This window comes from Lontra canadensis, unplaced genomic scaffold, assembly GCF_010015895.1.
Source record: "Lontra canadensis isolate GAN:19392208 unplaced genomic scaffold, GSC_riverotter_1.0 scaffold35, whole genome shotgun sequence".
Taxonomy (NCBI): domain Eukaryota; kingdom Metazoa; phylum Chordata; class Mammalia; order Carnivora; family Mustelidae; genus Lontra; species Lontra canadensis.
In genome coordinates, this window is record NW_022631029.1 from 9,954,804 (window position 1) to 10,090,631 (window position 135,828).

Genomic DNA, 135,828 nt, shown 5'->3' on the forward strand with positions numbered 1-135,828 from the left:
TAATCTAAGTTTAAATGGGCACATGTGGGTAATGGCTATTCCATCGGACAGTGTGTCTGTAGACCTCACCAGTACGAGTAATTCTTCTCTGGCCTAAATTGCTTTTTCTAGTGTCCCATTTTCTGATTACTTTATTCTATCCTTCCAGTTAACCTTTTAAATACACCCAATAGAATGTTTCTTCAAGTGAGAAGGTCTTCTAATCTATTGACCCTACCTTTTTAGTTTGTACAGCTGTCATCCCCATCATGTCCTTGCATCTTTCTTTACCCAGTTCAGACTCTATGGGTAATCATTGTAATCTCTGCCCTGCACAACTTGAGTCCTCTTAGTACTCTCCGTGCAAACAGTGTGTGGGGTGAACTCAACCATCTCCTTGCTCTGTGCCTACAGAAAAGTGAGCATGACTGGAGCAAAACGAACAACCCTGAGGCATGGTATCATTTTATATTCATGACTGCAGATATCTACTGGACAAATTTCCCGATACATTTCTCTGATATGCTTGCATCTCCATTTTCTGAGTTGAATATCTATATCACCTCCTTTCCAAATGTCCAATTCTACTTTTTCTACCCTTAAACTTGATTATGTCACCACACACTTAACTGAAGAAATGGGAATAGACTGGACCTCTATCTTCACACCACCACATTATCCATCCCAGCGCCATCTGGACCATAATTGTTGCCTTCCCTTCAGCTGAGATAAATGGTCTTTGATTCCATCAAAGCTCAACCCCTCCACTACCCTGTTACCATCTCAAGGTATTTTACCCTGCATCCAAACCCTACTATCTAAATTATCAGTGTCTACCTCTTCCATCCTTAACAAATATGCTCTTGGTCAATTTCTGTTCAGATTTTTGTTTCTCTTCATAGCAAAACATGTTGCTATTTCCACTTCTCTTCCTAACATTTTCTCTTCAACCATTTCCAGCCAGTCTCTATCACTCTCACTCCACAGGGACTGCACTGATCAACATTATCAATATTCCAGCTGGCCAAATCCAATGATTTTTTCTCTGTTTATACCTTATGCATCCTCTCTACATCAGGCTACAAAGTTAACTACTTCTTCCTTATTAGAATACATACTTTCGTAAAAAGGCAAACAACAAAAATCTTACCATTTAATCCATAAATACTTTAATATATATTTAATAAATGAGAACTTTGTAAAAAAAAATAACTTCACTATTGCTTCTTTCAACATTCACACTAATAACTTAATACTGTAGACTATGAATATGCACCCAATAACTGAGCTTCAAAATACATAAAGCATAATTCCCCTGTGCCCCATTGTAATCAACCACTACTCCACCACCAGACCCTAGCAACCACAGATCTCTACTCTATCTCTAATATTTTACCTTTTCCAGAATTTCATATAGAATGAATAATAGTTTGTTGCCTTTTGAAACTGGTTTCTTTTACTTAGCATAATGCATTTGAGAATTCTATATGGTGTAAGTATTCATTTTTTTTATTGCTGGGTAAAAATCCACTGTATGGATGTTAAAAGGACATCATTGCCTAGGTATAGTATTCTTGGTTGACAGTTGAAGTATCTTGGAGTTATTTGCAGTTTTTGGTGATTACAAATGAATCTGCTATGTATACTTGTTGTGTGAATCTAAGTTTTGCACTGTCTTTGGTTAAAAACCTAGATATAAGAGCTTCTCATTCTGGCACAAGATGGTGTCAACTCTCTTTTCCCTTCTCCTCCCCTCCCCAATAAATACAAACTAAATAGTCTGAAAATAATTCAATAGACAATCATAAAAGGACTCTAAATATGGAAAGAAGAAAGTGGGGATAAGCTAGAAACCTCAAGATTTTAAAATGTACACCATGATGAATTCCCTCAGTTATCTTTTTGTCTACCATATATCTCAGACTAGACACCAGAAATATCTGCAATCCAGAACCACTAACAGGTATAGGGAAAACAAAACAAAAACAAGAAAATCCTGCTCTCTATGGCCTAAGGAAGGGTAGCCCAGAAGAAACTATGCAGGGAGACCCATACGTCATAACAATGACAGGCTAAACTGACTGCGGTAATGACACTAGTACCCAGATGGGTCAATCTATCCCATGCTCTATACCTACTGGTAGCAGCAGGCATGATCTGTCCATAGCAGTGGAACCCAGGCTTATCTACCCTCTCCACAACCCACATTAGCCAGCAACAGTGCCCAAGTTGTCCTCAGAAGCAGTAGCAGCAGAACCCACCAATTTATCATCTGCTGGTGGAAGCAGGCCTTATTTACCTTCCTGATGAAAGAAACCGAACAAGAGACAAATAAATGGAAACCTATGTCCTGTTCATGGTAAAGAGGAGTTAGTATTGTTAAAATGTCCACACTACACAAAGTGATCTATAGATTCAATGCAATCCCTATCATAATTCCAATAGGATTTTTCACAGAAATAGAAAATACAATCTAAAATTTGTATCTAGGGGTGCCTGGGTGGCTCAGTGGGTTAAAGCCTCTGCCTTCGGCTCAGGTCCTGATCCCAGGGTCCTGGGATCAAGCCCCACATTGGGCTCTCTGCTCAGCAGGGAGCCTGCTTCCTCCTCTCTCTGACTGCCTCTCTGCCTACTTGTGATCTCTGTCAAATAAATAAATAAAATCTTTTAAAAAAATAAAATAAAATTTGTATCTAGCCATGAACAATCCTGAATAGCCAATATAATCTTGAGAAAAAAAAAACTGGAGGCATCATATTTCCTGATTTCAATTCATATTACAAAACAGTAGTTCTCAGAAAAATATGATACTGAGATAAAAACAGACACATAGACTGATGGGACAGAATAAAGAGCCCAGTAATAAACCCACACATGTATGGTCAATGTTTGACAAGAGAGCCAGGAATACACAATAGGTAAAGAATAGTGTCTTCAGTAAATGATGGGAAAACTGGATATCCACACGCAAAAGAATGAAATTGGACTTTTCATTTTATACCATATACAAAAATAAACTCAAAATGGATTAAAGACCTAAACATAAGACCTGAAACTATAAACTTCAAGAAGGAAGCATAGGAGGAAAAACTGCTTGACATTGGTATTGTCAATGATTGGAAACAATTGAGAAGAATTGGCTTTAAATGGTTGGTAGAATTCACCCATCAAGGGGTGCCTGGGTGGCTCAGTGGGTTAAAGCCTCTGCCTTCAGCTTGGGTCATGATCCCAGGGTCCTGGGAATCCATGCAGATTCCATGCAATTCTCAGCAGAGAACCTGCTTCCCTTCCTCTCTCTGCCTGCCTCTCTGCCTACTTGTGGTCTCTGTCTGTCAAATAAATAAATAAAAAATCTTAAAGAAAAAAGAATTCACCCATCAAGTATATGGTTTCATCAAGTATATGGTTTTGGCGGCTTTTCTATTTTGGGAGATTTTTTTAAATTACTTCTTCAATCTCACTCATTATTGATCTGTTGAGATTTTCTATTTTATCATGATTCAGTCATAGTAGGTTGTATGTTTCTAGGAACTTACCCATTTCTGCAAGGCTATCCAATCAGTTTGTGTATAGTTGTTTATAGTAATCTCTTACAATCCTCTGGTTTTCTGTAGTATCAGTTGTAATACACACTCTTTTATAATTTTATTTATTTGAAGCCTCTCGTTTTCTTGGTTAGCCTAGCTAAAGGTGTGTCAAAATTGTTTATCTTTAAAAAAATAACTCTGGGATGCTGTGAAATGTGTAAACCTGGCGATTCACAGACCTGTACCCCTGGGGATAAAAATATATGTTTAAAAAAATAAAATTTATTAAAAAAAATAACTCTGGGTTAATTGATTTTTTTCTATTATCATACTATTCTCTATTTCATTTGTTTCTGCTCTTAATATTTTTTCTCTCTTTGGCCTTTGTTCTTCTTTTTCTAGTTCTTTAAGGTATAAAGTTAGGTTGTTTATTTAAGAGCTTTTTTTCTTAATGTAGACATTCCACTATAAACTTCCCTCTTAGAACAGGTTTTGTGGCATCCCATAAATTTTGGTATGTTGTATTTTCATTTTTATTTGTCTCAAGATACTTTGATTTCCATTTTTATTTCTTTGGCCCATTGATTGTTCAGTAGCATGTTGTTTAATTTCCAATACTTGTGAAATTTTCAATTTCTTCTTTTTATTGATTTCTAGCATCATGCCATTGTGGTCAGAAAAGATACTTTGTATGGCTTCAATCTTCTTAAAATTTCCAAGACTTTTTTTGAGACCTAACATGTGATCTATCCTGGAAAATGTCCCCTGTGTGCTTGAGAAGAATGTTATTCTGGTGTCATTGGATGGAATGTTGTGGATATATCTATTAAGTCCATTTAGTCTATAGTATTATTCAAGTCCATTATTTCCTTATTGGTTTTCTGTCTAGATCATCTATATGTTGTTCAAAATGGGGTTTGAAGTCCTCTACTTTTATTGTATTGCTATCTGATTCTCCCTTACTTCTGTTAAGATTTGCTCTAGAGTCACCTGGATGGCTCGGTTGGTTGGGTGTTTACCTTTAGCTCAGGTCATGATCCTGTGGTCCTGGGGTCAAGCCCCATATTGGGCTCCCTGCTCAGTTAGAGCCTGCTTCTCTTTCTCCTCTCCACTTGTGCTCTCTCTCACTATCTCGTCACTATCTGACTCTCTCAAATAAATAAAATCTTAAAAAAAACAATTTTGCTCTGAATATTTAGGTGCTCTGGCACATATCTATTTACAAATGTTATAACCTCTTGATGAATTGACTCCTTTACTTCTATATAGTGACCTTTAACATGTTACTGATTTTTTTAAGTAGTCTCCACAACTAGACATGGAGCCCAACATGAGACATGGAGCCTCAATGTAGGGTTTGAACTCATGACCCTGAGATCAAGACCTGAGCTGAGATCAAGAGTCAGACACCTAACTGACTGAGCCACGTAGGCATCTCACTTGTGATTGATTTTGAATAAAAGTCTATTTTCTCTGATTAAAAAAAATAGCCCCATTAGATTTTTTGGGGTTATCATTTGCATGGACTATCTTTTTACATCTCTTCACTTTCAGCCTATATGTGTTCTTAAAGCTTAAGTGAGTCTCTTGTAGGCAGCTTATTGTTGATCTTGCTTTTCAAAAATCCTTTCTGAGTGAGAATTGAGTCCATTTACATTTAAAATAATTGTCCATAGAGAAGGACTTACTATTGCCATTATGTTAATTGTTTTCTGACTGTTTCATTATAGTCCCTGGTTCCTTTAATTCTTTATTGCTGTCTTTATGATTTATTTTTTGTAATGGCATATTTTAAATCTTTTTTTTTTAAGATTTTATTTATTTATTTGACAGACAGAGATCACAAGTAGGCAGAGAGGCAGGCAGAGAGAGAGGAAGGGAAGCAGACTCCCTGACGAGAAGAGAGCCCTATTCGGGGCTTGATCCCAGGACCCTGGGATCATGACCTGAGCTGAAGGCAGAGGCTTTAACCCATTGAGCCACCGAGGTGCCCCTCTAATGGCATATTTTAATTCATTTCTCTATTTTTTGTGTATCCATTAGAGGGTTTTTGTGTGTCTGTGTGGTTACCATGAGGCTTACATAAAACATCTTATACTTACAGCAATCTATTTTAGCATATTGACAACTTACCTTCAATTGCATACAAAACCTCTACACTTCTACTTTTCTTTCCCCCACATTTTATTTTACATTTTACATCTTTTTATATTGTGCATCCATTAACAAATTATTATAGCTATATTTTATCAATATTGTGTTTTTTCCACAGTCCCTTGTTGTTGTTGTTGTTGTTGTTGTTTTTAAGGTTGAATATACTTAAAACATGAAGTTACATTAGTTTCAGGTAAACAACAGTTATTCAACAACAGTTACATTGTGCTATGTTCACCACAAGTGTAGTTACCATCTGTCACCGTATAACACTATTACAATACGACCTGACTATATTCCCTATTTTGTACCTGTTATTCCCATGACTTCATCATTCCATAAATGAAAGCCTGTATCTCCCATTCCCCTCCATCCATTTTGCCCATCCCTCTAACCCCCACACCCTCCCCTCTGGCAACCATCTTTTAACTTCTATACTAGAGTTAAAACTGATTTATGCACCACTATTACAATATTAGGATATTCTGACTTTGACTGTATATTTAACTTTACCAGTGAGTTCTGTACTTTTATATGTACTCATGTTGTTTTGGAGGCGGGGGGGGCGTGGTTTGTGGTGGGCAGGGGGAGAGGAAGAGAGAGAATCTTAAGCATGATGGAGACTGACACAGGGTTAGATCTCACAACCGAGATCATGACCTGAGCTGAAATCGAGTCAGATGCTCAAACAGTTGAGCCACCCAGTCTCAGTGTTTTCCCACCCCACATTTTCACGTTGTTTCTTAGCATTCTTTCATTTCAACCTAAGACTCCCTTTAGCATTTCTTGTAAGGCTGATCTAGTGGTGATGAAGTCCTTCAGCTTTTCTTTGTCTCACCTTGATCTCTCCTTTAATCAACATCATTGTTGTAGTATTCTTGGTTGGCAGTTTTTTCTTTCAGCATTTTGACTATATCATCCCATTCCTTCCTGACCTGCAAGATTTTTGCTGAGATACCACTGATAACCTTTGTCTTTGTTTTTTTTGGCCAGGGGGTGGGGGGATGTCCCCTTCTATGTGACAAGTTGCTTTTATTCTGTTGCTTTCAAATTCTTCTCTTTGACTTAAAAAAAAAATTTTTATTATTTTTTTGACACAGAGAGAGAGAGAGAGAGAGTACAAGAAGGCAAGCAGAAGGAAGGGAGGGGGGCGCCTGGGTGGCTCAGTGGGTTAAAGCCTCTGCCTTCGGCTCAGGTCATGATCCCAGGGTCCTGGGAAGGTCATGATCCCGGGGTCCTGGGATCAAGCCCCGCATCGGGCTCTCTGCTCAGCAGGAAGCCTGCTTCCACCCACCCCCTGCCTGCCTCTCTGCCTACTTGTGATCTCTCTCTCTCTCTCTAATAAATAAATAAATAAAATCTTTAAAAAAAAGAAGAAGAAGGAGAGGGAGGAGCAGGTTTCCTGCTGAGCCAGAAGTCTGACGTGGGGCTCAATCCCAGAACCCAGGGATCACAACCTGAGCCAAAGGAAGATGCTTAACTGGCTGAGCCATCCAAGAGCCACCTGATTTTTTTTTTAAGATTTTACTTATTTATTTGAGAGAGAGCATGTGAGAGAGCACAAGCAGAGTAGAGAGGGAAAGGGAGAAGTAGATTCCCTGCTGAGCAGGGAGCCTGATGTGGGACTCAATCCCGGACCCTAAGATCACGACCTGAGCCAAAGGCAGATACTTAACCAACTGAGCCACCCAGATGCCACTGTCTTTGACTTTTAACAATTTGATTATAATGTATCTCAGAGTAGTATTTTTTGCATTGATCTTGTTGGGGTCTTTTGAGCTTCAGGTACCTTGATGTCCATATCTCTCCCAAAATAAAGGGAGTTTTCAGCTATTATTTCTTTAAATAAGCTTCCTGCCCCTTCCCCTTCTCTTCTGGGAATTTTATGATGTGTATATTTGTTTAGTTAATGGAATTCCATTTTTCATGTAGGCGTTCTTCAGTCTTTTTCATTCCTTTTTTCTCTTTGTTTCTCTAAATGGCTAACTCCAAATAACCTCTCTTTGAGTTCCCTGATTCTTTCTTCATGTGATCAAGTCTACCATTGAAGCTTTCTATAGATTTTCAGTCTTCCATTGTATTCCGTAGCTCTAGGATTTCTGTTTGTTTCTTTTTTATGGTTTCTATTTCCTAAACTTCTGATTTTGTTCATTGTTTTCCTGATTTTGATTAGTTGTGTTCTCTTGCATTTCATTCAATTTCCTTTTTTTTTTTAAGATTTTATTTATTTATTTGACAGAGAGAGAGACAGCGAGAGAAGGAACACAAGCCGGGGAGTGGGAGAAGGAGAAGCAGGCTTCCCACCCAGCAGGGAGCCCGAGATACAGGGCTAGATCCCAGGACTCCGGGATCATGACCTGAAAGGAAGGCAGATGCTTAATGACTTAGTCACCCAGGCGCCTCTCATTCAGTGTCTTTAAGGTAATTATTTTGAATTCTTTGTCAGGCAATTTGAAGATCTCCATTTCTTTGGGCTCACTTACTGGAACATTATTAGTTTCCTTTGTTGGTGTCATGTTTGCCTGATTCTTCCTGATGTGTATAACCTTGTATTGGTGTCTGTGCATTTAAAGGACCAAACACCTCTTCTACTCTTTACAGACTGTTTTTGGCAGGTAAAGACTTTGACCTTTGGTTCCTCAGGCTGGCATTACCTTCAGAATCACAGTCAAGCTGGGTTGGAGCTGAGTCATGTGACCTTTGCCAGGTCCACAGCAGGGTTCACTGTTGGGTCTGTTGTCAGAGACCTGGACAGGCATAGATCCTATCTGATCCCTGCATGGACATGCCTGCCATTGGGACCTAGTTCAGTAGGGATGCTGCTGAGACAAGTGTCCACTTCAGGTCCACAGCTGGGTCTGCAGACCACAGGTCTGTTAACCAGCTATATGGATGATTGTGGCTCCCTCCAGGTCCCTCTAAGAAGGCTTGTGCCAGAATACTGGGTATGCCCTGGACAGGCAGAACTAGGCCCAGACCATGGCTGAGAGGGTCTGGAACTGATTCCCAAGGCTGCTTCAGTTGTTCATAGCCAAGATTGAGGTCTGCAAGCCTAGCTCTGGAGGCAGATGGGTGTGTCTTCTAGTTGGTCTCTGGGTGGGCAGGACTGCTCATGAATTGTGACTGGGATGGGCTGTAACCAAGTTAGAGAGCCATTTCATGGATCTGCTGTCATACCAAAGTTACCTACCCTGTTTTCAGGGGCACTTACAGACATTTCTCCCAGTGGGCCCCCAGGCTGGCAAGATATCCTAGGGACTGAAGCTGGGATGAACTAGAACCAAACTACAGGGCCATTTCAGGATGTCCTGGGGTTCAGAGGGGCTTGTTTCCCACTGGACTCCTGGGCTGTCAGGATTGCTTGCAGACTGCTGTGGGGAGGAGCTTGAGCTAAGAGCCATTTCAGGATCTGTGTCAGACCAAGTTTAACAGGCTTTGCTCCAGGGGCTCCCAGGCTGTGGCTGAGAGGTGCCAGAGCTGGGTCACAGGCTACTTCAGGGTCACAACTAGGGCCAAGGTCTGTGGGCCTGTTGCCTAAGACATAAGCACCAATGACTCCTCCCAGGTTCCTTGATGTATGATGTGATTGTAAAATCAAGGCCAAACAGGGGGCACAGAGCTGTTTCCAGGTGTGTAGACGGGACCATGTTTGGTGAGTCAGCCACTAGGCATGGGCCAACATTCTCAAAATGGACCTCCTTGGTCTTGACTCCAATGAGGTTTCACAGTCTCTTAGCTGGATTCCAGAGCTCCCACAGAGTATTTTTATCCATGAGTGGCAGCCAAGTTATTGCTGCTGAAGGGCAAGATGAACAGGGAAACTCCTTTTCCACCATCTTGCTGATGTCACTGCGCTAGAATACATATTTTTTTTAACTCCCAAAACAAAACAGTAAAAAAAGAAACAACCAGCTAGAAAATGAGCAAAAAACATTGACAGATATTTCCCTGGAGAGTATATAGATGGCAAGTAAGCATTTGCAACAACATGGATGGGTCTAGAGAATGTAATGCAAAGTGAAATGAGTCAGAAAACGACAAATCAAATACCGTAAGATTTCACTCAGGTGGAATTTAAGGAACAAAACAAATGAACAGAGAAAAAAAAAAAGACAAACCAAAAAATAGGGTGTCTGGGTGGCTCAGTGGGTTAAGCCTCTGCCTTTGGCTCAGGTCATGATCTCAGGGTCCTGGGATCGAGCCCTGCATCGAGCTCTCTGCTCAGCAAGGAGCCTGCTTCCTCCTCTATCTCTGCCTGCCTCTCTGCCTACTTGTGATCTCTGTCCGTCAAATAAATAAATAAAATCTTAAAAAAAATAGACTATAAATATAGAGAATAAACTGACAGTTACCAGAGAGGGAGTCAAGGGGAAGAGGGATGGGTGAAATAGATGAAGAGGACTAAGAGTATATTTACCATGATAAGCGTTGAGTAATGTATAGATTTGTTGAATCACTATATTGTATGCTTGAAACTAGTATAACACTGTATGTTAACTCTACTGGAATTTTAAAAATAAATAAATAATATTTTAATTTTTAAAACTTACTGTAACTTTGGTTTGTAACTCTAGTTTTTTGCTTTCTACACAATTTAAGAGACTAATGCATTAAAAAAAATTATTAGTCTGGGGTGTCTCAGTGGCTCAGTCCATTAAATGGCTGCCTTTGACTCAGGTCATGATTCCAGGGTCCTGGGATGAAGCCCCACATCAGGCTTCCCTGCTCAGTGGGGAGTGTGCTTCTCCCCCTGCCCCTCCTCCCACTTGTGCTCTCTCTCAAATAAATAAAATATTTTTTAAAAATAGGATCAAATCTTTGTAAATCATATACCTGATCAGATATTAAAATCCAGAATATATAAAGAACACCTATAAACAACAACCACAAGCAAAAAACTGATTCAAAAATGGACAAAGGATTTAATAAATATTTCTTCAAAAAAGATCTGCAAATGACCAATAAGCATATGAAAAGATATTCAACATTACTAATTAAGGAAATGCAAATTAAAACTATAATGAGCTACCACCCCACATCCATAGGATGGCTACTATAAAAAAACAAACAAACAAACAAACAAAAAACGTTGTGGGGAGGAAAGAGAGAGATTTACAAGTGTTGGCAAGGATGTGGGGAAATTAGAACCCTTGTGCACTGCTGATGGGAATGTAAAATGGTACAGATGCTAAGGAAAATAGCATAGCAATTACTCAAAAATTTAAAATCAAATTACTGCATGATCCAGCCATTCCACTTTTGAGTATATATCCAAAAGAATCAAAAGCAGAACCTCAAAGAGATCTTTGTACACCCATTTTTTCACAGCAGTATCATTCACCATAGCCAAAAGGCAGAAGCAACAAAAGTATCCATCCATGGATGAATGGATAAATAAAATACGGTTTATACATACAGTGGAATGTTATTCAGCCTTAGAAAAGAAGAAAATTCTAACACATGCTACAACATGGGTGAACCTTGTAGACATGCTAAATGAAAAAAAGCCCATCACTAATAATAATAATAGACATAATCATAATACTGCATTGTTCCACTCAAATTAGGTTTTTACAATGATCGAGTTCATGGAGACAGAAAGTAGAATGGTGGTTGCCTGGGACTGGGGAAAGGGGGGAATGGAGAATAATTGTTTAATGGGTACAGAGTTTTAATTTTGGAAGAAAGTTCTGGAGATGGATGGTGGTGATAGTTGCACAGCAACATGAATATACTTAATGCCACTGAGCTCTTTACTTAAACATCGTTAAAATGATTAACTTTATGCTATGTATATTTAACCACAATTTTTAAAAGACGACACAGTCCTCCATGTTGCACAACTACAGAAGGCGCCATTTATATGGACCACACCATAAAAGAGTCTCCCTGGAGTTGGTCAACCTGGCGGACCCGAAGCCCTAACTCTCTTACCCATGGCAGACATTGCTAATCAATCTGTTCAAAGGTCCTATTCATCCAGCACTAGGCTCTCAGAATCTTTCTACACACTAGGCACCAGACAAACCTTGCCACTTCCTGAGAACTGATTTATGAGATGCCATCATGAGATCAATGACCTGAAATCTGACAAAGAAAGCTGGGGACACAGGTATAGCAGACCTGATCATTCCTTTATTGGAAGGGGTATGCACTGTTGCACTCTACAAGCCTGTGCGCCTAAAGAGATTTCAAGTTGAAGATTCAGTTGGCTTTCTTTGAAGATGTAATGGCCCTGAATAAAGCCACGGGAACGGCAGTTATGCCAGCGCCAGTAGAGCTGGATGATGCGGGCAGCGTGGAGCAAACGGCAGTAACGAAGGCGTACGCGCCACATGCGGACCCAGGATTGCAGCTTGACCACTGCCCATTCTTGGCGTACATAGAAATCTAGGGCCAGTTTCCTCTTCCTCTCCAGCAGCTTCACCAGCATCTGCTTCCACCAGCGCTGAATGATACATGCTCTGAGTGCCGCGTGCAGCAGCGTACGGCGTACCAGGGTGCCCCGCCACCACGCCTGGATGAACACGGCCGCTTCCTCTTCCCTGGTGATCTTTTTGGGGGGGCCTTGCAAGAGAAAATGGGACACTTAAGAAACTCATGCATTTGAGCCCTAAGGTGTGCCAGGAAGAATCCCCGGTCTCTATCGACAGCCATCCCTTTCTCTGACATCCAGCAGAGCCATTTTGGGAAACAGCTGGACGAGACCAAGTAGGTGTCCTGCATCTGCCACTGTCTTGATGGACACGGACACACCATCTTCACCCTCTGAATCTAAGGGTCTCCATCTGCACTTGCAATGTCACCCAGTTTTGCATGGACCTGGTTGGCCAGTCTAGAGCAAGAACACCATGATCCGGAGGTGAAAGAGATTCAAGTTTTACCTGGACCTGACCATTTACCAAAGATCCATGTCTCTTGCCTCAGACTCCTCCCATCTGCTGGAGAAGCGGCATCTTTTCTCCCCCTGCCCTCTCACTTCTGACTTCAGGCTACACCCATAACCTACTGTCTCCCATATGCCTCACCAAAGTGTTAAAAGTGTCTTCTGCCTTATACAGTTTGTTAAGAACTTAAACACCAGTTAACACATTCATCAGTACAAAGATATACATGCACACACACAACTGTAGACCCAATCTTCCTGTAGCTCTACCTTTGCATTCCCCAAACACCAAAACAAGTCCCCACCTTGTAGCTCCCAACCTTATGTAATCTGAATTCATACTCTTTGCCCACCTCCTTGGCACAATCCATACATCTTGGCCAGACCCACATCACAACCTAAGGAGGTAATGGGGGAAAAGGATAGCCAAGGAAGAGTCAATCCACGTTCATTCTAACTCTGTGTATGGTGACTATTCATCTCAGTTTGCCTGGTACACTGGGTTTATGTCTGCTTGTCCTGGAGTAATGTTGATAAGTGCCTCTCTCACTCACGGAAGCATCTCTCTTTAGATAATTTACATGGTCACAGAGTTTTGGGGTATTCCACCAGACCCCAAGGGTCAGAGATGTCACAAGTCAAGGCTCTTCCCAACATAGTAGAGCCTGGAACCATCTACCCATGGAGGAGTGGGGAGGGTAGTAGCAGTGGTGTGGGCAGGATTGTCAGGGGCAGAGTTACTTCCCCCATCTTCCTTTTGCTCCTTCAAGCTCTGTTCTACCAATGTGACTTCATCATCTTTGACAATAACTTGGAAAATTTGCTGTCCTGTAGTCAGAGTTTAGAGAGAAAAACATTGGCGAAAGTAAGGGTGCTCTCCCCATCACTAGGTGCCAAGTCAACCACACAGCTTCCTGGCCTTTCCGAGGACCTGAAAAGGAGGTGGGGGAGTCCCATCCAGACGTATCTATGGGAGATTTACTGCCCTCCCAGAGAGCTTGGATGGATCTGACTATCTCTTATAAAACATTAAATCCCTATGACTTGTGCTGGATGGTCAAATCCCACTCAGGTCTTCACTTTACTAATTTACCCATGGTTAGGGGCAAGATGGTCCCATCACTCTCAGGTCTGGACTCCTCCAGCCACACGCTGGCAGCAGAAGTGGAGGAAGAGTGAGAGATATGATGTCATAAGGGCCACTATGACTCAGGCACCAGGATGGTTTCCAGCAGTTGAACCCCTGTCTAAGAATAACCTGAAGACCTGCCCTTTCTTTCTTACCAGAATGGTCAGAGTTCTGGATACAAAGAAGAACACCCCAAATATTAACTCACTGACACAAAAGTGTATAGTGATACTCATTAAAGCCTGGCTGGCATTTATTACATGGATTTCAGATCATTTAAACAATGATATTCCAAATAACAGAATGAGTGTGCTACTGATATAGAAAGGTGTATAAGATTAGCAATCTTATAGAAAGGTGTATAAGATTAGCAATCATCAAATCAAGATGAATTCAATATAAATACATATTTATACACATGTGTCATAAAAGCATTATTTTTAAAGGGGGTGAAGATAGGAAGATATAGATAAAAATTAGCAATAATCTTCTCTGATGGAGAACCCAGAATTGGGGGAACAGAGTAAACTCCCTCATTGTGGCTAAACCTCTTATGTCTGGCCTAAATCTCAGTCATCTAGTTATCAGGCCCCTGAGAGAGCAGGACCCATACAGACCAGAAAATTCATGAAGTCCCCAGGACCAGCCAGCGTCTTCATCTCAGTGTCAAGTAGCATCAAGTACTCTTCTGTCTTCCTCTTTCCCTGAGAGCCCCAAGCTCACAGCCAGGAGATGCATGAAGGACAACCACTATACAAGAAGTGCCCCACTTCTGCCTGCTCCTGGACTCTGAAGACCCATGTAGTCATTGTGAGGACCTGGTTCCTTCTCAGGGTAATAGCCCCAGAGATCACTGAAAAGTACACTTGCAATGTGTAGAGTACATATGGGGAGACACTGTGGGGATCTAGAGGGATGTAGAGAAGACACACACTCCTTTCCCCCATCCTCTACCACCTTTTTTGGTTTCCCCTCACTTTTGACTAGCATCTCTCCTGGTCTAGGCAATTTAACTAGAGGGAGAAATTATCCAGCCCCTCATCCCTGAGGTGTCTGATTCTCTATTTGCGATACTTCTCAGGCCATGACTGTGTTCATCTACCATCACACCTGGGCAGCAAAGCGCCAACAGATCTTCCAGTGAACCACCCAAGCAGTATCCATAGTCTTCCCTACCTACACAGTGTGGCAGCAGACCCTCGCCTTCTCCTGATGAGTAGCGTTAATTATCCCTGCCAGTATGGTGACTCCTTTCACTACCTGATTGTCTCTTGGCAAAGGATTCTGAAGTGACTGAGTCTCAGCCATAGCTTTAAGTTTAATGGGACTCTTACTATGACCCTTGATGACTGCTTTCCTCCCTAGAAACTAGAACCTCCAATTGAATGGAGCCTGTAAAGACACAAAGCCCAGATTCCCACAAGTATAACTGGAAGGGGTGCTCACAGATGTATTACCACTGCCACATTGATTCTGAGACATTGATTCTGAGATATATACATTCTACCTATTAGGGACCCAGCACTATGTAATGTGCATTGATCAAGGGCTTCGGCTAGCAAACCATGCTGTAGGTTAAATCCAGCCCACTGCCTGTTTTTGTTTGTTTATGTATTTGAGAGAGAGTGAGAGAGCGAGAGCATGAGTGGCCTGAGTGGCAGAGGCAGAAGCAGACTCCACTGACCAGGGAGCCCAGTGTGGGACTCGATCCCGAGAGTCCAGGATTGTGACCTGAGCCAAAGGCAGATGCTTAACCGACTGAGCCACCCAGGTGCTCCACTCCCACTGCCTGTTTTTATACATCCTGCAAAGAATGGTTTTTACATTTTTCAGTGGTTAAAAAATTAAGGAATAAAAAAGCTCATGACACATGGAAATTACATGAATTCAAATTTCAGTGTCCATAAATAAAATTATATTGGAACACAGCCATGCTTATTTGTTTAAATGTTGTCTACACCCACATTTACACTGCAATGACAGATTTGAGTAGTTGTAACAGGGACAGTATGTGGCCTTCCCATCACTTCCCACTGCACCTCAACACACAACAAATTGCAGTAGTGCTGTTATAACCAGAGTTTAGTGCCACCCGTATCACTGTGCTTTGATTTACTTTTTTTTTAATCACCATACATACATATCCATCATGTCAAACAAGAAAGGAGGGGGAAAGTAGACTGTAAATGTCACATCTTTAAGACAATAGCAAAGCATTACAGCCGTGCTAAAGGAAGACTGAGCAATCCACAATACTCCTAACTCACAAGAAAACAATGATCATAAAATTTAGAAATTTTAAATGGAGTATCTAATCACAGCAGAATTTCTTTACGAAAATAAAAAATGAAAACGAGGCTGCAAACAACATTAGTTTGCAGATTGCTTGCTTGTTAGCCAAACAAGAAAAGGTGTTTATTAGTGGTGAGCTAATTAGATCATACTTAATTGCAGTAGCTGGAAAAAAATGTGACAAAAATAAACTTAACACTATTAACCTTTCGATGGGACTAGCTGCTCCTAGAGTTCAAGACACTAAGAATGAAACCAATAGTCAATTTAAGACAAGGCAAAAGATATCAAGTGGCTCATGGCTCCTTAATGAGTTAGCAGATGGTACCAATACAGCTCAGCTGTTTTCATTGAAGGGGTGACTGCCAGGTTGGAAAGGGCCTGAAGAATTCATCTTTATGAATGATGTATTTGCATGAAACAAATACAGTTGAGAATATTTGTTGAAGAAGTTGAAAAAAACACTAATTCAATACCACGTGAAGTGGAATCTGCTAGGATGTGATAAAACTAACGTGGTGAAAATATGAGTGAAGAAAGCCAAAAAAAGGTTAGTTGGACAAATTTACAAAGTTTATGAAAATATAAAGGGCTTAACAACATTTTGTTACTCATTATTTTATTCACCAATAGGCACTTTATGGAAAGTATTTTAGTCTATTGTGTTGCTGAAACAATAATGTCAATGGTTAAGCTTCACTTGCCCTTAACGATCATCAGTTGTGTAAATTTTCTTCAGAAACGGGAGTGGAGTAATCTGACTTACCAAGCACACAACAGACCCATGGACTGAACACAGCAGTAGCAGCAGCTAAATAACACTTGCTAACTTGGAGCCTGGTCTGTTGGGTCCATATATTGCCACATCTCTGCCTCCATGACCAGAACCCATCGTTCCAGTACTAGAATGAGTGACAGGAGCTGGCTGACATCAACCAGCCCAGTCATTTTGTCTCCTTCACTGTTTAGTGCCTTTTCTATGACAGATGTTCCCTGGTAGCCATACAAAAATTTTCACTATGTGCACATTCCCATATGTCCAGCTATCTGCTTCCTGCCCAGACTTCCTTGTCTCCAATGTTCCTGTCTTTGTATTGTCAGGAAATTGACCACTGCTGAAAAGTCCATATATATTCTATCTCAGGCCACTTCTCTTGCCACACAAAGTAGATGTACAACCTGAAACTCTGCCCCCTGAGAGGACTTTCCCTCACCACCTACTGTCTTTCAAGGCTGCCCTTGAATAAGGTTGTAGCTCAACTGTTATTTTGGGATGACATATACATACTAAGCTTAACAAGCTATAAATCAGGCTCAGGTGTTTTCCTTATTTCAGCTGGTCCCAAGGGGTTCTTTATAACCCCACATGAGTATGAGCAGAGAAGGGTTGGTTGGGCTAGCTGCCCATGTAGTTTGCTCCTTCAGTTTCCCATTTTCTGTCATCATTGCTATCTGCGAGGTTAGGGAGAATTGTCCCATGTCTTCAGACTCCAGGGTTCAGGGGAATTTGAGAATTCAAGATTTGGGGGACCGTCAACCCAAATGATCTCATCCCTTGTGTCGGGGTTCTATTCTTTCTCCTGCCCTGATCTTGGCAGAGCACCCTACCTTGACGGAGAATTTAATCTTCCTAAGAGGTTGACCACTCTAATATTTAAGTCCTGGGCCTGGTCCTCAGCTTTTTTAGTCCTTCCATTACAGATGAGAGGTTCTTTATATGCCATCAAGTGGTTTGTATACTTACCTTTTAATTGCCTGTTACTTGTTTTCAGCCTTTTGTTATCTTTTTCTAGAGCTTCATAGAGCCTAGAAATAGCCAACCAATCCTGTATAGTTAATTCCTCCATACTTTTTTTTTTTAAAGATTTTATTTATTTCTTTGACAGAGAGAGATCACAAGCAGGCAGAGAGGCAGGCAGAGAGAGAGGAGGAAGCAGGCTTCCTGCTGAGCAGAGAGCCCGATGCGGGGCTCGATCCCAGGACCCTGGGATCATGACCTGAGCCGAAGGCAGAGGCTTTAACCCACTGAGCCACCCAGGCGCCCCACTTTTTTTCTTTTTTAATGCATTTTAGAATATTTTATTTTTTTAAGTAATCTGTACACTCATTGTGGAGCTCAGACTCACAACAACAAGATCAAGAGTCACACCCTCCATCACCTGAGTCAGCCAGCAGCCCCAGTTCCTCCGTACTTTCCAAATGCCTGCTGTGTCACACCAGCTAGTGCATATCCTGCCTCCTATATATGATCCCATTCATGTTTGAAAGGGTTACCATTTAAACTAACACACTGTGTCCGGGGCAATCTGTCCTGCAGTTCCCACTGATATCTGGGTATTTTCTCACAGAAAAATCTTGTTTGTAACAATAAATTTTACTGAGACACCTGGGTGGCTCAGTTAGTTAAGTGGTTGCCTTCAGCTCAGGTCATGATCTCAGGGTCCTGGAATTGAGCCCCGCATCGGACTCCCTACTCTGTGGGGGTCTGTTTCTCCCTCTTTCTCTGCTCCTCTCTGCCAGCTCTTGGGCTCTGTCTTTCTCAAATAAATAAATAAAATCCTTAAGGAAAACCAAAAAGAAAAAAAAAAACAAAAACAAAAAACAAACAAACAAAAAAAACAACGAAGTTGCCTGGGTGGCTCAGTCAGTTAAGCATCTGCCTTCAGCTCAGGTCATGATACCAGGGTCCTGGGATTGAGCCCAGCATTGGGCTCCCTACTCAGCGGGGAGCCTGCTTCTTCTCCCTCTCTCTGCCACTCCCCCTACTTGTGCTCTCTCTGACAAATAACTAAATAAAATCTTAGAAAAAAAAACAATAGGGGCACCTGGGTGGCTCAGTGGGTTAAAGCCTCGCCTTCGGCTCAGGTCATGATCCCAGGGTCCTGGGATCGAGCCCCGCATCGGGCTCTTTGCTCGGTGGGCAGCCTGCTTCTCTTCCTCTCTCTTTGCCTGCCTGTGATCTCTCTCTGTCAAGTTAATAATAAAATAATAAATAAAATCTTTAAAATAAAAAAAATTTTAAAAAAAGAAAAAAAAACAATAAATTTTACTGATATCTGTGCTCATCACTACCTCTGACGTCATTCTCATAGATTCGTTTTTCTTTATCATGGAGCTCATTTCCCAGAAGTACTTTCAGAGACTTTCAATGTAGACTTTTTTTTTTTTTTAAGTAGGCTCCATGTCCAGCATGGAGCCCAAAACAGGGCTTGAACTCATGACCCTGAGATCAAGAGTCAGATGCTTAACCAACTTAGCCACCCAGGAGCCCCCGATATAGACTTTGAATTAATAAAAATGTCCTCCATTTTGCCCTTACATTTGAATGCTGTTATAGGTGGTATATCATTCAATGCTTATTAAATCATTTCTTTTCTTTCAGAGATTTGAGGATGTCACTCCACTTTCTTTTCATACCCAGGCTTGCTGCTGAGAAGGCTGATGTCATTCTTTTTTTTTTTTTTAAGATTGTATTTATTTATTTGACAGAGATCACAAGTAGGCAGAGAGGCAGGCAAGAGAGAGAGAGGGAAGCAAGCTCTCCGCTGAGCAGAGAGCCTGATGTGGGGCTCGATCCCATGATCCTGGGATCATGACCTGAGCTGAAGGCAGAGGCTTTAACCCACTGAACCACCCAGGCGCCCCTGGGCTGATGTCATTCTGAAGTTTATTCCTTAGTGGGTAGTTTGTGGATTTTGTTTTCCTCTTCAAGTGTTTACATATATTATCTTCATCAGTTATGAGATTGTGCTGTGGCCTGTTTTGAGCTCCATCTCTTTTCCTTCACATTTTTTAGAGCAATTGAGTCTCTTGAATGAGTTCTGGGAAACTGACAAATACCTTGAAGGTTCCTACTCTTTTTTTTTTTAAGATTTTATTTATTTATTTATTTATTTATCAGAGAGAGAGAGAGAAAAACGGTGAATGAGAGAAAGAGAGCAAGCACAAGCAGAGGAAGTCATAGGCAGATGGAGAAGCAGGCTCCTTGTCGAGCAGGGAACCCAATGCAGGACTCGAGCCCAGGACCCTGGGATCATGACCTGAGCCAAAGGCAGACGCTTAACCAACTGAGTCACCCAGGCGCCCCAAAGATTTCTACTCTTCATCCCTGTGCTTCCTTTTTTCAGAAACATTAACTCAACCATGACTAGAACTTCTGGAGGGGTGGTCCATTTTTTAATTTACCTTTTTTTTAACCTTTTCATTTCTCTGCATCTTTCCCTTTTCTGCTACTCTTCAAGAGGAGCTCTTTTGTCAAAGTTTCCACTCATTAACTTTGGTTTTGTCCATTCTGCTATTCATCCCATCTATCAAGTTAGAATTTTAACACTGTTCCTTTCTAAGATCCATAAATAGCTCCTTTTAATAATGGTTTGTTCTTTTATGGCTGAGATGACTCCTTCCATCCACTGAGTATATTAATTTCACTTATTTAAGTTGCCTTCTTAGTCTTTTCCCTTGACCATTATGTTTCTCGTTGTTGAGTATACGGATGCTTTTTTGTGCAGTTGGTTTACTCCAAAGTTTGGTGATTCTTGGTCAGACGTTCATCTTTGTTTTGCAATTTCCTCTTTGCCTGTTGATGATTGACATGTCCATGGATTATAGGGAGATATGGGGTAGGATCTCATAGTGAATGATCTCCTGGGCAGGAGTATTGCTGTGCAAGGGTGTCACATGGCATCAGGCCCCGCCACACCTCCTCAGACCAACACAGCTCCTCCGTGGAGATAAGCCCTCTCTTGGCAAACAGGCTCAGCTAGAGTTGGCTATTCCTCCTATGGTTATATCCCTACTAGCCCCCATGGTAGCCAACAGCCCCTGCTGCCTCCTGAACCAGCTGCTTCCAAGCTTGGAGGGACTGCATGGCCACTCTCTTCTTTTGTAGAAGATCCCTTTTTAGAGCTTTGATATATTTTCTTTCAGCGTTTTCACATCTACCCTGTGTCCTTTAAGTAGTCCACATAGTTTCTATCCATTGAAGTTCCCTTCCTAAATTCTTAGGTACTATTAGAAATATTTTTGGGGCACCTGGGTGGCTCAGTCATTAAGCGTCCACCTTCAGCTCAGGTCATGATCCCAGGGTCCTGGAATTGAGCCTTGCGTTGGGCTCCTTGCTCAGCGGGAAGCCTGCTTCTCCCTCTGCTGCTCTCCCTGCCTATGTTCCTTCTCTCACTGTGTCTCTCTCTGTCAAAAAAATAAATAAAATCTTTTTTTAAAAAGACATATTTAAAATAAATATATTTTGTATTATTCCTTTGAATTTATACCAAGAGAAGAAGATCTGAGCCTATGTTCAAACATTTTGATCCATTTTCTCATGGACATTTCAGTTTTCTTTATGGTCATGTTTCCTTAAGGTTTGAGGTAAAAATGTTCAAGCAGATTTTAGTTACTGACTGACAGTTTTCTTTTACAGATAGTCTATCTCTATTTCTAAATGGAAATTTTGGTTTCCTCTCAGCCTTTCCCTCATTTTCTTTCTCATCCCTTCCTGAACAATTTAGTCTGAAAGTTATTGGACTGGTCAGTGCAACATAGGTATAACAGGGCAAGAGATACTGTGACAAAGGACAGGGCATGGATCCCAAGAAGGAGAAGAAGATGTTGGAATCAGAGGGCTTCCCAGTCTGGAACTCAGGCAAGGTGGAGAAGAGTCTGAACACGGGGGTTCAAGGTCATGGCAGTAGTGAGTATTATACCATGGGCAGGGTGAGGCATCCTTAGTGGTGTAGAAGGACAAAACTTGAGCACAACAATGAGGATATCTGTGCAGAGGGTGTCCTGACATTTTATGTCAGCCCATGTTGCGTGAGAAGGACATTCATACAGGACAGCCACTAATGTGGGATACATGAAGAGGGTAATGGCCTCTCAGGGTGTCGGAGCTCAAGCAGGGTGAGGACAATGTCTGCATAGCCAGCGGCAGTCATAGAAGATTGGTTACATACAGGGGAGATCAGATAAGGAAATTTATTAAGGGAGCAACTGGGTGGCTCAGTCAGTTGAGTGTCTGCCTTTGACACAGTTCATGATCCCAGGGTTCTGGGCTCAAGCCTGCATCAGGCTCCTTGCTCAGTGGGAAGCCTGCTTCTCCCCCTCCCTCTGCCTGCCACTTCCCCTGCTTGTGCTCTCCCTCTGTCAAATAAATAGATGGAATTTTTGAAAAAAATTTCTTAAGTATGGTGCTGGCATAAAAACAGACACATAGGGGAGCCTGGGTGGCTCAGTGGGTTAAAGCCTCTGCCTTCGACTCAGGTCATGGTCCCGGGGTCCTGGGATCAAGCCCCACATCAGGCTCTCTGCTTGGCGGGGAGCCTGCTTCCTCCTCTCTCTCTGCCTGCCTCTCTACCTACTTGTGATCTCTGTCAAATAAATAAATAAAATCTTTAAAAAAAAAAACAGACACATAGATCAAAGAAATGGAATAGAGAACCCAGAAATGGATCCTCAACAAAGCAGGAAAGACTATCTGACGGAAAAAAGACAGTCTCTTCAACAAATGGTGTTGGGAAAATTGGACAGCTCCATGCAGAAGAATGAAACTGGACCATTTCCTTACGCCACACACAAAAATAAACTCAAAATGGATGGAAGACCTCAATGTAAGACAGGAATCCATCAAAATCCTAGAGGAGAACACAGGCAGCAACCTCTTCGACCTTGGCTGCAGCAACTTCTTGCTAGATGTGTTCCAGAGGCAAGGGAAACAAAAGCAAAAATGAACTATTGGGACTTCATCAGGCTTAAAAGCTATTGCACAGCAAAGGAAACAATCAACAAAACTAAAAGACAGGGGCACCTGGGTGGCTCAGTCAGTTAAGTGTCTGCCTTCAGCTCAGGGGGTGATCTTGGGGTCCTGGGATCGAGCCCATGTTGAACTCCCTACTCAGTGGGGAGTCTGCTTCTCCCTCTCCCTCTGCCCTTCCCCACTGATGCTTGTGCTCTCTCTCCCTCAAATAAATAAATAAAATCTTAAAAAAAAAAACCTAAAAGGCAACCTATGGAATGGGAGAAGGTATTTGCAAATGACATATCAGATAAAGGACTAGTATCCAAAAATCTATGAAGAACTTATCAAACTCAACACTCAAAAGCAAAAAATCCAGGGCACCTGGGTGGCTCAGTGGGTTAAGCCGCTGTCTTCGGCTCAGGTCATGATCTCAGGGTCCTGGGATCGAGTCCCACATCGGGCTCTCTGCTCAGCAGGGGGCCTGCTTCCCTTCCTCTCTCTCTGCCTGCTTCTCTGCCTACTTGTGATCTCTGTCTGTCAAATAAATAAATAAAATCTTTAAAAAAAAAAAAGCAAAAAAATCCAGTCAAGAAGTGGCCAGAAGACATAAATAGACATTTCTCCAAGGAAGACATACAAATGGCTACCAGATGCACGAAAAAGTGCTCAACATCCCTCGGCATCAGAGAAATACAAATCAAAGCCACAATGAGATACCACCTCACACCAGTCAGAATGGTTATAATTAACAACTCAAGAAACAACAGATGTTGGTGAGGATATGGAGAGAAGGGAACCCTCTTACGCTGTTGGTGGGAATGCAAACTGGTACAGCCACTCTGGAAAACAGTATGGAGTTTCTTCAAAAAGTTGAAAATAGAGCTACTCTATAACCCAGGAATTGCACTAGTAGGTATTTACCCAAAGGATACAAACCTAGTGATTTGAAGAGACCCATGGACCCCAGTGTTTACAGCAGCAATGTCCACAATAGCCAAGGTATGGAAAGAGCCCAGATGTCCATTGACAGATGAGTGGATAAAGAAGATATGGCATACACACACACACACACACACACACACACACACACACACACATATACATACAGTGGAATAATACTCAGCCATCAAAAAGAATGAAATCTTGCCATTTGCAATGATGTGAATGAAACTAAAGGGTATTATGCTAAGTGAAATAAGTCAGAGAAAGACAAATACCATATGATTTCATTCATATGTGGAATTTAAGAAACAAAATAGATGAACATAGGGAAAGAGCAAGGAAAAATAAAATGAGGTGAAGACAGAGGAGACAAACCATAAGAGGTATTGAACTCTAAGAAACAAACTGAAGGTTGTTGGAGGGGAGATGGGTGGGGGATGGGGTAACTGGGTGTTGGGCATTAAGGAGGACACTTGATGTAATGAGCATGTTATATGCAACTGATGAATCACTAAATTCCACCCCTAAAACTAATAATGTACTATATGTCAACTAAATTGAATTAAAATAAAAAAAATTAAAATAAAGTAAAAATAAAAGAAAACGTATTAAGTAAAATGGGAAGCAGGTATATTAATCTTGGAAACAGGAGGTAGAAATATAGAAAGGAGAAAACTAGAATGAACTCTTTGATTTGATTTTATTTGATTTTTTAAAAGATTTTATTTATTTGACAGGGAGAGAGAGATCACAAGTAGGCAGAGCAGCATGCAAAGAGAGAGGGGGAAGCAGGCCCCCTGCTGAGCAGAGAGCCTGATGTGGGGCTCGATCCCAGGACCTGAGATCATGACCTGAGCTGAAGGCAGAGGCTTAACCCACTGAGCCACCCAGGCACCCCAAACTCTTTGATTTTAGATTGGGATTAGAGATGTCAATGTGAACTCATACGTTTCAATATAGATAAATAAATGGTACAGATGATGGCAATGCATGTTGTGTGTGTGCACAAACATATATTCCCTATCTCTGTTCACTGAGAGGCCTGGGACTGGCAGCACCCCAATAATGATGAGCATACTTTGCTGTGCTCTCCTGGGCCACTCTACTGCATCTCCAAATTTGGTGTTTTTCCCTGGCTGCCAGTTTTTAAGGTGAGTGTGACCCCTTTCCTTCTTTTGTTGCTGATGCTGAATTTTTACAGCCCTTGACATTTGAACTGAAAGATGAGAATCAACCCCACTTTACAGTGGGGCACAGAGAGGTAAAATGACATGTCCACAGCCACACAGCAGTGAGTGATGGAGCAAGGGATTGGAACTATGCCAGTTTGACTCCCAAGTCCTTGCTCTTTACTCTGAGATACTGAACACAGAAATTCTTAAAAGAGGGAGGGACCAGGACCTGTGTGAAACACAGGAGTAGGACATGGAGGGACAGAGCAGGAAATCAGAGCTTATGCTCCAGTGAAAGACAGAGAGTGCTGGAACCTGAGACCTCCAGGCAGTGTCTCAGAACCTCTGTGAGCTGAAGGACTAGTCAGGGCAGAGTAGATGGAGTAGAACCAAACATAGGGCTTCTGAGCTTGTAGTCTTGTTGGAGAACAACCTGAGAGTCCAGGACTCACTCTGTCTATAGGAAGCCACAGGATAGCAGTGCCCAGATGGGCAGAGTGACAGCCTAACCTTGTTCTCTTAATGGGCCCTTTATCATCACCTAGGCCCCAATTCCACCCCAGGTGGCAACTTTTTGTAGGAAGTGACTGTCAGAGCCCCTAGCTCCAGCAGCCTCTGCTTAGACTGACCTGGAGACAGGGGGCGACATGGCCAATCCTTCTCAACTCTGGATCTGTGACCTGACACTCACTAGAGGGTTGGGCTAGCAGTGGAGTGCCTTCTTTCCCATCTCCACCCCTATGAACCTTCCACACTCACCAGATCTGAAGGGGAATGCATCCTAGCCTCCATTCAGGGTAAAGGACAGAGGTTAAAGTGGGAACAAGGACTGGGGCTATGCACAGTCCAGTTTGGGTCTCAGATTCTGACTTGGAGGCTATGTATGAGGATACAGTCACCAGTTGGGTAAGGAGCTGTTGAAGGCGACCAGGGAGCTGTTGAAGGAGGCCATTGAGAGGACATGGCTGCCCATTGACTTGCAAGTTGGATCCAGGCAACTGATGGTTCCGGCTTCCTTCCTTGTCCTTGGAATGTGCATGCCACCCACCATCCCACAGTGAGAGCCATTTTCAAGGACACAATCTTGAGAGAACCATGTGGTTTTGAGAACATCTGGACGGTATATGTGACTGAAACCTGTTAAGGCCTCTATATAAATTTTAAAGATCCTGACAGCCCGTGGGCTCCTGGGTGACTCCATCGGTTGAGAATCTGACTCTTGGTTTCAGCTCAGATCATGATTTCGTGGGTTGTGGGATCGAGACCCAAGTTAGGCTCCGTGCTCAGCAGGGAGTCTGCTTAAAGAGTTTCTCCCTCTGCCCCTCCCCCACACCCTCTCTCTAAAATAAATGAATACATCTTAAAAAAAAAAAAAAGATTTTAGCAAGTGAGACCTACTCACCTTGCAGCCACCCAAGACAAGCTTCATATGCAAGTTCACTTGCTTATTAAACCTGCTACCTGCCGATCTAGAATGGCCTGCTTCCTCCGTCTGTCTCTCCTTGCCCTCTGTGTATGGGGGCCAGTTTATGAAACAATGGGAGCCAGGATCACAAAGCCTGGGATGGGTGGGCTCCTTTCAGTCATGGGGGTAAGAGAGCAAGCCCCGAACAACTAGACCTAGGTGGGTGAATTCTTGACAAATGTGCTGCCATTGCCATCACTAACCACCACCCTCCAGACCTCCCTTATATGCAACCTTGGGGAGGGGCACCATTTACATGAAGGATGTTCTCTGAGTTGGCCAACATGGCAGATCTGTTCCACCAACTCTTCTACTTATGGCAGACCTTGCAAATTAATCACAATCTCTACTCAGTCTGGAGAGAGCCTCAGAATCCTTCCCTGGAATCCTCGGACAACCACTGCCCATTCCTCCACGCTAGCATATGAGATGCTAAGTATCTGCTATCATTTGCCCTGACCTCCTGGAACTTGTCAAAGAGAAAGGCTGGGGGAAGACCACTTCACTGTTTTATTGGGAGGGGAATACACTCTGACACAATGCAAGGCCCTGAGCCCAGCAAGATCTCTAGCTCGAGATGCAGATGGTTGGCCGTGACTCTGTAATGGCCCTTGATGAAACCCCGGGAAGCACAGGAGTGGCACCTCCAGTAGGCCTGGATGATGCGGGCAGCATTGAGCAACCGGCAATAGCGCCTACGGATACGCCACATGCGAACCCAGGACTGCAGCTTGACTGCTGCCCACTCCTTCCGTGTAAAGTTCTCTAGTGCTGCTCGCCGCCTCTTCTCCATCATATTTGTCAGGATTTGCTTCCACCAGCGCTGAATGATCAATGCTCTCAGTACTGCGTGCAGCAGTGTCCGGCGTACCAGGGTGCCCCGCCACCAGGCCTGGATCTTTATGACTTCTAGATTACTGGTAGAAGGCTTATCTTGTTCTTCTGGGATCTTGCAAGAAAAAAGAAGGGACAGAATGTCCCCCACCCACTTGAGTCTTGGGCATGTCAGAAGGGGACCCTGATTCCCTATCAACAATAAGTCCTTCTTCTGGAGCTCAGGAGCACTGGACAGGCACTGGCTGGAACAGAAGACCAGGTAGGTGTCCTATCTCTACCACTCTCTGGTTAATGGACATGGACACATGTTGATCTCTGAATCTCAAAGTCCCGCTCTATAAAATGGGGGTATGTCTGCCCTGTCTACCTGGTTTTATATGGATCAAGTTGGCCAGCGTAAGGCCAGACTAGGACAAGATCTATGGGTCAAAGAGTTACATATTCCACTTGAATGTGACCAACTAATCAGGACCCATGATCCTTCCCTTCAGACCCCACCCACCTGCTAGAGAAGTAGTATCCTTTGCTAATCCTATCCTTTCGTTCTTGATTCCAGCTCCAAACCACATCCTGCTCTCTTCCTCTATCATGTTATAGTATTAAGTCCACCCCCATAAATTTCTACCTCTTATCTCTTTCCCATCCTTATTTCTGTTGACTTTCACGTTTTAAGTCTTCATTAACAAGCAAACATATGTGCACAAGCTCAAATAAACACACACACACACCCATGCACTGTTGATTAAGCCCAGCTTCCCGTATGTTGACCATTCTGTTCCACAAACACAGCCCTTATATTCCCAGCCCCAGCCCTGTGTGGCCTTGGGGGAGGGGCTCTTACTTGTTTATCTCCATTATTAGCACCATCCTCTTCCTCTGTCTCCGTGTCTTTATTTGTATCTACATCTTCAGCCTGAACAAAAAAATGAGGAAAGAGAACAAACAAGATGAGTTTATTCCTGTTCTTAGCTCTGGATCATGCAAAAAACACTAGCCTCAAGCACTAGGACACAAGGACCAGAGGCATCCAAGTCAGGGTTCCTCCTACCTCCACCTTTTTCTCTGAGGTCAGTGATTCTGGGGATAAACCGGTCGGTTCCTCTTTCTTCTGAGGCTCATCTTGAGTTTGTTCATTAATTTGTTCAGGCTTCTCCTCCTCCTGAAATCAGCAGTTAGGGAAAAGGCAAGAGTGAAGTTGCCTTCCCTCCCTGTCTGTTCAGTATCCCACACATTCCCAGCTTCTGGGGCTTTCTGGAGTGTTCATATGCCAGGGGATCCCCTCATCTTAATTAAGAGATCTATGGGAACATCTCTAAAAAGACTGGTTCCTGTGTCTCTCACTTACTCACCATTGGTTCACTTGGATTGGGTTTAGATGGTTCAAATCCCCTCAGGTCTGTGTTCCTCTAGCCATGGATGGGTAGATATAGTGGAGAGAGAGACACCTATGATGTCATAAGGGCAGTTATGACTCAGGCACAAGAATGGCTCCCAATAGTTGAGCTCCCTCCAAGGGAAAGACAAAAGTGCTATCCATTCTTTTCTGCTGGAAATGGCCAAAGCCCCTAATACGAAAGCAAGACACCAGAAATACAGGCCCATCGATGTAAAGGTGTATAAACATAACCAGTCATCGGTAATATCCCTGACTGTTAAAATTGAGGATCGATTTATATAATATCTCTGATTCTTGGGCCACCTGTGTGGCTCAGTGGGTTAAAGCCTCTGCCTTCGGCTCTGGTCATGATCCCGAGGTCCTGGGATGGAGCCCCGCGTCAGGCTCTCTGCTCAGCAGGGAGCCTGCTTCCTCCTCTCTCTCTCTGCCTGCCTCTCTGCCTACTTGTGATCTCTGTCAAATAAATAAAATAAAAAATCTTTAAAAATAATAATAATATCCCCGACTGTTAAAATTGAGGATTGATTTAATGGTTAATAATATGCAGAGAATACTAACAAATTATAACTGTAAAAACATAATTAATTTAGGGGCACCTGGCTGGCTCTGTCAGTAGAGCATGTAACTCTTGATCTCAGGGTCATGAGTTTAAGCCCCATTTTGGGCATAGAACTTACTTATGAGTAAATTAAAAAATCAAAATTTTAAAAAGAATAATGAATTTGATCTATAGGTACTGATGATGAAGTGTATCTAAGATATATTTATAAGTGGAAAAAGTTGAAGATCATTATGATCCCATTTATGTAAATAAAACCATCAAGATACATAATTATACATCTATATTGTAAATGCATATAAAGGGGAAGAAGGGTATATACACCAAATTGCTACCAATGATTATCTTGGAAGAGTTGAATTGCTGATCCATCCATACAACTCTATGAGGCTCCCAGGACCAGCTGGGGCCCTCATTTCAGACAACAATGGACTCAAGTGTTCTCCTATCTTCTGCCCCTGAGGGACTGAAGGCCACATCTTATGGGTGAGGAACAGCCACTACAGAAGTTCTTAGCTTTGTTCTTATGAATGGAAAAGACACTTGACATGACCCTAGACACTAGGTGGGACCCTCCCTACCCCAGGATGCTCCCGTTTTCTGAAAACCCACCTGGGTAATGTGAGTAGCGACTTAGAGTCACAGCCCCAGGTGTCACTGAGAGTGCATTTGCCACACCTTCCAGAACACTGAGATAAGTCTTATAACTGAGGAGTGGGGAGGGGCTAAGAGAATAGCAGGTAGGGTTCAAATGTATCAAAGGAACATGGGTCATCTAACCAGACTCCATCAGGAAGCCAGCCCACAAGCCCCTGAGGATATCTCACGGGCAGATTCCCCAACTGGCATATGGACATCCCTAGTACTCCATGTCAATCACCCATATTATACTCCTTTAATCTATGGCTGGCTGGCTCCCTGTGTAGGCCCCTGAGGGTAGCAAGTAGGAACCTTTGCAGAGGGCTAGTGAGTATGCATAGAAAGCCAGATGACTCTGTGGAACTGAGAAAGAACACAAATTGAGCTTTCAGCATTGCCCCGGGGGAAGCAAACAGGAGGCTATCAGAATCCAGCCTGGTTTTGCAAGATTGAGAGAAGACATACGATCTTAAGGATCCCCTCAAGAAGGAACAAGAAGTGTGGAGCAGGTGTGTATATAGAAAAGCTCCAAGAAAGCTTCAAAATCCTAGCAGGGCTGACAGAGAAAATGGCAGAAAGCTTATTTAAAGAAATAGTAGCTGAACACCTGAAACGAATGTAAATTGTATGCCAACTATACTTCAATAATTAAAAAAAGGAAGAAAGAATAGCTGAGAATATAAAACATGGGAAGACATTTGGCCATCCAGTTCATGACATTCATTCAATCCAAATTCAATCCAAAGAAATTTTGTCAAAGACATATTGTAGTAAAACTCTCTAAAATCAAAGATAAAGACTTTCAGGGGTGCCTGGGTGGCTCAGTCGGTTGGCGTCTGCCTTTGGCTCAGGTGATGATCCCTGGGATCAAGTCCCACACCGGTTCCCTGCTCCTCGGGGAGCTTGTTTCTCCTTCTCCCCACTATTTCTGTCTCTCAAATAAATAAAATCTTTAAAAAAAAAAGACTTTTGGAAGAAACAAGAGCAAAATTTTGTTACAAACAAGGGAATCCCCACAAGGTTATCAGTGGATTTCTCAGCAGAACAGGCTGTGAGAAAATGATGTATTCAAAGGGATGATATATTCAGAGTGCCGAAAGAAAAAACAGCCAACCAAGATTAAAGAAGTCCTTTAGAAATGAAAATGAGAAAAAGAGTTTCCCAGATAAAAAGCTGAAAGTTCATCTCTCTCACCACTAGAAATGCCTTACAAGAAATTCCAAAAGAAGTTCTTCAAGCTGAAGTTAAAGGAGGCTAATTAATAATAGAAATATATGAGAATATAAAGCATACTGGTAAAGGTAAGTATATAATCAAATTCAGAATACTCTAATATTGTAATCTGGTGGTATGTTAATCACTTAACTCTAGTACAAAGATTAAAGGACAAAAGTATTAAAAATCACTATAGTGGGGCACCTGGGTGGCTCAGTCTGTTGAGCGTCAAACTTTTGGTTTCAGCTTAGGTCATGATCTCGTGTGTGGTGAGATAGAGCCCCACACTGGGCTCTGTGCTCAGCAGGGAGTACGCTTGGAGATTCTCTCTGTCCCTCTCCCCACTTGTGCACATCCTTTCTCTCTTTCTAAAATAGTAGATATTTTTTTTAATTACTATAACTATAATAACTTGTCAGTGGATACATAATATAAAGAGATATAAATTATGACATCAAAAAATTGGGGAGGAAGAGTAAAAGGGTAGTTTGTGTATGCAATTGAAGTTATCAACTTAAAATAGATTATAAGATGTTTTATGTAAGCCTCATGGTAGCCACAAGGCAGAAACCTATAGTAAATACACAAAGGGATAAAAAAAGAAATCAAGGGCGCCTGGGTGGCTCAGTGAGTTAAAGCCTCTGCCTTCAGCTCAGGTCATGATCTCAGGGTCCTGGGATCGAGCCCTGCATCGGGCTCTCTGCTTGGCAGGGAGCCTGCTTCCTCCTCTCTCTCTGCCTGCATCTCCGCCTATTTGTGATCTCTGTCTGTCAAATAAATTAAAAATAAATAAAAATCTTAAAAAAAAAAGAAATCAAAGCATATAACTGTAGGGGCGCTTGTCTGGCTCAGTCAGGAGAATGTGGGACTCTTGGGGTTGTAAGTTTGAGTCCCACATCGAGTATAGAGATTACTTTAAAAAATCTATATTTTTTAAAAGGTTTTACTTATTTATTCATCAGAGAAAGAGAGCACAAGCTGGGAGAGTGGCAGGCAGAGCAGGCAGAGGGAGAAGCAGGTTCCCACTGAGCAAGGAGCCCAACACAGGACTTGATCATGACCCAAGCCAAAGGCAGATGCTTAACTGACTGAGCCACACAGGCATCCCTTAAAAAAAAATCTTAAAAAAAAAAAAAGCATACCACTATGGAAAAACATCCAAAATATCAAAGAAAGACAGCAAGAGAAGAAAGGAATAAAAGAACTACAAAAGAGCCAGAACACAATTAATAAGATAGTATTAGTAAATTCTTACCTATCAGTAAGTACTTTAAATGTAAATGGATTAAATTCTCCAATCAAAATACATAGAGTGACTAAATGAATAAAAAGAATGACCCAAGTATATGCTTTAATAGAGACTCACTTAAACTTTAAAGATACATATAAGCCAAAAGCGAAGGAGTGGAAAAAGATATTCCATGCAAATGGAACAAAAAGATAGCAGGGGTACACACTTAGACAAAATAGACTTACATTATCTGATTTCAAGACTTACTGTCTTGGGGCACCTGGGTGGCTCAGTGGGTTAAAGCCTCTGTCTTTGACTCAGGTCATGATCTTGGGGTCCTGGGATCGAGCCCCGCATTGGGCTTTCTGCTTCCCCCTCTCTCTCTCTGACTGCCTCTCTGCCTACTTGTGATCTCTCTCTCTCTGTCAAATAAATAGGTAAAATCTTTAAAAAGAAGAAAAAAAAAAGACTTTCTCTCTTGAAAGACTATAAAGTTACAGTAATCAAGACAATGTGGTTTTAGTGTAAGAGACAAATGGATCAATGAAACAGAATAAAGAAGCCAGAAATAGATAAATATTTACACAGGTATTGATTTTTTTAATGTCAAGATAATTCAGTGCAGAAAGGAAATGGATCTTCAGTTTGGGGGGGTAGGAATCTTGACACATATCTAAAATTATAGACAACACACACCCACACAGGATGGATCACAGACCTAAACAAAAACTAAAGCTAAAACGGTAAAGCTTATAGAAGAAAACCTATGGAAATTATTTTGTGACCTTGAAGTTGACAAAGGTTTCTTAGGACAGAGAAAAACACTAAGTATAAAAGTTTGTTAGGATGGACTTCATCCAAATTAAAACTGTCTGTTCATGAAAAGACAACATTTTTGAAAGTCAGCTGGGGTGCTCACTTTAGCAGCACATACACTAAAATTGGAATGTTACAGAAAAGATTAGCATGGCCCCTTTACAAGCATGATGCACAAATATGTGAAATGTTCCATATTTTTCCAGCATGGTGATCATAGTCAACAATACTGTACAGCGTGTTTGAAAGCTGCTAAGAGAGTAAATCTTAAAAGTTCTCTTAACAAGAGGCCCCTGGGTGGCCCAGTCGGTTAAGCATCTGACTGGCTCAGGTCAGGGTCCATACGCAGTGGGGAGTCTGCTTGTCCCTCTCCCTCTGCCCTCCCCCATTTGTTCTCCCTCAAAAGAATAAATAAAATCTTGGGGAAAATTATGTTAATAAGAAAAAAAGCTATAACTATGCAATGATAGATATTGTGGTAAATATTTTGGAGTATATACAAATATCGAATCATTATGTTGTACACCTGAAACTAATATAATCTTGTATGTCAATTATACCTCAATTTTTTAAAAAGTCACAGACTTAAAAAAAAAAGTCACAAACTGAGGAAAAGAACATACACACACACACACACACACACGGAGAGAGAAAGAATGTATATATTGTGTGGATATATAAATGACATGTGCATATATATATAAACAAATGTGTATATACAACATGTGTATATATATATATTTGACAAAGATCTCATATCCAGGATAGAAGATCTTCTGCAACTTGAGAATAGAGATAAGCAACCCAATTGGCAAAAGACTTAAATCAATACTTCATAGAAGAAGATATACTTCTGGCTGACTCAGTCAATAAAGCATGTGACTCTTTTTTTTAAAACATTTTATTTATTTATTTGACAGAGAGATCACAAGTAGGCAGAGAGGCAGGCAGAGAGAGAGGGGGAAGCAGGCTCCCCACTGAGCAGAGAGACTGATGCTGGGCTTGATCCCAGGACGCTGGGATCATGACTGGAGCCGGAGGCAGAGGCCCAACCCACTGAGCCACCCAGGTGCCCCGAGCATGTAACTCTTGATCTTGGGGTTGTGAGTTTGATCTTCAGATTGGGTGTAGACATGACTTAAAAATAAAAATCTTTCAGGGCACCTGGGTGGCTCAGTCAATTAAACATCTGACTCTTGATTTCAGCTCAGGTTATGATCTCAGGGTTGTGAGATCAACCCCCACATCAGGCTCCACACTGGGCATGGAGCCTACTTAAGATTCTCTCTCCTCTCTCTCTGCCCCACCCCCACCCACCCACACACACATGAACAGTTTCTCAACATCATTATTTTTTTTTTAACCTACTTTTGAAAAAAAACGATGTGCTTTAATGTCACTCTTCACTACTCGAACAGGGACCCACGTCAACATCATTATTGATTAAGGAAAAGCAAAACTTAAATCACAATGGGATACCACTATCTATTAAAACAGTTAAAAAAAAATTTTTAGACTGTTGGTGGGAACGCAAGCTGGTGCAGTCACTTTGGAAAACAATATGGAGGTTCCTCAAAGAGTTTAAAATAGAGCTACACGAGGCGCCTGGGTGGCTCAGTGGGTTAAAGCCTCTGCCTTCGGCTCAGGTCATGATCTCAGGGTCCTGGGATCGAGCCCCGAATCAGGCTCCTGCTTCTCCCTCTCTCTCTCTGCCTGCGTCTCTGCCTACTTGTGATCTCTGTCTGTCAAATAAATAAATAAAATCTTTAAAAAAAAATAGGGCTACACTACCCAGCAATCACACTACTGGGTATTCACCTTAAAGATACAAATGTGGTGATCCAAAGGGGCACGCGCACCTGAATGTTTATAGCAGCAATGTCCACAATGTCCACAATAGCCAAACTATGGAAAGAGCCTAGATGTCCATCAACCGATGAATGGATAAAGAAGAGGTGGTACATATATACAATGGAATACTATGCAGCCATCAAAAGAAATGAAATCATGCCATTTGCAACAACTTGGAAGGAACGAGAGGGTATTATGCTGAGCAAAATAAGTCAATTAGAGAAAGACAATTATCATACAATCTCCCTGATATGAGGAATTTGAGAGACAAGGGGGGGCGGTCATGGGGGTAGAGAGGGGAAAAATGAAACAAGATGGGATCATGGGGAGACAGACCATAAAAGATCCTTAATCTCATGAAACAAACTGAGGGTTGCTGGTGGGTGGGGGATAGGGAGAGGGTGGTTGGGTTATGGACATTGGGGAGGGTATGTGCTATGGTGAGTGCTGTGAAGTGTGTAAGCCTGATGATTCACAGACCTGTACCCCTGGGGCAAATAATACATTATATGTTGATAAAAATTTTTTTTAGAAACTGAGAACCAAACATTGGTAAAGTGGAACAACCAATTTGGAAATTAGTTTGGCTGCTCCTGATAAAATTAAGCATACACCTACACCTACTCTATGACTCAGCAATTCCATTCCTATTTACTTAAGAGAAATGAAGATGTATGTTCACAAAAAGACTTGTTTAGGAATGTTCATAGCATTAAATTCATAACAATTAAATACTGGAGACAAGTCAAATATCTATACACAGGAGCATGGATAAATAAATATTATGAGTTTACTCATAAAATACTATTAAGCCATAAAAAGCAAAAGACTAATGATAGATACAATGACACTGACAAATCTTACAGACATCATGTTGGGGAGGGAAAGGCCAAACACAAAACAGAATACATTGTATAATTCCATATATGAAGTTTTTTAACATGCAAAACTAATAATACATAGTGATAGAAATTAGAACTGTGGTTGCCCCTGGGAATTGGGATGGATTAGAAAGAAGCACAAAGGAATTTTCTGGGGTGATAGAAATGTCTTCTATCTTGTTGAGGTATGGATTTATGGGATATATGGATTTGTCAAGGCTCATTTATTTATTTTTATTTTTTTTAAAGATTTTATTTATTTATTTGACACACAGAGATCACAAGTAGGCAGAGAGGCAAGCAGAGAGAGAGAAGGGGAAGCAGGCTCCCTGCTAAGCAGAGAGCCTGATGCGGGGCTCAATCCCAGGACCCTGAGACCATGACCTGAGCTGAAGGCAGAGGCTTTAACCCACTGAGCCACCCAGGTGCCCCTCAAACTTATTTAACTGAACATTTAAAATTTCTTCATTGCATTATACGTAAATTATACCTTGATTTTTTTAGATGAAGTTAAAATAAAACCATTTTCAGAAAAACAAGAGTTCAGAAAACAAAATTGCTAGCAGATACACACTATAAGAAATGCTAAAGGAAGATCCCAAATGGAAGCCTGCATCAGCAGGTAGAAACAACAGTCCAGAAGTAGTAATGTTGGGGTGCCTGGGTGGCTCAGTGGGTTGGAGACTCTGCCTTCAGCTCAGGTCGTGATCTCAGGGTCCTGGGATGGAGCCCCGCATCGGGCTCTTGCACAGCAGGGAGTCTGCTTCCCCTCCCCGCACCCCCTCCCCCCCTGCCGCCTGCCTCTCTGCCTACTTGTGATCTCTCTGTCAAATAAATAAATAAAATCTTAAAAAAAAAAAAAAGAAAAGAAGTAGTAATGTTGGATAAACAGAAAAGACCATCTTTTTTAAAAAACACTTTTTATTTTAATTCCAGTATAGTTAACATACAGTGTTATATTAGTTTCAGGTATACAATATAGTCATTCAACAATTTTATAAATTGGTCAGCGCTCATCACAAGGAGTACATTCCTTAATCCCCTTCATGTTCCCATCATTCTACCCACCTCCCCTCTAGTAACCACCAGTTTGTTCTCCATAGTTAAGAGTTTATTTCTTGGTTTGTCTCCTCTCTTTTTTTTCCCCCTTTGTTCGTTTTGTTTTATATTCCACATGTGAGTGAAATCATGTGGTATTTGTCTTTCTCTGACATTTCACTTAGGATTATACTCTCTAGATCCATCCATGTTGTTGTAAATGGTAAGATTTCATGCTTTTAAGGCTGAATAATATTCGTGTGTGTGTGTGTGTCTGTGTGTGTGTGTGTGTGTGTGTGTGACATCTTTTTTTTTAAAGATTTATTTATTTATATGAGAAAGAGCATGAGTGGGAGGGTCAGAGGGAGAGGGAGAGAAAATCTCAAGCAGACTGCATGCTGAGCATGGAGCCCGATGCAGGGCTTGATCTCAGGACACTGAAATCACAACTTATGCTGAAACCAAGAGTCAAATGCTTAACCAACTGTGCAACCCAGCACTCCACATCTTCCTAATTTATTCCTCTACTGGTGGACACTTAGGCTGCTTCCATAATTTGGCTATTGCAAATAATGCTGTAATAAACATAGGGGTACATATATCCTTCAAAATAAGTGTTTTTGTATTTAAAAATTTAAAAATGTATTTTGTATTTAAAAATTATTTACTTAAATTCAATTTAGTTAACATATACTATATTATCAGTTTTAGGGGTTGAATTTAGTGATTCCTTAGTTGCATATAACACCCAATGCTCATTATATCAAACGCCCTCCTTATTGCCCACCACCCAATTACCTTATCTCCCCACCCACCGCCCCTCCAACAACCTTCAGTTTGTTTCCTAGAGTTCAGCATCTCTTATGGTTTGTCTCCTTCTCTGTCTTCATCTTATTTTCTTTTTCTTTCCCTTCCCCTATGTTCAACTCTTTTGTTTCTTAAATCCCACATATGAGTGAAATCAGTGGTATTTGTTTTTCTCTGACTGACTTATTTAGCTTAACATAATACCCTCTAGTTTCATCCATGTTGTTGCAAATGCAAGATTTAGTTCTTTTTGATGGCTAAGTAATATTGTGTGTGTGTGCGTGTGAGACATCTTTTTAAATTTAATTTTTTTAAAGATTTCACCCATTTACTTGACAGAAAACACAAGCAGGGGGAGGGGCAGAGGGAGAGGGAGAAGCAGCTTCCCCACTGAACAGGGAGCCTGATGTGGGACTTCATCCCAGGACCCTGGGACCAGGACCTGAACTGAAGACAGCCACCTAACCAACTGAACCGCCCAGGCACACCTCACATCTCTCTCTTTTTTTAAGATTTTATTTATTTATTTGAGAGAGACAAAGCAAGAGCACTATGTGGGGATGCGCAGAGGGAAAAGCAGACTCCCTGCTGAGCAGGGAGCTCAATGCCGGGTTCAATCCCAGGATCCCGGGATCATGACCAAGTCATGATCCAGGCGTCCGTTGAACATCTTTTCATGTTTCTGTTGGCCATCTGAATGTCTAGAAAAGACCATCTTTTGAAATTTCTTTAAAATACCATTGAGTCCAGGAGTGACTGGGTGGCTCAGTGGGTTAAAGCCTCTGCCTTCGGCTCAGGTCATGGTCTCAGGGTCCTGGGATCGAGCCTGCATCAGGCTCTCTGCTCAGCATGGAGCCTGCTTCCCCCTCTCTCTCTCTGCCTGCCTCTCTGCCTACTTGTGATCTCTCTCTGTGTGTCAAATAAATAAATAAAATCTTTTAAAAAAATAAAAAATAAAATAAAATGCCATCAAGTCCAGTGCCAGCAAGATGGAACAAGGGTACTACAGCTAATCTTTCCCAATGATGACAAAAATTCTGGATAGAATACAGAAAGCAACTGGACTCTGGAAAGTGGACAGTAGCACATGGATTGGGGAAGAAAGTCTTGAAGAACGATCAGTTCTGGTTTCCATGTCATAACTGAAGGCAGCCCAAAATGCAGAACTGCATTAGTGTGTTGGCAAATAACCTGAGAGAGAGGCCCCTCTGACTAATTCTTAAGGAAAACCATCATTTAATGTTAGAAGTGTCAGACAACAATGTTGAAACAGTTATTTTAACCATCTTCCATGATAGTAAAGGTGAATCCTTTCTAAATGAATGGAAACATAGTTCTCAGAAGAAACATCAAAACTAAAACAAAACTGCGGACTCAGTCAGTTAATTGTCTGCCTCCAGCTCAGGTCTTGATCCCAGGGTCCTAGGATTGAATCCCGCATCAGGCTCCTTGCTCAGCAGGGAGACTGCCTCTCCCTCCGCCTGCCAGTCTCCTTGGTTGTGCTCTCTCTCTCTGACAAATAAATAAAATCTTTAAAAAAAAAAAAAAAAAAAGCTAACCAAAAGTGGGCTACCTGGCTGGCTGGCTCAGTTGGTAGACTGTACGACTCTTGATCTTGGGGTTGTGAATTCAAGCCCCATGTTGGGTATAGAGATTACTTAAAAATAAACTTAAGAAAGAGGAATCACGTGGAAACTTAACTGTAAAATACAATATCTGAAATAAAGAACTCATTGATAGCCTCATCGGCAGAAAGCAGATGACAGAGAAATCAGTCAGTAAGCTTGAATACAAAGTAATAAAAATGAGAGAATCCAACCAGAGAGAAAAAAAATATTGAGAAAAAAAATTAAAAGAGCCTCAGAAACCTGTAGGACAATAGTAGAAGGTCTAACACTTACGTTATTGAGTCCCAGAAGGAAGACATTGATGTAGAAACAACTTGAAGAAAGGCTAAGAACTTTCCCAATTTGTGAAAGGCATACATTTACAAATTCAAGAATCTCAGCAAACACCAAAAAGGATATACTCAATCAATGACAAAAAGAAAAAAAATAAAAATAAAAGCAAACGACCTGATTAAAAAATGAGCAAAGGACTTGAATAGACACTTATCCAAAGAAGATATCTGAATGGCTAATAAGTGCAGGAAGATACTCTACATCACAGATAGGAAAATGCAAATCAAAACTACAATGTGATACCATCTCAAACTCAGTAGAATGGTCGTATCAAAAACAAAACAGGAAACAAGTGCTGGTGAGCACGTGGAGAGATTAGAACCCTTGTGTACTGCGGGTGGGAATGTAAAATGGTGCAGCCATTGTGGAAAACCATATGAAGTTTCCTCAAAAAATTAGCAATGGGATTACTGTATGTCCCAGCAATTCCACTTCTAGGCATACGCCCCAAAGAAACGAAAGCAGAGTCTCGAAGAGATATTCATGTGGCCACATTCCTAGTAGCATTATTCATGGTAGCTAAACACAGAAGCAACCCAAGTGTCCAAGTGGAGGGAGGGGGTGACAAAATGTGGTATATGCACACCATGGAATATTATTCAGCCTTAAAAAAGAGAAAGGAGATCCTGACACCTGCTAGAACATGAACGCACCGTAACATTACGCTAAGTGAAATAAATCAGTCACCGAAAGGCAATATTGTATGATTCCACTTCTATGAGATACTTGGAGTAGTCAAAGTCATGGAAAGTAAAATGGTGTTTGCCAGGGGTTGGGGGGAAGGGGCCAGGGGAGCTACAGTTTCACAGGTATAGAGTTCCAGATTTGCAAGCATTAGGGGAACGGATGGTGGTGACCGCTGCACCACAACATGAATGAACCCAATGCCTGAATCATATGCTTCAGTGGGGCGCCTGGGTGGCTCGGGTCATGATCTCAGGGTCATGGGATCAAGTCCTGTGTCCATGCGCAGCATAGAGCCTACTTAAGATTCTCTCCCTCTTTAACCACTTTTTTTTAAGATTTTATTTATTTATTTGACAGAGAGAGATCACAAGTAGACAGAGAGGCAGGCAGAGGGAGAGAGAGAGGGAAGCAGGCTCCCTGCTGAGCAGAGAGCCCAATGCGGGACTCATCCCAGGACCCTGAGATCATGACCTGAGCTGAAGGCAGCGGCTTAACCCACTGAGCCACCCAGGCACCCCTCTTTAACCACTTTAAACACACCCCTCCTCCTGGCTCGCAAGCAAGCTCTCTTGGGAAAAAAAAAAAAAAAATTCTCTTTTTAATTGAAAAAAAAATTATGAAATCAGCATTAAAAAAAGGTGACAATGGGAAATTATGTCTTTTAAACAAAAAAAAAAAAAAAAAAAAGATGTATTCAAGAAAACCCTGCCCAGACAGATCACAAACTGCTGAAAATCAAAGATAAAAACATCACAAAAGCAGCCAGAAGAAAAATGATGCGTTACTTACAGAGGAGCAATGATTCAAGACTGTGGATTTCTCCCAGTAGGAACGTGTCCATAGCAAAGGGGTTCGTGTGTGAGGGTGCATTTCCGTGTTCCTTTGCCATGTCTCTCAGGAAGTGTGCTTATGCTATCACTGAGCTCAATTTGAAGCAGAACACAGGAAGTGAATTCCATTACCATCTTCTGATCCAGAACAGGATTTGGGGGTTCAATCTGAACCTGACCTCATCTGGCCCCAGAGGGATGCAGGCAGGCAGGAGCAGGTCTCTGATGGTGGGCCTCCTGAGCAGGGGAGCAGGAGAGAAGTCCTGTGGCTTCCTCCCCTGAGGGGACCATGCTTCCCCCTTGGGAACCACAGACTCAGTGGTTGAGCCCAATGGGTTAAGAAAAGGTTAAAGCAGAATCCTTAACATTCTCATTTCCCATTAAAAGGAGACTTTACTGTACTTGGATACTACCAGTCAGCCTCCTCTGGCTTCGCCAGTGGCAGGGGTGAATCATCCAGTGGGTAAAATCAGCAGGAAGAACATTTTTCTGACAGCCTGGCTGTCACTCAGACCAAGGGCAGAGCTACTGCCAACTCTGACACCCATCCCCAGGCAGTAGGCAGTGCAGTGTACCACCCCACCCACCCCAGCTTCCTGACCTGGCTGGGGTCCGCCTGACTTGCAGGCCTAGCTGTCATTTCAGTTCTCAGACTCCACAGCCAGCCCTGACACATAACTGGACAGCCATGGCTTCCTAGCTGAGGGTCAGCAGCTTCTGACACCTAGCAGCCCGGAGCTGGGGGCGGGGAGCTGGACTAATAAGGTCACAGAGGATACTCAAGGCCCGGGAGCTGGCTGAGGTTTCCATCCCCAAGTTCCATGGAAAAGGATAAAAAGCCCTCAGCGAGGACACCTGGGTGGCTCTGATGGTTAAGGGTCTGCCTTCAGCTCAGGTCATGATCCCAGGGTCCTGAGATAGAATCCCGCATCTGGGTCCTTGCTCAGCAGGTAGCCTGCTTCTCTCTGACTGCCGCTTGTCCTGCTTGTACCCTCTCTCTCTCTCACGCGGTCTCTCTCTCTCTCTGACAAATAAATACATACAATCTTTAAGAAAAAAAAAAAAAGCCCTCAGCAATCGAGACCCTGGGAGCCCTGTCCCTCCCTGGCCTCTTCCAGCCCATAGTCCCGCCATCACCCTCCTTCCCCACCCAAGAAGCTGCAAGAGACAAGGCCCAAAGGAGAAGGCTTTTAATACAAAGAGAGCAAGGCCTGGTCTGGGCAAGACTTAAATAAAGGGGAGAAGAGTCAGGAGCCAGCAGCGGGGGGCCTGGGGGCCCTGTGGAGCGGGATGATGCAGACGGAGTTCCGGGCCTCTTTGATGCGCCACCAGCGGCCGAGCCTGCAGGGAACAGAACCCAAGGGGGGCTGAGCCCAGGCCCAGCCCCCACCACCCCACCTGGTGGCCTGGCCAGCACCACCTTCCACCCCTCTCCCCAAGGGTGCCTCATACCTGTGCTCCTGCCCCACCCCAGCCACCAGGAAATCCCCCGAGCTGGAGAACTTTAGGCTATTGATAAAGCCCACCTGAGAAGAGGGGAGACATGAGAAGATGTGAGAACAGATCCATCCTCCACCCCCCTCTGCGGCAGACCCACACCATAGCCCCAGCCTCACAGCCAAGGGCCTGGCCTCGGCAGGCCCAGCTTAAATCCCTGCTCTGCTTCCTGCTACCTGGGTCAGCCCCTGACCCCTCAGGGCTTCGGCCTCCACACCTAGGAGATGGATGGAAAGAGAGTGTTGGCCTCACAGTGAACTTGTGAGGATTTAAGGAGACAGTGTACGCCAAGTACATCACCTATCAGGGTGGCCCAGGGCCTAGCTCCCTGCTGTGCAGTCCTGGAGACCCCATGACTATCACCGAGCCCTGCACAGTCACCAGGTGTCATGGACCATCCTGCCACTCTCCCTTAGGGTGTCCCATGCCCACAGGCTCTGGCTGTGAGATAGCACCAGGCTGCCCGTCACCTCCATGCCTCTGCACACACTGTCCCTGCCTTGTCCCAGCCTTGTTCCCCTGCACCCAGGAAAGGGTGGGGAGTGGAGGAGAGGAAGAAGGAGGAAGAGTTCCCGTCAGGCCCTGCGCTAAGAGCTGGGACTATAAAACAGAGAAGTCCTAGCTGGCCCTGCCCTGAGAAGCCTCCCTTCTGGCAGGAAAAAACAGTAAGGGCCTAAGTCCAGGGGCCACGAGCTCCAGGGCCTCGGCAGTGAGGCAAAGACAAGCTGGGCATTCAAGTCCCACTTACCAGGGGAACGTCGCAGAGCGGGTCAAGCCGCCGGAAGCCCTCCCCGCACTGCCAGAGCTTCACGCAGGAGCTGTGGGAGCCTGGGGGACAGACAGACAGTGAGCACCCCCGCCCCAGTGCCCCACTACCCCCTGCCCACCATCACCCCGTCCTCCTGGCCTCAAAGGGTACCCACCTGTGGCCACCAGGTCCGTGTTGAGCAGGGCCGCCACCGATGACACCCAGAAGGGCTGCTCCAGGCCCTGCTCCCCCCGCAGCCCATGGGCCTCACGCTGCAGGGCGAGTGGCCGCTTCTTGGAGAGGCCCCACAAGGCCACGGAGCTGTGGACAGAGAAGATCATGGGTGAGGGGCTGGGGCAGGGCAGACAGGCCACTGGGCGGAAAGAAAGAAATCACACCACCACTCGGAGAGGTTCCAGGAGGTGAGGCCGAGAGCAGTGACAGTGGTGTGAGGCATCAGAAAGGCAGCTCTTACCCATCGTCTGCGCCCGACACCATGTGCTCCTCATTGATAAGCTGGATGCTGTCGATGGAGCCCCTGGCGAGGAGGAGCAGTGAGGGGCATGGCCCCTCTCCCAGCCCCGCTCCCCCCACTGGGCCCAGTGGACAGCCTTACTGGTGGCCATAGAAGACAAGCTGGGATTCCTCGGGGATCTTCCACACACGCACCGTCCCATCCCGGCCCCCGGCCGTCACACAGCACTCCCGGCTCAGGGCGTCCAGCGCAGCCACGGCATCCTGGTGCCCGAAGCTGTGGGAGATGAAAGGGGCGGGGGGGTAGGATGGGGGTCACACGTGCACTGGCGTGCACATCCACACACCCTCTCTCTGCGCACACTCACAGCGTCTCCACGTAGGAGTTCTCCGCCACGTTCCACACCTTCACGGAGCGGTCGTGGGATGTGCTGTACAGCTGGTGGGTGCCTCTGCGGAATGCCAGACCCTAATACACGGAGAGGGGGCAAAAGGGGACCTGGACTAGGCGGAGGTCAGGCCCAGGGAGGACTTCCTGAAATCAGGTCCCAGCACTGAGCTGCTGTCAAGGAGCCATAAATTGCTGAGCACCACCCCCACCCCCGCCTCCCACCCAGGGCAAGGTCGGTCTCTCCCAGCTCTCCCCCTTTATGTCCTTTATGCACTGCACCGAAGTGCAGGTTGCCAGGGATGGCGACCCTCTGCCTCATTCACCCCATCGCCCCAGCCCAGCCCACTTAGTCGCTCGACAAATGTCCACAGCACCTACCGACACAGCGTCCCGGTGTCCCGTGAACGTGTACAGGTGCCGGCAGCTCTGGGCCTCCCAGATAAGAATGAGCTTGCTGCGGTCACCCGAGGCCTGTGGGGAGAAGGGCAATGGCCACAGGCACCCAGCGCGTGCCCCGGCCTCTTACCCGCCCCCGGGGCCAACCCTGCCTTACAAGGTACTTGCCGTCAGAGGAGATGGCCATGCAGAGGATGTGGCTCTCATGGCCGGGGGGCTGCCCTTCAGCACCCTTCTTGGCTCGTGGGATCACATGGAGCTTCCGTCCACTCTCCACACTCCCTGACACCAGGAGAGAGAGAGGCTACTGGGATGGAGTCTGGGACTGGCCGGCAACCCCTTCCAAGGGCAGAACAGGCCAAAGATTGGGCTGAGCCACTGGGAGCCCCTGCACAGCCCCCTCAGGCTCCTTGTCTGTTACATGGTGACAATAACTCCAAAGGGCAGCCGCGAAACCCCAGGGAAAAGGACAGCAGGTGCTTTAGGACCAAGGCTACAAGTTCTTCCAGTTTCTCCGAAGGGTGGATGAAGACAGAGCTCAGCTGTTGAAGGGAGGGCCCAGGAAGAGTAGAATGCAATCCCGGGGCGGCACGGAGCCTCAGGGAGCTCACAGCCCCACTCCTAGCCAGAAGCTTCCACTGGCACCCAGAAAACACCTCCTTAGGAACCAACTTACCACCAGAAGCCTCCCCCATCGGGCCTCAGTCTGCCCTGATGACTCCCTCCTCACAGACCAGCCCTCCCAAAAGACCACTGGGGCTGCACCCCCACCTAGGTGCTCACTCACACTTGATAATGGTGCAGTCTTTGGCAGCAGAGAAGATGGCCGCGTCATCAGGGGTGATGACCACGCACGTGATGGAGAGCTGGTGCCCCCGTAAGACTCGGATGTCGGCTGGGGCTGGGGCCTGAATCTGGGCAGGAAGGGCTGGGTCACTGCCACAGGGGGCAAGAAGGCCCCTAGACACACACACGCACACATGCATGAACACACCATCCTTTCCCACCACCCTGGCAAGAATCAGACCCTTACCTGATCCCGTCTGCCCAAATGCCCACCATGTTCCGGAGCAAAAACCCCACAGCCTGAGTCCCCAATTAGGCCATCTGCTCACCAACCCACGGGTCCCCTATGATTCACTCTAATCTTACACCAAAGCGCCCTGCCCGCTTACCTCCTTTGCCACCGACTTCTGCAGCCTGCCCCGCTGCTCCAGCTGCACAGAGAGAGAGGGGTGAGCTCCCAGGAGCAGGACCGCCCCCCCCTTCTCTCCCACCACCTTCCCTCCACAACTCACCACGTCCTCCTTCAATCGCCCAGCCACCTGGTCCTCTTCAAACTCCCGGGCCTCAGCCTTCTCCTCCTCTGTGCAAGGACAGGCCAAGTCTGTCAGGTCACCCCGGGCCAAGCCTCCACCTCCTCCTTCCCAGTCCCACCCTACCACCACCTCAGTCCTGGGCCCCACTCGGGCTGCACCCCACAGGAAGTTCGGGCTGCCTTGGGCAAAGGAGACGTCCCCTCCCGCCTAACCCGTCTTTACTGAGAGATCAGGCTAAAGCCCCCTGAAGGTCTGCCCCACTCCCCCACCCCAGGAGGCCCGTTAGTCTCCTGGCCACCCTCCCCCAGGGCAGCCAGCACGTGCAGCTCGGGCAGCCCACCAGGTACCTGCGTCAGTCACCCATCAGGTGGCGGGGGCCACAGCAGGCAGTTGTGGGCACAGGCCCTGCCCCTCACCTGCCCAGCACATGCGCTCACCTTGCTGCCTGAGCTGCTCCAGGTAGAGCTTGGCCAAGCGCAGCTTCTTCTCCTGGGCTGTCTCCTCCAGCTCCTCGTCGTCCTCCTCCTCAGTCCTCCTGGGAGGCAGGCTGTGGGCGGGAAGGGGCTGCCTCTGTGAGGGCCCAGCCTGCCACTGAGACCGTGCCTCCTCGCTGCTTCCCCTGCCATTCACTGCCCCCAACCCTGCTAACCCTCAGGGCCAATGATTACCCATGCAGAAAACTGAAAGCCGTGACTTACCAAACTGAAAAGACCCACCCAGTGCCCGATAAGAGGGTGAAAAGAGACACAAAACCCAAAAGGATCACTGCGAAATCTCTCAACTCTAGAGGGAGAAAGCAGGTTCCACAGGCTGCTGAGAAAAGGTCTCATACACAGTGTTGCCGGAATCAACGGCAACACTGAAAGCAGGCCGACAGAGGATCCACACACACAAAATCCTCAAGGGCACTGTGAACCCCTGGAAGCTCATGCCAGTTAAACCACCGATGACCAGCGAAGATACTGTCAGATGCACAAGGTGCCACAGGACTTGTCTCTTTTAAACCTGACTAAAGGATGGAGGCCGTGCTCACTACACAAAAGGGTAAGCTAAGAATGAGAAAGGCATAGGAGACAGGGAATAGGAGAGCCAACATGGAAAGCTGAAAAGGCAGATTCCAGAATCACGAACCCCCCTAGACCGCAGAGCAGCAACCAGTCCAGATCCAATAAAAGGACCCAAGAGGCAGACACTCTGGGACATCACAGTCTCACCCCCAATGCTACGGTACCAGCCTCTACCTTGAGGATGGGATTCCAGATGCAACTTAACTGGTCTTGTGCTGGTCAAGGTGCTGCTTTCCCTTCCATGCCCCATCCCTGAACCAGCTGGGAGCATTCACTTCACTCAAGACACAGCCTACCGGGACTTGCTCTTGGGAGCTAGAGGTGGGTCACAGGAACCGTCCCCTGATCACGTGCCTGAGGATACCTATTCCCTGTCAAATGCCCCAACCGTTTCCCAGGACTCATTTATGACTTCGCCCACAATGTTCCCAGATGGGACCTTGGAAGCCAAGGCTAAACCAGGCCCCAGAGACCCCTTAGTACCTGGTGCCCAGAAAGCCTTCAGCCAACAGGGTTGGTGCTACCTTTCCTTTATCCAGCTAAGGTAAGAACTTCTCCTCAGTTTACCTAAACTAATCAATCCATTATTGAGGGGTTCACACATAGGAGAAAGAACTTTAAAAAAAAAAAGCAAAGGAAGCAAAACACTGTATGAGTCCACTCATATGATGTTCTGGAAAAGGCAAAACTCTAGGGTCAGTAGTTAGCAGGGGCTGGAGGTGGGGAGAAACTGACCACAAAGGAGCAGGGGGGATTTCTGGAGCGTGATGAAACGCTTCTACACCTTCATAGTGACGGCAGTTACACAACTGTGTTTGTCAAAACTCACAAACTGTACACTAAAAAAAGTGAGCATTACTGTATGTAAGTTATGCCTGAATGAAAAAATGAAAAGGAGGAGGAAGAAGAGGTGGAGAAGGGAAGGAAGGAAGGAAAGCACAGAAATGATTAACTCAAGTCAGAATGCAGAGATGGGGCTTCTAAGCTTCTGCAAATGGTCTACCAAGCTCCTAACCCAGGTGGTGGGCACACAAAGCTTCATCACTTAACCCTTGCTCCCTTTGTCCAAACACATTTCATTGAGTCCTTCTGTATCTCACAGTTCACAACACATTTTTTAAACATTTAAAAGTATTCTGTGGGCGCCTGGGCATTCAGTGGGTTAAGCCTCTGCCTTTGGCTCAGGTCATGATCTCAGGGTCCTGGGATTGAGGCCCGCATCGGGCTCTCTGCTCAGCAGGGAGCCTGCTTCCCCCTTCTCCCTCTGCCTGCCTCTCTGCCTACTTGTGACCCCTCTCTCTGTCAAATAAATAAATAAAATCTTTAAAAAAAAAAAAAAAGTATTCTGCACATTCTGCACAGGGCCAGGCACACCCACCCACAGTGACCTTAAAAGTAAGTATATGAAGTCTTTCTGTGAGCAGGTCAAGGCCAGCATGTGCTCACTGTTAGAAGCTGAATTTCCAAAGCGAACTCTTAGGGAAGGCCCCAGGATTCCTTGGTATGACAGCCTCTGTTCCACAGGCTCAGGCCTGACACCTTGTTAGCCTCCTTTGAAACCCTGAAACATGCCCCACCCCTAGCACCTGCAGAATGAGGAAGATATTCAAAGCCCTCCCCCACCTGGACAGGGCCAACACCTGCCTTTCCATCCTCTTCATCTCCCACTCCCACACACGTAAAGTCCTAGACTTTTCTCCACTCCCTGAATGTCCTCCCTGCCTCTACCTGAGGGATTCCTCCTCATCTCTCCAAGCCCTATTTAAATGTTCCCTCCCCAGTCTCCAGAATACAGAGCTGTAGAATACACATCCCATCACAACACATTTTGTCTTCACCTGCCTGCTCATCTCTGTATTCTCAAGAGTAAAGCCAGTGCCTGGCATATGTTGAAAGCAACTGTAAAACTGTGGGAAAACAGATGAAGAACTAGCAAGCATTTCTTGCATCCCTCTCCCCTTACCAGCTGGCCCAGTCTGTGCTCAGGTCCCTGCCATGAACCAGGGAGGTCTCACTGGTCTCCCCTTGGGACTGGGGATTCTCCCCACACAGAGACCCTGCAGGGAAGTCGATGAGACTTCTCCCATCTCCTCAAAACGAGTCCTACTCATCAGTGTCAGAAGTGGAAAAAAGAGCCAAGCTCTAAGAGCCAAAAAGGCAGGAGACATGGGTTCTCCGCCCAGCTCTGCCCCGACTCCCTGGGCCTCACTGTTCACTTCGCCTGGGTGGAAGGGAGCTCACCTCTCACTCTCAGAGTCACTGGAGATCTCCTCATTCATCTTGCCACCTCCCTTGGACTTGCCCCGGTCCCCGGCAGAGTCGGTCTGAAAATTAAATAATCCTTTCATTGGTCAGGGGTCCCAACCATCCCGGCACGGAGCAAGCGCCCCTTCCGATCTCTCGAGGGCCGTGGGCCTAGGAAAGGCGGTGGTACCCCGGCTCAAGTGCGAGTTCTTTCAGGATTTAGCCCACGGAGAGAGAGACGAAGCTGACTCCAGCTGGGAGGCCGAAAAGAGAGCCGCGGAGGAGCCCGGGGCCCGAGTGTCCCGTAAGGAGTGACGGTGGTCAGCCCCCGTAAGCGGGACCGACTATGGCCCGCAGAAGCTCCAGGCTCACCTTTCGCCGCCGCTTGCCGGTCCCTGCACCCGCCCCCGGGGCCGACCTTCCCCGCTTTCGAGCCGCGGCTGCTGCCGACATGCTGCCGAATCTGAATGTAGCGGCCACCACGGAGAACTCACGTGGCTGCTAAACCCCGGAGGTCTGGCAAGACTCCGCTCCCCGATAGGTTCCCACTGGCCCGCGGGTCCCGCCTCCCATAGCCCCATTGGGTCCTTCTGTAAGCTCTGTCACGCCCCCCAAGCGCCCATAGGATAAATGCTCGTGGCCACGCCCCCAAGAGTTCCCACAGGCTCCCGCGCCAGGCTCCAGTAGGAAGCAAGCCTCTCCAGGAGCTTCCGGCCCAGGGCTATAGCGCATGCGCCTTGCTGCGGGCTGACGTCCAAGGGCCGGTGGGACCAGAAGGGCCTTCTCTGTGTTTGCGGTCTTTGGACGCTGGGAGGCGTCAGAGATGCAGGCTTCCTTGTCTCGGAGGGTGACTCCTCCCCATCGGGGCTGGAGCCAGGATGAACCATTCTGGCACGAGATAGCCGGGAGGAATCTAGGCTGCCCGGAGAACGGGAGGCAGTGTCTGCAGCTGGGCTCAAGGTCACCGGGCAACCGGCGGACACGTATTGCGTACCTCAGGCCAGACAAGCGGCGCTAAGGACGCGTCAGTCCCCTGGGCTGCTCTGGCTGTATTCTGATCAAGTGTCCACCGGTGCATGGGACAGGCTGTTGGCCTCCGCCTGCCCAGCCTCTGACTCACTTGACTGGTGGCCAGATAGCTGGAAAACCACACCCCCAACCCCGCGCTGCCCCTGCTTCTATATCTGGCATTTGTAGGGAAATCACTCTCCAAGTCATGCCTAAGTTTACAGAGGGTTGCTGGAGAAGGCCCTAGAACTGCAACTGCTGTGGGGGTCCTGATACTAGACCTGTGGCTGCCATCTCTCCCAGGTCCCTGCTTCTCTTAGGTGAGTGCTCTGTGATCCTACCTACAGCCCTCTGCAGGGCAGGGCAGGGCAGGACCAGGTGTGACTGGTGCTTGCCCTAGGGCAGTTCAAGGCCACTGATCTCAGACCCTGACTGGCACCCCAGAACTTTTGGACCCCTTGGGAAGGGTTTCTGGGCCACTGGGTACCAAGTTCTAGAGGGACAGATCTGCCCCAGGAGTGTGGCTCTTGGGAGCGGCTGTCCACTCTCCTCCATAGTTGGGATGACTCAGCCCAGTAACCATGCCAGGTCCATCTGAGTCAGCTGAGACAGGGAGGAGCAGGCAGTAACCAGAGGGAGGAGGAGCCCAGAAGCAGGAAGAGGTTCTCTTTTCACTTTTCCCTCCCTCTTCAGAACACTGGATTGCTAGAGAGGGTAGGGAACCGTTCTTCCTTGCCCCGAGGGCAGACTGGACGGGGCTCCTGGCCTGGGTCATGTGAATTGGGAAAGGGAAAGGGAACTGATGCAGAGAGCTGGTTTTGGTTTTGGTCTGGGTCAGGGAATGGGGAAATGGGAGGCAGTGGGAGGGGGCTGTCACCAAAGGGCAAACCCAGACAGGGGCAAGTTGGTGTTACGCCAGTCAGGTGGGATGCAGAGGCCATGAAGCCTGAGGGTCCCCTCTGTGCCCCAGAAGAGCCATGGCTCCAAAGCGCAAGTCCCAGGTGCCACATGAGGGCCCTGACAAAAAGCAGGGGCGGCAGGGGGCAGAGGAGGAGGACAACTTCCGCTCCACTGCGGAGGCTCTCAGAGCTGCACCCACAGAGAAGCACACAGTTCGAGTGGACCCAGCATGCCCACTCAGCCACAGCCCTGGAACCCAGGTAAGCTGTAGTCTCCATCCAGAGTTGGCACCTACTCCTTCCTAGGTTCAAATACACTCAGACCTGCTCCCCTCCTCACTGGGGCTTGGATCTGGCCAGGTAGCTCAGGGTCCCAAGTAAGCTATGTCCCCCCAAGACCCCAAAGGTCAGGTAGAGCTATGTCCTATCATATCTAGGCAGGTCATTTCTGCTCTTCAGACTCCAGGGCAAGCTCCTGAGCTTCTCCGGCCTCCCCTGCCACACTTAAGGCAGGACTTTGACCCCCTCAGTCTTCCCAGGACTCACCTATATTCCCTAAAGCAGCCCCACAGGACCATGTCCCCCTAAGATCTCTTGCATGGCAGGGTTGTATTCCTGTGAGACCCCCAGGGCAGAACAAATGTCTCCTTCTGATTCCCTAATATAGGGCACACCCACGTCCTTCTAGAACTCCCCCCAACTGCCTGAGTTTAATCATGTCCCCTCAGATCGGGTCCCCCAGGGCAGAACCATGACACCCTCAAGCCTTCCCTGACAGAGACTTCTCTGATGCCCTCAGTGCCACCTGACTCCTGTCAGCATCAGATCCCTGTCTGTGCAGGCAGGTACCCTGTCCCACCCAAGGGCAGCCCAAGCGGGCCTGCCCTCCCCACGCCCCTCTGGCCCTAGGTGCATGAAGACTATGCCTGCACCCTCAACCAGACCAACATTGGAAGCAACAACAACAAGTTCTACATCATCCAGCTGCTGGAAGAGGGTGACCGCTTCGCCTGCTGGAACCGCTGGGGCCGTGTGGTAAGTGCCGCCACCTTCCTCCCCTGTACTCTCCTTCTCCCCACCTCTCCCTGCTCGACACATGCGCCCTGCTCCCCAGTGTCTCCACAGCTTATTTGGCTGCTGACTCTACACCCTTTCCACCTGTGACTGCCCCGGAGGCTCTTGGCACGGGGCCCTGCCGAGCAGAGGCCCGCCAGTGCTCATAGCCAGCCAGTGGCAGGCACACCCCTGAAGGTTGTTGGTTGCAGGGAGAGGTGGGCCAGTCAAAGCTCAGCTACTTCAAGTTACTGGAGGATGCAAAGAAGGACTTTGAGAAGAAATTTCGCGACAAGACCAAGAACAGCTGGGCGGAGCGGGACCACTTTGTGGCCCACCCGGGCAAGTACACGCTCATCGAAGTGCAGGGAGACAATGAGGCCCAGGAAGCCGTGGTGAAGGTGACATGGCCAGGAGGGTGGCAGGGCCTGGGACAAGGGTGGGGACTGGAAGGAGAGACCCAGCCAGTTAGCTTCTACCACTATCCAGTTGTGTGACCTTAGGCACAGACCTCCACTCTCTGGCCTCAATCTGACCGATCTTTCTCTCATGCCAGGCTCTGCTCTGGCTATGCCCAGCAGCTCCCACCATCCGTGACCTCTCCCCCTAGGTGGACGGAGGCCCAGTGAGGAGCATGGTGCAACGTGTGCAGCCCTGCTCCCTGGACGCAGCCACACAGAAGCTCATCACCAACATCTTCAGCAAGGACATGTTCAAGAATGCCATGACCCTCATGAACCTGGGTGAGGGAAGAGGGGCCAGGCAGGGTGGCGGGGGCCCTGGGGGACCCGATCTGAGGGGACATAATTAAACTCAGGCAGTTGGGGCCAGGCAGGGCGGCGGTGGGGGAGCAGGGCTGCAGGGTTGAGTGTCCCCCCGCTCTCTGCCCACCCCATGCCCAGATGTGAAGAAGATGCCCCTAGGGAAGCTGAGCAAGCAGCAGATCGCACGGGGCTTCGAGGCTTTGGAGGCCCTGGAGGCTGCACTGCAAGCCCCGGCGGATGGTGGCCTCAGCCTGGAGGAGCTGTCCTCCCACTTCTACACTGTCATCCCCCACAACTTCGGCCGCAACCGGCCCCCACCCATCAACTCCCCTGAGCTCCTGCAGGCCAAAAAGGACATGCTGCTGGTGAGGCTTGGGGGGTGGGGCAAGCAGTGGGGCAGACAGACAGACGGGGCAAAGGAGATGGAGGGGACAGATGGTCAAGAAGGCCCAGGGAGGTGGATGGAATGGGTAGCCAGAAGGACAAGGGAGGGGAAGGCCAGACTGATGGATGGGGTGGGGTGCACAGGCGGACAGACAGGTGGGGTGGCCACCATCCCAGTCATGTGGGAGGGAGGATGCTGGCAGTCACATGGACCCACAAGCTTCCTGGGCTCATCACTCTAGGTGCTGGCAGACATCGAGCTGGCCCAGACCCTGCAGGCAACCCCCGAGGAGGAGAAGGTGGAGGAGGTCCCACACCCACTGGACAGAGACTATCACCTCCTAAAGTGCCAGCTCGAGCTGCTGGACCCAGAGGCACCCGAGTACAAGGTGGGCCCTTCCCCCAGAGTCACTGTCCCTCTGCCCATCCGCCCTCCCAGTATGCAGGGGAACTGCCTGCCCTTGGCCTTCTCTCCCTATGCCCGCAGGGCCTGAGGAGAGCTCTGGGACCAGAGGTGGCAGTAGGGGTCTGTCCACACATCTCCCTCCCTTGGCAGCCAGCTTCTGCTTTTCCTGCAGGTGATCCGTACCTACCTAGAGCAGACTGGCAACAGCTACAGGTGCCCGGCTCTTCAACACGTTTGGAAAGTGAACCGAGAAGGGGAGGTGAGGGAGAGTCCCCGCCAACACATTTTCCTCACTACCTGCCCCTTATGGAGATGACCTTGGCTTATATGCCCATCAGCATGTCGGGCTGGCAACTCCTCAGCTTCCTCCAGGCCCAGGTCTTCTTGTGCACGCGTGTGTGAGTGTGTGTGATTGGCAGGAGGGGCCCTGGGCCTCAGTCACACACACAGCAGTTCAGGGAGAAGCACCTGAGCTTAGATAGCGTGACCCTCCCTGTTCCCCACCCACCCAGGGAGACAGGTTCCGGGCCCATTCCAAGCTGGGCAACCGGAAGCTACTATGGCATGGCACCAACGTGGCCGTGGTGGCCGCCATCCTCACCAGTGGGCTCCGTATCATGCCTCATTCTGGCGGCCGTGTTGGCAAGGGCATCTATTTTGCCTCCGAGAACAGCAAGTCCGCCGGCTACGGTGAGGTTATCCCACAGGGCTAAGACCCCAGCCAGCATGGAACACGAGGGAGGACTAGCACTTACGCAACTCACAGTGGATCCAGGAGAGGAATCTTTGAGTGGCTTGACCGGAGTGCTCAGCGGGGCATCCTGGGGGCTGGGGGCGGGGCGGGGCGGGGGACTCAGAGGAAGTGCAGCTGCACAGAGACAGGTGAGATGCCAGGATGAGCATGCCAGCCACAGGTGGGGGTGAGGAGGGGTGGTGAAAGAGGAGGCTTGGAGGTCAAGGAGCTAGGAGGTGACACAAAGCCTGGGGGTGCTGCAGCAGGTCAGGACCTCTGCGCACAGCCTGATGATAAAGATCTGAGATATTGCCTGGGGTGTACGGGAGCAAGGGTGGGCAGGACTGATGTTCTAGGGTATCCAAGGTTGCCTAAGGCCAAGGGGTCCACCAGGAGGGAAGAGGAGTCTACCTAAGAAGGAGTAGAGGGTGGTCTTGGGAGAGCCAGTGCAAGAGGGGTCCCAGGGTAGGGGGTGGAAGATGCCACTGGAAAAATCAGCAGAACATGGCAGAGAGAAAAGGCATCTCCCTTGGATTTGGTCACTGGGAGCCACTGTTGACTTTGGAGTGGGGGGCAGGGGCTGCAGCCAGAACAAGGGGCGTTTTTAAGGCTGCAGGAAGAGTGGACACTTTCTGGACTGGGTCAACAAAGCCAGAGGAAATAATAACTCAGCAAAGCGGGGGCCAGGGAGGCAGGTAGGAGGGCCAAGCTCCCCATGCTGAGCTTCCCTGGGTCCCCCAGTTACTGGCATGTCCTGCGGAGCCCACCAACTTGGCTACATGTTCCTGGGGGAGGTGGCACTGGGCAGAGAGTACCACATCACCATCGATGACCCCAGCTTGAAGCAGCCACCCCCTGGCTTCGACAGTGTCATTGCCCGAGGCCACACAGAGCCTGGTGAGTCCCAAAAACCTGGACGGGCCTGAGGATAAAGGCCTGGGGCTGAGCTAGGGGACTAGGACGCCTTCAGGAAGGAGGTGGGCAGGGAGGGGGCTGTGGAGAGGGGGAGAAAGAAGCAGGCTTCCTTACTAGCCATTTACTTTATGGCTGGACAAACATTTGATGCTTCAACATATCACTCCTGGGCATCCAGGAGGGCTTCAAAGAAAAGGTGTTAATCACTGAGCATTAAAAGGTAAGTAGACATTTCCCTGGCAGAGAAATGGGGCAGATATTCCAGGCAGAAGGCCCAGCCTATGTGGTGGTCTGGAGGTTGCAAGGTGGGAATGAGCAGGTATTCCCCGTGGCAGAAGTGGACAGCATAAGGGGCACAACTTACTGGTAAAGCCAAGGATTAGGGACCCTTGAGTCACCCATGGCCCTTGCTGTGCCTTGCAGATCCAACGCAGGACACCGAGCTGGAGCTGGATGGTCAGCGAGTAGTGGTGCCCCAGGGCCGGCCTGTGCTCTGTGCAGAGTTCAGCAGCTCCCAATTCTCCCAGAGCGAGTATCTCATCTACCAGGACAGCCAGTGTCACCTGCGCTACCTGCTGGAGGTTCGCCTCTGAGCTCTCTGCCTAGTCCTGTCCCTGGGGTCTGCTGGCAGCTAAACCATCAGCCTTAACCTTCCTGCCCATCCTTGGTGCCTCCAGATCTCCCTCTTGTGTCCCAGACAATGATCCCTTCCCCAGTCCTTGCTAGCCCTGGCATTGCCATGGCCCCAGATTCTCGCCTCCTAAGGTCATGGGCGTGATGGACTGCCGTTATTACTGGGGCACAGATACAGCCACCCGTTCAAGGTAGAGGAGCACAGGCTGACAGTGGGTGGAATCCCACATCCACCTGGGCTGTCCACCTTGACCCAGATTGTCTGTCTGAGAGGTGCGAGCACCAGAGGAGGCTGAACTTCAAGCATATATAGCAAGTTTATTAAATATTATATCCACTCACTCCCTGACCTCCGCTTGTCTGTGCCACAGCTGCACTAGACATGGGCTTCCTTCTCTCACTGGGGACCCACCACAACACACAGCAGCCCCAGCCCCACTCTAGGGAGCGAGCAATCACAAGGGTGATGTGGGACATGGACAAACACACACACACACACACACGCACACACACACACACATCCATCTACGTCCATGTCTGCAACACATGGCCTCCTGATCATTGAACCTTCAAAGGGGATGCTGACCAGTTCAGAACTATTGGATATTTGGGGACCCACCTGGTGATGCCGCCTTTTAGCCCAGACACACCCTGGCAAATCAAACATTCTTCAGGTCTTGGCACCGAACACCCACATGTATCTTATATGCAACTGTTATTAACAAGTTTGGCATATAGCCAAGGGGTACCACTCTACAATCATGACAGGCACACCAGCCACCCTCTCCCAGGTAACCCTATCCCCAAATGGGGGTACGGGTGCTAGAGAGCAGGTCCGGGTCCCATCTGGGATCACACACTGCACTTAGTTGTCATGCCTCTTGTGTCTCCTTCAGTCTAAAACCATTCTCGGCCCTTTTCCCTTCATAACTTTGAGGTTCTTGATACGAGAGGGGACAGACTAGTTGTACAGAATATCTCAAGATTTGGGTTTGTCTGGTGTTTGGTCATGGTCAGTTTCGCGCATTGCTTTTTGGGCAGGAATGTGACCTACGTGATGTGTCTTTGGGGCATTATACCCACGGGGACAAGTCCCATTCTCGGTGGTGTTAATTTCGATCTCTCGTGGCATCCACCAGCTGTCTCCACCTGAAAGTCAACCGTTTTTCCTGTTTGCAATGAATCTGTAAACTGCGGGAAAATATTTTGAGATGTAAGCGCCCCGTCCTTCCTGGATTTTCACCCATTGGCTTTAATATCCATCGATGATTTTTAACTGAAATAGACGACTTAAATCAATTTTTGCTAAGATGGTTGCAAACAGTAGTTACCTAACTCCCTCATCTCTTTTATATTCATTAATCACTATCCCCTTTCTTCATTACCCGTATGGACTTGTGGATTCTTATGCAATGGGTTATAATCCATTACTGTAATTATTCTGATCTTCAAAATGTCCCAGATTTTGCCAGCAGAAGGTTTTTCGCGCTCTCAGATCTACATCATTTTTTGAGCACTTCCTTCCTTTCTGGCATCACAAAATGTTCCAGGCTCATCTCGTGCAAACCTGAAATCAGCCATTTCTCCAAGGAGCCCTGGTTCCCTAGAGCAGGAAATGGTATTTAACATCCAAGATTTGGGCAGTAGGTACGTTCCTTGGTACTGCGGTGTCATTGCTTTCAAGGCCTTGTAGCAAAGAGAGCTAGGAAATACGTATATGTAAATAAGGGAACACATCTATCCATGTCTATTTCTCCAATTCCAGTGCAACACAGAGTTCTTCCATTCTCCCCCAAATGTATACTTAAAATGCCTCCTTTCTGTCACAGGAACAACCTTGGTTTCCATCAACCTTAATTATATTTACTTACTGCTTAATCCCACACACAAAGGAGTTTCAGAATTGCTACATCCATACCATTGTGAAAACCGAAGTTTATAAGCTGAGCTCATGATGTACTGAATCTTTCTTAAGACTTATCTTTTAAGCTGAAGGTCAATGGTCAACGGCGCAGTTTGGGCACAAGTTCAAATGTTACTTGGATGGGCCATTTATTTCTCTTCAGTATGGTTGTTCTACACTTGAAGTATAGGGAGGTTCATTTGTTTCTGTTTATAATTAACTCTTAGGGGGTTTTCCTTGTCTTATTTGATGGGTTTTTTTCAATACATAGAACATTGACATAGTTCCAGAAAGTCTAATCTTTCGGACAGAAACGTGTGCTCACAAGAGTGTCCTTCTCTAGCCTTTCACTCCATTTCCACCCACCTGCTGCAGTTTCCGGTTTATCCTTCCCACATTTCTTTTTTTTTTTTTTAATCCTTCCCACATTTCTTTGTGCAAATTAGAACAAAACAACAACGATGATGACAACAACAAAACACCAAAACAAAACAAAAGCAAAAAGCCAAAAAACAAAAGCTACAAAGTGTCCTATTATCCCCCCGTTTTTAACTTAGTTGGAATACTTCAAAGGGAGCGTGAACTCTCCACCCCACCATAGTCTCCATCCCTCCCTATCGCCTTCCCCCAGTCCATTCTTCTCATTTGCTATTCCCACTTGGTCCTGCTGAGCCCTCCCCAGGCCCCGGGTGCTCAGGCACTGTCCCAGGCCTGCAAGCCCAGCTGGGCAGAGAGAAGAGGAAAATGGGAAGGCATTGGATTTCCCCTTATTCTGAACTAAGACCTCAAAAATCCAGCTTCACCTCCTAGAGACGAAAGCCCACGTTTAAGTTGTGGCCAAGCACAGAAATGGTGCCTGTGTAGACAGAGCCCAGGAAGCAAGTGACCTGGGTTCCAGGTACAACTCAGCTGTGTGATCTGGGACACATTCCTTACCTCTCTGGGCACCAGCCTTCTCATCTGAATAATGGAGAATTGGACCAGGCCCTTCAAATTCCAGCAGGAAATGAGTCAAATCTGGAGGCCCATGCCCTGGTGGCTACCATCTAGCTCTGTACAATGCTGATAGTGTGCCCAGGGTGGGTTCTAGGGGCCCAAAGACAAAATCCCGGCTCTCGGGCACCTACAGGCAGGGACAGCAGGCTCTAAACAAGCATGTGCAGAGAGCAGAAATTCACTGAGTGGGGAAAGTGCCCCGAAGAAAAAGAAAGCAAGGTAAAGAATTAGTGATGGGAAGGTGGGGGCATTTTAGGAAAGATGGTCCCCAATGGCCTCCTCTCTCAAGCAGCACCCTGAATTAGGTGAGGGACCAACAAGTCCCGGACAGATCTGAGGGAAGCGTGTTCTGACAGAGGAAACAGCACACATGGGAAGATCCTGAAGGGGAAACCAGTTTGATCTACTGGAGAACCAGCAAGATGACTGCTATGGCTTGGAAGTATGGTCAGCAAGGACTGTGAGGTCAGAGGGGTGGAAAGAAGGCCACCTGAGCACCGAGGAGCTGAGAGTCTAATCTGATGACGGGAAGTTCTTAGAAAGATGACAGCAGGGTCATGACATGATCGGATTTGTTTTTAGAGGGAACCACTTTAGCTACTCTGTGGAGAGTGGACTGGAGGGTGTGTCAGTCAAGATCCAGTCAGTGGGGAGGTGGGTGGGGGATGGGGTAGCTGGTTGATGGGCATGGAGGAGGGCACGTGATGTAATGAGCACTGGGTGTTACATGCAAATGATGAATCGTTGAACTCTACCTCTGAAGTTAATAACACACCATATGTTAATTAACTGAATTTAAATAAAATATATATATTTTTTAAAATCTGGACAGCAAAGCTGAAATCACCCTCGGGATTCCAGACAAGGGGAATCTGATCGAGGAGAGAAACTGAGCTATCAAAGGGGATGGTGGGATGAGCCAAAGATTAGCAAAGATTAGCTGCTACCACCCTTGGGCTGGAAGGATAACGGAAGGCAATGGTATTCCACTGTGCAGAGGCCTGGGTCTCCCTGCAGACCCCTAGCCACAGAGGGGGCTGCCTGAAGGAAAGAGAGGCTGTCCTCCGCAGAGGTAGACCCAGAGCCCCAGGCTGAGCATGAGAGGGAGAATACCTTGGCTTCCTCCCTCCTTCCACCTTCCAGTCTTCCGCTGGTAACTTCTATTGGCTGAATATGCCCAAAAACCAATGGCAAAGGAACCTGGGAAGTACAGTTCCCTGGAAGGCGGAGCACTGGGGAAGACTGGGGAAGGGTCTGGGGACAAACAGGCAAATGATCAGAACAAGGTGCAGAAGCAGAGGCCAGGAGACCAGTTGGGAGGATGCTGAAGTGGGTCAGTGTGAGGTGCTGGTGGCTGGGACCATGGGAATCGTGGTAGAGCGACGTGACCGGATTCACAGATACTGATGGATTGGGTGTGGGGCCTGGGGGAAGGGAGGCATCCGTGAAAACTTCTGAGATGGAGTTTGCTGAGCTGGGGGAGACCGCCAGGAGCATGTTGGGGAGGGCTCAAGAGTCATGGTTCTGTTTTGGACATGGGACATTTACGGGGCCCAATAGTCAAAGTACTAAGGGAGACGATGGAAGGCCTGGGGAGAGAAAGGAGCTTCAGATACAAGCCAAGCCATCAGGGTATAGGTGGGGTGTTGACAAGAGACTGGGTGACTTCACCGAGCATATGCCCCATTGGAGTCACATGGCTTTCCCTGAGCCAACACATTGGCTGTGTAGGATGTCGTACACGGACTGCCCAGGACTGGCTTCTGTGCCTTATCAGGAGAACGGAGGGTAGGGATCTTGCCCACCCAAATCATAAGCTCTGAGCGTTGGGGTGGGTGGTTTCCTAAAGAAAACTCAGGGTGCTCCTAGCAGAAGGGGACTGGTTTGCTAACAGCAAAAGGAATACCAAACAAAACACAGCAGTCAAGGGGCACCTGACTGGTTCAGTAGGTAGAGCATGTGATTCTTGTCCTCGGGATTATGGGTTCAAGCCCCATGTTGGTTATAGAGCCCACTTTAGATAGATAGATAGGTAGATAGATAGATAAAAAGTACTCAGCAAGACATTAAAAAAAAAAAACAGCAGTTTGAGATGGTTAACTACACGTAGCATGGTGGGCATTTTGTAATGTATAGAATTGTCGAATCACTATGTTGTACACCCAAAGTTATCTGTAATATTGTATGTCAACCATACATCAATTAAAACAAAAACTGTGGGCTGCCTGGGTGGTTCAGTCAGTTAAACGTCTGTCTATCCCAGGACCCTGGCCATGATCCCGGGGTCCTGGGATGGAACCCCACGACAGGCTCGCTGCTCAGCGGGGAATCTGCTTCTCCCTCTGCCTCTGCCCCTCACTGCCCCCGCCCCCCACTTGTGTTCTAGCTCTCTCGCAAATAAATCAATAAAATCTTTAACAAAATAGAAAACAGCTGTTTCCCCAAAGCCTACTTTCATTAACTCTACACGGTATCATGAAGCACCTATTCTGTGGCAAGCTAATCCGGGTTGGGAGCCTACTATGCACCAAGGCCTATGATTTTTTTTCCCCTCACCTTACCTAGTTTCCTCTCTGAGACAACTAGCCCTCCTGGAGCCCTCCCTGCTTCAGCACTTGTCTCGCTGGTACCTCAGTTTCCCCTCAGGACAAAGGCTGAATAATCTGATTACTCCCACTGATGGAGATGAGAGGGGAGAGCATGTGGAGGGCTACTTCCCACCCCAGGGAAAGACAGAGCAGGGTGGGGCAGACTCTAAAGCCCACATTCTGATGTCCTCAGACTAGACTCCAGCCTGTGCCTGCTCTGGGGCCCCCTCCAGAGGCACCCGAAGCACTTCCACAGCACAGCCTCCCACCAGCAGCTGGCAGCTGCTAGGACCCAGGGGGCTGGTGCCAGGCCCTGCCCCTCCCTTGCCAGCTCTGTGTGTCTCTAAAGGGCAACAGCAGAGTGTCAGCCAGTACCATCTCCAGCAGAAGCTGAGTTGCCGGGACAGAGGAGAGAGCTGAAGTCCCAGCCTTGCACCTCTCCATGGGGCCAGCCAAGCCCCTGTGAGAGGATGGCAGCCTGGGCAACGGAGCCAGCGCGGCGGCTGCCTCCGAGGCGAAGGGCCAGAGAAGCAAGGGACAGGTGATGGGAAGGGGGGAGGGCGGATGCTCCGTTTCTCTCTCTGCAGCCCAGCACCGGGTGAAGCCTGAGCGCTCGAATGGCAAACACCACAGGGCTGAACACCTCAGAAGTCGCAGGCTCAGTGGGGTTGATCCTGGCGGCCGTCGTGGAGGCAGCAGCCCTGCTGGGCAACGGCGCGTTGCTGGTCGTGGTGCTGCGCACGCCGGGACTGCGCGACGCGCTCTACCTGGTGCACCTGTGCGTCGTGGACCTGCTGGCGGCCGCCTCCATCATGCCGCTGGGCCTGCTGGCCGCGCCGCCGCCCGGGCTGGGCCGCGTGCGCCTGGGCCCCGCACCGTGCCGCGCGGCGCGCTTCCTCTCGGCGGCGCTGCTGCCCGCCTGCACGCTCGGGGTGGCGGCGCTGGGCCTGGCGCGCTACCGCCTCATAGTGCACCCGCTGCGGCCCGGCGCGCGGCCTCCGCCCGGCCTGGTGCTCACCGCTGTGTGGGCCGCCGCGGGGCTGCTGGGCGCGCTCTCCCTGCTCGGGCCGCCGCCCGCGCCGCCCCCGGCCCCCGCGCGCTGCTCTGTCCTAGCGGGCGGCCTCGCGCCCTTCAGGCCGCTCTGGGCGCTGCTGGCCTTCGCGCTGCCCGCCCTCCTGCTGCTCGGCGCCTACAGTGGCATCTTCCTCGTGGCGCGCCGCGCGGCCCTGCGGCCCCCGCGACCCGCGCGCTTCTCCCGGCCGCGATCCGACTCTCTGGATAGCCGCCTCTCCATCCTGCCGCCGCTCCGGCCTCGCCTGCCTGGGGGCAAAGCCGCCCTGGCCCCGGCGCTGGCCGTGGGCCAGTTTGCAGCCTGCTGGCTGCCTTACGGCTGTGCGTGCCTGGCGCCCGCCGCGCAGGCTGCAGTGGCCGAGGCGCCCGTCACCTGGGTGGCCTACTCGGCCTTCGCGGCTCACCCCTTCCTGTATGGCCTGCTGCAGCGCCCCGTGCGCAGGGCACTAGGTCGCCTCGCCCGTCGGGCACTGCCTGGGCCCCCGAGGGCCTGCACTCCGAGGACCTGGCACCTGCGGGCGCTTCTGCAGCGCCTCCCGGGCTGGTCACAGAGCCCTGCCCGGGGCCCTTCCGGAGCACCAGAACAAGCCCCAGATTTGCCAAGAGGGGGGAGAGCCTGAGCATGCCAGGGGCCACCCAAGAGGAGATCGGTCTCCCATGCTGAGCTGAGGCTGGAGAAAGGATAGTGGTATCAGGAGCCCATCCAACCTCCTACACAGTTCCGGGCAGGTGTCCTGCCTGGATTCCTGGCTCTGGAACCTGGGAAAGGGGGCCTGCAGCCTACCAAGAGGCTTCTGGGAGATAGGAATCCTGGGTTCTGGATCCCTACTCTACAGAGTCTTATATACAGACCTACCCTTAGCCAGACCCGCATTCCCATCTGTATCCTGGACTGTCTCTAAGGGCTCCTTCAGCTTAGGTGGTTTGGACACTCATGGATAGTCCCCAGCCCAAGGAAGGAGAGAGGAGGTGAGCTGAACCGAGAAGAGGACCCTAAGGGCTTACAGCCAAAGGGATGGACCAAGCAGGGCAAGATCTAGGTAACAGCCACAGCAGGAGGAACCAGTGGAGAGACACTCAGAAGGACTTCCCCGACATCTGCACCAGGAAGAGGTGGGACAAAGATACTGGAACACCTCTGCCAGCCTCTGAAATGCCCAGAAGGCAACTGGATCAGTGCGGTGCCAGAGGCAGGAGGCTGGACAACAGGACGCGGAAGCCCCAGAACTGGCATGTGGAAGGGGCCAAGACCCAATGGCGAATTCACAGATGGGGTCCTCCGGGGACTCGGCCACACCCATTCTCTGGAGGTTTTGCCAACACCCACAATGTTTCACAGCTTCCTGGTCTCTGAGAATATTTATTCAAAAACAGGGATTGAAAAAACTGTACAGAGTGTCTGCTGCTGAGAATTCGGCCCCTGCCTCCATGCCACTCCCCCAGCTGCCCGGCAGGGTCCCCTCTTTGGGTCGCCCTCTGCCAAGCCCAGCCAGTCCATTCCAGTCAAAAGGGTATCAGTGGAAGCAGCAGGAATCTGCAGGGAGGTGGGGAGAGAAGCGTGGCCCCCAGCCACCCCCACCCCCGGCCCTCCTCCCTGATCCCCACAGGGGGGCCAGTAGGCTGGGAAGCCCTAAGGGATGGGGAGTGCATGAGTGACCCTCTGAAGTGGGGACACTAAGGATGCTCCCTGCATCCAAGCATAGAGCTACAGGGGGTGGAGCCCCATACCCTGGGGCGGCTGCGGCTCCCGGACCCTGGGCCAGAAACTGCTCCCACTCCAAGAGGAGGAACTCCCACAGACCCGGGCTGAGTGGAGGGGTGCATCCATGCGTCTGGGCATTAGTGGCATTTGGGACCCCAGGGTGGAGTCTCCTTGGGCAGGGAGGGTGCAGAGGCAGCCCCCTACCGGTGGTCCTGCCTGCCCCTGCGCCTGTGCCTCAGTCGGCCTCAGTAGGGGGAGAATTTCTGCCGCTCAGCTTTCTTGCTCCCATTGGCTGCTGCCATCTTGGCAGTGTAGGCCGCCAAGCCCGGCGGCGGCCCTGGGGAGGCAGGTGGCAGAGCCAAGAAGGGCACAGGCTTGAGGCCGATGAAGTTGGAGAGGGAGATGGCATAGGGTGTGCCCAGCAGGCCTGGGGGAGCTGTGGGCAGGGCCGTCAGGGGCGGCGAGAAGGGGGCAGGCAGGTCTGTGGGGGCTGAGCCGGGCGTCCCCCCAGAGGTAGACTTGGCCGTTTCTAGACTGGAAAGAGGGATATGGGGGGAGATGAAGGGAACAGTGGAGGTAAGAGAGGGGCAGTAAGGGTAAATATGGGGGAGATTAGATAAGAGGCAAAGAGGAATCAAGAATAATGACATGGTGAGGGGATATTGAGGGGAGGATAGGAATGGCAGAAGAGTAATGATAAGCAGGTATGGTACTCAGTGAGGGGAGATAGGGGAGTTTGAAACCCGGGGGAAAGAGGACACAAGGGAAAAGAGGACACAAGGGACAGATGTGGAAGAGAAGACGTGGCCACATGGAGTCGGTAAGGCGAGGGTTCGGGGAGACAGAGGATGTACCCAGACAGAGACAGAGAAGGGAGATCAGCTCTGCCCACCCCAATCGTGCCTTTTACAGGCACTTGAGCCCTGTGACCTGGACCACCCCCACCCCACACTCACCAGGCAGTGATGAGGTACTGGGCCAGGGCGATGGAGACAGGGGAACCAGTGATGGTCACGTGCCTCTCGCCAGCACCTTCCGCTTGGTTCCCGATCTTGATATGTGCCCCTGACATCTGTCGGATCTCACTGATCTTGCTGCCCTGGCGCCCGATCACGCAGCCAATCAGCTGCGGGGAGAGTGGAATTCAACCCTGGGCCAGGCCTAGACCCCAGGAACCACCCCCACAAACCACCCCATCCTCTGCTCACGTCATTGGGAACCAAGAACTCCTGTGAGCTGGTCTGTGTGCCGGGATCCAGTCCTAGGAGGGAGGAGAAGAGGGATTGGACATGGCGCTGGGCCTTTCCTGCCTCCCCACATACACTCCCAGTGGGGTTGACCCTGCCTCCTTCTGCAGGGCCGCTCACCTGGCACCATGCTGGGGGAGGCAAAGGGGACTGCGTGGCCTGAAAGCTGCTGGAGCTTGGTGACCTGTGCCAAAGAAGAGGGTCAGGAGTCAGAGGAAGCTTGGTTTTGGAAGAGGTCCCTGGGGCTATGGTTACTCACCTCAGCGGGGGTCACAGCCCCATACTGACCCTGGACGGAAAAGCCCTGTGAGGACAAAGTGGGGGAAAGAGGGTGACTGTGACAAGTCAGAGCAATTTGGCCAATCACTCCTCCCCCGCTGCCAGCCCCCAAGTCCTTCTTCCATCCCTCCCCCACCTCAACCTCCTTCTCCAGGAATGCTTCCTACCCATCCTACTGTCCCACCTCACCTGGTTGGCAGAGAGAAGGACGGTACCTAAGGACAGGCTCGGATGATATGGGATAGTAGCTCCTTTGGGTGGGGACTGGAAGGCACAAAAGGGGAAGGCCCTATCAGGCCCCTCCCTCGCCCCTCTGACCTCCCCAAGGACCCTATGTTCCCAAGGCCCTCACTATGACCCCCAGGTAAATGCATCCCAACATTCTGGAGCTCCCAGTCCATCTCTGAAGCCCAGCCTGGCCTCCAGCTGGTGCCACAGGTATAGGGTTAGGGAGCCTGACAAGGCAGGATGGCAGGCCCATCCCCGTCCCCTCTCCCTGCACCAAGGAAGCACCTCCAGGATAACAGCGCAGATCTGGCGCACACACAGGATGATGGCATCAGGCACCCCAGACACGGTGACAGCACGCTCTGTAGAGTTGGGGAGCAGGTCTCCTGCCACCTGTACCTGGGCCCCCGTGGTCTGCAAGCAGAGAACAGGGACCACTTCTGGCTACCCTCATAATCCAGGCCAGGGCTGCCCAGGCTTTGAGCTCCCCAGGGGACAGGAAGCTGTAAGTCCGGGGAAGGGTAGGACTCCCTGAGGGTGGTATCCCCCTTCTCCTCACTTCTCGGATCTCCTTGATCTTGGTGCCAGCCTTGCCAATCAGTGAGCCACACTGGCTTGCAGGAATGACGAGGCGCAGGGTCACTGGAGGCCTGGAGACATTCCCACCATTTGCAGGAGCGGCACAAAGGTCCTGGGCAGGAAGATTGTGGTTTGGCTCTCCATGCCCCTGCTGCTCCCCCTCCCATGGGAGAACCTGCCTGCTTGGGTGTGAAGGGGAGAAGCCCTCCCCAGATCCTACCCTAATGAAGAAACCTAGCCCACCCTGGGTTTGGCCTTCCCTGCCACCTGCAGCCCCTGTGTGGAGCCCTGGCCCAGGGAACCACTCCCAGCCTCCCAGCCCAGCCAGCCACAGACCTCATCCAGCTTGAAGGCGATCATGGAGACTGCATGGAAGACAGCCGCTGTAGACCCTGTGATGGTGGTGATGCGCTCGGGGCAGGAGCCCTCAGAGATGGTGATCCGGGCACTGCTCTGCGGGGACACACAACGCCAGGCGGTGGGGCTCCTTCTCCACTTCCTTGCGGGGAACCTGTCTGCCTGCCACCCCACCAGGCCCCAGCCCACCACTGGAAACAGCTACTTTCCAAGGGCACTCATTGGTCATCCCAAATGGTGGAGGGCAGGGAAAAAGGTGGGGCAGGTATCTCCCCTCCCCTCCAAACTAGATGCCCTGGGCAGCTCTCCCAAACTCCAGCCTCACCTGCTCCCGGATTCGCTTTACAGTCTCTCCTTTCTGTGGGAGAAAAAATACGGAATGGCTCTTAGCCCCAGCGGTCACTGGGGCCTCAGGTGGAGGTCCGCACAGAAAAGAACTGGGCACCTACCTTCCCGATTATGCTGCCGACCTCCTGCAAACAAGACAAGAGCATAGTCAGGGGGGAGTGGTGCCCCAGGCCCAGCCCGGGCCACCAGGATGGGGAATCTAGCCGAGACAGGACACAGGAACTCACATTCCTGGCCTGCCCTGCCTTGTCCGGCCCAGCCCCCACTCACCTTCCCGTGCATCAGCATCCGCAGGGTGAGGGTGATGCTGAGCTCTGGCTCCTCCTCCAGCCCCGCATCTGAGCCGCTCATCCTGTCAAGCGGGGCTGGGGCCACAGCGGCCTAGGAGTGCGTCCACGGTGCCTGGCGGCTCTGGCGGAGGAGGGGGGCAGTGGAAGAGGGAAGAGGGATTAGAGGGGAGCTCCCATCTCTTTTGGGTCCCCTACCTTTACATGGGGACCTCAGTGTCAGACTGACCAAATTCCCATAGAAGAGAGACAGCGCAGACCCCCGGTTTCAAGTGTCACCCTGATTGATACCCTTGTGTGCCACTCACTTGCTGTGTGACCCTGGACAGCTCATTTTACCCGCCCAAGGCTCCGCTTCCCCCGCCCTGTCCACAAGAAGAGACTACCAGGTCCTACCCCGAGAGAGTCATGAGAATTAGAACAAGCTGAACACGTATGTGGGAGGCAGCCAGTCACCATGGGTCTCCTTCCCTCCTTCCCTTTCCCCATGTACACTGGAAGAAAGAATTAACCTGGAGACCTATGGGAGTCTGGGGTGGGGACTCCTCTCTGACCTCTTAGAAGAGGAGGCCCCTGGAACTGGGCCTTGAAAGCATGATTAAGTTTGAAAAGTTAATTCAAATAAGAAGCACTTGCATCCAGGGACCACAGCCTTCCCCCCACCAGCACCCCTCCCCACGAGAACATGGGGTTGCAGCTGGCCAGGAGGCTGGAGCAGCCATGGGGAGCCATGGGGAGGCCTTGAAAGGAGGGTAGAAGTGAAAAGAACAAGGTTCTAGAAGTGTCCTCTTGCCCCAGCCTTCCCATTGCCTGGCAAAGGCTTGTAGGGAGGGGGGCACAAGGGCGGGGAGCCCCAGGTCTGTGGGGCTGGTCACTAAAGCAGAAGATCCCTGCAGACAGCTGTGAGCAGGGTTCATACAGCACGTAGGGGCGAGGGGGCATGGTGTCAGGAGACCAGCAGTCTGCACAGGGCTGCTCTCCTGCTGGCTGCAGAGGTAAGAAGTGGCCACATTCCCAGCCTGGAACACTTTCCACTGTACCAGAAACAAGGCCACTGGCTCCTGGTCTCAATTTCCTCACCTATGAAATGGAGAGAATGCTTCCCCTAGAGACTGGGTGATTGGTAAGAAAGGGATTTGGGGGCTGGGAAATGTCAAGGCTGTTAACTGACAGAGGAAGGAGGAGACAGAGATTAGCTTCTGGGATTAACCCAGCCGCCAGCCCTCCCTACCCGACCCCTTTTCATGCCCCAACTTAATCCTGAACCTTAATCCTGCTTGGAAATCCCTCTCCTCCAGTGACTGTCTCCCACCAAGGCTCAGCTTTGATGGGAGCTAATGAGGGGACCAGAACCCAAGGAAGAAAACGGAGTGGGACCAACTGGTGCCAAAACTAAGCCAAGGCCAAGCCCTAATCCTGCAAATTCCTTCTGCCCAGGAGGGCATGGGAGCCAAGGATGCGTGTGCCTGCCTAGAGCACTCTGGAGACCTCTGGGCACCTTCTTCTTCAGCCCCCTGCCCTCTCCTGAAATGAAGGTCAAGGGTGTGGAGCACTGTCGAGTCCCCTCTTTGGGACCCCCTTGCTAGCCAGAGCTTGGGCATGGAGTAGGAAGGGGGTGTTCCCAGCCTGGCTTTCTCAGGAAGCCCAAGGAAGCCAACATGAAGCCTGTTCCTTCATCTGTACCATTGGGTGACAACGCTGTTCCCTCAAGCCCTAAGGTAACTTGTATCCCCAGCACCTGCTCCTCCCTCTGCTTGAGTACTGTCCAGAGGCTCTCCAGAGGTCAGAGGTCAACAGTGGATACAGGGACTGGGCTCTGTGAGCATCCTGGCCAACCTCATGCTGGCTGCCCTTGCAAACATTCCCCCAGCTGCACGCACTTCCTCCAGCAAAGCACTTGTGATGACGTGCTTAGTTTCTGTCTCCCTGGACAGCCAAGCCCGGGAGCCCCTTAGAGCAGCAGCCAAGGCCGCCACCTTCTCCTTGTGTCCCCAGAGCTCAGGCCAAGAGCCAGACGGGAGAAGGTGTTCCGAACATAATGGTTAGCTGAACAGATGAATTCACCAAACAGAAGGGAACCTGATGCCAACATGAGGGTCTCTAACCTGCCCAAGGTCACAGAGAGGTGGGCAATGGTGGGACCAGCATGGTCCTACCTGCTAGCATGGGGCTCTCTACCACAGGCCTCATCTATCTCCCCTTTCTGGCTGTTCCATCTGGGTCTGTCAATCCTCTTCCTGGAGGGAGGTTCTTCAAAGGTGGGGAACAGGCTTTAGTAGTTCCTAAGACCCCTGCCTGCCTAGTACGTGGGGGTCATGTTTGGAAAGGACTGACAACTTGCCCAAAGCCATGGTCTTAATCTCCAGAATATTCTGAGGCTCACGAGCTCCTCTGGAGTAGTAACCAGTGGGAGATCTGACACTGTCCCCATACCATTTCCCCATCGCCTTTGGGGTCGTAAGCCTCAAGGAGAAAAGGGCAAAGGGGCTAGGATGTGGCCAGAACTAGAGTTCCTGCCCTGAATAAGATACCTGGGTCTGCAGCAGAGCCCACTGCCCCGAATTTCATGGTGACCTTGGCCAGGCCTTCCTCTGACCTGGACCTCAGTTTACCCGCCTGTGCTATTTATGTGTATGTGTGGGACTGGAGGGGAGAGGGTGTGTGTGCTGGTGCTGGTCCCTCTGTGTCCTTCCTGTTCTGAAGGACCCTCAAGATCTCTCCTGTTTTTAGGAGAGAACAGGAGTTCCTGACACAGGTCTCCCAAATTATTCTCCTAGGGACCCTAAGAACAAGCAGCCCTATTTGGCATGCTGGCTCCCCTCCTCCCCTCACCAGAGTTCTCAGGGAATCATCTGCTGGTGGGCGCTGGGTCCCCGCTGGGCCACCCACATGGCAGCCACACGTCATGCCACACTGACCTCCAGCTCACCTCTGGGGGTGCCCAGCCCCCTCTGGTCAGCAGGGCTCCCTAGCAGAACACACCAAGCTCAGACCAGGCCTCTGCCTCTGACCTCGGGTGTTCCCTCCTGCTCCCTAGGCCCCCTCCCCAGACCCAGTGCCCACTCCTTCTGTCCCTGGCTTCCTGCCACTCAGGCTGGAGGGGGCGGGGAGGGGGGTGACAGCTGTGTAAGCGATGGCGGCTGCCCCTTCCTGCCCCTCCCCCCCAGCTGTCTCTCTCTCTCATGACAGCTGCCCAATCAAAGGGCCGGGGGCTTAGCCAGCTCCCCCCCACATGCAGGGATCAAGTGTCCACCCTGGCTTTGTTCTGGAGCAAGAACAATCCGGGGGAGGGGAGGGCTCCTGGGGCTAGGCAACTCAAGTGGACTGGCCCGCCTCTTGGGGGATTCCCTTGGCTCTGCTAGCCAGCTTCTGGACCAACCAGGCCTTATAGACCCACCTGGGGTAGGGAGAAGGTGGCGGGGGATGGTCTCCAAGTTCATCCCCCACCTCATATCCCCCGACATCCCCCTTAGCACCATCAGGCTCCAACCTAGCAGCCTCCTACTCCTAATCCAAAAGCAGCCATGCAGGCCACACCCAGTGATGCTGAGGAATGGCTCAGGACATCAGACGAAGCAGGGTGTGGCAGGAGGTGGACACTGGGCATGGGGAGATCAGCACTGAAGGATCCTGAACTCCGCTGCCTGCTCCCTTCTCTGGGTGTGCGCCCCCTTCCTGATTACCCAGGCCTCCACAAGAAGTGCCCTAGTATCCTCCGACCCATGCACCCAGCCTCTCAGCCTTATAGCCTCCCAGGATTCATGCCACCTCTTGGGAGAGTCGGCGGAGAGGAGAGGCCTTCGGGGAGCAGCGTGGGGTCCATGAGTTCCACCCTCTGGTTTCCCGGCCCAAGGCTGTCCTACAGACTCAGTGCGAAGCAGCAAAGGGAAGCGCTGACAAGTTGGCTGGTGCCAGAAATGCCACAGTCTCCTTAGAGCATCATTCAGCAACCCCTCAAGAGTCCTTACAGCCAAGGGAAACTGAGGCAGGCCCAGGCCAGACTGCACTCCAAGAGAAAGGACACAACTTCTTGGTTGTGTCCCCACCCACGGACTGGTACCCATCCCCTCACTGCCTCACCCAACTTGAAAAAGGCCTCTAGCTTCGATTTTCCATGCTGGAGACAGATCATTCTGCGGCTTAACAGCCATCTTTGGCTCCCCAGTACCCAAGGAATAAAGCTTGATCACCACAGACAGGCACTCAAGGTCCCTCATGATCTGGCTCCTGTCAGTTTCTCTTGTCTCATTTCTACCCCTTCCCCCCTACACACCAGGCTGCAAAACACGTCTAGTACCTCCAGGCCTCTGGCCCTTTGCCCCAGCTCATCCCAGCTTGAAATGCCCATCCTCCTCTGTCAAAATCCCTCTCAAATGCCACCTCCTCTGTGAAGTCTTCCCAACCTTCCAAGTCAGATATAATCACTCAGGCCTCTATGCCCCAGCTCAGCTCAAAGGAGCCCTAACAGGCATTTTTCAAGCCTATCTTTCTATTATCCAGGAGGGTAGGAGTTCCTCCAGGAGGGCGGGAGCCAGAACCACGCTCCGTGTGTAGAGAGAAGGGCCTGGAGGCGTTAGGAACCTGAAATGGGGCTGAGGGTCCCAGGAAAGAAGAGAGGATGGTGAGAGAAGATCCAGGGCATGGGGGACCAGCCACATGGGAGATCCAGGATCTGCTGGGACAGAATTCCCAGTTCCCATTCCTCAGTACCCCCAGCCCCTGCTCCTGCTGTTTCTTTGGGTCTAGGGGCTCCGCGGTCATGTCACTGGGATAGGGGATTTGTGCAGTGCTTTGAGGCTCCTAGGGGCCCAGAATGGGTTTCCCCATGTGGAAGCGAGGCTGGAGGAAGAGCTGGGGAGTGGCACGGGTTTCACAAAGTCAGAACCGGAGGCCCAGAGAGGGAGGTGCTTGTTTATAAGGCTACATGAAAGGCAACTGGCGGAGCTGGGAGAACAGGGGTCCACCTGTGTGGCTCAGAGCTCTTTTCTCAAGAGGTCAATGCCATGGGGCAATGGTGATGGAAGCTGGAGGGGAGGGGGGCAGGGATGGGAGCAGGGAGGGTGGACAGAGCCTGTCTGGGGACACAGGGCGGGGCAAAGCCAGCCTCCCTGTGGCCTGGGCCTGCCAGGGTGTGTGGGCCGCCTGCTCCCAGCCCCCCACCCTGAGCATGCAAGAAGAACAATCCCCTTGTGTTTGGGCAGCCTGAGCCTGCATGCTGATGAAGGCTGGGGGGTGGGGGCTGGGATGGGGGTGCTTTGGAGGTTGACGGGGCTGCAGGGCTCAGAGGGAGTAGGGGACCTTCAGATGGGAAAAGTAGGGTCCCAGGTGCTGGCCCTGAAGGAATGAGGGTAACCCCAGGAAAGAGTGAAGGCTAGAGCTAAGATTTAAGCTCCTGGAGAGTCCCTGGGGTCTAAGGGCTCTTTGTAGGAGAAGGAGGGCCCTTAGGGACACATGCCCTGTTGGTCCAGCATGAAGGTAAGCATTGTGGGTTTGGAGGGGACCAAGAGCCCACTTTCTGGGAGGAGGGAATGCAGCTGGCCCTAGGTGCATCCCCTTGAAGACCACTCCCCAGGGTGCTGGAGCCGGGCGGAGCACTGGGTGCCACAGGTCTCAAGATGGCGGGCCTGGGATAGGGGAGTGAGGAGGTGGGCACCTCCCTCTCCTGGCCAGGCAGGCATGAGGGCCAGGCTGAAGTGAGTATCCAGAGACACCCCCTGCCCCCCAGGACTTCAGCTAGAAGCTAGGTCAGAGCTGAGGGGCTGAAGAGTCACAAAGCCTAAGGGACCACTCTGAGTCCCCAACTGTCATCTCCACACACCCCTGGTCTGGAGGTTTGTCTGCCTGCTCCCCCGCCCCAACCAAGGACTGCAGAGAATGGGAAGGGGTGTGTGCTGAGCCAGGAACTGCAGGGGAATGGCTGATGGGGATAGAGATGGAGCAGAACCAGAACACAAGGCAGGAGGTCGAGAGAAAAGCAGGTCCAAAGAACAGAAAGAGCAGGTGGGATGTGGGCCTCAAATCTGGGGTCTCGGGTCCAGGAAGGCACTCCCTGGTGCTGGGGGCTCCTCGGGCAGAGCAGCGCCCCCCACCTGTGCAGGCCTGGGCCCGTGTGGGACAGGGAAGCGTGTTCCTCTCAGTCTCCCAGTATCCCAAACCGGGACCCCGGCCTGTAGACTCCGGCGCGGGCTCCCCGCCCCCCCCCCGGCCGAACCCCCAAACTTCGCGGCCCGCGGTGCCCCGCCCGGCCCGCGCCCTACCTCGCTGGGGCTGTCCTGCGGCGGCGGCGGCGGCGGCAGCGGCGGCGCGGCGGCTGGGCCGCTCAGTCCCACATTGTCCCCGGGAGAGGCGGCCGCTCACAACTGCGAGTGACATCAGCTGCGAACAATGAGGGGTTTGACAGGCGCGGAGCCCGGCCGGCCCGGAGCCCGGCTCCGCGCCCCCCCCACCACCCCCCGGCCCGCCCGGCCCGGCCCCTCCCCGCCCCCTCCCCGGATCCGATTACAGCGCGGCGGGCCCGCCCCAGCCGCCCCAGTGCCGCAGCCGCCCGCCCCGCCCCGCGCGCCGCGGTGCGCCCGGAGCGGCGGCCGCTTCCGGAGGGCTGGGGCGACCCTCCCCCGGCAGCTCGTCCGGGCGCCGGGAGCTGGGGGCGGGACGGGAGGCGGGACAGGGGGGTCCCGCCGCCAGCGCCCGCCCAGCCTCGGTCCCCCGGCGCCGCGCCCGGCCGGGAGCCCCTGCGCTCTCCGCCTGACAGAGCCGCCCTCCGGGAGCCTCCGCCGACCCCACGCGCCCCCGTCTCGGTCTGGGGCCCGCCGCCAGGCCCCGAGCTGCCCGGCTCCGGCTCGGATCCCTCGGAACCCCGACTTCGGCCCTCCGCCCGGCCGGGTTCCCGGCTCTGCTCGCTTCTGCGCCATCCATCCCCGCGCGGGGCTCTCCCCCAAAAAGACCCGCGCCCCTCAGCCACCCACGGCTTCCGCGAAGCCCGGCCCTTGTCCGCCCGGGACAGGTTACCGGACCGGCTGGAGGAGGGGCCTGAGAGCGGTGTGATCCCTTGCACCCCGCCCCGCCATTCTCCCAAAGCTACCCCCAGAATGCCTTTTTGGGGCTAGGGTCGCAAGGGCCGCGGCGCAGTTGTGTACTCGGCTAGAGAATGGGGGGAGTTGTACGGTCCCCAAGCCCTCTCCCTCCCCCACCGTACCCTTTGGGGAACAGATCTACCTCCCCCTCTCCTCCGTAATCGGCTTAGCCTGGTCCCACTGACCTCCACCTCCCCCCACAGCTGAGTCTCTTGGCACCTGGGTGTGTGTGTGTGTGTGTGTGTGTGTGTGTGTGTGGGTGGGGAGGGGAATCCAATCTCCCTTCCCCTCCATCTGGCCGAGTGGACAAAGGGCAGGGGGACCATCTGGTCCCGCCAGGGTGGGGGAGGGGCCTACCGTGTTGGTCCCCAGGGGCGGGGGAGGGGCGGCGCTCCGGAGACAGCAGGAGCCTGAGGGGTCTAATTGCATCACTTTATTTCACCGACCTCCACTCCGCTCTCCGTCTCCCCAGCCCCCAAACCTCAGAGCAGGAAACAAGCTTGGTTGAGCAGATCCAGGCCTAATAACCTGGGGAGGTGTGGAGCACCCAGAAAGAGGAGGGAAAGCAGGGAGATCGGAGGTTCCAAGGTCTGGGGCCAGCTGCAACCTGTGGGTGAATGGAGTTCGGGGCTGGCTACTCCTAAGCCTGTCAGAGTGTCTCCTGCAAGGAGGGTCCCCACCTTCCTGGACAGTGGGGGGCTGCATGGTTGGGAGGGTGTGTGTGTGCCCATGTGAATGCTTGTGTGAGAGCACAAGAGTGCACATGTGTGAACGCATGCAATGCATGCAAGGCAAAGCTGTAGGTGACAGTGTGCCTTTCAGTCCAGCGTTGCCTGTACCTATGGGGTTGCTCCCGAGTGAAGGGTCGTATCTGGGAACATGGATGGCTCTACATGGGTAAGCATGCAAGTGCGCATGGATGTATCTGTGGTCTAAGAGACAGGAGTAGGAGGTGTGAGTGCCCTGCAGGGCAGCCCAAGGAAGAGGCTGGAGACAGGATGGGGAGGCTGCACAGGGTAGAGGAAGGAGAGTGAGGGAACAGGAAAACCTATAGGAGAAACCCATCTAATGGATTACCCTCCACCAGATTACGTCTCTTGATTCCTGAGGCTTTTCCTCTTGATTTCACCTCCTTAGTCTGTCACTGCAAGAGAAAGAGGAAGAGGAGAAGACAGATCCTAGAGACAAGAACCCAGATAGACAGACACACCTGTTGAATGTATGTGATGAGCAGGAACCCATGGAGGGAGGAAAGAGAGAGAGCCCAAAGCAGGCCAGCAGCCACCCCCATCTGCAGGGCTGGGTCTCATGCTAGCCCCTGCAGGAAATCCAGCAGCCCCGTGTGCCACTCCTCAGGTTTGTCAAGGTAGCAGGGGTGCCCTGCCCCCTCCATGACCAACACCCGGTGGTTGGGCAGCTGCTTCAGGTGCTCAAAGCTGGTCAGGCCCATGGGGTCCTGGTCTCCATATACTATAAGAGTTGAGGTCTAGAGAAATGAAAGGGAAATAGTAAACAGGGATCTACCACACCAGCCCCAACATCCTAGAGGGGGTCAGCTCTAGCCCCACCACCACTTCAGTCTCTCCCTGGGGCCACCCCAAATGAAGGGGAGGAACAAGCTGGCCCAGTAGGTGGTAGGAGAGGCCCCAGCTCCTGGGGGACAGAGGCATGCATTTTTGTCTGCTCTGGCACATAGTTTAGCACAGGCCAAGGCACAGGAATCTGCAGCTAAGTAAACCAAAAGGGCAGAGTTTGGTAGTTTAGCTCCCCTCAAGAAGACACCCCTCCGTTAACCTGCCCCCAGTGGAGGAAAGGCCCCAGGATGGACCCTTTCTTGCTCATGGCAGGGGCATCTCAGCCCCCCACATGGGGATACCTTCACACTGGCATAGTCCGCAGCATTGATTTTGTCAGTGCAGATGGGGGCCACTGGTACATAGCCCCGAAGCTGGGAGCCAGGGGCCGTGAGGAAGGGCAGGGAGTACATGCCGCTCAACGATGGGCTGATCACAACTGGAGAGCCCAGGTCCAGGGCGTCCACCACAGCTGCCAGGAAGCTGCTGGGGACCAGCTCCCCAATAGGGGCAGGGGCTGCTGCTTCCTTGGAGTGCCCCAGGCCTGCAGGGATTCAGGTGTGGGAAAGACAAGAGCATTGAATGGGGAAAATGGAAGAGATAGTCCCTTCCTCCAGGAAGCCCTCCTAGGTCAATCTCTCTGTGCCAGGTTCCAGCAGCACACAGAGTGCCCAAGTTTATTCCTACAGCAACCTAGATCTATCCTATCTGTGGCAAGCATGAGGCATTTTCCTCTATGTCTGTGCCCACCTCTCCCAGCCATAGAGTGTCCTGGAAAGGATTGGTCTCTTAAGTCCAACACAGCTGGGGCCAAGTCTCAATTTTCCACTTAACTATCCAGGCGACCTTAGGAAAGTCTCCTCACCCCTCCCTCAGCTGCTTAGTTTCCCCATCTGTTAAAGGAGACAAAAAAGTATCTGCCATTTCAGGTTGCGGTGAAAATTAAGTGAATTAACTGCTTAAGAGGCACCTATCTCAGGGCTGGCAGGGTGGACGGGGTCGAGGAGCTGGCTCTGCGCATGTACCTTCCCTCCAATGAGTCAGGCCCCACCTACCCCCAAAAGATTAGCTCAAGACCTTCACCTGGAAGATCATCAGCCCAACCCATGGTCCGAACCAATCCCATCTGGGCCTGGAGGCCCACGCTTGGGCCCTGAAACCCTGCCAGCCATGGCCTGTGAGGGGAGCAGGTCAGCTCTGCTGCCCCTTCATACTCGGCTCCACGGGCTGGGGCCTACCAGTCCAGGTTATGACAGCCGTTCTGGGGCTGCTCCTGCCCTACCACTGAACCCAGTTCTGGGCTTTGTCCCTGGGATGGTGAGTGGGGGCTTGGCCACCCACCAGCCCCCCCCCCCCCATGTGTCAGGAGACTCAGTCTCACTCCTTAGGGCTTCCAACAGAAGCTACGGTTATGGCTCCGTCAAAAGATTTTAATTCCACTTGGCTGAGTACCGATTCTTAGGTGTTGGGTACCGATGACATATGCACGTATCTCAGTCCCTTCTCACTAGAGCCAACCCCCCAAATCTGTAGCTCTCATTACAGAGGAGGAAGCAGGCTCAGAGCCTCTGAGACACTGCCCCGGGCAACCTGGTTAGAACCAGCTGGACGGTGTCCAGACCACACCCGGATTGAGACCCGAGAAACCGGAAGGGCCTTGCTGAGGGCACTGCACCCTGTCAAGGTCCTCCCAGTGCCCCAGGGCCCAGGCCTCGGTGAGGCCCCCCACAACCCCGTCCAGAAGTTTGCCCCAGAGGTACCTGGCAGGTCCATGGCCACAGCCCGATAGCCAGCCTGAGCCAGCCTGTGCAGCGTGCCCAGGTTCTGCCAGGTCTCGGAGGAGAAGCGGATGCCGTGCAATAGCAGAATTGAGAAGCGGGCAGCCTGCCCACCACCTGGCCGAGCCTCCCGGAAGAAGAGGCTCTGGCCCTGCACCTGGGTGGTGCCCTCATGAAGCTCCACTCCGGCCATCACCGCCGCTGTACTGGTGACGCACCTGTGGTCCAAGGCCAGACTGATGAGGAGCCACAGAACCCCCGACCCGGTGGGACAGAGAGGGCAGGGGTCCCTCTGGGAGCAGCAAGGGGGCCTCCAGGAGGCTGCCAGAACTCTCCACATGCTTTCAGATGAGGAAGACCGAGGTGTTATTTATGCCTCCGCCACTCAACTGTGTGGCATTGGGCCTCAGTTTCCTCTTCTGAAATAAGTGGCAATAAAACCTACCTCAAGAATGAATGAGTTAAAAAAAAAAAAAAAAAAGAATTGACAAGTGAGGGTGCCTGCCCTTGAACTCAATACATGGAGCTCCCATTATGATTATTGTCCTCATTGTTATACTCCCTTTCTACGAATGGGGCTAATACAATAGTGCTCAGCTCCCGGTGGTGGATGGGATTAAACGAGCTCCCGCATGTGAAACGCTGGACACGGTTCCTAGCACAGAGGGAGCTCAGTAAGTGCTCAAGGACAGTAAGCAGCTATTTTGCTTATGGACCTCTTTCTCTTCAAGGCACTGTTACAGTTTGTAGGTTGGCACCGCAGGCCGGAGGGGGTCGGGGTTGGAGTTAAAAACCCATTTTTCGGAGGCGGAAGCTGGAACGCAGAGCTGGGAAAGGCTTTGGAGTTCGGCCCGCGAGGAATGCGGAGTACCCGGCGCGCCACCCGCTGGGGCCCAACGCGCTGACGCACGGTCATCGGAGCCGCGGCGGCTCGCTCGGTCCCCTCGGCCGACTTCGGTTCTGGCTCCCTGGGCCCGGTAAGGCGCACGCGGCAAGGTTGGGGGCAGACCCGAGGAGGGGACCTGGGGAGCCGAGATGGGAAGGGGAGGAACTTGGGCCGGGTGGGGGGTGGGATCTCACTGGACAGAAGAAGAGAGGGTCGGAGGGCGCAGGGCCGGTACCTGGGGAGCTGCGTAGGCTCGCGCAGTTAAGAGGCAGGCGAGTGCGGGCGGCGACTGCGGCCCGGGCCTGGGAAGCAGGTAAGCGGCCCGGCCGAGGGCGGAGACCAGGCCGTGCTACGGGGCGCCCTCTTGTGGCCACAAGCCGTCGCAGGGCCCGTCGCTGCCGCTAGATCTTTACTGTCCCAGCAGCCTCGGCCGAACTTTACTCCCCAAACCCCTCGGCCCCGGGAGTTGCAAGCACCTGGCTGGGTGCGGTCCCAGCAGCCTGCTCCAGATGCACACGATACGGCTTGCGGAGAAGGGTTCGTGCGTCCCCACCCTGCCCAGGCCCAGAGTTGTGCGCGGGCAGGCGGTGAAGCCAGACCTCCGTTGGGTGTGAGGTTCTATCAAAGTCCATCCAGGTGACCTCGCCGTTTTCACAGCGTCTCCGAATCTGTTTCTGGGCTTGTAGAATGGGTGTGATGTTGCCTGTTTGTCAGGGTGTCTATAACAGAGGGAGTCCTATGGTCCCTGCGCTGCCTCCCTGTACCGGCCTGGCTGCCACGCCTGGCTTGGCCACATATCGCCAGCAGGCTAGGTGCCATAAAGAGCAGTGAAAGAGGCCCAGAGGCCACCCCGGGTTATGAACGAGTGCGTGTGCCTGTGTAAGTGCAGGGGTGCGGGAAGCGGTTGGACTGAGACCAGGAGCCGCCAAGGGGCTATAACATCTGACATTGAACAGCGAGGCCTCCTCTCCAGACACTGTGCTACGGCTTGACCCATCTTTTGCGGCCCTTAAGACAGTCCTTATCCTTACCCGCTCTGTACAGACGACGGGCTGACCCACAATAGAGACGGCCTGGTGGGAAGAAGCCGGTGGCTCTCCCCTGGCCTTCGGACTGAGAACAATCCGGAAAATCGGGACAGTGGGCCGGGCCTACGTGTTTTTGGGCACCGCCTAGAGTGCCCCCCTCCGTGGGTTTAGGAGGCGCGGGGGCCTGCGACTGCGGACTGCGCAAGCGCGCCTCCCCGGCCGCGCTCTCTGCCTCCTGGTCCCCGCAGCCGCCCGCAGAGCGGCGGAGGCAGCGCCATGGTGGCGGCGCTGTTTGGCTGCTGGTTCCGCGTGGGCGGGGCCCGCGCTGGGGTGTCCGGCCCGGTGATCCCGGTCGGCCCGGTGAGTGTCTCCGCGGAGTGAAGGCTGCGGGGTGCCCGGGGGCGGGCCGTTCTGGCTCCGCCCCTTGCCCCGGGGGCCCTGGGTCGGAGTCCTGCGGGAGTGGCCGCTGCGGGGGGCAGCGAGTGTCCCTGTGTTAGTGTGTTGCGTGTGTTGCCCAGGCTTTGGTCTGCGTGCGTTCTCGGGGGTCTGGATACACGTGTGTCGATGTGGTGTGTGTCTGTTTCTACGTGCCTACGTTGAGGAGGATGTCGGTCTGTCTATACGCCTGTGTGTCTGCCTGCTGTGTGCATTTCTGCGTACGTGATTTTGAGGGTGTGTAGCTACGTGTGCGTGTGTATTTTTGAGGCTATGTGTGTCTGTTTGCCTGTACATGCGCGTTTCTTGTATGCAGGAGCGGTTTGGGGGTTGTGTATATGACTGTGCTGGCAATTTGAGGGTCTGCATGATTTTGAAAGCGGGTGTGTCTGTGTGTGTGTGTCCTCTGCTTTCCTGATGGCTGGCTGTGTGGCTGGTTTTGAGGGTACGTAATTCAAGGGATCGCTTGCTCGCAGGCCAAGTGTGTCTGCCTGTACCTGCCGTACCAGGAATAGCTTGTGCAAAAGAAAAGCTGTGGGGACAAGACTGGATGTTTGTGTGCACGCGTGTACTCCTGTGTGTCATTGTCCACACGTATGCCAAGGACCTAGTTGGGTACAGCCAACCGACCCCACGCTTGTCTGGTGCATGCTGAGTCGCCGGCTAGCTTCCCCCCACCATGGTCTAGTGCACCAGCTGCCTAGGTTGCCAAGGCAACAGCCAAAGTCCCTCCTCTCCCTCGCAGCAGGCTTGCCACAAGGAGAGGTCCTCGGGGATCCTCCCACTGGTGGGACCCTAGGCTCAGGCTGCTCTGGAGGTTGCTGTTCCTGGTCAGAAGAGAAGAGCGGTCTCTTCCTTCCTTAAGCTCCTGGCTGTTCGCTGGCACCAGAAGGGCTGCCACTGCCCACCCACCCCGGGACTGGGAATCTGGGGCTGGGGGCTTGGGAAACACTGTCAAAGCTCCCAGGAGAGGAGAGTGGTGCCCAATATGTTTCTAGCTGGGCCAGCACCCACTTGGCACCCAATAAAGATGTGTTCACTGGAATCTGTGAATAAGGCAGGTGTACTCATCCTAGGCCCGAGAAATGATGACAGGACAGCCCTGGGTCAAATCCACTGTATTCCTGAAATATCACAGGAAACTTGAGAAGGGTGATGCAAGGTGATCCTTTTCCCCATTTTACTGAGAAGCTGAAGACGCATAGCCAGGAAGTGGCAAGGCAGAGTCTCAAAGGCAGGGCTAACCCTTCTGTCTGGGTCCTGAGTCCTGATGTCTGTCCTCTGGACAGGCAAACGACCCAGACTACAAGAGTCCGTCGGGTGGGGGAGCTTTCGTCTCTCCAGCCTCCATGTCGAGGTGTACCATGTTCCTCCCTGGGCCCATTCATTCTGTTCATGCCTTGGCCTTTCTCCACCCCAGATGTTCTCCATGAGCCCTCCTCCCACTTAATATCAGCTGAGATAAAGCACTGAATATTTCCATCAATTGGAAGACACATTCTGATTTAAGCACTATTATATGCAGTGCGATAAAAAAAAAAAAAAGAACCATTTCCAAACATGCTGTCAGTGAAATGGGACTTTACACATAGTCTTTCCCCTTTTATTTTCTTTAAAAGATTTTATTTATTTGTGTGATAGAGAGAACACAAGCAGGGAGAGCTGCAGGCAGTGGGAGAAGCAGGCTTCCTGCTGAACAAGGAGCCCAACACAGGGCTCCATCCTAGGACCCTGGGATCATGACCTGAGCTGAAGGCAGACACTTAACCGACTGAGTCACCCAGGCATCCCCAGTCTTTCACTCTGTGATGACTCTGTGATGAGTCTGACTACTCTGTCCACCAGCAAAGCTCCAGTTCATCCCTCACCTCCCAGCCCCATGGTTTCTTCCTTGGCAAGCTGAGTGTAGCCTGGTGGTTAGCAGCCCAGTTCTGGGTTTAAGTCCCAGTTCCTCTACCTGCTACTCTGCATTTTGGGCAAAAGAATTTACCTCTCTGAGCCTGTTTCCTCATCGGCGAGAGAACTATAATCCTGTCTGCTTCCCAGTGTTCTTATGTGGATTCGTGAGTCCTCGTATGGGAAGGGCCAAGCACAGGATCTGGCTGTCATAAGCACTGGTTTTAGCTGGCACAGTGATGATGGTGGTTATTGAGCATCTGTGTGTCTCCAGAAAGATCTCAGATGCTCCTTCTCAGGCTTCAGGGTATCTGAGCCCTTGCCCCTGCATGTATGGAGTAGTTGGATATGAACCCTCAGACCCTTGCTCGGAGCAGGACAAAGGGCAAGGGCTGAGCTCTTCCTTTGACTGAGGGCTTCTGGGTGAGGCTTGGGGGTGGGGTCCAGGGGACCTGGTGGGGGCACAGCCCCAGCCTCTTCTTCCTCTCCTCTCCTCCAGACTGTGGTACAGACCTCCATGAGCCGGTCCCAGGTAGCCCTGCTGGGCCTGGGCCTGCTGCTCATGCTGCTACTGTACGTGGGGCTGCCAGGCCCCCCTGAGCAGACCTCCTGGCTCTGGGGAGGCCCCAATGTCACAATCCTGGCTGGTCTCACCCCTGGCAACTCCCCCATCTTTTACCGCGAGGTGCTGCCGCTCCACCGGGCACGCAGGTGGGTGCTGACCTCAGGGTGTAGTGGAAGGTCTAGGTCCGAGGGGAGTCCCTGTGTGGGACCCCAGCTCAACTCAGGGTGCTCAGGGCCTGGGAGGGCAGTGGGAGAAGCCTAGAAAGAAAGAAGGGCGGCCCACTTCCAGACCCCGAGGACACACACTCCCCTGTGTGCCCACAGGGTGGAGGTGATGCTACTCCACGGAAAGGCCTTTAACTCGCACACGTGGGAGCAGCTGGGCACGCTGCAGTTGCTGGCGCAGAGGGGCTACCGGGCTGTGGCCCTTGACCTCCCAGGTGAGAGCCCCTGCTCCGGGGTCTAGGGAAGCAACATCCGGCAGGCACAAGGGGGCAGCTTCCCAAGGGAGGACTTGGAGGGGTAGAAAAGCCTTACGGTATGGCTGGGTTGCGAGGAATTTGGACCCCAGCGTCTGGACAAGCAGTGGCAGGTCGCAACACAAGATGGCAATGCTAGAAGGTCTGTGTCTTTATTTTCTACCTTGAAAACTAGAATGTGGACTGTGGCATGTCCCAGAGCATGGGAAATAGAAATAGAAATGTGACTCACTTCCCAAGAGCTTGCACGGAGAGATCTCACTGGACTTTTTATGATAAACTAGGTAGCTTTTCGGTTTTTTAGCTGTGCACATGATTTATGCTATCATTCTTATCTTTAAAAACCAAGAGAGAGGGACGTCCTCAGCAACCCATGCCAACACTTCTCTCCCAGCAGTCTGGGGGTGCCCAGGGGGTCCCCCCTGAGCATTTCCCTATATAGAAAGACAGACAATACTCAGGATTGTGTGGTGAGGGTAGAAACATGACTCATGTCCTGTCGGCTTAGCAAATCTCTCTGCAGCTTGGTTTTCTCCCCCAATACTAGAGCGGGCCAGTCACTATGAACATCTACCCATTCCTCCACTGGTAGATACATAAGTTGATTAAGAGTTTCCAGCGTCAGTGGAAATGCTTGAGGCATGAAGCTGAAGCAGCTTTGGACATGTTTCTTTGAGCGTGGAGGCAATAATTTCTATAGAGTAGCTACCAAGAATCATTGATGGGTCAGAGGATGCACATTTGTTAAAATGTTGACAAATATTACCTTACCCTCCAAAAATGTGACATGGATTTATATTCCCATCAGTCATGGATGAAAGTGCCCATTTCCCCACATCTTCCCCAACACTGCATATTGACAGTCTTTTTAGTTTTGCCACCCTAATGAGTGAAAGATGCTTTTCTAGCGGACCTATCCTATTACCTAAAATAGCTTACAGGAAGTTTGGGGGTAGTGCTGCCCTGTGCCTCTGTTCCTTCCCCCACTGTGGGGGGCAGGAAGTCCTGGGTTCCTTTCCAGCCTCCCTCAGCTGGTGCCTCCTGCTGTTCCCAGGTTTTGGGAACTCGGCACCTTCCAAGGAGGCAAGCACAGAGGCAGGGCGGGCAGAGCTCCTGGAGCGAGTGCTACGAGACCTGGAGGTGCACAATGCCGTCTTGGTGAGCCCCTCTCTGAGTGGCCGCTATGCCCTGCCCTTCCTGATCCGAGGCCACCACCAGCTGCGTGGATTTGTGCCCATTGCACCTGCCTCCACCCAGAACTACACCCAGGAACAGTTCTGGGCCGTGAAGGTACTGGAAGGAGGGTTTCCAAAGGTCCAGCTTCCTATCCCTGGCTCCAGTCATGGGTGGGGGGAGGACTCAGTTCTCAGTTGGAGGACACATGGCCTCATCTGGATAGAAAGAGGTGGGGTGTTTGGGAAAGATTTCCTAAGGAGGTGGCAAGAGGGTCAGTCGCCGTCAGGCCCCAGGATCACAGCCCCTTGCCTTGCCCTGCAGACCCCGACTCTCATCCTGTATGGGGAGCTGGACCGTATCCTGGCCCGAGAGTCACTGCGGCAGCTCCGCCACCTGCCCAACCACTCTGTGGTGAAGCTGCGTGATGCAGGCCACGCCTGCTACCTCCACAAGCCGCAAGACTTCCACCTTGTCCTCCTGGCCTTCCTTGACCGCCTGCTTTGAGTTCACCCACTGACCAGGCCCCAGGCCTGGCCTGAGCTGGGAGAGTCAGGACCAGTGCCCCACCAGGGAGGCAGCCCCTGGGATTGGAGGGTGGAGGCCAGAGGGCCGGGCCCAGTCGGGACCTCTCATTTCATCTCACAGGCACAATAAAAAAAAACAAACATTTTTTTGTCATGTCTAGGGAGTGGCAGGTCCTGTTTCCTGGGGTTGCAGCAGGTGGGGTGGGAGTGAGAGGCAGGTCCGGGACTGCTTGGGGGCTGGGAGCTGGAGGGAGGCTTCAGCAGTCTGAGATGGTCTACTTCTTAGCTAGCTGCCCTCACTACTCTGTGACTCAGTTTCCTCACCTGTAAACTGGGCATGATGGTAATACCTGGCTCAAAATTTGGTTTTAAAATTGACTCAGTCTAGGTATATGGAGCACTTGGTCTCACAGAGCTTGTGGGGGTCTGGGAGAGCGGGTGTTACTGCTGTCGTGTGACCACTGGGGTTGGTAGGAAATCCAGGGTCTGGCCGTTGTGCCAGTGAGTCAGGAATGCAGTACCTATGGCCAAAGGGAGCAGGATGTGTAGGGATAGAAGTGGGGAATGTGGTTTAACAATTAACACAGCACTGGTGGTGAACTGCCAAGCCTGCTTGCCCCTGGGTATGTATGGGTCAGCAAGCAGATCAAACTTAAACCCCAGGAGGATTGGGACAGACCCCTCCCCTTCCCTTCCCTCCCAGCCTGCCTCCTTGGGGCACAAAGGTTGAAGTCTTCAGCCCTGCCTCTCCCCACACTGACTCAGCCCCTATAGCTGGGGGCAGAACTGCCGCACCAGCCACATCTCACACTCGCATTGTGACACACACGCACGCTGATACACACTGTTGGATTACCTCCCACAGTGGCACACTCGCATGATCTCACACGAAGTCACACATGTGCCTTTCCTCTGCCCCTTTATCCTCCGTTCCTGGCACGTGTCTGGCGGCCGCTCTGACACCGCTCTGTGCCTCCCCGCCGGCGACAGAATCCTGTGGGTACATGGAGCAGCCAGCCTTCTGGAACTTACAGGGGACAGTTATTAACCAAAAACCTGTCCACACAGGGGGCTGGGGCAATCAGCGGGGACCTCCCTGAGGAGCTGAGACACGGAAAGGGGAAAAGTCAAGAGACTCGAGGGAGGGGACGGGGGAGTAGGCAGGACTTTTTTTCCAGCTCTGGCAGGACTTTGTAGCGCTGTACCCCAAGAGGGGCGCCTGAGCGGGCAGACGCAACCTCCCGTGTCAGTATCCGCTCTCCTCTCTACCCCGCCCAACCTGGAGATTGCGGAAGGTAGAGCCCTCTCCGGGCGGGACCACCCCCGGCTCGCAGACTAGTCCTGCGGGGCGGGGCTTGGGGACGGGCTTGGGGGCGGACGGCCGCCGGGGCGGAGCTGGCGGCGGCGGCGGTGGCTGACCCCGGGGAGGATCGCAGGATCCCGTAATCCGAGAGGAGGCTGGAACCTGGGGCGGGTGAAGACGCCTTCTTCGTCGCGGCCGCGGTGACGTAGGTGGCCCTTGCTCGCAGTCTTCGGCCCCGCCCCGGGATCCGGTCCGGCCACGTGGTGGGCGGAGGGGGCGGTTCTGAGCCCTAGACCTCGCAGGACCCTGAGCCCTGGGCCACAGTCCGGGGCTGGCGCTGAGAAGCAGGCGCTGGCCCAAGACCAGCAGAGAGCGAGGTGGGACCCCGGAGAGGGGTAAAGGGTCTGGGGTTACGTGGCATAAAATCCGGGCAGTTGGGAGAATTTTTTTGAGGAGGGTAGGGAGAGCCCATGTCTGGGTTCAGACCGGGCTCAGCTACTGTCTTGCTGTCTCTGAACCTCTCAGCCTCAGCCTTCTCCTCTGTCTGTAAAGTACGCATACAGAGGCACGAACTTCCCGGGGCTCTTTGACGGATTCAATACGGAAATGTGTTGAAAGCGACCAGCACAGCTTCTGAAACAGAATGGGGGCTCCGAAAACAGGGGGTCTTCTCCCTGTGGGACGTGCGGGGAAACGCCCTGGGGAAGGGACGTGAGTAGGTGGAGTCCACGGGGTCGCATGGGCTGGGAGGGGTAGGTAGCCACTCGCTTTGCTCCTAGCTCACCGCGCGCAGCGCCATGGCCAGCGAGGGTCGCGAGGGCGAGCACCCGTCCGTGACGCTCTTCCGCCAGTACCTGCGCATCCGCACGGTCCAGCCCCAGCCGGACTACGGTGAGAACGCGGCGGTTCCAGGGCCTGCGGTGGGGTTCCGGGGCGGGGACTGCCTTACACCAGACTCCAAACACTGTCACCCAGCTGAGTCCCACTCTGTTGCCTCAACTGACACCTCCACGCCCCTCGCCGTTCCCCATGTCAGCAGACTGGTGGCTGGTTCGGGAACAACTTCGCCTCACTGCTCCGGGTTTGAGGACGGGGAGGGGAGACCAGACAGCTCCAAGGGAAGAAGCTCCAGAAGCCTACTGGGGCAGGACAAAGACCACAGCCCTTAGGAAATCAAGTTTGGTGGCTGGGAATTGTGGACGTGGGTCCAAACCCCCGCCGCGTATTTACCAGCTGGGGCACATGGGGTGAATCTCATGCCTGTGCACCAGTTTTCCCGTCCCTAAGGAAGAGAGCAGTCACTCCTGTTTCTAACTATGGACTTCCCACCTGACATTCCACAAAGGGTCACTGACTGGCCAAAGATATCTTCTCCCTTGGAGACAGAAATGCAGGTGTCCCCGAGGGGTGTGGAACTGCAGTGCGGAGGCAGCAGCCTGTTTCAGGATCGGCTCCCCTCTCTGGATGTACCCCCAGCTTTGCCTGGGCTGGTGGGAGGTGTGGGTAGGCAGAAGCAGCCCCAAGACTCTCTGTGTCCCCAGGGGCTGCCGTGGCCTTCCTTGAGGAGAGAGCCTGCCAGCTGGGCCTAGGCTGTCAGAAAGTAGAGGTGAGCCTAGGGCCCGTCATGGGGAGGGGAGGTGGCCCCGGGGCACCCGCTCACCTCCTGGTCCTCTCCAGGTGGCACCTGGCTGTGTGGTGACCATTCTGACGTGGCCGGGTACCAACCCCAGACTCTCCTCTGTCTTACTCAACTCTCACACGGACGTGGTGCCTGTTTTCAAGGTGTGTGGGGCATGGGAAGCAGTGCAGGCCTTGGGGTACACAGATGACTCAGACCCCCCATTGGACCCTAGAGAGCCTCAGGGGCTGGTCTTGAAACTGACTCCCGATCTCATAGGACACGACTATGTTCAGGCAGCCTTTGCCCAGGGGTCCGTTCTGTGCCTGGGGTAGCAGTGGGAGCAGAGATGAGGGACTGCAGTCTGCTGCACTCTTCAGCCGGCTTCTGTCCGCTTCACCACCCCACTTGTCACCCCACCCTAGGGTAGGCTTCTAGATCAGGGACACAGTTGAACAGAGTAGATTAATGACTAAATTTGGGGCCTCTTCTCATCTCTGCCCCAGGAACACTGGAGTCATGACCCCTTTGAGGCCTTCAAGGATGCTGAGGGCTACATCTACGCCAGGGGTGCCCAGGACATGAAGTGTGTCAGCATCCAGTGAGTGTCCTCCATTTCCTGTCCCCCACAATGCCCCTTCTGGACCGCTGAATTGACCCAGGGCCTGGTGTGGGTGTGATTGGAGAACCTCAAGGCCAAGGAACACCTTGACCCCTTATCTTGAACAGGAATTATCACCTTGACATGGATGGGGAGACTGAAGGACAGAGTCCCCTGCCAGGCTGTGGCAGAGCAGGCTGCAGGGGCCCGGGGCTCCAGCCTGCCCGCCCAAATATCTGGTGGCTCCCCCAGCACTTGGCTTACCCTGTCACTGCCCCTTAGGTACCTGGAGGCTGTGAGGAGGCTGAAGGCTGAGGGCCACCATTTCCCCAGGACCATCCACATGACCTTTGTGCCAGGTAGGAGTGGCTTGGGGAGAGCCACTTTTCAGAAGCAGGAGGCTTTGGTGATAGGGACAGATCCTTCATCTCGTGTCCCTGCTGCATTGACAGATGAGGAAGTTGGGGGTCACCAAGGCATGGAGCTGTTTGTACGGCGGCCCGAGTTCCAGGCCCTGAGGGCTGGCTTTGCCCTGGATGAAGGTGAACAGGCTGGCAGGTCCTGAGCGGCTGGTAGGGGACAGAGAGGCTGTTAGGGGCTGGGCCACTCCACGCTCTGAATCCCCTCTCCCTCCCCAGGCCTGGCCAACCCCACTGATGCCTTCACTGTCTTTTACAGTGAGCGGAGCCCCTGGTGTGAGTATGGGCTTGGAGGGAGGGTGTCATTGTGCACTGGGATGCCAGGCCAGAAGGGCCAGGGCCTCCCAAGAGTCATGCAGCATGTCAGGGCCTGAGTAGGCCTTGTACCCAGAGCCGCTCTCTACCTGGACTTCTTCCTGAGCTTCTGAGGGAAGCCCCCCATGGACAGAAACCAGCTCTACACCTTGCGTTCTAAGGAGAACAACCCTGCCAGATGAGCTGGGGATGAGGGGAAGGCTGGGGCCCACCCCCAGGCTGGTCACTTTTCCAGCCCCTCCCATGCTGAAGACACCCCCTTCTCCCTCATCTCCCAGGGGTGCGGATCTCAAGCACCGGGAAGCCAGGCCACAGCTCACGCTTCATTGAGGACACGGCAGCAGAGAAGCTGGTGTGTGGCACACGGGGAGGGAGTTTGGGAATCCCCGAGGCTCTCTCCTGGGGCCACACTCACATCTGACCTCACACTCTCCTAGCACAAGGTGGTGAGCTCAGTCCTGGCTTTCCGGGAGAAGGAGAGGCAGAGGTGAGGCAGGCTGGGAAAGAGGATGGGGTTCTGGGCGGTGGCCCTGCCAGAGAAGGGAGGCTCTTCATCTGCTGTTCCCCCTGCCGCCCCTGCCCCGCCTCCCACCGCAGGCTGCAGTTAGACCCCCACCTGAAGGCCGGGGCTGTGACCTCCGTGAACCTGACCAAGCTAGAGGGTGGCGTGGCCTATAACGTGGTACCTGCAACTATGAGCGCCAGCTTTGACTTCCGTGTGGCACCAGACGTGGACCTGAAGGTGCCTCCTCCGCCTGGGTTTGGAGCGGGGAGCCAGGTCCTCAGTCCTGGGCTGGAGGCTCAGGGAAAGCCAGAGAGGTCAGCTCATCTCCCTTCTCACAGGCTTTCGAGGAGCAGCTGCAGGGCTGGTGCCGGGCAGCTGGTGAGGGGGTCACCTTCGAGTTTGCTCAGGTATCAGCTGGGACCCACGGTCAGATGCTGTGGGAGCTGGGGAGCCTGGGCTTGCTGGGTGTGTGTCCTTGTGGCAGTGGGTGCTCGGCTACATCTGGGTGTCTGTAGCTGTGAGGGACACATTTTATTCAACAAGCATTCATGGTTCAGGTCACCGTTGAGTGCTGGAGATACCGTAGAAGTGAAGTTAGACACAGTTCACGGCCTCATCGTTCTTACAGCATGAAGAGACGAAAAAGACCTCAATTAAACATTTATAATACTACTACTTTTATATGAGTCTGAACACATTCAGTTTAGGAAGGGGTGGGACCCCGCACTCTGAGAACCTGTAACAAGCAGTTGGCCAGTCTGAGAGGTCTGGGAGAGCCATTTTGAGGAAGAGATCTAGGATAGGAAAGCTGGACAGGGAGTCAGTAGATGGAGGGCAGGTCCCAGACCTGTGGCTTTTAAGGGACTGAAAGAGGGCCTGTGGCTGGACTGACCGGCTGGCTATCTGGGTAGGTGGGTGGAAGCCACGGTGGGAGGTGGGGCTTGGTGGGTGTGTGCCTAGGCCAGGCTCAGAGTAGCCTGTGAAGAATGGGGAAGATGTCCGGGCCCTGTCTTGATCCTGCTATCCTGCCCCCCTTCCAGAAGTGGACGGAACCCCGAGTGACATCTACTGATGACTCAGACCCCTGGTGGGCAGCATTTAGCGGGGCCTGCAAGGACATGTGAGCACATGGGCAGCCTTTCTCTACCCCTTTCCTCTCTCCTTCTCCTACCTCCCTTCCATCTTCCTTTGCCCCTTCAGTCTCTCCCTTGCCCTCTCCCCTCTCTGCCTCCTCATTCACCAGGCTCCTCTCTCTGCAGGAAGCTCACTCTGGAGCCAGAGATCTTCCCCGCTGCCACCGATAGCCGCTACCTCCGTGCGGTGAGCTGTTTGCAGTGGGTAGGCAGGGGGTGGTCCTGGATGCTGGCCCTTCTCTTCATGGCTTCTCCTTGCCGCCCTGCAGGTGGGGGTCCCGGCGCTGGGTTTCTCACCCATGAACCGCACACCTGTGCTGCTGCACGACCATGATGAACGGTTGCACGAGGCCGTGTTCCTCCGTGGGGTTGACATATACATGCGGCTGCTGCCTGCTCTGGCTAGTGTGCCTGCCCTGCCCAGTGACGGCTGAGTCCCAGGCTCCCCAACCTCTACCCCAGGAGTGTCCACCAAACCAGTGTCAAGGACCCCTCTGCCCCACACTCAACAATAAAGTCTGCGTGTGGACAGGGCCAGTTCTGCAGTACTGAGAAAAAGGACATTCATGGAGCAGGGATTCTGTTATTTCTCTGGGGCCATGCAATTCCCATCTTCATTTCACAGATGGTAAAACTGAGCCTGGCTCTGGGTACTTACCTACGACCCCATGCTGCTCTGTGCCCTACAGCACACTCATCCACTACCACCCAGCCATGTCTGTGCCCAGCATCAAGGGACCATAGTTCCTGTTCTCAGTGGCCACTACACCTTTTTCTGACTTACAAGGTCGGGGACACCATTCCAAGGAGGAAACCAAAGCATAGATCTCAGGGAAACACTTCTGGCTTTCTGGGAACAGCTCAGGATCCTGAGACAGGACTAGAACTGAAGGCCAGCTGAGCCCTGCCAGATGTGGGGTGGGTAGAGAGCTGGCACGCCACAACTGCTAACATTCATCAGACCCTCAGGATGACAGCAGGGGGGTGTAGCCCCTGCTCTGGTGTTGGGAGCATGAGTCACAGAGGAGCAGGAGCTCTGGTGGACCAGGTCAGTTCATCTGAGGGTCCCTACACCTTGGGCAGGGATCATTGTGTGCTGAGTGGCCGGGTGAGGTTTTGGTATGTCAGCCCTGCTCAGTGGGGCTCCGGGCAGGACCAAGAGTCACTATGGCTCCTCTAACTGATCTGATCCAGTCCTGTTTGGACCTCCGCAGGCATGGGGTGAGACGGAGGGCAAGGGTTCGAAGTTCTAGTTGTGGCCAGAGGGAAGTCCACAGCTGGGTTCTGTGGCCTCCAGCTGCTTCTTGTGCCAGGACAGGACTTTGGCCAGCTCCATCTGCTTTGAGCCCTCCCAGCAGCCCCTGGGGGCAGGTTTCACTGAGCCGCTGTAGAAGCTCTGCTAGAATAGCTTGCCCAATGCCACATAGTTTGTAGGTAATGGGAATCAAGATTTGAGACGCAAAAACTAGGGACTTGTGCTTTCTATACAAGGGAGGTGCCATGTGGGAGCTAGAGGCTGATAGCAAGCTGATTGTGACCTTAAGCCTAGTTGAAGCCCCTGACCTAGGGTCTGGCCTCCTTCAGACTGCAGCAGGATGACAGGGGAAAAGAGTCTTCATGCCATCATGGGGACTAGAACACAGGCCTCACTGGAAGCCACCTGACCTGATGACCTCAGGCTGGGCCAAACTACCTTCAGGACAGAAAACCTGCTCCTGGTTCAAGACCCCACCTAAATGACACCCCTTGGTGTTGGGCAGTTGGCCACCCAGAGCATGCCAGGATGACAGCCATGAGCTAGCAGCCCAGCCCTGACTGCACAAACTTTCTGGGGTCCTACATGGGCTGCTTGGGTCCCAACACTACTTCCGTCCCAGAGCTCTGCCATCTTGAGTGCTTCCTTCTGTATGAAACAAAGAGAATACCTACTTTAGATCAAGAGGGACCATTTATCATGGGATGTTACCTGTTGCCTCCATTTTTAAGATTTGGGAGTGTGTGCTTGTGTAGTGGGTGGGGAGGGGCAAGGGGAGAGAGCAGACCCCTTCCTGAGCAGGAGACCCAACATGGGGCTTGATCCCAGAACCCTGAGATCATGACCTGAGCCTGAAATCAAGAGTCTCGATGCTTAACCACCTGAGCCACCCAGGTGCCCCAGGAAGTGCAACTCTTTCGGAACCCCCCATGTGCCCAAGGCTGGTCCACACATTACAGGACAACCATACTCAAAGACTGCTTCTGAGGACTGCATGACCAGGAAGTGATATCCTTGGCACCTTCTAAGGAAGCCTCCACGAATGCCTAGGAACTCTATACCACTTGCTTCGCTAGCTGCTCTACTCTGCACATCAAGCAGCTGATCCAGGGGTACAGTTGGGTCTGGCCCAGCTGTGCTAGTTAAGGCAGTGCCCCCACAGCCCTGTGTCCCAGAGCCCCCAGCACAACCAGAATGGTCGATGCTGGCTGAGTACACTAGAACAGCCTAAGTCTGCACTGCCTCAGGCCAGAGTCCAAAACTCAGCAGGGTTCTTCTCTTTCTCCCCAGGGTAAACGTTAAGGCTTACCAGGCTATTTGGGATCTCTCTTTCTCCACCAAACTGCCCAAGCCAGCAGACGATGTGCCCCAGCCTCCTTTAAAGCCCTCCACCATGTCTTTCACTAGGTCCTTTTCTTGTACTCCAGGGCCCCATTTCCCCCAACGCTCACCCATACTCCAGTCCCTGGACCACAGACACAGGCCAAATGACAGATCCTGCCGCAGGTTTATTTGTACAAATAGCACAGGAGGACACCAGCCCCATGCGGATAGAAGCCCAGGGGTCATACCAGTCCTTCTGTCCTCACACTGGCAGACAGAAGCCTCTACACTGCAGCCTTTGTGGGGGCCTGGGCACCTTTGGGAGTCTGAGCTGCAGCAGGAGCAGGAGCTGGAGCTGGAGTCGCAGCCGAAGCCTGGGCCTTGGTTTGAGCCTTGGCCTTGGACTTTGGCCGGCAGAGCCTGAGACCCTTGGCAATTCGGGCACGAGCACGTTTCCCGAGCTTGGGGTGAGCGATGTAGGCAAGTCGATTGAGCTTGCGGCTGCCGCCCTTTGGGATCTTGGGCTTGACCTCCTTGGGCTTGACGAGGGCCTTGATAGCCTCGGCACGTGCACTCATGGCCTTGGCATTGTTGGCCTGCATCTTCTTCAAGCCCTTCTTGTTGTGCTTCTTGGCAAAGCGCATGTTCCTCAGGAACTTGGGGTCTACCTGGAAGGCAAGGCAAGGTAAAGGCTCTAAGTGCATGTGGGGCCCCAAGCCACTGCTGGTGGCCCTCTCCACACCTGTACCCAGGAGACTACAGGGCTCCAGCCAAGGCCTACTGGGGGCATAGACAGCATTAAGTCAAACTTAAATGCTGAGATATATGTCCTTTAGAGAAACATGCACTGAACACCCAAGGCCAACACTCCACTCTGCTAATGCCACACACAGACCGTATCTTCAGGGCTACAAGCCCAGAAACGAAGCTCAAATGCAAGCGCAGAGGGAAAGAACACACACACGAAGGCTGATCCCTCTGCCAGGCCTGCAGGGCTGAGGTTTTCCTGACACCCTCAGGGTCACCCCCACCTCTTTAAAAGGAAGGAGTCAGTTAAGCACCAAGCCTGGTCTAATAGATACCCAGCAAATGAGACTGAAAAAGAGACCAAGACGGGGAAACCGAGGTCCAGAGATTTAATGGCTCATTCCACAGACCAGAGACCAAGGGGCACAGGGGAGAGATAGGACCCCATTCTGTTTAGACCCTCCAGCCTCAGCCTTCCCAGCCAATCCTTCGAACTCCTCGGCACAGCCCCCAAGCCCAGCACTGGGTCCGATCAAGGCCGCAGGCTGGTAGAATGCAAGGCTCTCGGAGTCACACAGAGAAAAGGTCACTTCCTCCGTTGAAGTGCTCTGGATAAGCAAGGAGGACAGTCCAACTACCCTCAGGGGGCAGGTTACACCCGACTGGGCAGTTACAACCTGGGCTGGGAAAAGTCAAGTAAAGGTCTGTTACAGTTTTGGCAGAACACGAAGTGCAGGCAAAAGCTGGCTGGAGAGAAAACCTGTGGGCGCTGGTCGTCCAGGGAAGACGAGGGGCAGCTACTAATGTTGCTGCTCGGGCAGACGCTGAGCTGGAAGCAGATACAGGAGAGGCTGTGGCTGTGCAACCGGGGCCAAGCGGACATCCCCCCCCTGCTCACTCACCCCCTTAAGAGATTCGTATCTTTGGGACCGGGGTTTCTTGATGCCATTTCTGTGCCATTTTCGTGCTGTGGGGAAGCAAAGGAATTAGACCAAACAAGATTTGCTCCAGTGAGACCACCCGACCTCACAGCTGGCCGGCCTGGGAAAACCATCACTTCCCAGAGCAGGTCTCCTCGAGGTCTGCACCAGCTCTTAGCCCCGTTGCAAAGCCCTGGGGGCCTCTCGAGAGGACCCCTGGCTTCTTCCACTGTAACCCAAACGTCATCCTGGCGAAAACAAAACCAGCCCCAGGCCCACAGCGTCCCCTTGCCCTGCCCCAGCACCACTCATCCTTGCCAGGGTCTGAAGGGACACCGAGGCGGGGCGGGGGAACTTACACTGGTTGTGCGTGGTGTGGTTCTTGGACTTGGCCATGTCTGCACCTGGGGGAGGAGAGTGGAGATCAGGGCTGAGGGGGTTCGCAGGGCTGGCTGGGCGATGACCTGGAAGGACGTGAGGCCAGAAACCAGAACGCAGGTGCAGCAAAGAGGCCTTGAATCTGCCGCTTCCCACCGGCCTCCACTTACTCAGCACGACCCGACACGGTCCCGGCTTCCAGAGCTCGGCTAAGACGGCCCTGAAACCAACCCTCCCTCACCACACTGCGATCTACCCCAAATCCGAGTTCTCCCTCTCCCATCCACTCCTCGAGAATCCACAAGGTCCACCCGCGCCCCACGCCCTCCGTTCCCCACAGTCATGCAGCCGGCCTCCCTGTCCTTCCCGGTTTTGCGTCCGGCCGCCGGCTAGGAGCCGCGGATGGCTCCAGATGCCGCGCGGCCAAGACTCACCGAAGCCCGCGGCTGCCGAAGCGCCTCGGACCGGAAGAGAAAGGGAGAGAGGAAGGCCGCGGTGCAGCACGGGAATAGGGTCGTCGAGGCCGGAAGGTACTTCTGGAAAAGCTTCCCCCGGCGCTTGGAAGAAAAGTTCCAAAGCACGGGACTGCACAAGCCGACGCAAGGGCGGTGCTACGAGCCTGGGTGTGCGCTCCTCAGGTTTTACTTACATTCATTCCTCCTGGACCAAGCTCCTGGGACCCAATTCTCGTGAAAGGTCCCAGAGGCGAATGGAGTCCTTGAGGGATGCGTGCTAGGCAAGGAGTGACAGACTTGTGTTCTCTCCGCCCAGGCTACTGAGCGGAGGATGGACTGTAGGGGGCAGAAGTGAGGTGGGGGAGCTGTGAAGAGGCTGGTGTCCGGCTCCACGGAGAGTGAGGGAACCTGGAGCCCAGCAGGGGGTGTGGAGGAGAGTGGATACGTACACGGGACTTGGGATGCAGACGATCAGGGAGAGGATGGAGGCCAGAGTGGCCCTTAAGTTTTGGGGCTTGGACATCTGGGTGAATGCTGGTGCTGTTCACAGAAATGGGGAAGGTTGGGAGGGACAGGGCTTTTATTGCTTTGTTTCAAGGAGGCCAGTGATCCAGATGTTTCCGTTTAGATGCATTAAATCTGAGACGCCTATTGGACATCGAAAATGAGTTAGGCTTTGCCTCCTGACAACTCTTCTCTCTTACCCCCACAGTTTAGTCTCCACACAGCAGTGGGGGCTGAGGGCGTTGTTAAAGACACAAAGCAGAGCTTGTCATTGAAAGTCTTCAAAGGCCTCTCCTTGCTTTGGAAATAAACTCTTTACCTCCCCAAAGCCTGGCAACCCTCTCCTTATCATTCCCTTCTCTCCATCCAAACCCATGGGCTTTTTTTCTTTCCTACCAAACACAAATGCTTGTTCTTTTTCTTTTCTTTTCTTTTCTTTTCTTTTCTTTTCTTTTCTTTTCTTCTTTTTTAAGATTTTATTTATTTATTTGGGAGAGAGAGATCATGAGCAGCGGGGAAGGAGTAGTGCAGGGAGCCTAATGCAAAGTGATGCTGGGGCTCCATCCCACGACCCTGAGATCATGACCTGAGCCAGAGGCAGACATTTAACTGACTGAGCCACCCAGGCGTCCATGAATCCTTGTTCTGACTTCAGGGCCTTTATACTTGCTATTCCCTCCCCCTGGACTACCTTCCACTGCTCTTTGGATGGCCTGCTTTCTTGGAGAGGCTTTTAGATAAGGTATCTAAAATAAATACACCCAGGGGCGCCTGGGTGGCTCAGAGGGTTAAGCCTCTGCCTTTAGCTCAGGTCCTGGTCTCAGGGTCCTGGGATTGAGCCCTGCATCGGGCTCTCTGCTCAGCGGGGAGCCTGCTTCCCCCCCACACCCTTCCTGCCTCTCTGCCTACTTGTGATCTCTCTCTCTGTCAAATAAATAAATAAAACCTTAAAAAAAAAGAGTCTCTTATAAAAAAATAATAATAAATAATGATAAAATAAAATAGATACACTCCACTCCATCTCCCCAGGTGTTTTTTGTGCTCTCAGTCTCTTTGCTTCCTTCACAGAATTTTCCAGACTCTAATCCTGTTCTTTATTTACTTGTGTATGTGTCCATTGGCACAAGTGCCATGAGTTCTGGACTGGTTAGGTCACTTTTCCTTTCCCCCTGCTTGGCACAGCACTGATGCAGAATAGGAACTTATTAACCACCGGCTGGATGGACATTCTTCAGCAAGGTGGATTCGTGGAGTGACAGCAGCATACTGCAGAGAGCCGGGATGTGGAAGGGGGAAAGAGGATGTGGAGGCAGGACATGGCAGTCACTCCTTACCAAAGCATTCCTGAGAAGGTGGAGAGAAATCTGGCAAGTGTAAGTCAGGATAATGAAAAGCAGGCTCAGATGCTAGCAGGGGACCTAGTGCCAAGAAACAGTTGAGGCCAGAGGGAAGGTGTCTGGAGGAGCAGTCCCAAGGGCTACTGAGAACGGGTGGGAGAGCCAGTGGGCAGAGGTGGGGACTGTGGGAAGTAGGGGTGGCCCCATGCCGGCGAGTCAGGACCTCAGCCCGGGGAGTGGGAGAGGTGGACGCAAAGGGTGAGACAGAAGAAGGTTTGACTGCTGCACCCTTGAGAGAGAGGACCGGGCAGGGTAGGGGCCAGCAGAAGGCGCTGGAATGACTTTAGAGGAACTAGGTTGCTCCATCGTGTGGCCTTCCGGCTGAGCCATAGCTCCCACAGTGAGCTCCTAAAAAGTGAACAGTGACACCTGCTCGGAACTGTTTTGCCAGGCTGTTATGACGGTGGCAGAGCAGGCAGTGAGCAGAGAGCCATAGTCTGACGGGGAGGCAGATTCAGGGACAGGTGATGGTCATACATGAACATTGGAGCTGCTAGAGGGATTGGCCCAGGGTGGGATCCCAGCTGCTAGACAAAGGGGGAGAAGTGATGAGAGCCAGGAGCTTTGACAGTGATCTGAGGGGACTCGTTCAGGGGCCAAAGGGGAACATGACCTTGGAGCCATTGGCTGCTATGCTTTTCAAGATAAGGAAAGACGGCTGGGCCTGCCCTATATATAAGGATAGTTTCCTCTCTCTCTCTTCCCTTCCTTCCTTTTTTCCATCCTTCCTTCCTTCCTTCCTTCCTTCCTTCCATCCATAAAAGCTCTTTTGGGACACCTGGGTGGCTCAGTTGGTTAAGCATCTGCCTTCAGCTCAGGTCATGATGTTGGGATCCTGGGATCAAGTCCTGCGTTGGGCTCCCTGCTCAACAGGGCAGTCTGCTTCTCCTTCTGCCTCCCCCAAAACCGTTTATGCTCTTTCACCCTCAAGCTTTCTCAAATAAATAAATAAAATCTTTAAAAAAAAAAAAAGCTCTTTTGTAACCTGATTTTATTCATTCAATCATAATTCATGGATATCCTTCCCTGTTCATGAAAATCCCTTGTAATCCTGTTTTATTTTACACATTTAAACACATTATTCTGGGAGCACCTGGGTGGCTCAGTCATTAAGCGTATGCCTTTGGCTCAGGTCATGATCCCGGGGTCCTGGGATAGAGCACCGAATTAGGCTCTCTGCTCAGCGGAAGCCTACTTCTCCCTTTCCCACTCCACCTGCTTGTGTTCCCTCTCTCACTGTGTGTGTGTGTGTGTGTGTGTGTGAAATAAATAAATAAAATCTTTAAAAAAAGAAAATAAAAACATTATTCTGGGGGGCACCTGGCTGGCTCAGTCGGAAGAGCGTGAGACTCTTGATCTTGGGGCTGAGAGTTCAAGCCCCATGTTGGGTGGAGAGATTACTTTAAACAAACAAACAAACTCACCCCACACACATTTTCTGAAAGAGATCAGTAAACATCACTAAAGATATCAAAGGAGTCTCTGACACAAAAAAGCTGAAAAACTTAACCTTTCCTCCAGGGTCCACACACTTCTACCCTCTGCGAGCAAGCAGCTCTTGCCTCCATCCACATGGAGGCCTGGGTCCACCTTCCATCCTCTGTAGCCTTGGGCAGAGCCACTCACCGGATGTGGCCAACTATCTGTCCACTAGGCCCCTTGCCAGTGCCTTGGGCGCAAGATGGAGAGGTGAGGCCCAGAGACCAGACAAGCCTTCCACTGGGCAGGATGTGACCCACCTGCGCCATGTGACTGGCAGTGGCAGTGTCTCGCCCAGGCCTTGTCCAGAGCTACAGCCCAACTGCAGTAAGGAGGATCCAGTGGGGCCCACTCAGCAAAGTAAGAGGGTTGGAGACACCCGGGGTTGTTTTCGCTGTGCCTAGCATGGTCCCAGGTAATGGAGGGCCTTGGTAAATATCTGAGGAATTAAATGTACACATTTCACAAATCCACATGGATGGCAGAATCAGGAGGCAGGAAGCCAGGCAGCCTGGAGGGATTTCACAGGGATAACAGTCCGCTCTTCTACCAGGTCGGGTCTCAGCTCTCTCAGCCTCAGTCTGAGTATAATTATAACAATAATTGCCTCATGGGGTGACACTGGGTACTTTGAGCAAAGCACAGGACACTGCACTGAGTACTCATTAGGTGCTTAATCGTTGTCCATCCCACCCATGCCTTTTCTCCACAAGGCCGCTGGAGAGGGGACAAGGCTTAAGGAAAGAGTGTCAGTGACAACTGAGTGCTAAAATTGAGGACAGGCTCCAAGGGAGGGACAGGATGGGGGAAGTGACGTCCTCAGGCATCCTGGGCCCCCCCCCCCAGTCCTGCAGTTCCAGAGAGATAGGGACCTCCAGTATGCCCCAATAAGAGGGACTGTGAGTGGATTATCAGAACCAGAATATTTTCTCTGTGGAAGACTAGGGGACAGAGAAGAGGAGCCCCCTAACCACTGGGTTGGGCTTTGGGTCTGCTTAGAAATGCCCAAGTGCGAGGCCCCTCTGGCCCTGGGTGGCCCCAGAAGGCCAAGATGTGACTGATGGAGGCAAATACGAGATCCACAGAAGAGGATCAATTCTGCAATCAGAATTTCCCCCAAACCACGGAGCAGTGAGTTCCCTGGTACAAAAGGTGTGCCAGCAGTGCTTTACTTACTGGGGATGGAGGAGGAAGTATGGGATAGAAGGATGGGGAATATAACTCATAAGTTCACTTACCTCTGGGAGTCTGGGACTCAAAGCTCCTGGAGAAGGAAAGGCGATGGACAGGGTTTGACTCCAGGCCGCAGCTCAGGACCTGGCAGGAAGAGAGGACAGTTCAGATGGAGGCTTGGAGGTGCAGCCCATCCCTCAGGTCACTGGGTATGCCTTCAACAGCCCCAGGCCACTGATTTTCAGCACCGCCCCCCCACCGCCCCGCTCCTCACCTCCCAGGAGTGTTCCAGCATCTGCAGTCGGGAATGTGAGCCCGTTGTCCACACGGGGGCAGCACGGCCCCGCGGATGGAATATGCAACCGCTGACAGGCTGGAGCTCCCCTCGCCTGGGAACCCTCTGAGCCTCCCCGATAGATCTCTGTCTCTCTCAAATACACCTGCTTCTCCACCCCACCCCATCCCCCCAACCTATGGATCGAGGCTCTGTCTGTCCATTCTTGGCAGGTGCTTCAAGGTGGATTGGGTCCCCATGACTCCAAGCGCCTGGCGGTGATGGGGGTGAGGGTGGAGTGTCTTTCCCAAAGAGAGCTCAGGGCAGAGAAAGGGAATCCTGTGGGTCCCGCCCCTGCCGGTCCACCTCAGAGTGACTGGAGGACGTGGTTTGGGCATCAGGTGGGCTTGGGTTCAAATCTGCTGCCACTCACCAGCAGAATGCCTTCACATCACTGAGCCTCAGTCTCCCCATCTGTAACAGTGAGGGAGAGCCTTGGCCAGGGCTGAGCAGGCGGGAAGCCTCCCAGAGCCTGCCTGTGCATTCGCGAGCCCTCACAGCAGTCTTGTGGGGAGACGGGGTTCTCATTACGGTAATTCACAGATGGGAGAGACAAGAGTCCTTGGGCATGACTTGCTAGAGGTCCCACAGCCCAGTGGAGAGCTGCCGTGGTCCAGATGCCCACCAGGACCCGGAGGAGGATGGGATGGTGTGTGCTCAGTGGGGCCATAGAGGGAACCCCATAACACTGACCCCCCAGGTGACCTGGGAGAAGCCCATGGCCTCTATGGTCAACAGATGCCCCAAGTGGGGGGACCCTCTGGGCTAGCCCCTGCCTCCTCTCAGACCCACTCACCCAGGACAGACCTAGAAAGCAGGGCGTGTGGCGGTGACCCCGGGAGGAGGTAGGGGTCAGTCGACCACAGGCAGGCGGGGACTGGCAGGATGTGAATGGAGGGGAGGATGGATGGCTCAGAGAACTGACTGGCGGGGTGGGGGGTGGGGGAGTGGAGTAGGTGCATGTGAGGGGGCTGGACAGGCCAGGACTGCACCCCCGAGTGCATCCCCACCCCACATCCACCCCACCCCACTCCTGCCTCTGAGGTGGAAAACACAAAACAGCCAAGGGGACTCCTTTTGAACAAAGAGGGTCTGAAAAGGAAGAATGAAGCTGGGGAGCTGGGAGGGACCCTTTCCTTTCCCTCCCCAGCAGCCTCCAGGGAGCCAGAAGCATCGTTGCCATGGCAACCGCAGCCCCTCCACCTCCCGTTACCCTGTCCTGCCCGGATGCCCACCGTCCAGGCCCAGGCTAAAGAGAGGCCGGGGGTGGGGAGCATCTTCCCGTCAGGCTGAAGGACAGAGAGGCCATGAGGGTCTCAGGAGGGTTGCACCCCATGGGGGTGGGGTGGGGGAGGTCACTGGAGGGCTCTGGGCTTACCCTTGTCTGCTCCCCCTTTAGGGCTTCAGGAAAACCCCCTCCGAGGCCCCAGCACATCATGGATGGAATGAGGGAGAAGGAAACCCAGCCCTGTTTAGGGAGGCACAAGGGACACCAGAAAGAGCAGAGCTGGGGATCTGAGGAGGGGCACACTCAGGAAGCCTGGGGACCCTAAAGGGCAAGAAGGACTTGTGGCCATAGGCAATGAGCTTTGGTCTCAGCACTGCCCTTTCCAAGCTGTGTCACTGGGTAAACCCTTCAATTTCCCAGGGCTGCCCCTCATTCCCCTTCCACCCTTCCTCCATGTAAAATAGGTTCAGCCACTCAGGTTGGGGGGGATGCTTGCCGTGCAGCAAAGGGAAAAGATGACCTCGGGCTCCACCTAGGAGATCTGTGGATGGACTCCAAGCTTGAAACCCCTTATGTCTGCTGGGCCAGGGCTGCGCCCACGATCACCACGAGCATCTACTGTGCACAGAGCCTGGAGGGTTGGGAGGAGAGGAAGCTGTAGGCACAGCACACCAAGATGCAGAACAGAGGGGCGTCTGGGTGGCTCAGTGGGTTAAGCCTCTGCCTTCCGCTCAGGTCATGATCCCACGTCCTGGGATTGAGCCCACCATCGGACTCTCTGCTCAGCAGGGAGCCTGCTTCCCCCTTCCCCTGCCTGCCTCTCTACCTACAAGTAGATCTCTCTCTGTGTGTCAAATAAATAAATTAAAATCTTTTTCTTTTAAAGATTTTTATTTATTTATTCGACAGACAGAGATCACAAGCAGGCAGAGAGGCAGGCAGAGAGAGAGAGAGAGGGAAGCAGGCTCCCTGCTGAGCAGAGAGCCCAAAGTGGGCTCTCCTGGAGCCAGGAGCTTCACCTCGTTCATCCTGTCCCCACTGGTCCTCTGATCGGCTTCTCTAGCTTCTCCCATGCCGTGGATGGGAAAACCGAGGCTGAGACAGGTGAAGTGACTTGCTCAGGGTCACCAGCTTCTTCTCCTCAGTCAAAGCCACTTCTGGAAGCTCTTCTGGGCTTGGACCCCACCTGAGACTCTGGTGGCAGCTTGGGGAAAGGAGGGCGATGCCTCACCTGAGGGGTGACCCTGCAGTGGAGTGGGCTCTGCAACCCGTGGCAAGCGGCCGAGAGTTGGAGGGGGCGCCTACCTTATGCCCGCAGGGCAACATGGGGGAGTCCTGCTTCTGTGTCCACCCCACGCTTGTTCATTGGCTGGTCGTCACATTCCGCCCCAGCTCTTCCACTGGCGAAGGTTGGAGAGTACGACCCAGATCCCGTGGGACACTTAGCAGCTGGGGGAGCTGGAGCAAATCCTGAACCCCTGTGGCTCAGTGTCCCCTCCTGTAAGACGGGGATGAGGACACTACCTACTTGCCGGGTTGTGGTGAGGCCCCAGGGACCCGTTCCAGCCAAGCACCTACCAGGGCCTGGCCCGTGGTCTCTGTCTGACTCAGTAGCCCTCCTGGGACCAGACCTGAAGTAGCCAGGAGGCCAGGCAGGCAGCACTGGGGTCCTTCCCTGCCCCCCTCAAAATCCTCCCTGGACACAGAGCAGCTCCCCACCCTCCAGGGATCCTGCTCAGAGGGAGAGAGAGAGGAGAGCAGGGCTGCCCTGGGTTGCCCCCCCTCACTGTAGGCAGGGATGGCAGGGCCAGGAGCCAGCAGGCTGAGCGGTGGTGGCCGCGGTGGCTGGGAGGGGCATATGGAGACCCCTGCCACTCTTGGCAACCAGGCCACAGCCCCAGGAGCCCGAGGGTGAGAGCACAGTGGACCTGAACGGGCCTGTCTCTGTGTGGCTGCCCGCCTGGCACGGGCCTGGCAGCTCTGGTTTCAATCATTTTCCACCAGCAGCTCCTGGAGGTGCGGGGGCGGCTTCCCCTCCACTTGCCTCTCCTGGAGGAAGAAGCTTGGCTAAAAATAACTTGAATTGCTGTGCTCCCACCCTAGCGGGAGGAGGGGCCTGGGGGCTGCGGGGGTGGGAATGTGGCAGCAGCCCGGAGAGGGGGTTCCCTGAGAGGAGATGGAGAAAAGCCTTGCTGGTAGGTGGGCAGGGCTGCAGGATACTGCAGGGGACGTGGCCCTTTCTCACCTCCTTCCCGGAGGCCTGCTCCCAGGGCACTGTGCTCGGGGAGCAGAGCTGGGGGCCGAGGCGGGCCTGACCCCTGGACTCGCATCAGGGAGGCGATCAGCCTGGCTGAGGTGGTGGCAGGGGGCTCCTTCCAGCACACAGTCTCTGTTGGAGGATTCCCCCCACCAACACACACTTTTAGGACAGGGGTCCCTTCCACTCATTCCTGCCTAGACCGGAGCTTGGATCTAGACTCCTGTCCCCTATTTCTCCCTTCCCTGCCATATAACACTGAGCCTCACTTGAAGACTGGGTGCGAATATGAAGCCCTTGACTCCTGAGCCTGCTGAGGCCTCTCCCTGTCCCATCTCCTCCATCAGTCTGGAGAGGCGGCATTGGGCTCCCTGAGGGACTGTCCTCAGAGAGGTGGGGGCTGCGTCAGGGTCCAGCAGGCAAGTTTCTTGATACCCTGGGGTAGGGTATCAAGAATGGGGAAATTCCACCCATGAACATCTCTCAAGAGCCCACAGGGTACTGGGCACTGTTGATGCTGGACGGGGTGCGGCCCGAGCGAGACAGACGGGAATCCGGGGGCTCAGGGAGCTTAGGTCTCTCGAGGCAACCCTCATTCCAGGCTTGCGTCGTGTGATAGATTGCAGGTGGCCATTATATTATTATACATTGTGTCTTCCAAATATTCTTTTATATTAAATATTATATTTAAACAGGTAAGGAATAAATACAAATTTAATTGCTCTCTCCCTAAAAAAAAAAAAAAAAAAAAAAAAAAACAAAGTGGATGGGCTCGGGGGGCTGGCCTCCTCTCTCTGCCTTCTCTCACTGTTACTCCATCACATTCATCCAATAGGAGTCCCAACCCCTGCACCCCTATCACCCTCCAACCTCCAGTCCCAGTAGAACATCCCACAAGGTCATTCTCTGACTCTTTGGCAGGCAAGGGTCAAACTGGCTTGGAGTAACAGACTGGTAGGTGGGGCAGGATACTTGACCTCTGGGAGAGCCAGAGCCAGTGGGGAAGATAAAATTCGATAGAGAGGAGTGCAGAGCCTGGGAAAGATCCCTCCCTTGGCCCAGGCTCTTGCGCTACATTAATAGAAGCAGAGGATGCAGAAGATAGGAGGTTAACATGTCTGCTGGGTCTCAAGCTCTTTATCTCCACTTGGAGGGCTCAGTCGGCTGTCTGTTCATCTATACGTCCATCCATCCACTCACCCGTACATGTGAAACCATGAATTCATGAATCCATGAAACCAACTATCGATCTATCTATGACAGAACAGTGGCCCTCGAAAGATGCCTACCTTCTAATCTTCAGACCCTGTGAATATGTTACTTAACATGGCAAAGGGGAATTAAGAGTATGGGTGGAATTAAGGTGGTTAATCAGCTGACCTTAAAATAGGGAGATTATCCTAGATTATCTGGGTGGACCCAATGAAATTACAAGGGTCCTTAAGAGTGGAAAGGGAATCAGAAGAGAGAACATGACGGCAGCAGGAGAAAGACTTATCCCAACATCGCTGGCTCTAAAGATAAGGAGTGAAATCATAAGACAAGGAACGTGGACAGCCTCTAAAAGCCGGAAAAGCAAAAGAGGGGAGTGAACCTTCAGAAGGAACACAGCCGTGTCAGCGGCTTGATTTTAGCCTCGTGAGAGTCATTTCAGATTTCTAACCTCCAGAACTGTAAGAGAATAGATTACAGTTGATTTCTGCCGCTAAGTTGGTGGTAATTTGTTAAAGGCGCCAGAGAAAATGGATACATCATCCAGTGATCCAATCCATCAGGCAACCATCTGTCCATCCATTTATCCATCTGTCCATCCGTCCAACCAACCATCCACTCCTTTAAGAAATATTCACATTAAAGGAGTGTCTCCTTTGTGGCAGCTGCCAGACCATGAAAGAGAACAGTGGTCACCTCCCGGGAGCTCCCTGTCCACCGAGGGAGACAGGCACAAGGTGACGATCCAGGGCCCTAAGCATACCGTGATGGCACACAAGGCACTTGGGAAGGATTACGGGAGGACTCATGGTAGCAGGAACAGGACAGGAAGCACAGTGAGACCACTGTGAGTCGACAGGGGTGGGTGCATATCTGTGGGCACGCACGTGAGTGTGGGTGTCACGGCGCTCTGGCTCTTGGCAGGAGCCCGGAGACCCCACATCCCTACAGCCGTGGCCACGCAGCAGATTAATGTGGTTAGTAGGAAATGCCTGGGTAGCCATGGAGATCAGTGTTGTGGAGCATAGGGCAGTCACACCGGTGATTGTCAGGAAGCTCAGGCCCTTGGAAAGGGATGGAGAGGAAGGGGCTTTCGGCCACCTTGCTTCTAGACTGTGCTGCTGCTTCTGACCTCCAGCCATGCTGAGTCTTGCAATAGAGGAAGCCCACAAGGCCTTCCAGGCCACTTCACCAGGGATCCCAGCTCAGCCTTGTGGGACAGATGGGGAAACTGAGGCTCGGGGCAGGGCAGTCTAGGGCACATGCCTAGAAGGGGCACCGCTGGGCCCCCACCAACGTTTGGCTCCAGGTGTCCTCTGCAGAGTGAGTGCATTCTTATTTTCCTGACTTGAGAAAGACGGTTTCCCACAAGCCTAAGAATGGGACCAGGGAAGGAGCACGGCTCAGGGAGTCAGGAGACCTGGCTTCAAAGCTAGGGGTGAGGGTGGCAAGTCCAGGTTCAGCACACACCTGGAGTCCCTGGGCCAGGGCTTCACCTATGACCTTCACCTTCTCACCTGGTCCTGGGTGGCTCCTTGAGGATCATCCTGATGCTTTCTGTCCCCCAGGGCCCTGGCACTCAGCACAGCGCCTGCTGGATGAACACTGTGTTCCTGGAATGCCCAGGGGCCTCAGGAAGGTGACTGGCTGGCTGAGCCTCAGTTGCCACATCTGTAAAGGGGGATGGTCACAGCAGCTCTTGGGAGGACTTGGCATGTGTGGGAAGGCCTTGGGACCTACCACACCATCCGCGCCGCTGTCGTGATTCTATGAACTGTTCTGCTCCTGGGACGCCGGGTGTGCTCGGTTGGCGCAATGTGTGACTCTTGATCTCCGTTTTGTGAGTTGGAGCCCCACGCTGGGTGTAGAGAGTACTTTAAAAAAAACAATCTTTAAAAAAAAAAAAAAAGGGAAGAAGAAAAAGCAATCTTCTGCTCCTCCACTCTGACACCTGTTCACTCTCCTCTTCCCAACTCTCCCAGCCCCTTTTCCACCACGACCACCTGCGCTCCCGCCTTCATGACTCAGTGCGCAAAGCTTCCTTCCAGGAATGTCCTTCTTCTGTCCCTCTGCTCATCCAAAGCCTGTTTTGCCTTTTGCTTTCTGCAAGGGCTCCCTCCCTGCCTCCTTCTTTCCTGGCTGTCACTGACCTCCCCGCCACTCTGAGTCAGTCTCTCTCTCTCTCTCTCACACACACACACACACACACAGGACCATGCCACATTCCTCCCTACTCCAGTCCACTCTGCTCCCCTCGTTACCACCATAAGCAGGCTCTGCCTGAACCACAGGTCCTTGAGGCCCCTGGTCTCCCGGAGCCTCCCCGCTTCATTCTGGATGTCAGTGCCCCTGCGAGGTGCCATTCACAAGCCCAGAATCTGGAAGTTCTGGCACATCTCAGTGACGCCCAAGGACAGAAAGTCAGAATGTGGGGAATCAGGATTGCCTCTGACTTTCTGGGCTGTGGGGCCCGTTTCACAGATGGGGAGACAGAAAGATTCGAGAGCAGGTATGCACGGCTTACCTCCAATGACATGTTTTGTCTCATTTTATTCCCACGGCAACTTTCAAGGGAGACTGTCTCCACATCACCCTTTCATAGATGAGGAAACTCGGGGTCTCAGAGGTCTCAGAGTCTCAGAAGCTCACATAGCTACGAAGTGAGAGAGTCACTTAAAAATACTCACTCAGTGGGTCTGTACTTCACAAATGTAGCAACAACAAGAGCTTCTGGATGATTTCTGCCTACAGAAAAATGATGTTCTGAGCCTCTCCCGACTGTCTGCCTTCAGGCCTTTCCGAGCACGTCCCTACGGACCCCTTCCCATCTCATACCTGCCCCAGAAGGCAGGTCCCTGGGCTGTCCCACTGCCTGGAAACACACAAGGTCAGGGTCTCTTTAGGATTCTGGTCTCACTACCCTCCCCCCATTTCTTCTGGAGAAAGAAAAGTCTGGAGGTGGAGCTAGGCTGGAAGATGGGTTTGGCATAACTTTTGGCAGCCAGGGAGATGAGCTCCCAAATGCAGGGTTCAGCCTCCTCCCCCCACCGCCCCACCGTGTGGTCCTGCCTCCTTCCGTCCTCTCTCTTACCCTGCTACGGTGGTTCCATCCCCGGCTGGGCCCAGATCTCAGCCTAGCGTCTTGACCTCTCTGGGCTGAAACCGGTTCTCTGTGCAGCAGGCACTTTCGGGCCTCCAAGGCCCCCAGGGAAACAAGGGAGGGGACTTTCAATCCTACCACAGAAACCAGGAAAGGAAATATGTCAGGGAGGTAAGCCAGTTCCTCTCTGAAAGTTGCCTCCGAGCTACTGTGGAGCACTAAGAGAGGCGGGCCCACACTCCCAGACCAGGCTTCCTCCTCCAGGCCCTGTCTGTGAAGGTGGCATCTCCCAGCATGCTCAGGTGGAGGGACAGTGCCTTTGCCTCGGCCAAACCCTCTGTGTCCACCCGGCTCCCCTGCTCAGGCCCCCGGGGCCAGGTGGGTGTCGCTGCCAGGCGCATGCCAGAGCTCTCAGTGGGGAAAAATCCACCTCAGGACCCCACACTCGTTGCTTCCTCTGCTGAGAATAGCGCAGCCCTCACCTGGCTCAGCCTAAAGGTCACTGCCTCTGGGAGGCTCTCTAGGACTACCCCAGCGGAGCCAGGCCCCTTTCTCCACACCTCCCCCAACACCACAGGCTTTACTCTGTTCCTGCTTTGTCCAGGTCCCTCTCCTGCTCTGAAGAGGGGGCTTCCCCAGGGGCAGTTTTGGGCCCCCAGCATGCCCGGACCTGGCTCCCAGGAGAGCTCTCAGCCTTGTCTTCTGGGCCGTTCCTATTCCTGAACGCCGTCTGGTATATTTTCTTTTTCTTTTTTCTTTTTTTAGATTTTATTTATTTATTTGACAGAGAGAGAGAGGGAGAGAGGGAACACAAGCAGGAGGAGTGGGAGAGAGAGAAGCAGGCTTCCTGCTGAGCAGTGAGTCCGACACTGGGACTCGATCCTGGGACCCTGAGATCATGACCTGAGCCGAAGGCAGGTGCTTAATGACTGAGCCACCCAGGCACCCCATCCAGTATATTTTCCCTAGAGGAGCCAGGCAGAAGGGGGAGGTCAGTCATGTCATTCCCCCCACAACCACTTGGACCCCACTTTCAGAGTCTTTGCCTTGCCCTAGCAGCCCACCTGTCTTCCCTGATGCCTCCCGGGGCTGCAGAGGCATCCGTCCCTTTTCTTCCAGGACTGCCCTTGTTGGGAGAGATTGTGGGTGGGAAGGGCTCAGGGCTGGAGAGGGGGGCTACAGAGGATCCCTGACAGACATCTCCCCTGACTCCCACCCCCGTGCCCCCACCCCCACCCGCCGAGGCCTGTGATGTATGCCCGGTGGGGGAGGGGCGGCATGGCAATGGCTGCTCCTTGGTACAAATCCAGGTCACTCCCAGCCTGCTCAGCAGCCGTCGGTAATTACGGGCCAGCAGGACGTGGGCAGGCGGGTGGCAGGAGGCCTAATTGTCTGATTTTTCAGGTAATTAACGGGAGGCTGTCTGGCCTGTCCCCACAGGGCCCAGCATCCGCCACCCCATCCCCTGGGCAGCCCCAGCCGCCTAATGAGGCCAATTACGGAGTGGTGCCCGGGCCCTCATTAGCCACCTGGAAAGGTCATGTGGAATGGCACCGGGGGCAGGGCTCAGCCAGCCGTGGTGGAGGCCGGGCCACCCCTGGAGATAGGGGTGAGGACGCACTGGCTGTAGTTCTCTGCCGTTCCCTGGGGCAGGGTAGCCCTAGCCTGTCCCACACCTGAGACCTCACTTGTGCCCCTCCTCTCAGGACTCAACTTTAGGTCATATCATCCCCTACTGCTTTCCAGCAAGGTGGCTGTGGGTCTGTCACCCCTGTCTGACTCTGTTTCCCAAATTAGCGATGAGCGCACAGCAGGTGTCCCATGTGTGGGTGCCCACCTTCTTCCGAAGGTGCTAACTGCCTTCCTTCACTCTCGAGGAAAGGGAGCCCAGAGAGGGTTGGACCTGAGGTCACTGATATGTCCAGAGCCCACTCTGCAGGGTTCCCAGAGACAGCAGGAATGGCCCACTGGGATTCACCCCAAGATACTCAGCATCTAGGCAGGCAGTCCTGGAACGGGTCAATAGAGGCAGTCAAGTGCAGGTCGGAGGCCTAGGAGGGAGGCTTAGGAGTGGCTGGACCTTCCCAGGCACCTGAGCCCAGTAGAGGTGGAGAAGAAGGAAATCCCCCAAATCCGCAGCAAATGGGAGGCTTGGAAGATCCTGGGGGAGTTGAAGGCCCCCTCCCCAGTCCCTGGATGCTGCAGAACACCCAGGGAAAAGCGGACGGGTGCGTGCCTGTGCCCCAACCTGCCACCCGAGGCGGGAAGCCATCCTTTCCTGGTTGGTGCAATCCATTCTTGAACTAGGAGAGCACAGTGCCTTCAGATGTGGAGTTTTTGGCTTCTGTGGCTCCTCTGTTTTTAAGAATTCTGTGACCTAATTCCATGCTGACAAATTCCATGCTGTTCCGCCTCCTATAATCATCGACTAATGCTACTTTTGGTCCTACTGCCAGCCTAGAATCTAGGTCAAGGGTTTCCAAACTGTGTCCCCCAGGGGCCCTTAGGTAGGAGCGGAGGGAGATGCTTTCCACCCTCCATCGGAAGCAGCCGGGCTTTGATCTCTGATGGAATATCGGCAGCTGCTCCTGCCGTGTGCGGGGCATACACAAGGATGGCATTTCGTCTTCATAAAGGCCTGTGAAAAAGGTAGCATCACATTCCCATTTTACAGAAGAGGATGCTGAGACCACTGGAGGCTGAGCAGCATATCCTAGGTCTCACACCGCGTGGGAAGGACAGCCAGGACTTGAACCCACTTTCTAGTGTGAGCCCCCCTGCGATGTGGGTTCCACAGATGGAAAGAAAACAGGGTATAAATGTTGGGGGGGTCACATTTACCATAATTTTTTTTCCCCCAGATCAAGGTGGGCAGGCATGCCTGCCTCTCTGCCCCAGGGCAATGTGGTCCCAGCCCCAGGTTTCCCAGGGCCCCTGCACCCCACTACGTGGTGTCAGTTGCACGAGGGTCCATCTGCCTGAATTCTTCCCTTCCCTCTGCCATGGGCTCTGCTTTCCCCGCACTCCAAACCAACAGGATCCAACCCTGAAATAGCATATGTTTCCAGCCTCTGCTCATCCAAGTCATAAATCGCCTGGTGTGATGTGCTCCTGTGTCAGCTTGCTTCAACACTAGGGGTGGGGGAGGCTGAGCGAGTACAAGGGGCATATGCGGGGCCTCCTCCACATGGAGAGACAAAGCTGGAAGCCGGGGTGAGCCCAGGACGGAGGCTCAGGAAGGGAAGTGGGGGGCCCGTTCTTGCCAGGTCTGGGGCTGGCCTGGGGCTCAGCCTGGGGTGGGAGTCAAGGGCTGACGGCCCAGACTCGACCTGGGCCTCAGGGTTCAGACAGACTGGAGCCCAGGTCAGAGATCAGAGGGTTAGGCCTCCATCTTGTCCAGCAGTCAAGGTCCAGACTTTGCTTGGAGCCCAGGGGTCAGAGGGCAGGAGCCATTGCTCAGAAGTTGATGAGGTTGGAGAGCCAAGCGCTGTCTGAGCTCAGGGTGAGGACTCAGGCTGATGTAAGTTCAGAGGTCAGGATCAGCCTGGGGCTGAGGGCCGCAGCTGACCAAGGAGAAGTTTCTGGAAGACCCAGAAGCCTTCCTATTTCCTGGAAGTGAGTGGGGCAGGACCGGTGACAGAGGGATGCCTGTGATGATCAAGACTTGGGATTGGGGGGGTGCCCCCAGGGATTGAACGAGACTATGAACAAGGCCATCCATCCCTGCTCCCGGGATGGGCATCTCAGCATCGCGTCTCTGACACTCACGTGATCTGGCCACTTCCATGGTGCTCACGCCCCGGGGGTCGGTGGTCGGCATTCAGTGCTGCATTTCTACCCTCACGGCTATGTATGGCCAGGGTGGTGCCTAGGGGAGCTGCTGGCGAGGATGTGTCGTCGAGGTATGTTACATGCCTGCTGTGGATGTATGTCCCTTCCCTGTCTCTGTGGGGGCGGCCCTCGTCAGAAGTGCGCCAAGGCTCTGGGTCCCTGCTCATGGCCCGGGGGCCCTGTGGCTTCCCCACCTGCCCCACCCACCCTAGCCTCGTCCAGGCAGGTTTTCCAGGCCTCCATTCCGACAGCTGGATTTTCCCGCCTCTTCCTGTTCTGGGCCCAGCATGGACAGATATTTGAGGACAAGCCCACACAGCAGCCAGTGGGGAATCTGGGGGCGGAGCAGGCAAGCAGGAATGAGAGGCCAGCGGGCAGAAGAGAAGAGTGCCAAGGAGGAAGCCTTATCACAGGCCTCTCTGTTCTCATCTCCCACGGGGCCTGGGCACAGACCCGTCTCAGGCCGTTCACCCGGCACTGAGGCCCTGACCCTGGAGGTCCCCCCTCCCCAGGGCACCACAGGGAGATTCAACCAAAGTGGGGCAGGGATGAGCATATGGGAGGGGGCGGCAGGTGGAGGTTGGTGGGAGAAACCCTGGGAGACAGGAGTAGCAGAGAGCCCAGGAAGGCCATGCGGACAGCTAGAGGGCTGCCCTGCCCACCCAGGATGCGAGGCCTTTAGGGTTTGGCTGTGAAAGTCCCGGTCACCTCCTCCAGCTGAGCTATTAATACCCAACTGCGACCCACGCACCCTTGTTGGGAGGACGCCGAGTTCCTCGGGGGCTAAAAACGGTCTGAGATGGGGGTGAGCCAGGCCTTCTCCCTTTCTTCTTGTCTGAGGAGATGGGGCCAAAGGCCAGGCTGGCCTGGAAGCGGGGTGGAGACAGGGTGGAGGGTGCCGAGGGTGACAGAGGCTTGGGGCTGGCCTGAGGATTCCAGCTGGGAGCAGGAAAGTGCTTGGCCAGGCCAGGCCCCTGGAGACCTTGCCTGGACATATAGGGTGGGGGCTTGCCAGGGGTCTCACCTGGGAGGGGACCACCACCTAACTCTCCTCACCCCCACCCAGATCTCCTCCTTCCCATCAGACCTCAGCTTGGTCTGCCCCAGGCTGCAGTGCGGCTGAGAGCTACCTGTCTGCTCCTGCCAGGAGGGGCCTGGAGGGGAAAGGGAACTCTGGGGGGAAGGTTAGAGCCTCTGGTGGGAGCCGGGTCCCCTAAAGCAGAGCCATTCATGTTTCAACTTCGTGTGCGAAGTCTCAGCTTTTCACGGCATTCTCTGAGGAGGGAATCACTGGTAGCCCCATTTTATAAATGAGGAAACTGAGACTCAGTCATTTCTCTGGAGTCAGAGCTGGATAGACCTGGTTTGTCAGACTCCAAACCCTACCCTGTGTTGCCTCCTATTACATCATTATAAAAGGAGGTTTCTGGTTTGTTCTGGGGATCCATGAAACAGTTGTTTCCTTCAAAAATGCCCCAGTTGCTACAGAGTTCCAGGCCCCCTGGCGTGGCTGGAACCAAGCACAGGAACCTGTACGGGCGCCTTTCTCCTACACTGATGAAACCCCTTCCAGGGACTGACAGCCGCTCCTTCATTCCTGGGGCTCAAGGGCACATCCTGGGTCCCGTGCTGGTTTTCTGGGCTCAAGGCCACCAAAGGCCACCTGTTCCCTGCTGTGTCCCCCTCCTTTTCCCATGGCAGATGCTCCAGACGCAGACCCCAGCAGAGTACTGACTTGGCCGGGAAAGTCCAGATGAGAAAGTGGCTGAGAGGCGTCAGCCCCAGAGGCCCCCCGCCGGAAATCCCGACAGCTGCCTGGCTCGCAGGACCTGGGCACTGGGCCCTGACTCCAGGCTGGCTATGGCTGTGTCAGGTGTCCAGAGGAGTTGGGGGAGGGGATGGCTAGAGCCAGGAGCAGTCTGCCTGTGGTTATGGAGGCTGTTGACACCTCCCAGGCTGCCAAGGCAGAGAGGGGCCAAGGGTTGGGGGAGGGGCCCTGCCCTGGCCTGGAGGGTTTGAGGAGGAGAGATGGAGGTGTCTGTCTGAGGGTGGAGACAGGCCCTGTCCTGAGGGTCTGAGGGCAGAGGCAGGCCCTGTCCTGAGGGTCCAGGAAAGGAAGCACAGTCCTGTCTTAGGCTGGGGAAGAGACCTTTAGTCTTGGGGTCTAGTAGATGGGATATATTTCCTAGCAGCTGGTGGCGATTGGGAGGTTGTCCCAGTCTCACAACAAGGAAGGCTGCCTGCCATCTGGGCTGGTGGGGGAAGCTCTGGACTTGTTTCCCCCCTGTCCCCACTCAGCCGGCAGGCAGGAAGCTCTGCATTTCCCCAGAGTTTCTCCTAAGCAGCTGGAAGGACATGGCTCTGCAGGATAAGACAGGGGTCCTCTGGCCTCGGGCTGACCACACAGCACCTCCAAAAGAGAGGGGGTGGATTAGCCCTGCCCGGACTTTCCTGTCCCGAGGGAGGGTTCTACCTCTGCCCTGGGTGTCAGGCCAGGCTTAGAGAACTGGTTCCGGAGGCGCCTTTCCCAGAATGAGCCCCACTGCTCACTCATCCCCATGCGCCCTCAGCTCTCCTAATGCCCATGTGCTCACGTCTGGAACTTCCTCTACAGGCAGTCTTCCTGGATTAATAAGGATGCCTCCCACATCAGGCCTGGAGTGTCCCTACCCTGCCCTCCCTGTTTCCTTGGAGCCCCAGCCAGCAGAGCCTGACCTTAGGAAGGCTTTGGGCCTCCATTTCTACTCTCCCATTTTCCTCTCAATTCTCCTTCCCTCCTGGCTCCAGTTCACAGACCAAACCAGCCCCTCCGCCACACCAGCTCTGGGGCCTGCTCCCACCTCTGCTGTCCTTGCTGCTCGGCCGGGGCTCCAGCTGCCACCTCTTTGCTCAGTTTTCTCCCCTGCGTCTCTGTCCCTTCTGTCCACATTTCTCTTTGTCCTTTGCTGACTCAGACGTTACTCTGTCTCAGTGTCCATCTTCAGTCCTCTCTCCCCTTCTGGCTCTCTCCCACCCAGTCTCAGATAGCTCGGCCTTCCTGTCACTGTTGCTCTGGGACCCTGTCCTAGTAGTGTCTTCTCTCCCCACCTGGCCAGGATGCCTTCCGAGACATCTGCTCCGACAGCCACTTGCCGGGCCCCTGGGAAGAGCTCAGACGACACTTGTGGTCTCAGCTCTGGCCCAGCTCCAGGGGAGTGGCTGTGATTCCCATAAGGCAGGCGGGAGAGATAGACCAGAGGGCTGTGTGCTCGCCTGTCCCTCAGAGGGTCTCCCTCTGTTCAGGCCACTGGCCATGATCTGTGCCCAGGACCCCAACTTCCTGCTCCACTTGCGGCTGTGGGACCCTGGGCGGGCTCTAAGCTTCAGTTTCCTCCTTCCCAGGGCCAACAGCGCCTGCTGCAGCAGGTGCCACACGACCAAATGTCAGCACACTTGGCAGGTACTTGGCACCATGCCTGGCACGTAGTAGTACTAAGAGAGTCCCTGTTACTGTGACTGTAACTCCCCAGGGTCCCCAGAGCCATGATGGGTAGAGTGGGGGATGGGCTGAACCTCGGCCACTTGTAGTGTCCCATGTCCATCCCGAGTCCCACGCCTGTCCCCTCCTCTGGGGAACAGAGCACATCCCCCATACTGGGACCTTCCTGTCCTCAGAGTAGGTCTGAATTGCACACCATGGTGTTCACCAAATTAATTACTGCCGGCTTGGGGATATACTTTTTTAAGAAGACATTTTCCAGGGGGAGAAACACGCAGGAGCTATAATTAGTTGGTAAAAGGAAAGAAGAGCGGCGCGTGTGAATCACCAGCTCCAGTGACAGACTGTCAGAGCTGAGCAGAAGTTTTGGGAGAAGCTGCTGGGGTGTGGGTGAGTTGGGGACGGGGTGCGGGCAGGCTGGGGTCCTCAGGCACGAGGCACATTCACCTGTCACCCCAAAGTCTTTCTACTCTCCCCCACCCCAGACTTGTCAACCCATTGCCTTACGCAAGGCCCAGCTTCTCGCCTCCCTTGCAGCTCCTGTTTGCCCATTCCCGGGGTTTCTGCACACTTCATCCCAAGGCCACAGCCAGTCCCTGCTGACGCAGACCTGGGCAGAGACCCTACAGCTCGGGTGAGGAGGGAGACACTGTAGAGGGTCTGAGCTGCCTGGGGTTAGAAACCATCTAGTCCAACTTCTCGTTCATTCATTCATTCAATCACTTGCTCATCAAGTGCTGAAATACTGTGTGTGCCTGGCCTATAAACAAGCAAACTGAGGCCCAAGGCTACAGATCCGTGAGTGGAGCAGCCTCTCTGCCCATCCCGTCACACCAGCTGTGCCAAGCCAGACCCACTGAGGTGACCAGGACCAGACTTCCTCTTATGGGGCCCATATTCCAATGTGGGAGGCAACCAAGCACCAAGGCAGAATGCACAGTGCCATAAAGCGGGGAGCCCCAGGCTGCGGGAGCCTGGAGGCGGCCTTTGATCCAGGGCGGTGGTCACGGAGGGCTTCACAGGGAAGGAGGTGAAATGTGTTCAAAGGCTGGAAATGGCACTATGGCCCCATCATGCCTGGAGGGAGAGTAAGTGACTCTGTGACTGGGCTCAGGGAGCAGCAGGTGTCTGGGGTAGGTGGTTGCTGGGGAGGACGGCTTCTGAGCCAGCTCATGATGGTGCCCATCCCCCCCCTCCCCCGTGTTTCTTCTGAGCAGCCCAAGAAGGGGCAGGACCTGCTGGGTGCCCCTAGGGCACTGTGTACCACGCGGCCCTGGCCCTTGGGGGTCCTCTGCTAGCTCTGTTTGGTATCTGGGACCCACTGACTCAAGTTAAACTGTGTCTGAGCAGTCAGTGACCAAGGAGATGGGACCCAGGTTCCTCCCTCCCTCTCTCTGGCCGAGGGCTGGTTACCCAGTCCTCAGACCAGACCTCAGGGGGGTACACTAGAGCCGTGTGGCCTGGGCCTGAGAGCAGAGGCCCCAGATCTCCAGTGAGAGGACACTTCCTCCCCTGGGAGAGTATGGCATCATCCAGCCCACAGAGAGCTCCCTCCTAACCCCAGACCAAATTAGCCTTCCAAATTACAGGCTGCGTAGCCTCCAAATTGAGGATTGGGTGGGAGAACAGAGGCCCAGCTCTCCTTCCCACTTCCAGCTCCCCGAGGACTCTCAGTTGGTCCATCCGTAAATAACAGGACCACGTTAGGAAAGAATTCTGGGTGCACACACTCTCCCACCCCAGGGTGAAGGGATCCCCAGGTCCCAGGCCCCAGACTAACATCCAAGCTCAGGACTAGCCGTGCTCTCCTGGGACTGGACAATGAGCTTGGAACCAGGACATCTAGTCAAAACCAGTTTAGAGTTCTGAGGACGTTTTGGGGGTTACTCATTCATTCAGTACTTTCTGGAAACATTCTCTGTGCCAGGTCTTGTGCTGGGCCCTGAGATGCTGAGCGGCGTGGAGCTGACAGACATGTGACCAGGCAGGCATGGGACAGAATGAACAGGCTTGTGGTGGGGGGGTGGTTTGCCCAGTGGCTGTGGGAGCCCCTGGTGGGATCAGGGAGAGCTTCCTAGAGGAAAGCGGTTTATAAGCTAAATCTCTCCTTGGCCAGGGGAAAAGATGGGGGGCAGTTCCAGAAGGAAGAACATCATGTTAGTGCAAAGACCAAGAGCAGAGCAAGGGGGTGGCCTCGAGAAGTGGGTGGAGACTCTGGTCTGATCCTACTTCAGGGTCTTGTTGGCCATGTTGGGCGAGTGGATTTATCAGCAGTGTGAGGGAGGAGGCAATCTGGGAGCAGGGGTGAGGAGGAGGATGGGGGTTGTGTGCAGAAGCAGAGATGGACCCATAGTCCCAGCCTGAGGGGTCCTGGTAGGTGGAAAGGGGACTGAAGGGGGTGGTCTCGAGGACCTCCTACACTGGCCTCCCTCAGACCTCTCCCAGACAGCCTCAGACCTTTGGAGAAATAATCCAGTTGGCTGCAAGGGAAACACAGGAGCATGACTGTATTTCTTTGTGTCCTGAAACGAGGGTGATTTTCTATGTGTTTGCTAATTAGTTTGGGATTTTTCCTGTTTTTGTTTTAGAAGAAAATTATTGTAGATGCTGAGAATAAGGTGCTGAAGGCACGGAGTAAAAGAAATACCGCCCTGAGCTCGCCCACTTTTGTGTGGCAGAAGAGGCAAGGGAGGCGGGGACACGGAGGGATGGAGGGACAAGTCCACACAGGTGCCCCACCTCAGCTCTTGTCCCCCGGGGGAGCAGGAGAGGGCAGGGTGGTTTCCAGGGCTCACGGGAGCAGAGGACGCTTGGTGGGGGGTTTCTCACAGTGGGAGAGGAAGAGAGGACCTGGAAGCTCCTCCAGCTTCTGGTCTTGCTTACACACCTCTTGGGATGGAGAGCTCACTGCTTCCCGTTTGCCTGGGGTGAATTTGACCAGCTGTAGCTCTTTGGCCATTCTTCCTGAGTAGCTTCCAGCTCCCACTCAAGGTTCTCTGCATCCTAACCTCTGCCCTGCCCTCGCCCATCATCTTCACCCCTGCCTGGGGTGAGGCCAGGGCCAGGGTAGACTCCATGGGCAGGGCCCTGGGCTTCTGTAGCAGTCTGCTTCCCGGATGCCTGGCCTGTTGTCCAGCACATTCTGAATGGCCCAACCTGGCCTGGCTGAGGACATGGGTCAGTGGGTAGAGGAAGGCCCCGACAGACCATTCTAGGGGCACGGAGGGACAGACAGGCCAGGCAGCAGATCAGAGCACTCCCTCACTCAGCAGGCTTCTGCGTCTGGTCCTAGGATGCTCAGAAATGAATGAATCACCAACCTGAGCCCTGCCCTTGGAAGCCCATGGCCTGGAAAGGCACAGGGGAGACAACAGACCCCAAGAAAAAGCCTGCGTTGCCAGCCCTACCAGCAAAATCAGCTCCAGACTTTTGGGAGCAAAATCCTACATAATCCAGCTTCCACCCAGCCACAAGAGAGAGACCTTTAAGTCACCTCTGGCCTCCTGCTCCCTGTGCTTGAGCTGCTGGGGCTCCCAGTCGCAGGGCCCCCGAGGCCCTGTGTGCTCTCTGTTCCCTCTACCCCCCAATCCCAGCCTCTCCTGGAGCTCAACCCTGCTCAAAGCACTGAACACTCTTAGGTTTTAATGGTCTCTCTGGCCCTCTGGCCTTTTCCCATGTTGTTCTGTCTGCCTGGAAAATGTCCTCTCCCTTTCCCTTGCTAACTCCTACTCACTCTCCAGACTCAGCTTCCCAGCCCTCTCCTCTCTGGGCAGCTTTCCCGGGTTTCAGACCATGACGGCCCCCTGGTGCAGCCCCCTGCACTGCCCTTGGAGCACTCATGGAACCTTCCATCAGATCTTTAATCCTGTGCTTATTTGATTGGCATCTGGCCCCATCCTGGAGAGCAAGAGGGGCAGGTTTCTCTTGGTCCCCCCTGTCCTCTTGGTCCCTCAGCCTCATCCCCAGCTGAGCCCAGACCCCACACTTAATCGACACATGTTGAGTGATGAATAAATAGATATAAAAACCAGTTGTTTCTATTAATAGAAACTTAAGTTCAGGCTCATGGGACTAGTAAGATTGGAACAAGCGTGTGCTGGGACTTTGCAAAGACCGATACACAGGCTCCTAAAATGTAACCAACCCCTGGCCCTCCCCAGCCTGGCTGGCCGTGGCTGGTTCCAGGCAGCCTTGAAGTTAGCAGGCCCGGCCATGTGCTGGGAGCTACCTCAGCACTAAGAAAGTACAGAATGTTTTTTCAATGAAACATTATATTTGGATGCAAGAACCTAAGGTATCAAAGCTTCCTGTGACGCCAAGATTCATTCATCAACAGATATTTCTCCAGCACCCACTGCGTGCCAAGGTAGTGGTCCTTCCTGCTGGCCCTCTGGCCAAGGGAAGGGAAGACATTTCCTCCCACAGGACGTGCCACCTCTGAGCATAGCTGTTGTCTGAACAGAGGCACAGACTGACCCTGTCCTGGGGGGGCCCTGGAAGGCCCAGGCCAGCAGGGGACCCTGGAGACTCCAGTCCTTTTGCTGGCCAGGTGCAGTCCTAGGCCAGGTGGCCTTACGCTCTAGGGCCAGTGTTCAAGCAGCAGTGAGAGCTGGGATGGGCCAACGGGCCCCACAGAGGCAGGCTCACTGCCTTCCCCTTCCCCAGGGTGCTGCTACTTGACAGCCTGTGCCTGGGATCCAGCCCCCTCCCACCCCCCCCAACCCCCTCACCCCACAATCCCCTGTCGCCTTCTGCCGAGGGTCACATAAGGGGCAGGTACAGGTTCAGCTCAGAGCAGCCCCTCCCCGCTCCCAGATCATGGCTCAGTGAGTCCTGCTGTGTAGGTGTATATCCGGGTAGGGGACACGAAGGGGACAGAGGGGGCTCCGGAAGAACAAGTGCCTTGCCATCCCCTCACACTCCCCCAGACAGGGCCTTGTCTTCTGCTTCAGACCAGAGGCCCCAAGGGCCTTCACCAGGAAGATGACTGAAAATGAGACCAGAGCCCGCATCCCTACCTGGCAAGACTCTCGGGTCAATGGCCTGGACCCTTCAGTCGCCGTGCTGACGTGCTGAGCAACCAGTCCTCACCCAGCTATGCCCTGCCGGGGCAGCGAGGGCTCTGAAGGACACAGACTGCTCTTCCTGTCAGGACAGTGGGGCCATTTATCAGGGAGATAAGCAGTAGCCAGAGGGTAAAGTTGGCGGAAGTAACTGTCTGCAGGAGATAACCTGCGGTCACCCAGAGGACACAGGAGGGCTTCTGTCCCCAACCTCAGGCCAACCAGGCTCTGCCCCAGACCCTGCTCAGACACCTGCCCTGAAGCCTGCCGGCCTCAGACATCTGACTGTCTTGCCTCATGGAAAAAGCTGCTGTCTTCCAAGAACAAGGAGCTTGTTGCGTCGTTCAGGCATGGAGTACGCCTCCCACTGCAGGGCCCCTGTGATTCTGCCTCACCTAATTTATAGATGAGGAAACTGAGGCGGGGGATCCGCACGGTACAGTGTTAGTGAGTCCTTCCTATGTCCCAGGTACCTTCGTGCATGGCCTCTGTTCCTGTCCCCTCTTCCCTGTGGAGCAGGCATTGCCTTATCTGGCTTTTCCAGATAGAGGCAATGACCAAAGAGTGAGGTCCCCAACCCAAGGCTGAGCCGCTGGGAATGGGCTCCACTAGGATTTGAACCTGGGGCTCTCAGAGCTGCCTCCAGAGCCTGAGCTGGCTGGTTGCACAGTACTGTCTGCGTGGAGGGGCTAAACCAAGCCACTGGGCAAAGGACAGCTCTGCAATTCCTCTGCCCAGCTAAAATTTGACACCACCAAACTCAGAATTTTCCGAGGCTGCCCTGTTCACCCCAACTCCCTACCTTGGCACTCAGTAGGGCTCAGCAAATATTCCTGAAATTAAGAAGTCAAAAATGAGCTGCCACAGGGGCATGGATAATGATATATCCCCCACTTCTTGAGCTCCTGGAGTCGGTCGGGCCCACACGGGGGGCAGTTCACACTGGTCTCGCTATCTTCCTGCCTGGGACATGCCTGTCCATGCCCTGCTTGATCATAAAAGATAGGGTTACCCTTGGGAACCAAGGTGAGCCCAGGCCTTGGATTGCAGAGATGGGGAGGAGGAGGAGGCAGAGAAGGAAGGAGGAGGAGAAGCCCCCTCTCCTGGGCTGGGAGTTGGACTCATCATCATGCCCCATGTGGGCACCTCTGCAGCCCTCGCCAGCAGAGGCTCTATGGGCTAGTGTTTTCAGCGTGTTGCAGGGACCGGCCTGGTCTGGGGATGAACCCCAGCTCTCCTCTCTCAGCCCCAGGGTCCCAGGCAGTGATTTGATCCAGAACTGCAGAGGCTTTTTTGGAAAGTGTTGAAGGGAGCATGCTAGGGAGCCTTGGAATTCATCTGGCAGGTCCTGGGGTGAAGGGGTGGCTTTTGAGAAGACTGGGGCCCCGTGACCCATGACCACCTTTCAAGGTGAGGGGGTTCTGGGTACCCTTTAGCCTGGGCTATATATGGATGGTGCGGGAGAGGGTCCTGGGGGCTGAGGAAGTAGGCCGTGAACATGACAGTTGTGCAAAAAGGAGGTTACAGGGGACCATGTTGGGAAGGGGAGGATGACAGACAGGCACAGCATTACCAGCTTCATCCCCCAGCCCTTCAGGGACCCCCCATGTCCAGGGGGGCCCTACCTTCAGTCTGGCCGGGGGCATTGGAACTTCAGGTGTGGAAGGGCTTTTTCCCCTCTGACACTGATTGGGTCACTTCATGTCAACCCAAGGGAAGATAGAGGCCTCCAGTCCTCAGGAGATAAGCACCAGGCTGCCCCCGAACCAGCGGAGACCAGCCCTGGGAGGCCTTCTCCAGAAAATTTCCCATCTTTGGAAGCAGCCCCAGGGGTGGTATATGGGAAGAGGGGCAGGAGTTGGCAAACTCAGCCCTGATCTGGGCCAGCCTCTCGGGGTACAAGCCAGACGTATGACAATAATATGGATGATTTAAAAAAAAAAACAAAACGGGGTGTCTGTGTGGCTCAGTGGGTTTAGTCTCTGCCTTCAGCTCAGGTCATGATCTCAGGGTCCTGAGATCGAGCCCCCGCATCGGGATCTTTGCTCAGCAGGGAGCCTGCTTTCCCGTCTCTTTCTCTGCCTGCCTCTCTGCCTACTTGTGATCTCTTTCTCTATCAAATAAATAAATAAAATCTTAAAAAAAAATCTTGGGGAGTAGCACTGCTGAGCTCTCCACACCCCAATCTCAGCTGAGCTGAACCCCCCTGCTGCTTTCCCATTTCATTTAAATCTCATTGTAAGGTTCGCACAATTACTCATCCTTGTTTTACAGACAAGAGCCAAAGGCTAGAGGGGTTAAAATCCTGGCCCAGAGTCACAGAGTGTTAATAATCCTAAAGGCACGTGTGTACACCCTCAAAGGGTCCATGATGCTTTTCCAGGGCATGTCCTATTGCTAGTAAGCACACTCCTGACTGGGGTATCTGGGATCTCAGAATCCTTAATGGGTGGGGGAGGGGTGATCCCTGGGTAACCCAACATGTCCACCAATCAGGTTCATGCTCAGGACAGGACCTCGAGGAAGGGGATGTGGAAGCGGGTACAGAAAGCGGTCCAGGCCCAGCATCGGGGGAAGGTAGTCGCAGTTGACCCAGAGGGACCCCATTCACGTATGTTATGTGCTGTGTAAGCCCCAGGCCGGCACCGGGACACCTTCCTACACACACACTGGGGGCACCCAGATAGGACCTGAGGCCCACACCTCCCGGCACCTGGGCATGCCTGTGCACACAAGGACTGCTCACAAGGATCCCTGCCACAGTGCTCTTGCGCATTCTCTCTCCCCTCCCCTGGCCCGCTCCCCTCTTTCTCTGGGTCCAGGTCCAGGGTGTGGAGCCTGGCTGGGGCTGGAGAGCTGCCCCCTCCCCCCTAGCAGCTTCCTGTCCCCTCTCCTCCTCCCCTCCTCTGCCTCCTTCTTGCCTGCTCCCACCACCCTCTCTCCTCTGAGAGGTTCTGAGTTCCCCTCAGTGGCACCAGCCACACAGGCGACAGGTCACCCTGCCTCAGGCACACACAGTCCTGCCTCCCATCCTGGAGTCCCTCATGGCCTCCAGGCATCCATCAGTGGTCAGGCTGACCTGTGGTGTAACCAGAAGTGATGGCAGCGTCACTCAAGCTACACTTCCGGCCTGGCTGGCCTTGATGTCGCCATCCCCCTGTGTCAGCCCGGGGCCGGGGGTAGTTGTCGGAGGATGGAAGCTTTCTTGTGGGGGGGGCAGTGCCCAGGGTGGGCATGGAGGATGGAGAGGGTGTGAGAGTGGAGGGGTGAAATGGAGGTTGGGGTGAGGCAGGGGCAGGTCTGTGCCCCTGCAGATAGGACTCCCACGGGGCAGGTCATGGCCTCCATGCTTCTCCATCTCTGCCTCTAGCCCAGTGCCTGCCTGGCTGTTCCCTACGGCCTGAGGACACAGAGGGGGCAGGAAGCTAGGCAGCTTCTGGTGCAGACTTCCTGTGGTCTTGGGCCAGTCAGGACACCATGCTAGGCTCAGTGTCCCCATCCATTAAATGAAGCAAGATGATGTCCTAAGGAGAAGACACAGGTCCTGGAGATGCCCACCAGGAACCAGGGAGACAGCGACCAACCACCCCAAACACCATAGGCTTACCCAGAACCAGGCCCTTTCCCTCCCTGCCTCCAGCTCCTTTGCTTTGGTACTGTTGCTCTCTTCTGCTGCTCTGAGCCAACTCAGAACACTCACTTGGCAGGGTTTCGGGAAGAGAAGGTGAGGCTGGCCCTTAGCTTGCGGTCTCTAGGCTGGAGTTGGTGCCTGTTCACGGCGGTCGCCCAGGTCCGCAGTGCTGGCTGTTTCTGCCCTTGCTGGGCGGGGGTGGCATGGAGGGGGTGCCTTCTTGCTCCATGACTTCCCTGGGAGCTTGGTCAGCTCCCACGTGCATGTTGGAGAGTTGTCATCCTCCTGGGCTGAAACTTGGGGGTGTGGCAGGGACTGTACTGATGCCCCAGTGGCAGCCTCAGTCTGGACCAGGCCCCATTCCTGGCCTCCTGGGGTCTGCTTGACTCCTCCTGAGCTGTGATCCTGCCTGTCTGTGCCTGGCCAGGCTGAGCTGCATTAATGAGCAATGAGGATGAGGGTCTCCTGACAGTAGGGCCTGAGGGTTCTGGGGCATGTCCCCTCAAACTAGACCCAGGACCTCTGCCACTGCCTGCACTACCTCCCTCCTCAGGAGTGTGGGAGGTTGTTTGGGACCAGGCCCACCCCAGACTCTCAACAAGCTAGTCTAATACCAGCGCTTGCTTGGTCTGCTTCCTCTCTGTTCCTGTAACCCAGACAGGACCCATGCCCCTACCCACACCCCATTCCTGCCCTCAGCCTAAGGTGCAGCAGGCTGCCCCCTCGGACAGCACTCCCTCACATCCTCACTCCCATCACTTCTTGAGAACAGGGTGTGGCTCAGCCTTGCTAAGCCTCAGTTTGCTCATCTGTAAGATGGGGACAATGGTGTCCATGTCATGGGATTTTTGTGTTGCTAAAGTGAGATCGAGTGTACGTAATGCTCGGTGCAGGATCTGTGTAAAGCAGAGCTGCACTACAGGGGAGGGTCCTCGTGATCACACCAGGCCAGACATGGCTTATGGGAACCTCAGAGGTATCAGTCTGACATTCCCCATTCCCCCGATGTGGAATCTGGGACTTTGCAGGGTTACCAACAGGCCCGAGGTTACCCAGCTCTAGCCTGCGGCCACAGCTCCATGCCTATAACCCGCTCAACCCACACAGGGAGGTCCTCAGCCCAGGGTGACCAGTTTTGTCCCAGCTTTTCAGGACTGTCTCACAAGAGGGTCTGAACCCACCGGTCGCGAAGCACAGCTTCGTGGCTCAGTGTGGCCCTCCAGAGAGGACTCTGCTGGAGCCCCCTTTGCCCACCCCCAACACACCCCTCTCCCAGGTTGGGAGGGGCAGCAGGCTGCGGCTGAATTCATTCCCCTTCTCTCTGTACGGTATGGGGATCCCTGAGGTCGGGCAGAGACTGCAGCAGCCAGGACCTGGCCTGGAGCCGCGGGGCTGCCGGGCCAGCGGAGGCTGCAGCTCCATTTTGGAATTCCAGGCACATCCAGAGGCTGCCGCAGAGGCTGCGGGGCTGAAGCCAGGGCCGGGGCTGCACGGCCGGCAGATAGAGGCCAGAACAGAACTGTCCCCACCCCACAACACCTACGGCAGCACCGTCAGCGGGGTGGGTGCGGTGGGTGCTTAAAGGACCCCCACCCCGCCTGCTCTCCAGCCTCCCGGGGGCCTCCTCCCCACGGCCTACAGGATCACAGCTCAGTTCCATGGCTCAGTGCCTCAACCTCCCTTCTGTTGCTCAAAAGATGGGGGCAAAGAAGCCCTCCCTATGAGGCTGAAATGAGGTGATATGTGCCTGCAACAGAGCCTGGCACACAGGGAGGGGAATCCATGCAGGTGCCTCATCCCTGGCTCAGGCGACCTGAGAGCCCTGGAGCAGGTGTCACGGCTTAAACGTCCCAAGGCAGCCTGTGGTGATTGGGGGCTCATCACCTGATCTCTGGGTTGTCCTCCTGGTCCTGCAGCTTGTGTTTCCGTCCCACGGATCCACACAGAGTGCACAGGCCAGAAGCTCCATTCTCCTCCTATTGGGAAAACAAAGGATTTGCAGGCAGCAGGGCCTGGAGGCAAGGAAGGGACAAATGTCCTCCGGAGGTCCTGCCCAGCTCTCAGCTTCTCAAGACCTAGGCAGGTAGGGGAAGCAGTGGGCTAATGCCATGTGGAGGCTGGGGAAATGGCCAAAGAGGGGGAACATGAGGGCAGGTCCCAGTGATCACCAAATGGATCCCTGTGGGGTGGGGGGGTTGCTGTCAAAGTGGCCATCAGCCCCTCCTGGAGGACATCAGCTTCATGCCTTCCCAGAAAGTCTGGGAACTAAGCAGGGAGTGCCAAAACAGCTCTGTGAAGAACAGAGCCCACCCTCCTCACTGCAGCCCTTATCAGCACCCACAGGCCGGACATGGTTCCCCAGTGGCCTCCACAGGGGGTGGGGGTGGGGATTGGGCAACAGGGTATAAAACTCAAGGTGAAGTGTGATCAGACTCCCTAAAGGAGGGGAGCTCTGAAAGCCCCATGACTGGGGAGACAGGAGGCTTGAGTTCCAGAGAGGAGAGAGGGAGGACCGGGAAGGGCCACAGATATGGGACATAGACCCAAGCAGTGGGGAGCTGGTGGGCGTGACTGGAGCACTTCTTCCTGTGGGAGGGAACGACCCACTCAGGGGACTCTAGACACCAGTCTCTGGGACTGATGTGAGCCAAGGATGGGTGGCTTCTAGGGTCACAAGACTCAGGTCCTGCTTCTAGACATGGTGCCCCCACCCCTCACCACGAGAGTGGTACTTCTGGAAGGACAGTGTTCTTCCCCACAGCTTGCAGAGCTGCCATGCCCCACCCACCTGTAGCCCCAGAGAAGGCCTGGTCTGCTGAGTCCTGCAGAAGCTTCTAGACCCCACAGAGTACCCCAGCTGGAGGGCACTGGAAGGACCATCCTGGGAGTAAAGGGAGGGTTCTGCTTCATTGGTTCATTAGTCGAGGGCCTCTGGAGCCCATCAGAAGACACAGAACTCAGGTCCCTGAAGGAGTCTGTTTGACAAAGGTGGCCCATGGACTAGGTAAGTTTTGACAGCTGTATGTCTGCAGCCCTTCATCATACAGATGCGGGAACTGTATGGGGAACTCTCCAAAAATCACAGAGCAAGTTAGAGGCTAACTGCTTCTACTTCCCTTCAAGCAGAGATTTTCCTAGGGCAGTTTCCCAGACCAGGAACTGCGGGGTTAAAGGTAATGTGTATTTGTAGGCCTTTTTTTTTTTTTCTTAAAGATTTTATTTATTTATTTGACAGACAGAGATCACAAGACAGGCATAGAGAGAGGAGGAAGCAGGCTCCCTGCTGAGCAGAGAGCCCGACATGGGGCTGGATCCCAGGACCCTGAGATCATGACCTGAGCTGAAGGCAGAGGCTTTAACCCACTGAGCCACCCAGGCACTCTTTTTAGGCCTCTTGACTCAAGTCGTCAAATGGCCTCCAGAAAGCATCTCTGGGTCCCCTGCCCCCGGTGGGTGGGTGGGCGGGCGGTGAGGCAAATCCAAAGGGGAGGAGCTATCCCATCCCCGCCCTGGCAGCTCAGTCTTACCTGTGGCCTGAGACTGAGTCACCTGAGCTCCCCGCCCTATGGTAGAAGAGCCCACCTGTGGGGACATCCAGGCCCACAGCCTCACCCAGCCCCTAACCCGGACTGAACTTCCCTGGACCTCAGTTTCTACCCATACAGTAAAACGGGGACCCGGTGGAGGAGTTTGGAGAGCTCGCTGGAAGTCTCCAGCTCTGAGCAAGTGTCCATGCTGGCCCCAGACACCCAGGAAGCAGAATGCTCCCGGGAAAGGGAGGGTGGCTGAGCCCACTGGCCACTGGCTGAGGGCCCAAGACTACCCCAGCCTGGAGTTCGGGCTCAGAGCTGCAGGTCCCTCGTGGCAGCCTCAAGCTTTCTGTTCCCTGAAGGGACACAGCTCAGGGGTTGCCTCAGACTTGAAGTTCTGTAGAACTGTCTGTCCTCAGAGTCCAGGTCTTGGGCTTTGGGGGCTGGAGTTACAGTAGGGGCTCAGCCCTTAAGTCCTCCCAGGGTCCCGGGCCCAAGTAGGCTGGGGGAGGCCTTGGACATGAGGGATTTGGGGGCTGGGGATCAGGAAGATGGGTAACCTGGCACCCTCTAGCCCCACCCCCACCACATGCTCCTGGGAGCCCAGAAGAAGGGGTGCCAGGGCAGGCAGGCTCCAGGGAAGGCTGGGCTGGGAATTTCCTGCCAACGGGTGCCAGGCTCCAGTCCCCTGAAGGCATGATTCTTTAGTCTTAGTCAGAGGAAGTGAGGCAGGGCAAATGGGCAATGTGTGTGCAGGGCTGCTGGGCACGGCAGGCAGGGCTGGGAGGACGGCGGCAGTCAGAGCCAGGGAGCAGCCCGGGCCCTGCACCTCCCTGACTGCTATGCCACCACGGCTGCCCTCAAGAGTCAGCCGACCACCCCGCACCTGGGCAGGTCCCTGGAGACCAGGCCCCTGCGGCAAATAGCCCCTGATTCCAACTCCCTCTCACCCAGGTGCTGAGTCTCTGCTCTGTTGCTCACCTCCCGTGTGGCTTACCCTTGTCACTTCAACCCTCTGAGCCTTGGGGTTCTTATCCATGAAGTGGGAAAATTGGGGAACCCATGTGCCCCTCACCTTCCCCTGCCCCAACATCAGTTTGGCCCACCCCCAGGGTCCTGTGGAAAGAGTGGAGCAGGGTAGAGTCTCTGCCCAATTGAGCAGAAGGGGTAGTCCTGGGACCTCTCAGAAACTGGCTGCTCTGGGCTCCTAAGTGGGTCAGTCGTTGAGTGTCTGCCTTTGGCTTAGGTCATGATCCCAGGGTCCTGGGATCAAGTCCCTCATCAGGCTCTCTGCTCAGCGGGGAGCCTGCTTCTCCCTCCCACTCCCCCTGCCTCTGTTCCCTCTCTCGCTGTGTTGCTCTGTCAAATAAATAAATAAAATAAAATAAAATAAAATAAAAGAAAAAAAAGAACTAGTTGCTCCAACAGTTTTTATTGTATAATTATGCCCAACAGTGATCCCCCCGTTCTCAGTTTTGGCCAAGCTCTCTGCATCCCCACCTTTGGCTGGGTGCCAGACCAATCAGCCTCCCTGCCCTCCACCGGCTGGTAATTGATCAATACTGCAGCTGCCTACAGGCTCAGGCTGTGGGCACCTGCCCCAGGCCACTCCCCAGCACCAGCCCCTGCTTCCGAGTGTGCCTTGGGCCCCTGATGTCCGGGTTCTCAGATTTTTCTATGACCCGGCTCTGACCACAGTGGGTAGAAAAGGCAGTTTCTTTCTTTCTTTTTTTTTTTTTTTAAAGATTTTATTTATTTATTTGAGAGAGAGACAGTGAGAGAGAGCATGAGTGAGGAGAAGGTCAGAGGGAGAAGCAGACTCCCCATGGAGCTGGGAGCCCGATGCGGGACTTGATCCTGATACTCCGGGATCATGACCTGACCCGAAGGCAGTCGTCCAACCAACTGAGCCACCCAGGCGTTCCAGAAAAGGCAGTTTCTGTCTTGGCCCATGGTCTGGGACCTCTTCCCCAAGGTCCCACCCCTCTCCCACTGGAGAAGCTTAGCAAAGTCTGGCCAGATAGAAAAAAGAGGATGCCTGGGGGTTCAAGACTCCAACCTCCAGCCTCTGACAAAGGGAGGTGGGAGATTGAGGCTGTGTGTGCCAAGAGAGAGCCCTGGTTGTCTTGGCCTCTGTACAGACAGGTGCTCTTGAGGAGCTGAGGCTAGCTCAAGGACAAGCAAAGGTGGCCTTGAGCTAGCTCACACCATGGAAGGTCCCTGGGAGCAGAGGCTGGGAAGGGGCCTGGTGAAGACTGAACTGGAGAGACCTCATCGTTTTCGCCTTGGGCCAGGGTCCCCTCCCTGCCTCTGCTCTCACCAGGCTGGAGCAGGGACACGGGTGGGGGGGCGGATATCTTACCCCTCTGGCTCCCAGTCACCCAGGCCCTTCCCACAAATATGGGGACCGAGACTCCAGGAGGGAAAGAACCGGGGGCACGGCCTGGTGCCCCCATAGTGGCTGGCTCTGCCCCAGCTCTGAGCTGAAAGGGAGAGGTAAGGAAGGCCAGGAGGGTCTCCGGGACAGCCGGGACCAGGCCAGGTGGAGTGAAGGTGTCGGGCTCTGGCCAGGCTGGGTAGTCGGCCTCCCTGCCCCGGGCCTAGCTGGGTGGGGGCAGCCGGGCTCGGGCTGGCGGGCTGTTGATCCAGCCCAACAATGATGAAATGGCCCCTTTGTCCTGCGGCGCCAAAGTTACTGTGACTGGAGGAGGCGTGACGTGAAAGGGTCATTGTTCCCACTTGGGCGGCCACTCAGGGAGCTGGAGGACCGACCCAGAGCGGGCTCCATGCCAAGGCTGCAGCCCCGCCTGCGGCCTGCGACTGTCGGAGTGGCCTGGGCTCTCCGACTCCTACCCTCAGCCACCGCCCCGCAGGGCCGGACTGAGCCCAGGGGTCCTCCCGCACAGCGTCCTGTCCCCCTTCCTCTTCTGCGCTCTGCAGCTGGAATGATACTGGGAATCATGAATGGGATACATCCGCCGTGTGGGGGGCTCTTCTCTTTGCATACGTGGAAACCGTGTGAGGCAGGATGCCTGTGGGCTTGAGGGGTAAAGAAGGTGTTTTGTCCTGGGGCAAGCAACCTGTCAGTGACATTCACATCCTAAGGCTGTGGCCTCAAGGAACCCCTCCCCCAACCTTCCAGATGAGGGGAGAGAGGCCCAGAGAGGGGAACTGGGTGGCCCTGAGCCACACAGCAGGAGCTGTTGGCTGATGGACCTCCATTCCCTCTGGACCGTTGAAGCCCCCTCCTTGCCAGTCCCCTTCTGCCACCCCCTCCAGTCCCTTCTCCCCTGAGCAGCAGACGCTGAGATCCTTCCAAAACCCAAACCTGACCAGGTCCCTCCTTGGCTTCCAACCTGTCATGGCCTCCCCTATCCAGCACCAAAGGTCAAGCTTTGGTGCTGGCGTTCAAGGCCTTCACTGTGCCGTAGCTGTCAGACGGAGAGTTCTGTCTATAGTACAGAGCATCCCTCAGCCCCTGTGTGGGAGCACGGAACCAGCAGGGACTACTTTCCGTTTCCAGATCCAGCCTTCACTCCTTGGTCCCACAGGTCCTGCCCCCTCGAAGAATCCCCTTCTCCTCCACAGCTAGTCCAGGTCCCATTGCCTCCAGCCACTGGAGTCCAGGAAGCCAGGTGAAGGTGGTCAGGAGGGGTTTGGTCCAGGCCCAAATTGGAGCCCCTTCTCCTCACCTCGGGGGCCCAACTGGCTCCGGGGCCTAGAACTTATTCTCCTCCCCGACTCGCCACTGCCCCCAGCAGCTGGCATCAGGCTCAACCTGACCCAGGCTAATTAAACCCTCCCTCAGCCCAGGCGAGGCTCTGGCTCTAGCTCTAGACTTTTTTCCCTGGAGGGATGGAGCTAATTAACCGAGAGGGTTTAATTAATCAATTAGCGTGGCCTCCAGACCCCTCCACTTAGCTGTGGCAGTAGCAGATATTTATAAACAGGAGTTCCAGAGCCTTCTCTGGCTGGCTGGGACTGAAAGGGAAAGCAGGCGATCACGGTGGGCGCAGAGGCGGTAAGAGACCCAGCCAGTGGTGCAGAGGGGCCCAGGGCCACCTCCTGGGCACCACCATAGGCCTGAGCAGCTGCAAAATTGCAACACTGGGCACGCGAGTTTCCACAGTGAGGCGTGTACCCCAGGTCCACCTCCACGGGCACGGGTCACACAGACCTGACATCCAGAGCCAGGCAAATTTCCAGAAGTGCCCCCAGACAAGGGCCAGAGAGCTGATCATGTCCGGCTGGACCCAGCGCGGTAGCTAGCAAGGTCTCCAGGAGATGGGGCTGCACAGAAGTCCATGGGAGCTAGAGGAGGCCCCAGAAGCCCAGCTGAGGGAAGAGGCTGGGAAGGCTTTCTGGAGGAGGAGGCATTTGAGCTTAGCTCAGGGAAAGAGTAGGAGAGGTAGCCAACTGAAGGGGCTATAGGTGATGTGAGTATTCTTGCCGGAGGAAATAGCATATGCAAAGCCCCAGGGGCAGGAACAGCAGGAGGTTCTCCACCACAAGACATCCCCTTCTCTGGGAAGCCTGCCAGATGGCCTTACCTGTTAGAATTGGTATCCCCCAGTCTCTGCCCCTCCAGCCTACACACTCCAGGACAGCCCAGATTCAACACTCCTCCCCAAGCCTCCTGACCTACTGCCAGCTCTCCTCCTCTACCTCCCCTGCCCCGTCCTGAAGAACCCACAGATGCATCCCAATCCCTTCAGAAAGGGGGCTACAGACTCCCTCCTCTGAGATGCTGCTTTCCTGGGGTTGGCACAGGCAGGAGCCCAGGTGGGATCTGAATTGGGTGGGGTCAAGGGCTCAAAGCTAATCTTTGCCTCTCCGGCCTGGGTTAGTTGAGAGGAGGGACTCCCGATCTAGCCGACCCCAGAGGGGCACCTTCCAGGCTTCGCTGCTCTGTCTTGGCTTCTTCCTCAGTTCATCGGGGATAATCCAGCACCTCCCTCTGAGGGTTGCTGAGAGGATCTGTTGAATTTATCATGTAAAGTCGGCAGGGCACCCTGGCCCAGAGCAACGGTCACGTACGTGCTTTGCTATTATTACTCTTACTGCCGAGGAGGAGACACTCAGCAAAACTCCCAGGCAGGGCGGCCATGAGGGACCGCTGGAGCTGGTGACCCAGGCAGGGGCTCCCGCTGAGGGATGGTTCAACCCCCAGTACTTTGCCGGGTCACTGCTGGGTGACTAGCACGACCGACATTCGGCTTCTCCGAATCAGCTACAACAACACCCAAACATAAAAGGTAAACGATCCTGCTTTCCCTTCAGAAACCAAGCGGCAAAATGGAGACAGGTATTTGCCCCGGAAATGCCACTTCTGGGCACGAGGCCCAGAGAAAGAGCCTGAAATGCAGAAAACACTACACCTAGAGTCCTATCCCAGAGGTCCTGATGGGACAAGGAAGACTGGAGACAACCCGAGTGCCCAGCAACCAAGGAGGGGAGGTGGTGTCCATCCCCTCTCTTTCTCAGGTGCAGGGGAGAGAGCTGCGAGGCCTGGCTCTAGGGATCTGAGGGAAAGCGTGAGGCAGATCTCTGCCCCTGCTGTGCCGTGACTTGGAGTGCTGTCCTGAGCACCACACCCTACCCTCTGCGGAGGAGAGAGGAGAAGCAGCTCCAGCCAGCCCAGGTCTCAGGCGCCCAGGTGAGGGGCTGAGGATGGGCAGGACTTGGGAATTTGGGGGGCTGGTGAGGAGGGACTGGTGAGGATAAGCAATATGGGGTAACAAACAGTCTGAGCAAAGAAATAGAGTGAGAGGGAGGGGGTGAGCTCAAGGCCCTTTCTGACAACCCCACGAAGACATCTAGACTCCCAGATCAAAGCATCCTTGGGCAGGCTGGGACAGGGATGGGCAGGCCATAGTGGTAGGACCGGGCACCAGGGCTCACCTGGGAGCAACACTCTAAATTTCTCAGCCTCTCAGGACCAGGGGACACTGTGAGAGAGTCCTCTAGGCAGGTAGATGGAAGGAACAAGTGTCCTTAAGGGGCTGTAGCAAAGGAGTCTACTGGAGAAGAGAGGGGCCTGGCCTGGCCCATTCCTCCCCAGCCAGGCCCCTGCCCAAGGCCCCCCAGCCCTGAACTCCAGCCTTCTCCTTGTAGGCGGGATATTGGCTCCTAGGCCACTCCTGATGCCAGGCTGTCCAGCCCTTGGGATAGAAGTGAAGGTCTGGGCCATAATCCCCAAGTTCTGAGTCTGAAGGCTGGGCCCATCAGAGTCATTCTCATTTTTCACCTGTGCAAACAGGGAACCTGGGGACTGGATAAGAAGGAAGCCTGTCTGAGATCACCCAGCCAGCCATCAGCAACAGCTGGCCATGGGAGGTGGCCCCTGGAGGGTGGTCACAGGTAAAGTGGCATCATCATGACTCACATTCCCAAGGCCTCACTGGGAGGAAGGCCCTTTATCCTGCTTTCTCCTCTTGGACCCACCGTTCTTTTTTGTTGCTGTTGTTGTTTTTTAAGATTTTATTTTTAAGTAATGTCTACACTGAACATGGAACTCGAACCCACAGCCCCAAGATCAAGAGTTGCATGCTCCCTCAACTGAGCCAGCCAGGCACCCTGGGACCCACGGTTCATGTCTCTGATGTACAGAAGAGAAAAGCAAGGCTCTGAGAGGGGCCATCAGAGCTGTGCTGTCCCAGGAAAGTCTGCAGTAGAAGGGAGGACCGTGGTGACCCCTGACCCTCTCTGGGTGTTTGACGTGTGAGTAACCATTGGGGGGGTGCAGGTGAGGGGGAACTCAGACTCCAGTGGCCAGGGTTCCATGTGTCCTGGCAAAGACCCATGGTGGCGTCTTTCTGGTCATGGATGTGGAATCAGACAAGCTGGGAATTTCTATTTTTTTTTTTTTTAAGATTTTATTTATTTATTTGACAGACAGAGGTTACAAGTAGGCAGAGAAGCAGGCAGAGAGAGAGGAGGAAGCAGGCTTCCTGCCGAGCAGAGAGTCCGATGCGGGGCTTGATCCCAGGACCCTGGGATCACAACCTGAGCTGAAGGCAGAGGCTTTAACCCACTGAGCCACCCAGGCGCCCCGGGAATTTCTTTTTTAAAATATTTTATTCATTTATTTGACAGAGAAAGAAAGAGAGACAGAGCATAGAAGGGGGGGAGCAGGAGAGTAACAGGGAGCCTGTGGTGGGGCTCGATCCCAGGACCCTAAGATCATGACCTGAGCCGAAGGCAGATGCCCCACCAACCGAGCCACCCAGGTGCCCCAAGCTGGGACCTTCTGTCCACACAACGGTCCCCCCCTCGCATGAGCTGTCTCCCTCCCTGTTGGTTCTGCAGATGTGCCTCACCTTCTCCTTGTCCACGGGGGTCTACCCTGCCCCCCAAGTGACCAGCTCAGCCTCTCTCTGTCCCCTGTTCGGCACATCCCCCTTGAGGGTGTTCTCCACTTAGTAGCTAGGGGATCTTTCTAGTGACAACCAGCCACTGTCAGCCCTCGACTTAAAGCTTGTTAGGGCTCCCTGGTTCTCTGGACAGCGCCTCGTCCTCCCCCGCCCATCCAGCCCTGGAGAAGGGACTGCAGCTTCTCCTTTGCCTTCAGCAGGGGTGTAAGGACCGTGGGGCCATGGAGCGGGTTGATGGAGCTCCTACAGATGCACAGTAGCCACAAGGTAGCTGATGCCCCTGGAGGTATGTGATGGGGTAGCCCGGGGA

General features: G+C 52.7%; 11 protein-coding genes and 1 non-coding gene across 21 annotated transcripts; 6 read left to right on the top strand and 6 right to left on the bottom strand.

Moving 5' to 3' along the window:
- Positions 1-11,784: 11,784 nt before the first annotated feature.
- LOC116874112 (IQ domain-containing protein F5-like) lies at positions 11,785-13,655 on the bottom strand. The gene is made up of 2 exons (XM_032868532.1): positions 13,640-13,655; positions 11,785-12,227 (listed from the first exon to the last, which is right to left on the bottom strand). The coding sequence occupies exons 1-2, from the start codon at positions 13,641-13,643 to the stop codon at positions 11,788-11,790; spliced, it is 444 nt and encodes a 147-aa protein (XP_032724423.1). The 5' UTR covers positions 13,644-13,655; the 3' UTR covers positions 11,785-11,787.
- Positions 13,656-26,772: 13,117 nt separating this feature from the next.
- On the bottom strand, positions 26,773-28,556 carry LOC116874113 (IQ domain-containing protein F1-like). Its single transcript, XM_032868533.1, has 4 exons — positions 28,466-28,556; positions 28,165-28,275; positions 27,958-28,029; positions 26,773-27,228 (listed from the first exon to the last, which is right to left on the bottom strand). Exons 1-4 carry the CDS (start codon positions 28,466-28,468, stop codon positions 26,782-26,784), a joined length of 633 nt encoding a protein of 210 aa, XP_032724424.1. The 5' UTR covers positions 28,469-28,556; the 3' UTR covers positions 26,773-26,781.
- Positions 28,557-33,067: 4,511 nt separating this feature from the next.
- Positions 33,068-33,174, top strand: LOC116874126. Its single transcript, XR_004383931.1, has one exon. It is a non-coding gene; the product is annotated as a U6 spliceosomal RNA (small nuclear RNA).
- A 9,027-nt stretch (positions 33,175-42,201) lies between these two features.
- On the bottom strand, positions 42,202-49,681 carry RRP9 (ribosomal RNA processing 9, U3 small nucleolar RNA binding protein). The gene is made up of 15 exons (XM_032868194.1): positions 49,536-49,681; positions 49,161-49,243; positions 46,290-46,399; positions 45,832-45,899; positions 45,709-45,750; positions 45,321-45,447; positions 44,691-44,815; positions 44,516-44,608; positions 44,115-44,215; positions 43,889-44,023; positions 43,748-43,810; positions 43,448-43,593; positions 43,273-43,352; positions 42,480-42,553; positions 42,202-42,368 (listed from the first exon to the last, which is right to left on the bottom strand). The coding sequence occupies exons 1-15, from the start codon at positions 49,614-49,616 to the stop codon at positions 42,275-42,277; spliced, it is 1,422 nt and encodes a 473-aa protein (XP_032724085.1). The 5' UTR covers positions 49,617-49,681; the 3' UTR covers positions 42,202-42,274.
- Positions 49,682-50,101: 420 nt separating this feature from the next.
- Positions 50,102-56,300, top strand: PARP3 (poly(ADP-ribose) polymerase family member 3). 4 transcript variants are annotated; one of them, XM_032868199.1, is made up of 11 exons: positions 50,102-50,491; positions 51,145-51,331; positions 51,980-52,105; positions 52,336-52,524; positions 52,734-52,866; positions 53,026-53,252; positions 53,514-53,660; positions 53,850-53,936; positions 54,190-54,367; positions 55,152-55,307; positions 55,749-56,300. In XM_032868199.1, the coding sequence occupies exons 2-11, from the start codon at positions 51,149-51,151 to the stop codon at positions 55,916-55,918; spliced, it is 1,596 nt and encodes a 531-aa protein (XP_032724090.1). In that variant the 5' UTR covers positions 50,102-50,491; positions 51,145-51,148; the 3' UTR covers positions 55,919-56,300. The 4 variants fall into 4 exon arrangements, with proteins under 4 accessions (XP_032724090.1, XP_032724086.1, XP_032724088.1 ...); XM_032868195.1 differs by having other exon boundaries at positions 50,104-50,491; positions 51,142-51,331; XM_032868197.1 differs by lacking the exon at positions 50,102-50,491 and adding an exon at positions 50,523-50,882 and having other exon boundaries at positions 51,141-51,331.
- A 5,533-nt stretch (positions 56,301-61,833) lies between these two features.
- Positions 61,834-63,136, top strand: GPR62 (G protein-coupled receptor 62). The gene has a single exon (XM_032868205.1). The coding sequence runs from the start codon at positions 62,063-62,065 to the stop codon at positions 63,134-63,136; it is 1,074 nt and encodes a 357-aa protein (XP_032724096.1). The 5' UTR covers positions 61,834-62,062.
- A 720-nt stretch (positions 63,137-63,856) lies between these two features.
- Positions 63,857-73,993, bottom strand: PCBP4 (poly(rC) binding protein 4). Of its 5 annotated transcripts, none has more exons than XM_032868201.1 (13): positions 73,801-73,993; positions 67,527-67,667; positions 67,358-67,381; positions 67,234-67,266; positions 66,888-67,004; positions 66,532-66,663; positions 66,258-66,386; positions 65,934-66,008; positions 65,725-65,769; positions 65,586-65,649; positions 65,427-65,479; positions 65,175-65,344; positions 63,857-64,555 (listed from the first exon to the last, which is right to left on the bottom strand). In XM_032868201.1, exons 2-13 carry the CDS (start codon positions 67,605-67,607, stop codon positions 64,489-64,491), a joined length of 990 nt encoding a protein of 329 aa, XP_032724092.1. In that variant the 5' UTR covers positions 67,608-67,667; positions 73,801-73,993; the 3' UTR covers positions 63,857-64,488. The 5 variants fall into 5 exon arrangements, with proteins under 5 accessions (XP_032724092.1, XP_032724095.1, XP_032724091.1 ...); XM_032868204.1 differs by having other exon boundaries at positions 63,857-64,050; positions 73,801-73,992; XM_032868200.1 differs by having other exon boundaries at positions 63,857-64,752; positions 73,801-73,992.
- Positions 73,013-74,649, top strand: LOC116874073 (translation initiation factor IF-2-like). The gene is made up of 3 exons (XM_032868497.1): positions 73,013-73,018; positions 73,662-73,908; positions 74,048-74,649. The coding sequence occupies exons 1-3, from the start codon at positions 73,013-73,015 to the stop codon at positions 74,647-74,649; spliced, it is 855 nt and encodes a 284-aa protein (XP_032724388.1).
- A 385-nt stretch (positions 74,650-75,034) lies between these two features.
- ABHD14B (abhydrolase domain containing 14B) lies at positions 75,035-79,219 on the bottom strand. Its single transcript, XM_032868211.1, has 4 exons — positions 79,090-79,219; positions 77,951-78,186; positions 76,493-76,734; positions 75,035-76,102 (listed from the first exon to the last, which is right to left on the bottom strand). The coding sequence occupies exons 2-4, from the start codon at positions 78,159-78,161 to the stop codon at positions 75,923-75,925; spliced, it is 633 nt and encodes a 210-aa protein (XP_032724102.1). The 5' UTR covers positions 78,162-78,186; positions 79,090-79,219; the 3' UTR covers positions 75,035-75,922.
- Positions 78,590-85,093, top strand: ABHD14A (abhydrolase domain containing 14A). 3 transcript variants are annotated; one of them, XM_032868208.1, is made up of 6 exons: positions 78,590-78,945; positions 79,899-80,242; positions 82,713-82,924; positions 83,102-83,217; positions 84,311-84,546; positions 84,754-85,093. In XM_032868208.1, the coding sequence occupies exons 2-6, from the start codon at positions 80,159-80,161 to the stop codon at positions 84,934-84,936; spliced, it is 831 nt and encodes a 276-aa protein (XP_032724099.1). In that variant the 5' UTR covers positions 78,590-78,945; positions 79,899-80,158; the 3' UTR covers positions 84,937-85,093. The 3 variants fall into 3 exon arrangements, with proteins under 3 accessions (XP_032724099.1, XP_032724101.1, XP_032724100.1); XM_032868210.1 differs by lacking the exon at positions 79,899-80,242 and having other exon boundaries at positions 78,592-78,945; XM_032868209.1 differs by lacking the exon at positions 78,590-78,945 and having other exon boundaries at positions 79,739-80,242.
- Positions 85,094-86,499: 1,406 nt separating this feature from the next.
- ACY1 (aminoacylase 1) lies at positions 86,500-91,421 on the top strand. Its single transcript, XM_032868207.1, has 15 exons — positions 86,500-86,636; positions 87,039-87,150; positions 87,801-87,865; positions 87,937-88,041; positions 88,384-88,478; positions 88,761-88,837; positions 88,931-89,020; positions 89,117-89,173; positions 89,491-89,564; positions 89,650-89,699; positions 89,810-89,954; positions 90,056-90,124; positions 90,758-90,837; positions 90,977-91,037; positions 91,120-91,421. Exons 2-15 carry the CDS (start codon positions 87,057-87,059, stop codon positions 91,282-91,284), a joined length of 1,227 nt encoding a protein of 408 aa, XP_032724098.1. The 5' UTR covers positions 86,500-86,636; positions 87,039-87,056; the 3' UTR covers positions 91,285-91,421.
- Positions 91,422-93,593: 2,172 nt separating this feature from the next.
- Positions 93,594-96,018, bottom strand: RPL29 (ribosomal protein L29). The gene is made up of 4 exons (XM_032868212.1): positions 95,908-96,018; positions 95,455-95,499; positions 95,078-95,142; positions 93,594-94,096 (listed from the first exon to the last, which is right to left on the bottom strand). Exons 2-4 carry the CDS (start codon positions 95,489-95,491, stop codon positions 93,713-93,715), a joined length of 486 nt encoding a protein of 161 aa, XP_032724103.1. The 5' UTR covers positions 95,492-95,499; positions 95,908-96,018; the 3' UTR covers positions 93,594-93,712.
- Positions 96,019-135,828: the final 39,810 nt, after the last annotated feature.

Coding starts and splice junctions, on each gene's coding strand:
- LOC116874113 (XM_032868533.1), bottom strand. Junction 28,030..28,164: donor CCTCAGAGAAAAAGGTGGAG/GTAGGAGGAACC, acceptor TTTTTTGTTCAG/GCTGAAGATGTAGATACAAA. Junction 27,229..27,957: donor CTAATAATGGAGATAAACAA/GTAAGAGCCCCT, acceptor TTTTCTTGCAAG/ATCCCAGAAGAACAAGATAA.
- RRP9 (XM_032868194.1), bottom strand. CDS start 49,616: ATGTCGGCAGCAGCCGCGGCTCGAAAGCGGGGAAGGTCGGCCCCGGGG. Junction 45,751..45,831: donor GGCGATTGAAGGAGGACGTG/GTGAGTTGTGGA, acceptor CTCTCTGTGCAG/CTGGAGCAGCGGGGCAGGCT. Junction 43,594..43,747: donor GTGTCGGGCGCAGACGATGG/GTAAGAGCTGCC, acceptor CTCTGTCCACAG/CTCCGTGGCCTTGTGGGGCC.
- PARP3 (XM_032868199.1), top strand. CDS start 51,149: ATGGCTCCAAAGCGCAAGTCCCAGGTGCCACATGAGGGCCCTGACAAA. Junction 53,661..53,849: donor CAGAGGCACCCGAGTACAAG/GTGGGCCCTTCC, acceptor CTTTTCCTGCAG/GTGATCCGTACCTACCTAGA. Junction 55,308..55,748: donor CCGAGGCCACACAGAGCCTG/GTGAGTCCCAAA, acceptor TGTGCCTTGCAG/ATCCAACGCAGGACACCGAG.
- GPR62 (XM_032868205.1), top strand. CDS start 62,063: ATGGCAAACACCACAGGGCTGAACACCTCAGAAGTCGCAGGCTCAGTG.
- PCBP4 (XM_032868200.1), bottom strand. CDS start 67,607: ATGAGCGGCTCAGATGCGGGGCTGGAGGAGGAGCCAGAGCTCAGCATC. Junction 65,770..65,933: donor TCCTTCTCTCTGCCAACCAG/GTGAGGTGGGAC, acceptor TTGTCCTCACAG/GGCTTTTCCGTCCAGGGTCA. Junction 64,753..65,174: donor CAGTACCTCATCACTGCCTG/GTGAGTGTGGGG, acceptor CCCTCTTTCCAG/TCTAGAAACGGCCAAGTCTA.
- LOC116874073 (XM_032868497.1), top strand. Junction 73,909..74,047: donor GCGGCCGCTCACAACTGCGA/GTGACATCAGCT, acceptor ATCCGATTACAG/CGCGGCGGGCCCGCCCCAGC.
- ABHD14B (XM_032868211.1), bottom strand. CDS start 78,161: ATGGCCGGAGTGGAGCTTCATGAGGGCACCACCCAGGTGCAGGGCCAG. Junction 76,735..77,950: donor TGTGGCCATGGACCTGCCAG/GTACCTCTGGGG, acceptor GAATCCCTGCAG/GCCTGGGGCACTCCAAGGAA. Junction 76,103..76,492: donor CGGACTATGCCAGTGTGAAG/GTATCCCCATGT, acceptor TCATTTCTCTAG/ACCTCAACTCTTATAGTATA.
- ABHD14A (XM_032868208.1), top strand. CDS start 80,159: ATGGTGGCGGCGCTGTTTGGCTGCTGGTTCCGCGTGGGCGGGGCCCGC. Junction 83,218..84,310: donor TGTGGCCCTTGACCTCCCAG/GTGAGAGCCCCT, acceptor TGCTGTTCCCAG/GTTTTGGGAACTCGGCACCT. Junction 84,547..84,753: donor AACAGTTCTGGGCCGTGAAG/GTACTGGAAGGA, acceptor CTTGCCCTGCAG/ACCCCGACTCTCATCCTGTA.
- ACY1 (XM_032868207.1), top strand. CDS start 87,057: ATGGCCAGCGAGGGTCGCGAGGGCGAGCACCCGTCCGTGACGCTCTTC. Junction 88,042..88,383: donor ACGTGGTGCCTGTTTTCAAG/GTGTGTGGGGCA, acceptor TCTCTGCCCCAG/GAACACTGGAGTCATGACCC. Junction 89,955..90,055: donor CACCAGACGTGGACCTGAAG/GTGCCTCCTCCG, acceptor CCCTTCTCACAG/GCTTTCGAGGAGCAGCTGCA.
- RPL29 (XM_032868212.1), bottom strand. CDS start 95,491: ATGGCCAAGTCCAAGAACCACACCACGCACAACCAGT. Junction 95,143..95,454: donor CCACACCACGCACAACCAGT/GTAAGTTCCCCC, acceptor GCTTCCCCACAG/CACGAAAATGGCACAGAAAT. Junction 94,097..95,077: donor GATACGAATCTCTTAAGGGG/GTGAGTGAGCAG, acceptor CTTGCCTTCCAG/GTAGACCCCAAGTTCCTGAG.